At 46.0% G+C, this 144,179-nt stretch overlaps 2 protein-coding genes across 2 annotated transcripts; one reads left to right on the top strand and one right to left on the bottom strand.

Annotated features, from left to right (window-relative positions):
- Nucleotides 1-24,729: 24,729 nt before the first annotated feature.
- Nucleotides 24,730-67,144, top strand: HABP2 (hyaluronan binding protein 2). The gene is made up of 13 exons (XM_060101667.1): nucleotides 24,730-24,798; nucleotides 36,641-36,677; nucleotides 47,006-47,116; nucleotides 48,543-48,650; nucleotides 49,892-50,008; nucleotides 50,761-50,880; nucleotides 51,377-51,548; nucleotides 59,428-59,525; nucleotides 60,938-61,193; nucleotides 61,814-61,956; nucleotides 62,669-62,803; nucleotides 64,179-64,324; nucleotides 66,980-67,144. Exons 1-13 carry the CDS (start codon nucleotides 24,730-24,732, stop codon nucleotides 67,142-67,144), a joined length of 1,677 nt encoding a protein of 558 aa, XP_059957650.1.
- Nucleotides 67,145-67,727: 583 nt separating this feature from the next.
- NRAP (nebulin related anchoring protein) lies at nucleotides 67,728-139,321 on the bottom strand. Its single transcript, XM_060101548.1, is given in 42 exon segments — nucleotides 67,728-67,832; nucleotides 68,379-68,510; nucleotides 69,497-69,808; nucleotides 71,350-71,457; nucleotides 74,813-74,917; nucleotides 76,193-76,291; nucleotides 77,108-77,212; nucleotides 83,143-83,454; nucleotides 84,300-84,407; nucleotides 84,752-84,856; nucleotides 86,989-87,087; nucleotides 88,332-88,436; nucleotides 90,143-90,340; nucleotides 92,012-92,125; nucleotides 92,648-92,755; nucleotides 94,085-94,189; nucleotides 95,833-95,931; nucleotides 98,251-98,355; nucleotides 99,476-99,787; nucleotides 101,396-101,503; nucleotides 102,651-102,755; nucleotides 103,847-103,945; nucleotides 106,367-106,471; nucleotides 106,970-107,167; nucleotides 108,794-108,895; nucleotides 109,137-109,244; nucleotides 110,562-110,666; nucleotides 112,143-112,241; nucleotides 116,337-116,441; nucleotides 117,478-117,585; nucleotides 119,909-120,013; nucleotides 122,701-122,817; nucleotides 123,768-123,872; nucleotides 127,192-127,296; nucleotides 127,577-127,684; nucleotides 128,462-128,566; nucleotides 129,281-129,385; nucleotides 130,706-130,810; nucleotides 133,481-133,585; nucleotides 138,181-138,268; nucleotides 138,838-138,932; nucleotides 139,250-139,321. Coding segments are annotated over 42 exon segments (5,193 nt in total).
- Between the last annotated feature and the right edge of the window lie 4,858 nt (nucleotides 139,322-144,179).

The raw sequence follows: 144,179 nt of genomic DNA, 5'->3' as shown, positions 1-144,179 counted from the left end.
TCCCCATTTTACAGATGGATCACTGAGGCCCAGAGACATGAACAAACTTCTCTGAGGTCTTGCAGTTACTAAGTGGCAGAAGAATGATTTGAACCCAGGAAGCCTGACTTCAGAGCCTGTACTCTTAACCACTGTGCTGTAGCTGTGTCCTGGGCCAGGCTCCACACTCGAGGGAGCGGAAGGGCCGCAGTCAAGGCCCGGCCTCCTGAGGAAAGGCTCCGATGGTAAAGAAATCGCCTGTAAGTGCGGTTTGCCCAGGCCTAAGCCCACCTCTGTGGAATGTTCTGCCCGGTGCCAGGCAGCCGGATAAAGAGCCTTTCTGTCAGATGCTCCCGATGGTGAGTCACCCTCAGGAAGCTGCTGGACTCTTCTCAGGCCCCTGTTCTTTCTTTTCTTTGTTCCTTTCCTGGGGATAAATAGGACACAGAGAATTTCTCCAATTCCTATATTTACTCATATGACCTTCTCGTCCCTCAACAATTTTTAACAGGAAAGGTTAGAAGTTCCCTGTGACACCATCCTCCTCCTAACTCATGGGGACCTGGTGAGACGGCCCAGGGGGCATGGCTAAATGACTCTTTGTTGAAAGTGTAACCCAAGGGCTTGACCTCTCTTCCCACCTTTGCATCTGCTCTCAGGAAGCCACTGAGGAGGGGAGGCAGGGTTGGAGTGGTGGGAAGGGAATGATGCACTCAGGCTCCCAGCTTCAGAAGTAGGAGTGAAAGGGTTCCTTCCTGGCTAGGGGACACCCAGAGAATAGCATCTGTAACAATATCCTCTTGCAGTCACTGGTGTAAAGGTACGATGGTGACTCGTAGAGCCTTAGGACAAACCGCAGGTAGAAATGGCAGAGACAGAAATGTGGAAAGGTATCTCGGGTCACATTGGCTTTTGGAGAATAAATCCACAGAGACCTCCTAGTGCTCTCCTATCCCTGGGTCCACACTGAGCCCATCAGACCAGGAATGAAATGCTGAGTCCAGTCATTCATGGTTTGCTCATTCATTCCACACACGGGCATCCTGCCACGAGCTATGCACACAAAGCCCAAATGGACACAGTCCCCAGGGAGCCTACAGTCTGGAAGAGAGCAGACCTCAGGCCCCCGGACGGAGGCCCACACAGCTCCAGACTGCTGTTTGGAAGCTCAGAAATCCACGGGGATCCTCCCTGCTGACCCCACTGGGATGACATTGGCCAGGGGACTCCACGGAGGGTTTGGGATGAGGGAGGTGACAGAGGCACCACTTGGGGTCCCCCTGAGTGAACTGCCTGAGGACCCTGGGCCCCGAGCTCAGCCAGCCCCCCTTCTCTGCTCATCTTCTGGAAGCTTTGGGCAGATGTGCTGGGTGGGACCTGCCCAGGTTGAAGCTGTAGGGCCATTCCTTCTTCTCTCCCCCGTTCCCATCATTACCCAACCTATTCAAACCACACTGGGTCAAGGGAACAAGGGGACGCAGGGAACCGCCGTGCTTCTGCTTTGAGGGGCAGGCAGAATCTCACAGAGGTTTAATGGCCAGATTGGGAGCCAGATCTACCTCAAAAGGATGGGCCAATCATCTGTCAGCATCAGCTCTTGTTCTCCTCCCAACAACCTGGCCAGGAGGGGATGCTCTTATCCCTACTGTCTACATGAGCAGACTCATGCCTGGAGAAGTGAAGAGTTGCCAAAGGTCCAACAGCCAGTGTATGACTTTTTCACCAGGACGCATAGCAGATATTTGAACACAGGTCAGTCTGAGCTCAAGCTAAGCTCTTAGCTCCATATGCATTTTGCTTGGTTATTTCTGATTTCCACTTTATCCCCACCTCACACCTATAAGAGAGGACATCGTACAAGAATTCATTAACCATAACTCAACAACCCTCTTTAACATTTCGTGGGCACTGAGTTCACGTTGGTGACCAATACAGGCACAACTTCTGTTCTAATTCAGTCAACAGGTTTCTGAGCACCTACGGTGGCCAGGCCCTGTTGGAGGTTCTGTGACTATAGCAACTGACCTAGCAGACAAGGTCCTGTCCTCAATGGTCATAAGTTTGGATGAGGAAGATAGGCAGCAGATACGGAATGGCTGGAGAAAATGGAGCTATGGGGAGGGGAAGTCAGAATAAGGGCTTAGAGAGTGACAGGAGTGGGATGCTCTTCAAGTTGAAAAGTCAAGGGGAAGATGCCTCAAAGTAAGTGACATATGAGTAGATACCCAAATAAGTGAGGAGATGAGCTAGGTGGATACTGGTGGTGGATGGTGGTGGGGGCTGCGAAGGGCATTCCAGGCAGAAGGAAAGGCAAACACACAATCCCTAACAAGGGAACAGCTGGGGGCACACGAGGAACAGCAAGTGTGGGGTGAGCAGGGGAAGAAATGTCAGGTGAGGCCAGATCGGTGGATGAGGAAGGAGCCTGGGGCCCCCGGTGGACTTTGAGTGAGACCGGAAGCCATTGGAGGTTCTGGCGGCCCAACCGAAAAACACAATCACTCTGTCTCTCCTAGTATAGACCAGTGGTCCTCAACTGGGGGCGATTTGCCCCACCCTGGAGACATTTTGTCTAGAGACATTTTTGGTGTTGGGCTCCTGGCATCTAGTGGGCAGGTGCCAGGGAGAACGCTAAACATCCTAAGATGCACGGAGCGGCCCCCTCCGCCGCCAGCAAAGAATGATCTGACCTAGGAAGTCAACGGTTGGTGCCGAGGCTGAGAAAGCCAGCTCTAGGCCCAGGAATGGGCAATATTCTCTTAGGAAGATGGCAGGGAGCCACAAAGGCAGCATCCATGTCCCTCGGGCCCTGAGTTCTCCGCCCACCGCCTGCAATACACACATAGTAACAGTCCTTGCTGTTGGTATTTCCTTCTCAGCTCCAAGAACCACTTCAGGGGGACACACTCCAGGCCACTTCCTGCTGCTTGGCGCCTGCTGTGCGTCTACCCTGAGGATGATGAATTTTCTGTGCCGGGGCTATCCGTGTGTGTACGCAGCCCTGACATTTTGTGCGCATCCTGCATTCTGAAGTGTAATTTATTAGACCTAATCCCCGTCTGGAGGAACGATAAGTCTTCCCTGTAGAAATGCTGGAGAGGAGGATGTGCCCCATTATTATTTCATTAGGACACCACTGGGTCTTCCAGGAGTCCCTGAGTAGATATCATATGCTCCTCGGGTGATTTAGACAAGACAGCCGGGGGCCTCCAGAACTCAGGACAAATACCCACAGATTTCCATACATGCATCTCTTCTTATGACTAAATTCCTTCTTTTCACCTCTTGCCAATTTTGTCCTTCCGCAGCTGGAGGATAGACAAAGATTTTAAAGGAAGCATCAAACATTTACTGCTTTCTCAACAATGTGAATAGAAGATTCAAAAGCTAGTGTCAGCAGCAAAGGTTTCTACCTCAAAACTTGTGCTTGCAGTTTGCCTCTGAAATCAGCGTTGATGGAGCTGCTTAGGCAAGTAACATTTCAGACATTCTCTTTGCTCATCAGCTCAGCCGGTCTACACAAGCAGAGTGAGGGGAAAGGCACGGAATTATCAAGAGACTTTGAGTCTCTGCTCCTCTGAGAAACAGGCAGCACTCTCTCAATCACCTGACTGTGCCCTTAGTTCTCTGCAGCCCCTTCCCATGTGTGGGGTCAGCTCTAACATGCTCTAGGTGGTAGGATTTTTTTTTAAATTTATTTATTTTCGGCTGTGTTGGGTCTTTGTTGCTGCGTGCGGACTTTAGTTGCCGCGAGCGGGGGCTACTCTTCGTTGCGGTGCGCGGGCTTCTCATTGCGGTGGCTTCTCTTGTTGCAGAGCACGGGCTCTAGCTGTGTGGGCTTCAGTAGTTGTGGCACTTGGGCTCAGTAGTTGTGGCTCACCGGCTCTAGAGCCCAGGCTCAGTAGTTGTGGTGCACGGGCTTAGTTGCTCAGCGTCATGTGGGAATCTTCCCGGACTAGGGCTCGCACCCATGTCCCCTGCATTGGCAGATGGATTCTTAAATACTGCGCCACCAGGGAAGCCCCTAGGTGGTAGGTTTTAAGGTCACTGGATTCTAATTCCTCAAATCGTGAAGGTAAATTGCTCGTGTGTATTCATTTCAGTGCAGAGATACCTTCTTCTAGGTCCTTTCTTTCCCATCCTATTGCATGGAGCCTCCAATTGATTTGAGTTGGGAATGATCCATGGACCTTTCTTTTTCTAATATCATAAGAGGCTCACACCTTGCCCAAGTTACCGATCATCATCCAGTTTGCAGCTTCGCCCATCACTATGGGAAACAGCTGGACCAGGAATGGGCAGCAGGAGGGCTGCAGAGTCAGAATCTTGGGTTTGAACCTAACGTTACACCTTAGTAACTGAGATGCTTTGGGCAAGTCATTTCCCTTCTCCAAGCCTCAGTCTTCTCATCTGGCAAATGGGAATCATTGTACTTATGTCTTTGCGTTGTGGTGAGAGGCAAATATAACGATGCATGTGAAAGCAGTTTTCACACTGCAAGGGGCAACTTGGATGTTAGGATTCTACTCTGATATGTCATTCTGCTGTGAACTGATGAAACAAGAAGCAGTAGGATGATGTGAAGGGAAACAGCTCCTCCTCCCCGGGGCTTGGTCTGTGACAGGATGAGGCCACCACACCGATTGTCCCCATCTCATCAACCGAGCGGGTGAAGGGAGAAGGGAGGGGACCCCTCTGCATCGCCGCCTCCACGGCAGGTTCAAGCTTCCATGTTTGGACATCCTGACGTTCAGCCTTTCCCCAGGAAGAAAATATCCGACAACACAAGACAACAGGATGACCCTCTCCTTCCCCTTTTGCTCCATGTCCGGCCAGGCAGTCACGAAGGAAAGTTCACACACTAAGTTTTGAAGTCATTTCTGTTTAGCTCATCAATAGTTGCCTCCTAAGAACGATTCCAGGCCTGAGAAGCATTTTAAGCCTTTTTTAAGCTCCAAAGATTAGGGTGAAACAGGGAGGGGGGTGGGAGGAGGACAGATAAACAACAGCGTGGAGAGCGTTCCCCATGCAGAGAAGGAGATTCTGTACTTTGGTGAGATTAATCCCCAAATTGAAACTGGTCCCGCACATCGTTCTGAGAAAGGAGAGCCGAGATAAGAGAAAGGCCCCCGACAAAGCCCCAGCATTGAGCTGTTTGCGGAAATGCAGACTGCGTCCTTCCCCTGCAGCCAGAGGACAGAAAGACAAGCCCGTGGAGGACAAATAGAGGATGGGAGCTTCCTGAGGACAGTTGGGGGCAGTGCAGGCGGGAAGAGAAGGAGCAGCGGCCACATGCATGATGCTCGAATGTTCTGTCGAACCACCAAGGTGTCTTTCCTTCTCAACCTGGGGGCCACCGACCTGCCTGTTCACACACCATACAAAGCACAAGCACTGGGTTCTGCCAAGACCGAGGGGAAGGGTGGGCTAGCTTTGCAGAAGGGCACTCGCAGAGGACCTTAACATGGCACGAGGAAGCTACCCCCTTCTGGCAATGTGCCTGGTTTCTGACCCCAAGACCCTGGCCTTTTCCAGGGAGGCAGCTTTCAGCTGCAAAGCAATCCAAGTCCTGCTTGAAGGCTGAAGATTGCCATCAGAGAGGCTAACAGGATGAAGGATCTGAAAGTGAGTCCCAACAGGATTGACGCCACTTGACCCAAACAGGAGTGATGCCCTGGGACTTCCAAGAGATCTGGGCACTTCCAAGAGCCCAGCGCTCATTTGGAGGTGTTGCTGACTTAAAATATCAGTCACAGGAGTTCACAGTCACACCTATAAGGACTGAACTGCCACGTCCGCAGGTAGGAGCCTGCCAGCCCTAGCTGTCAGCAGCAGCAACAGGACAGGACCCATTGCACAGGAAGGGCCCTGCAGAGCGGGGCTGTCGGGGAAAGGGGGCTCCGAAGGCGGCACAAGTGACCAGACCCAAAATCGAGAAAGAAGAGGAGGAGGGTAATGGTCAGAGAGGAGGGAGGTGGCTCTTGGCTACAAGAAGAACTGTCTCCCTTCCCCTTCTGTCTGAGGCTTGGAGGAATGCCAGGTGGGATTCAGACCCGTCCAGGAGTCCCACACGGACACTGGGAGATGGGAGCGTGGTCTGCGGGTCTGGGCAGGGCTGTAGGAAGGAGAGAACCCGGAGTGTCTCCTCAAGGGCCATGCGGGGAAGGTGACCCGAGATGCTCCCCCGTCCTAGCTCCTCCAGGCTCTGGGAGCACAAAGAAGAACGCCCACTGATGGGGGTTTGGGAATCTCAGGGCAGGTGCATTCTGACCCGGCTCATGGTCCCGGGCTTCTCTGTAATTAACTTTCCCCACCCACGGTCGTGTGGTGAGGAAGGCCCTGCCCCTGATCTGAGGTATCCCCGGGAACACGAGGTGAGAGCGGGACGGGGCGGGGGGTGTTGCAGAACACGCCAGAAAAGGCAACGGTCTGTGCAGCTGGCCTGGAACCTGGGGAGAAGTATGCTGATGGAGAGTTACACAGGTTTAACTGGGTTTCCAGCACATTCCTTGTAACCTAGTCCCCTTTCCCCTCTGCAATTTTACCTGTCTTTATCTTTTGAAAGAAAATACATGAATATTCTAGAAAATGTAAAATATTTTAAATGTTTATCAAAACCACTGAAACGCACACTTAAAATGTTTTTTTTTTAATTTAAAATTGTTTCAAAGTGACATGTATGCAATTAAAAAAATAGCACTCAACGGCTTATGCAAAACAACACTCCTCTCTCAAGCCCAGAGGCAACTTCTTTTTTTTTTTTTAAATATAAATCTGGGGCTTCCCTGGTGGCGGAGTGGTTGAGAGTCTGCCTGCCGATGCAGGGGACACGGGTTCGTGCCTCGGTCTGGGAAGATCCCACATGCCACAGAGCGGCTGGGCCCGTGAGCCATGGCCGCTGAGCCTGCGCATCCGGAGCCTGTGCTCTGCAACGGGAGAGGCCACAACAGTGAGAGGCCCGCGTACCGCAAAAAAAAAAAAAAAAAGAAAAAGAATATATATATATATATGATTCTTTTTTTAAATTAATTAATGAATTTTTGGCTGTGTTGGGTCTTCGTTTCTGTGCGAGGGCTTTCTCTAGTTGCAGTGAGTGGGGGCCACTCTTCATTGCGGTGTGCGGGCCTCTCACTGTTGAGGCCTCTCGTTGCAGAGCACAGGCTCCAGACGTGCAGGCTCAGTAGTTGTGGCTCACGGGCCAAGTTGCTCCACGGCATGTGGGATCCTCCCAGACTAGGGCTCGAACCCGTGTCCCCTGCATTGGCAGGCAGATTCTCAACCACTGCACCACCAGGGAAGCCCGCAACTTCTTTTTAATCTTTAAAATTGTTTCTGTTTTTAGTTCTTCTGATGATCTTCTCCAAATACTCTGCTTCCATCACCACTTCTTGTTTTATGGATTATGCACTTTATCTGTTGAGCTTCTACTTGGATAAATGAGGGTTGGCTTCACTCAGGACACTCACCCATCTCTCCTCCTTCCTTCTCTCCAGGAAGACTAAATCACAGTTCTTGGTTCCTCTGTTGGTCACCTTTGTCTAAATAATAAATTGGTCTAAAATGTCTAAATATGTATCATCTAAAAATAGGTACTATTCACACACACGTATATGTCTGTATCTGCGGCAGTGTCTTTCTTTCCTCTGTTTCGTCAGTTCTTTTACCATGTCTTCAACTACATGATCTCAAAATCGTTTAAAAAATTTGGTTGGCTGGGTGGAATTACCACTCACACTTTTGTTACTGTCACACAGGGAGGCAAAAAGGAGAAAGCGATGTGCTTGAGCAGCTGGCATCCCCAGCTCTGGAAACTGGCTCAGATAAAACGAAGGGATCAAGGTCCACCCCACTTTTGTCTACACACACGCCTGCCAAGCCTGGGAGGCACATCAGCACAGGCTTCCTCTTGCCTGCGTGGACCCGCTTTTGGAATCTTCCCACTTTGTCAGCCAGCTCCCAATTGCTGGCTCTGCGTCCCATCCCCTCCAGGGACAGTCACCCACAGACTAGGCGGGAAGCCCCCCCCCACCACCACCATTCAGCAGTTCCCAGCTCTGCTTCTCTGCTTCCTGCCCTCTTCAGACGGTCATGGATTCAACAGATATTCACTGAGCAGCCACCTGTGCTTAGACACTGAGAACACAGGTGTGTACAAGACAGACAAGGCCTTTGAACCTTGGGAGGGGGGCTTAAGAGGCCAGTGAAAGGGACAGCCAGTAAATAAACGAACTGCATATGATGAAAATACCATAAAGGATGTCGAGATTGAAAATGATAGACCTTCTCTTCTCTGAAGAGAAATGCCACAGGGCATTTAAACTGAGACCAAAGCACACAAAGGAGCCCAGTTTGTAAAGAGCAGCCTGAAGGGGGGCCCAAGAAGAGGAGAGTAAACGTGCAAAGGCCCTGTGGCAGTGATGAGGAGGAGAGCAGGGCGAATGGTCTGAGGTGAGGTTGCCAGGAGGCCAGGGCAGACCACGGAGGACCTGGTTAAAGTAAGGAGTCTGGGCTGTATTCGAAGCCCGTGAGGAAGGCACTGAGGGATTTCAGCAGGGAAGCAACGGGACCCCATTTTTGTGCCATACGATGTCCTTTCTGGAGAATGGACTGGAGGCATCGATGGGGTTCTTCTTTACCAACCAGAGGCATGGACACTCCATCTTTCTTGAGGCAAGGGGTCCATCTCCCCTCCAGATGCTTTCACCTGTGGCCAGCAAGTGGTTCAGGCATCTGGGAGAAAGGAAGGAAGGTGCTTAACCGAAGAGCCGTTCAAACCAAGGTGCCTGCTTGGCTACACTTAATATGGCGACTCTCACAACATGAGCCAAGAAAAGGCGCGCCAGCTTTGAGTGACATCATCCCAGGGTGAGTGGCGTCTGCTGGGCAGGAGACGCAGCAGCCTGACAGCCTTCTTTCCCCAGGATTTCAGACTGGGGCTCAGAAGGCTAGAATGACAGCCACATGCATTTCAGTCCTCTATTAAAATTTTTTTTTTTTTTATCACCTGAACTCTTTCCCGGTCTCCCTGGCTCCACAGCAGGGGTCCCCATGTGATTTCTGCCAGGATCCACCCCCACTTTCAGGGAACGGGGTTTGAGGCACTGCCCCTCCACTTTTCAAAGCCTTTCCCCTGGTCATCAGAGAGTGCCTGGTCAGGGCTGGGCTCTGTGAAATCGGGGACTTTCTCCCCCGCCCCCTCTCCTTCCTCTCCCTCTCTCCACCCCTCCACTTTTTCCTCTCTTTATACTGAGTTATCTGTTCAGAGCAAAGCCATCTCCGGGAGCTGCCTGGATGGGATCTTGTCGCCCATCAAAGCTGCAGAACCTTTCTCAGGCCCAGCTAGTGGAGTCTGTCAAAACTTCAACTACTGCAGCCTTTAGAGGCAGCTCTCCCCTTCCTGGAGCTGTAGTGCATCAGGCGTCACTTGTAAAGGCCCAGCATGGGCAGGCGTCAGCCTGTGGGCCTGGTGGTTAGGGTCATGGCTGCCTAATGAAAGTGAGACTTGAGCCAGCCCTCAGTTATATAAAGCTCATCCCTTGGTGAGCAAAGATTCTAGAGTCAGACTCTGTTCGTTCACATCCTGGCGACACCAGTGACTAACGGTGAGACGGAGGACAGGCAGTTTAACTGCTCTGAGGCTCCGTTTTCTCATCTGTAAAATGGGGCTAATGCCGGTAGCATCCTCTTCACAGGGGCACTGAGAGGGTGAAATAAGATTAAACTACATGTAAAGCACTTAGCACATGGAAGTATTCAAGGAGTTTCCCTGTCAGTGTAATCAGTGAAATTCCACCAGATTCTGTGGGTGCTGGGATCATAGAGAAAACACAGAAGTTTCCAGATTCGCCACAGGAAACAAAGGGAAGGGGAGGCTTTCCCTAGATGCTCTCCTCCTTCAGCCCTCCAGTCTTTCTCTAGTGCCCCTGGTGGCCAAACCTGCCCAGAAGCCAGAGGGCAAGAGAGGTGATCAATAATTCCCTCCTAAAGCAGGGAGAGGACAGGAAATGGTTCTGAGAACAAACAGACATCCGCATGCAGTGTGCACACATGTGCATGTCTCCACACTTGGGGTTTGTGCAGTCTGGGTTGCAAACTCATAAATATAACACAGCAAGGAATAATAAGAAAGCCCTTTACGTAACCTACCCTAGTTAATCTTCCCCAAACCCTGTAAGATAAGGAAACTGAGGCTCCGAGGGCTTGATTTACCCAAGATCACACAAGTTGTAAGCAGTGAATCCAGAATGGTAGCCCAGTCGGTCTTACCCAGAGCTGGAGCTCCCAGCCACCGCACTACCCAGCCCCCCAAGTTAGCTCGGGCTCCCCCTTCTGCCAAGACCAGGGTCCCGTTGCACTGAGAAGTGGCTGAAAGGGCCCACATCAGGAACAGGGGTCTGCTCCTTCAGGAAATGCTCCAGGGCACCCTCTCTCCTGCTTTCATTTTTTCATCTCTAGGCGCTTTACCACTTAAAACTGCTTCCTCAGCAACACTCCATCTGGTAGCACAGGAAAAGTAAGAAGGATCAATTACCCCCAAAATAAATAAATAAATGGTTGCTCTGGGGAAGAAAAAATATTGAATTCTGTTCAGATAAATGCAGTGTAAATTGGTTTCTGACAAGAAATCCAAATAATTGCCCTCCCTTTCCCCCTCCCCTCCCCAAGGCTCCAGATAAGTCTGGGCAGGTCCTGGGTGAAACGGTGTGGGGAGAAGGGAGAATAGCAGCCCTCCTGTCATCCCAAAGAGCAAGACTCCCAGCCGGGCCTGTTCTTCCTCAGCATCAAAGATGGGTCTGAGATGGAGTCAGCAGGTCTTTGGTAAGTGGGCCAGCAAGCCAGCAACATTTGTTCATTTTTGTTTTCCTTGTTGGGGGGAGAAAGGGGATGGGGAGAGGAAGGGATGATCTCATGTCATTTTTATAATGAATCAGTTGGGCCCGTACTAACAGGAAGACCAGAGTCTGCCCCCCTTGAGCACCTCCCACTGCTGAATTGTGTAATGATCCCAGAAGCTTACTCAATCCATAGGGGGAATCAGCACAGAATCCAAAAACCAGGAGGAGCAAAAGCTGGGAGTAGGAGACAAAGGTCAAAAGCTGGTCTGTGGGTGCGCTTTAATGGGACACAGGCAACAGTGACCAGCACAGGTTAAAAAAATCAATGAAATAGTTTTCAACGTTTAGAAATCAGAACTCAGGATTTCTGTCTTCTCTTGAAAAAGCTAACTCTCAAGCCCACATTCCTGCAGAGCTAGGATGCTGACACTGGGTGGGGCTATCCCCAGCTCACCCAGTCTCCACCACCCCCATTGCCCGCCACCCTGAAGCTGAGTGTTAATTACCATCCATCGCCATCCTCTGGCTGTTTTCCTTACATGTCACCCATTCTACTCATCTCAAATTACCTGCCTGGCCCTTGCAGGCGTCTACATTCGTAGCCCCAGTTTCATCAGCCTGTTGCTGCCAGTGCTTCTGTCTTTCCCACTTGCCAGTAGTTCCCATGGGGCCACACAGAGCCCCTGACCTACCCACCCAAAGTTACTTCCCACTCTGATTCCACCGGAAGCCTCCATGCAGACAAGTAGTTTACTCTCGGTTCCTTGAAATGCTTTGCCCCTCCTGCCTCCGAGCCTTTGCTTAGGCATTTCCACTGCATCCATGCTTTCCCTATGTTTCCTTTAGCAACTAAATGTTAGCCTCACTATTAGTTTTCTGTTGCTGCCATGACAATTTACCATACTTAGTGGCTTAAACGACACAAATTTATTCCTTTGTAGTTCTGTAGGTCAGATACCCGACGTGGGTCTCAGAGGGTCTCAAGGTGTCAGCTGGGCTACCTTCCTTGCTGATCCCCATTCTTTTGCTGGCTCTCAGCTGAGGACCATTTCTCAGCTTTTAGAGGCCACCCATATCTCCATCTTAAACGTGTGGCCTCTCTCACACTCTGGGTATTTTTTTTTTTTTTTTTTTGGCCACTCCCTGCAGCTTTCGGGATCTTAGTTCCCCCACCAAGGATTGAACCTGGGCCATGGCAGTGAAGACCAGAATCCTAACCACTAGCCACCAGGGACCTCCCTTCGCACTTTGAATCTCTCCTTTTTCTTCTATCTCATCCCTCTGACCCAGCCAGGAAAAGTTCTCTTCTTTTAAGTACTCATGTCTTCAAGAAATTGGGCAAATCCAATAATCCAAAATAATCTTAGCATCTCAAGGTCCAAACCCTTAATCACACCTGCAAAGTCCCTTTTGCGATATAAGGTAATGTATTCACAAGTTCTGAGGGATTAGGGCATGGGCATCTTTGGGAGCCATTATTTTGTCTTTCTATTCTATCCTATCCTATCCTATCCTGTCCTATCCTATCCATCTATCTTAGAAGCCCAATTTAAGTCTTAAGTGTTCTAAAAAGTCCTTCTTAACAATTTCTCTTCTAAACTACTCTGCTGTGTGACTTTGAGAGAGTCACTTGATCTCTCTGTTTCACATTTCCACTGGATGCATGGTGTGCTGGTAAATGCTTAGTAGCTGGCTCTCGAGGGTGAGGGAGAAGCCCTGATCTATAGCATTTGCCAACTTCTTTTCTTTTTCCTTTTAACAATTTTTAAATTTTTTTGGCTGCACCACACGGCTTGTGGGATCTTAGTTCCCTGACCAGAGGTTGAACCTGGGCCCTCCGTAATGAAAGTGTGAGTCCTAACCACTGGACCACCGGGGAATTCCCTGCATTTGCCAACTTCTGTGATCTATTCCCACGTGGTGGATTTGAAGCTACCATGTGATGCCACTGAACGCAGAGTTGGGAAGAGATGTGGACAGTCAGCTCTTGTGAGCCAGTGTGAGGTCAGCTCCAGCATGCCACTGCTTGCGTGTAAAATGAAGAATTCACCAATTGATCCAAATATCATTGAGGAATCACTGATTTCTCAAAATCCAGGAAAATCTGATAGCTCTCTGTGTAAGTGTGTCCCTTTCTGGGATCGGCGCCACCTCCAGTGTAAATATTTCAAAGATAGAAGAACATATCATAGAACTGGTTTTGTGAGAGAGGGCTGGAAAAAACTACCTAGAAAGAGACCCAGAGACCCAGAGACCCAGAGACCCAGAGACTGCTGTGGTCTGTTGACCTCGATGGGATCACCAAGTCCCAAATCCAACCACAAAATGAGTTTGTTTTTAGAAAATGTATGATTTTTTTCTAGCAACTAATTCAGATGTATAATGATTGTTATTGTGATTTCCTCGGGTGCACATTATCAAGCAGAGGAATCAAATGAAGAATGCCAGCCTCAGAAAAGAACCAGTAGGATGTTATATAAAGTACATTAATAATTTTCTCTTGTCATATGTGCATTCATTTGTGGTTGCTGAATTTCTTGCTCTAAGACAGCCCAAGAAAATAATAGCTGCATTTATTGAACGCTTACTACATGCAAGGAGCTGTGCAAAGACCTTCACATGTATTATCTAATTCGATTGGCCTTATTGGTCCCATCTGGCCAGTATCAGATCATTGGGCCAGAAAATGAACGTACTGGGATCTAAACCCTGAACTCGAGCGCCACTGTTCCTGCACGTGGACGCCCTCAAGATGGGCCTGTAGCAGACATCTGTATAAGAGCCAGTGGGTGGGGTCGGGCTGGAGCCAGAGCTGGCAGGAGGATGAGTACTGACAGGCAAGAGCAGCCTGTTTCTGAAAGAACCAGTTCCCAGGGGCCCATTGACAAATGCTGCCTTATTTATTTATTTGTTGTTGCTGCTGCTTCCATTTACTCAACTCCAGAGATGGGAGTCAAGAATAACATATGAATAGACTCAGACTAGATTTGGGGGCCTAGCATCTCCAGAGGGTGCCACTGCTTGTTTCTAAGCCTGCCTTCATCTCTCTTTTGCCTTCCTTTTCCCTCTTCCAAGATCCTTGTTAGCTCACATGCCCCTAAGGTGACATATACACATTCACTTCATGCGGAAAACAATTATTGAGCACCTACTGTGTCCCACGTGCTGGAAGTCCAAAAATGAGAGAATCATAGGCTCAGCCCCAAAGGGTTCCCAAGAGTAACACACCAGGGTCTTAAGGTCATAAACTTCAAAATGCCATAGGAGTCTTCAGGGTAGAAAGCAGACTCCAACTTCTAGGGGAAGAAAGCTTCTCCCAGGAGGACTGTTGAACCTTTTAAAAGAGAAAAGGGTGGGGGCTTCCCTGGTGGCGCAGTGGTTGAGAGTCCGCCTGCCGATGCAGGGGACGTGGGTTCGTGCCCCGGTCCGGGGGGATCCAACATGCCGCGGAGCGGCTGGGCCCGTGAGCCGTGGCCGCTGAGCCTGTGCGTCCGGAGCCTGTGCTCCGCAACGGGAGAGGCCACAACAGTGAGAGGCCCATGTACCGCAAAAAAAAAAAAAAGAGAGAGAGAGAAAAGTGTGGAATTCTCCAGGCACCAGAGGTGGGAAAAGACTTTTCTGGCAGGGGAACCACAATTGTAAATAAATGAAGGCATCGGGCAGGCCTGTGGCTGGAGCTTAAAGTGAGTGTTGAGGATGGACGTCGGGGGAGTGCGATGATAGCTGGGAACAGAGCTGGTGAGGAGAGGAGAAAGCAAGTCACCAGAAGCCAGCTTAGGAGAGCCTCCTGTGTCACGCTAATTGGTCTGGACTTTGTCCTGTAGCCAATGAGGCACTGCTGATGAGTTCTAAGTGGGTGAGTGACACAACCAGGTTGGCATTTTATAAGATGGCTCTCTGGCACGGTGAAAGGTGGGTTTGAGGGCTGGGCTGAGAAACCGGATCCTACTGTAAAGATGCAGGCAGGGATGTCGAGGGCGTGAGCGCGAGTGTGGAGGTGAGGGTGGAGCCGAGAGAACAGATGTGAAGGATGTTTTGTGGCGCGCACACTCAGACCAACAAACCCACGTGCATCCTTTGTAGGGACCCTGCCTGGGGGATGAAATAAGCTTGTGAGCTGGAAGAAGCACACTCCACAGACCCTGGCCGGTTGGAGGAGAAAATAAACTCTGGAGAAAGGGGACTACTCAAGACCCCCTGATAAGCACTGACCACACAGATGGCTGCAGAAATGGCTGCGGTGTGCAAGGCATGGTGACAGCACAAAAACCAACATTTAACAGTTCAGGGAAGAGGGATACCAGCCAGGGCAAGAAAAGAATCAAGCCTTGCCTTGGGGAGGTTATCGTGCTTATGGAACATTCCAGCCCTTTATCACCACTAGGCAAAACTGGAAGAATGAAGGACATTTTTGCAGTTGAGAAAACTGAGGCTCAGAGAAGTTGCCAATTTGCCCAGCGTTGCCATGCTCGTATGAGAAGCACCTAGAACTCAACCCTGGTCTCTGGAGACCAAGTTTAGCTTCTGGCCACACTGTCCTGGTTTCCTTTTGTCAAATTCTGTGACTCAAGTCATCTGTTCCACGTGGTCTAACACTTGACCAGTCTTTAGTTATGTCCTAAGGTAGTAATGGCTTAACATTTGAGGTCTAGGCTACATGGCAGAAGATGCTCTAAACACTCTAGATGCTGTTTGACCTAAAGCCATGTGTCCATACAACAGCTGCCAGGCTCTTTGGGAAATAGCAGGGTCTCTGCTAATTAGAGGAGGGGGAGCTCCATGGCGTCCCCTCTCAACCTGCTACCTGGCAGCGTTACAGTAGTAGTTCTGCCACAAGTACCAAGAGGCTTAAAGTCACCCATGTGTGGGTAGGTCCCCACTCTCTGCCTTTTCAGGCACCCTGACACCACTTTTCAGAAAAGGGTCAGTTTGCAATCATAGCTGGATGGCAGGGTGTGCTGGTCTTCTGCTTGGACCAGGAGTCGGAGACAAGACTGAAAGGAGGTCTAGACCTGGAATTCTTCTCTGAAGGTATTGGGCGCCCAGCTTCACCAGATTCTGTTCACGCCAGGGCCGCGGTGCCCGCTCCGTCATTTCAGTCAACCATCTATCGTGAATATCGCTCATTTTATCCACAAAACTTTAATATTTAACATCCTTTATGCTAATTAACTGAGCCTTTGGTGAGGCTTTACATAGTAATATGTGAAGCCCCACCATAGACACTCTGGAGGGTGGGTCATTTAATGAATGGCCTTAGAGCACTCACTATGTTCTGGCATGATTCCAAGCACTTTGAACTTGACACGTCACAACCCATTTAATTATCTTAAGAACCCCATGAGGTACATATTAACATTGTCCTCATGTCCAAGATGAGGAAACTGAGTCACAGAGAAAAGTTAAGGAATGTTTCCCCAGATGGGGTGTGAGGACCTTGAAAGTGAGCCTATGGGGGTCTGTCCTCCAACCTCCATCCACAGAGCTAAGCCCAGTGCTGGGCACACAAGAAATATATGTTGGTGATAGATAGGGGTCACCCATACGGCAACTGGCTTTACTGAGCGGCCTGAGGTTGGAGTGGGTGACTAAGTATGTGTTAGCTGAGAGCTATCCTGTAATGACTAATGGAACCCATTTTGCACCTATCATTCTTCTAGTATGCTTTCCTCCAATCTCCATGGCTCAGAATTGGCCTCTGCAAGGACCTGTTTTCCTAGATGTCTGCAGATTGGCCTATTTGGTCTTTTCTCAACAGAGACACAAGTCTCTTAGGCATCTTAGGCTGCCATAGCACCCAGCACTCAATGGAGTCTCCTAAAATGAATGAAAGAATGCATGATTCAGGAAGACAAATCACATAGTTGTATGTGTGTGTGTTGTTGTTTCCAATTCTGTCTAACTCTTTTTATAAAAACTTGCTTCATTGACGATCATGCCAATTTGGAGAAAGATGTACAGTTTCCATAATAAATTACAAATAAACCAAGAAATGGAATGGAAAAAGGGAGAAAGATAAACGAACGCAAATCCAGTGCATGCTGTGTGCTAGGCACTTTCACATATATATTCTCATTTAACACAAAAAACATATTTAAGACAAGCTCAGAGAGGTTAAGCAACTTGCCCGAGCTCACACAACAAGTAAACAGCTTTGCCACTGGCTCTTTCTGATTCCAACCCTGGCTCTTGCCACTGCACCACAGAGGCAGTGAGAAAATGTGCTTAGGAAAGATGTCAATGTCAGGCAGTGTCTAGAAAATGTACATTTTAGAGAAATGCTCAGAGGTCTGCCTTCCCCAAAAGAGAAAAGGCTTTTGAAAATTTCACTGCACCCTCTATTCAGAATACCCACAAGTCTAGACAGAAAGGGACACCTAAATCTCAAGATCCCTCCTCTCTTTCACGTTTTCTATTATATCGAAGGGAGGGGAAACTTTCTAACATGTAAAACGTATGTAGAATTTTATTCAAAAATGTTTAACAAATCAAACACACACTTAGAACAAGAAGCATCACACAACCCAGGTGATAGCTCTTTGTGAGGCTGGAGATCCAAGGGGGATCTTGTGTTTCTGTAGAACTGATGGGATGGGAGAGATTGGGGGCGGAAAATACACCCTCTGCCATAGACAACCACTGAACAGAGGAAATTCAAAATGAAAGAGGGAAGATTGAAGCTGCACTGAAGGACCAAAGAAAGGAAAGAAGCACAGATTGTCACATCAGTTATTGTGTGAAGATCCTGAGGTGTTTAATTCATACTGGGCTGCGTTGTGTTTGGAGGTTACACAGTTGTTTTGCATCAGTGGTTCTTATATTTTTCCAAACTTCATAGATCACAGGAGCCAGAACTACCAATGACCGAAGACCAGGGATCACTTTGGCAAGAGGGAGACAGCTCTGAATTTGGAGTCCATGGGGAGCCCTTTTGCCGAAAGAGAGGCTTCTGGCATCTGATCAAACATGGCTGCCCAATGTCCCTTCATCCATCCATTTATCCAACCAACCAACCATCCGTTCATCCATTCAGCCAACAAATAAATACTGACACTCCATGCCAGGCCCTGGGCTAGGGGATAAGTTAGGGCAGTAAACGCGACAGACGAGGTCTCTGGTCTTACAGAGAATACTGCATAGCTGAGAAGAACCCACAATGAGACCAGATCTAACGGGATCTCAATAAGAATTTGGGATTTCATTCTAAGTGCAAAAGGAAGATATCAGAGAGTTTTAGGTTGGGGCATGACATAATATGATTAGGCTTTTCAACAATAATGCTATCATACGGTGGAGAATGGATTTAAGAGCAGGCAGGAATGGGCTTCCCTGGTGGCGTAGTGGTTGAGAGTCTGCCTGCCGATGCAGGGGACACAGGTTCGTGCCCCGGTCCGGGAAGATCCCACATGCTGCAGAGCGTCTGGGCCCATGAGCCATGGCCGCTGAGCCTTCGCGTCCGGAGCCTGTGCTCCACAGCGGGAGAGGCCACGGCAGTGAGAGGCCCGCGTACCGCAAAAAAAAAAGAGCAGGCAGGGGTGAAAACAGGCAGAGCAGTGAAGGAGTTATTGCAAGAGATTAGGCAGGATATCATTTGGGCCTGGACTAGGGTGGAAGGTACTAGAAGGATTTGAGATGCATTCTGGAGGTGGAAACATGTTGATAATTTGGGTTTGGGGAAGGAGAGGAAGAGTCAAATGATGATTTCCAGGTTTCCAACTTGAAAAGCCATGTGTATACTGGTGCCATTTTCTAAGATGGAGAGGATTGGAAGAGGCTGTTGACTCTTCCCATCCTCCAAATGGCATTTCTTGAGCATCTACTATGTGCTAGAGACTCAACACCTGCTTCTGAGAAAAAGAAGCAAATCTATGTCATAGGTTCATCCAGACTCCTGGCTCAGCCTGAGAGACAGAGACCCTTCATAGGTGATGCTGAGGTACCATGTGGAATTCAGGATCACCAGTGTGTCCGCGAGGTTCCCCCTCCTGTTTACTCAACTCCAACTTGTGCTCATCAGATCATAAGGTGTTTAAAAAATGAAAATTGACCTGGAATTGGTCATTGGAAAAAAATCCTTATTTTTCTTATAAAATTGACTTAAATATAATGAAAATCATGCCAAACGATCAGGGTTTTCAATTTCCTCTGGCCAGCAGGGAGCTTAGCTATAAATTTGTAGCTTGGCTTGCTTAACAACTATGTAGAGTTTATGATTCCCATAATAGCATTCTGGTTTTCTCCTTGATATTGATTACCTCAACTAAACATCTGTCACTGTCTGCGCCATGGACCTGGAGCAGTCTGGCCACGTTTGTGGCTGCAGCCATCTCTGATTAGACCAAGTGCTGACTAGGGATGTTCATTCAAAACTTGGCTATGCCATTCAGGTTTCCTGAATTGGATATTTGAACTAAGGGATGCGGGGTAAATTCCCAGTTAATAGCTGGAGTGGATGTTCTGGAGTGTGCCACCATATCCCCTCTTCACAAATGAAGCCCTCTTTTTCTCAGCGGCCAGGTGTTGGCTGTTAGGGGCTCTCAGCTGTGTTCCTCTCTGAGCGTTCCTCTTAACCAGGGTTGCCTTGCCCAAACTCACACATCTTTCACAGGCAGAGTCCCTAACCAGTGACAAGATGGTCCCAGTACAAAGTCCCAGCCCCCCTTGGCTCATGGCAGGACAACACTGAAGGCCATCCCAGCTCCAGAACATTCCGTGAAATGGGCGTCTATTGTGACTGCCTTCCTTCCCTCCCTCCCTGATGGGTGTTGGTCCTGAGAGTACTACCCCACAAACTTCCCGCCCACAAATCTCAGCATCTCTGTTTCCCAGGAAACCCAGCCTAAAACCAGTGGCTGCGGTTGCTGGAGGACACGATCTCTGTAAACACTGGGCGCATTGCCAGCCCCAAGAATAAGGGATAGTAAGGAAGAGAGAACATGGAAATTGGTCAGGCAATGGGCAATCTTTGCTTTTAGACAAGTTGTTTCCTTCAGTAAGTTCTTAGGTGGCTTGGGGTAAAGGGCAAAACCACCACCCCAAGACTCTCGAGTCCATGCAGTGGAGTAGGAAGAGCTTCAAACCTGGCTCTGTCTCAAGCTCTGTGACCTTGGGCAATGCACTTAACCTCTCTGAGCCTCTGAGTTTCTTTATCTGTTAAATGAGCCAAATCACCTTTCAGGGTAGTTGAAAAGACTGTATGAGCTCAGAATTGTAAAAGCACCTGAAACACAGAAGCTGCTCCATAAATGCTGGTTTCTTTTCACAAACATGGGGTGAGGGGCATCCTAGTATCTTCCAGGTCAGGAAGTGGGGCGTGTGGTACAATGGATATGAGCATACTGAACCATGCTGGGTTGGTGGGGGGGTGTGTGTGAGGTAGACTGGGGAAAGGTTACTGCCCCACTCCAAGTTAACAAGCCATCTCCCCTTCCCCCCAAAAAGGGTGCCCCTGGAAGTGAATGGATCAGGCAGAGGTCTGTGGGAACAATGGGAAGGAGCAGTGACATGTCCCTACATGATGTCATCTCTGATTAGGGATGGCTGGAACAATTTAGCCAAAGACCAGCCACGTGACTCTGAGTGAGGATCGTCATGGGAAGGTAACTCCATGAGGCTGGCACCTAGTCTGTCGTCTGTATTCCCAACAGCACCGTCTGGCACATAGTAGGTGCTCAATAAATCCTTGTAGAAAGAATGACAAATGATCTTTAGTCCCACCACCACACAAAGAAGTTCTGATGATTCTGGGGTTTGGAGGGCATAGTTTCTGGATAAACTCTGAAGGGCAGCAACATCATCAGCCCAGGGCCTCCTCCTGTGTTCCCCAATGTGTCTCCATTGTTTTCCAGGGCCCCTCAAGTTGCGTGACGCTCTGGCTACATCTGCAGCTCTCTCTCCTTGAGAAGTGATCCACAAACTATGGCCCTCTTTCTGCAAATACGGTTTTATTGGAACATAGCCATGGCCACTGACATAAGTACTCTCATCCCTCGGTGTCTGGGGAGTATTGATTCAAGGACCCTCCGCAGATACCACAATCCATGGATGCTCAAGTATCTTGTATAAAATGGTGTAGTATTTGTATAAAACCTACACCACATCCTCCTGTATACTCTAAATCATCTCTAGATTACTTATAATATCTAATACAAAGTAAATGCTATATAAATAGTTGGAAATACAATGTAAATGCTATGTAAATAGTTGCCAGCATGCAGCAAATTCAAGTTTTGCTTTTTGGAACTTTCTAGAACTTTTCAAAAAATATTTTTGATCCATGGTTGGTTGAATCTGCGGATGCAGAAGCGTGGATATGGAGTGCCCAATGTATTAGCTGTGGCTGCTTTTGTGTTAAAATGGCAGGATTGAGGACTCAAAACATACACTGGAGGGCCAGAAAAAAACTAAACTTTTTATTACCTGGCACTTTCAGAAGTTTGTAGACCCCTGTTCTAGAGAGAACAAGTGAGACAAGGGGCCCCCCAAGAAGGCAGTCATTCCTGTTCCTGGATTGGAGATTAGACTCACCGAACACAGGTCCTTTCATCTGTGAGGGTCTGGGAGCTCAGGAAATACCATCCCTGATACCAAAGCCAGTGTGTTTTGCAGAGTCTGCTCCACACCAGCAGCTGTACTTAGCCCCTTACCTTTATGCTCTCACATGCACCTTGAGGTAACGCCATGAAGTGGGAACCACAGCATCCCTATTTTGCAGATGAGGAAACCAAGACTCAGAGAGAGTAAACGATTGGCCAGCTATCCACAGCGGGCATGTGGTGGAGCCGGGGCTCACCCCAGGTCAGTTTTGAGTCTGGGCTGCTGTTCCTAGGCCCTCCCCTCTGCTACCTTCCCGTACTGAAGGCCTAGCAGGAAGAGGACTGTTGTTATTGGGTTGGCCAAAAAGTTCATTCGAGTTTTTCTGTAACATGTTATAAGCAATAAACATGAAGCAGGTTGGTCCAGGCCCAACAGATGTCATGTAACCCAGTACATCAAAGGCTGGGTCTCCAGCCAGGAAATTGTGAGAGTCTTCCCTTAGGGTGGAAGAATCAGCCTGCTCGAGAACCAGAGTCCCAAGGCCTCCTGAGGAAGGACAGAGTCTCTCTCCTGCAGCATGTAACCCTACACATGAGAAAAGGTCCCCCAGAGCTCAAGAGAATAGATTGACTTGATCACATCTGAAACCCCCGCTGGGGTGAGGGCTGAAGTCTCTGTGTTTGGATTTAAAAAACAGAGATCCCAGGTAGGTTTGCTCTAACTCCCCAGATAAAACCATATCCCATGATAAACTAGTCTTTTGTCCTTCCAAATTAAAAGGATTAAGCATCTTTTAGAGAATTCTCTCTTTTCGGGCTACGTGCAGACGTTTATTCAATTGCACATTGTCATGATAATAAAACTTTAGGGACATAAGACAATATGTGGGAGACCTGTGGCTACTACACAAAGAGCACAATTGTTCACTTTTTGTTAGAGATAAAGGGAAGATTACACGCCAGGGAAATGAATCCGGATTCTAAAGGAGAACAACAAACTCACTGGGTCACTTCCTGTTCACGCAGGAAGAAAAGCTTCTGGTTTGTTTTCTGGGAATCTCTCCACAAAGTCAGACAGTCACTAGTTCACACAAGGCTTTGGAAGCTAAAAGAGATGCCTAAGTCACATGGCTGATTCAGTGATTTGACTTGCCTGGAATTTCCATTTCCACTTTTTACAGCCTGAGCCGATGCTCAGGCTCCAGCTGTGAACCTAGAAAAGAGCAACATCTTCGTGCATGCTGTCTTTGTGACCCTTGCTCTAGGACCAGATAACCAGCAATCGTGTCAACGCCCCACCAAGGACCCACTTAGCCACTATCCCCACCTTCGCCATCTCCTAGTCTACGGAAGCCTCCCACTCACAAGGATTTCTCTTCCATCACGTTGCTTCATTCTTTTTCAGACTTATCACTAACTAAAATTAACTTCTTTCCTCTTTCATGGTCCGCCTAACTCCCCCTCGACCAGAATGCATGTTCCTTAGGAGCAAAGTTCACGTCCACCTCCTCTATCCTGGTGTTGCCAATGCCAGGCTCACAGCAGATTATCCGTGGATGATCAATTAATATTCATGTAGTGTTCCTGAATAAACTGAAGGGAGTTTACAAGTGCACAAAGACTTTAGCTTTCCATACCCAGTTTTCCTTTTCACATTGAGTTGGCTATGCTACCTAAGGCGCCCAGGTTACAAAGTATCCAACTGTCACTGTAAGACAGTGGTTATTCCTTTGCTCATTCATTCATGATGTATTTATTGAACACCTATCATGAGTCAGCCATGTGCCAGGCATCCCTGCCAGGAATTCAATGGGGAGCAAAACAGAGTGCCCACCTCATGAGCTTTTGGTCCATTGGGGGCAGTGGGGAAACAAGTATTAATGGAAGAGCTATACAGGTATGCAATTACGACCCTGATAAGTGCCATGAAGGGAAAACTCATGCAGGGCTTCTGAGGAAGTAATGTTTGGGTTGAAATCCAAAAGATGGATTAACTAGGTGGCTACCTAAATGAACTTGCTAAAGAATGATCAGGGTTAGAGTTAGGAACAGAGTTGGGGGTGGAATAAGGATAAGGGGAAGAATAGAGGAAGGTTAGAGAAGATCTTTTCCAGAAAAGTGTGCGTGTATTATAGGGATCAGACGGATGTTGACCAGGAGTGAGTTGAAGGCTGCCTAAATGAGGGTGGAGACAAAAAAGAAATGGAGAACAAAGGACAAATTGGGGGTAATTTAGGAGGTAAAGTGACAGGACTTGGTTTGTCCTTCAAGGGTTGTCTATCTGGTGGCTGGGGCACTGACTTTGGCCTTCTCCTGGGCTGGTACCTTTGGGGCCCTCCATGACCAGTAACCTGGCCTCCAAAGGTGGAAGCAGCCACTGAGGAGTCCAAGTACACATGCCAGGTAGGGATGGCAAATGGGAGAACAGGAGGCCCAGGTGAGCACCTGCCTCAGTCGGCAGCAGGGTTTCAGAACCTGGATTTAGGACTCAAGCGAGAGGATTCCTGGAGCCCTTGCGTAGATTCTTGTGGGCAGTGAGGTGTTTATAGGAGCTCACAGTGATGCCTATTAAAGAGATCAGTTGTATCCACGTGCACCCACGCTTCACAGGTAACTGTTGCTCTACATATTGCTACCTGTAACCAGTGCAGCTATAAAAGGAACGTAGGAAACAATTGGCCCCAAATATGAGCATCATGGGTTTTTTTCCCCCTCTTGATCAAAGAAAGACTCCAATGAAAGGAAAAAAAAAAAACTAATTAAAAAGTTAAAACCTTATGTAATGAAATTTAAAAGAAAACTTTTGAAGCCAACAAGCAACCATGGGCAATGCTTCAAAGGGCCCAGAATCAATGTTTGTCAATAGCAGTTTTGCATCCTTTAATTTATTTTTCATGAATATAAAGCGTGATGTTATTAGGAGCCCATCCATGCCTTAATTCTGTTTGAGATTTGGTGAATCCGAACTCTATTAACATTCTGTTCAAATCAGCAATGTCAGAGGCCCGTGGCAGGAGTTTCACCCTATTAGGGCTCTCACCCTGTGGCTGGGATGCTAGTGAACCATCGGGCCTTCTGCGCTGAACACTCAGCAGCTACCCCCTCACCCCCAGCCCCAGGAGCCAGGGGCACTTTGCTGCTTTCTCTCCAGAAAACAAACCACCCCCATGGCTCAGCCCAGCCCCAAAGTTACCATTTGTTTAATCAAGATAGTTGGTTTGCAAAACATTAAACATTAAACAGTATTTGATGCCTAGTTAATAATTTGCATCCTCTTCATTTGTTCCTGAATCCTTGGAGACTGACACTTTCCCCCCTAAAGGCATAGACAACAAAAGAAATTGTTTTTAGAGCAAAACAAGAGTTCTTAAACTACAAAGATGTTTGCCAGAATGTCTGATCTCCATGTTCTGTTGTTAATGTTTCTGGCGGGAAAGACAGCCTTCGGGGTAAGTGTTCTTTTCAAATATCTGTAGTTGAGAGGCTCTGAGGTTATTAGGAGGACCAAACCAGCTGGGCCAGGAGTGAGGAGAAACTTTAGTTGTGAAAGCCTGGTGTTGTCAGGTCGAAAATGTCCTGATTTCAAGCGCTGATGCAGGCCTGTCATGTTGGTTGCTGTTAAGGGGCCAGTTCCATGAAGCCATGCAATTGACTTGAGCCCTCTTGGAGCAGCATCTCCATGAATACCTTCCAACTAAGGAGATCAGAGCAAGAAAATCTGCTAAGGCAGTGGGTTGTGATCTGACATGGATCTCAGAGATCCCTCTGGGAAGCTGCTGAAAGCTACAAACTCTCTCTCCGTACATGCCAACGCACATACCACGTTCTCCCGCTATTTCAGGTGACACTAGGGTAAGAACCCCTGTGCTTTGGCTCTAGAGGAGAAGCCTGCGGGCAACAGGCTTACTTAGATGGATTAGATGTGGAGAGAAGCTTTGTGGGCAGCATTTTTTCTCCCATCACCCTGTAACCATGGCTGTAGTGCATGGGGCAGAAAGGAGCAGTTGCCCCAGGGAGGTCATGGTGAGAATGGAAGGAAAGGGACCTCGGGGGTTCTCACATGGGGGACTCAAGACATCCGGGAGCAGATGAATTGTGGAGGTGTTGGCTCCTGCTGTGTGCCGCTGTGGTCCAAGAGTGTTAGCTGGGTCTCTGTGGACACGTGAGAGAGGGCCTTCACCAGACATCGCGCCTCTTGGATGGGTTGGAGGCATGAGTGTGGGCTTGGGAGCCAGGGTTTGAATCTCAGCTTTGCCGCCTTCTAGCTGCGGAACAAGTAACAAGTAACATCATCTCTGTGAGCCTCAGCTTCCTCTACTGCAAACCTAGCGATAATCTCCCCCAGATTTGGGGAGGGTCGAGCCCGATTGAGTGGGGCAATGCATGTGGCTTTCAATAAATGTTAGCTCTTTTCCCTTGAGATTTCCAAAGTGAATACGAGTTCTCTATAAAAATCAGAGAATGCGCCCCTTTGTTGGAGTGGAGGGGGTTTGAATAGAGAACAAGAGATGGGGGAGAACTGAAATAACAGTCATAACCTATTTATCTCATTAAATACCTTTGCATCTTATTTCCCATTTCACTCCATAGAGATTTTCCTGCAGGCAGCAGATTAAATTCCAGGTTTTCTGATTAGCACGCTTTAAAAACAACAGCTTCTCCTCCCCTTTTGGTAAACTGTACTCAGACATGTACCTTAGTTCCATGTTAAGCTGCCAATGACTCACCTCTGGAAGGGTTTTCTTTCCCAGTGATGACGTGTGTGTGTGTGTGCGTGTGTGTGTGTGTGTGTGTGTGTGGTGTGGCTACAATGACCGGTTGTTATCAAACCCCCTACATCACTGATTGTTGTTGGATGTCTGGGGCCAAGATCCTGCAGAAATACCACAAGTCTAGAGAAAAGCAATGGAAACTATCAGAGGTTTGCAAGGGGCCCGGAGAAAGTACCAGTCAGAAAGAATTAGATCCTAAAGTTTGCAGGCAAGGAAGACAGTGGATGCAGTCTGTCTGAAATTCACCAAAAGGTAATGCTCGCCCCAAATCCCTTTTTTGCAAGCCCCAGTGAATGTTTAGGGTTAGCAATGAAAATATAAGTCAATATGGATAAAAGAGAAAATACGAGAGATAGCCTTTAGGCAATGAGATTAGTCAATTCCAAAGAGGGGATTCAGGGCTTTGGAATGTTTTCTTACTCCAGATGTGTGCCAGACAGGTGGTCGGGAGGGCAGCTTGTGACCCATAGACCAGTACACAGACATCCAGGGGAAAGTGGCCAACTCACTCAGATGTCTAGAGAGTTTGAGGCATCACCAGGAAGGAAGGGGCCCCATAGCCCGATGGACAGGGTGGCCTCTCCTGCCCCATGTAGCTAAAAATAATAACCAACTGCTACCATTTGATGAAAAATCCTGTGTGCCAGGCTCTGTGCTTTTGAGGCGTTGGTCTTTGGGTCCTCCAGAAGGACCCTAAGAAATAGGTACTGTTATTGATCTCAGTTTACAGATCAGGAGCTGGGTAAAGTGTCCTCAAGTCACAAAGCTGGGAGGTGGCAGAGCTGAGTCCTAGACTATGGCTGGTGTCCATCTGTCCGGATAAGGTCTCTTGCCTGGGGCCCTGGTTGAGGATGAGATTTCTTTGGTCCATATAGCTTCAGGGCATGGTCCTTCCTGTAGGGATGGGAGGCTCTTAGACCAGGGGCCTCTTTGCTGGGTGGAGGGTAACAGACTCCATGTGCCTCTGAAACTTTAAAGCAAAGGGTCTCTGCTTGCTGCCCGTTGGAAAGATGCCTGGAGACCCTCCCACGAGTTCAGATCATGCAACAAAAATTATGAAGACTTCTCTGTAGGCTCGTCTTTAACTTAGGTTTTTATTCAGATATCCACGATCCAAAAAAGGTGCAGTCAAATATAGTTGCCATGGATTCCAGGGAATCCTTTTTAGTGCCTTCCTGGTCTGGTCTAGATTTGTTTTTCCTTACCTGTCAGTTTTGAATACCTGTCCCCAGCACAGTCTTGTATTGTTATTCCCATTTTTTGAAAGAGAAACAAGCCCAAAGATGTTGAACTAACTTCCCAGCCAGGACAGAGACCCAGCTCTGTCCAATTGCTCACCCATCACAGGAGGCCCGCTCAACGGTATTGTGCCCCGTCCCCAGGGCTTAGACATCTCTTCTTGCTGTGGTTCTTAGGGTGATCTGAGGTGCCACTGGCCTCAGCCATAATGTAATTTGACCTCTTCTAGGGTCATGAGCCAGAGGACAAACTTGTTGGGCCTGCCCTGCTTATCTCAGCCCATCCACAACAGTGGGCCTTACAATTAAAATGCATGTTTGCTCCCATTTCTAAGCTTTTTAAACCCTAGAGTTGTTTAGAGTTTAGAGTCCAAGAACTCTAGAACTCCAGAATCCTCCTAGGTAGAGAGTCACAAAAATGTCTGCATAGACCAGAGGTTGCAAATTGGCAGCTTGGGGTACATTCTGCTCACAGCCCGAGTTTTATTTGGTGGGTAGAAGTTCAGCCTGAAGAGTATTTTTGTTTCCTTTCAATTGCTTGGTGACATCTGAGAATCAGAACATTCCACATAACAATACAGATCCCCAGCTTTTCTTGAAAATCAGGCATTCTAGTAACACAGGCTCCCATTTTTGCATGGCACCGAGAGGAGAAGGAACTACTGCTTCTGATATTAGAAGCTGAAGCCTCCCAGATCCCACAGGCCCCAGCACTCTCTCTTTTTGACACCCTCTCTGCTTGATAGGTATACATTATCTACCTCATCCTACCCTGGAAAGAGAGAGGCAAAAAGAGAAAGAAATGGAGAGAGAGGCTGCTTGTCTGGTTATTGTTTAGAAACACTGTGGATGCTGAGGTATTAGAGCCGATTTTGGATGGTCAGGTAACAGGGCTCAGTGTCTGATTAATTCAAGCATCCAAATCTACCCGGTCCCCAGGACCAAACAAGGCTTTGGATGGGATAACACGAACCACCTTTTTCAAAGCGTCGATGCTTTGGAGTGTCAGAGTCCCTTTCAGGCCTAGGAGACATCACTTCCTCTTGCTGTAACCCATTCAGAGTCTTATGGAAAAGAGAGGGACTGAGTTGCACTGCATGTTCTTATAGATTTTTAAGAAACCTGATCCTAAGCACAAGTCCATCTCATTAGCTTTGGCAGTGTACACTGGTATTTAGGGAAATCAGGTCGCAGGAAATCGCGTGTGTATGTAGGCACAGATATATTTATATTTTCGATTCATTAGAGTTTCCTAAATACAAAAGCAATTCTTTTGTCACAGAGAAACAGCATGGCAGAATATTCGGCAGCCGGGATTTTAAATAAAACATGCTTTTTCTTCATAATTAATATAACAAGGTTTCCTGGCTTAGGACTTGGCAAAGATCCCAGGAAAATTGAGGGGAGGGGGCTGGTGTGACGTGCTTGTGACCTGATGAACAAATTCGAGGAAGAGTTTGTGCTGAGTGAGCTCCCCTCAATCACTTAATAATTTGAAAAAAAAAAAATTCAAACTCATTGACAACAGTGGCTAATTATCCTAATCATAATCATAGCAGCAAGTATTTATTAAGTTTATCAAGTCTTTACCATATGTCAGGTATTGTGTGCTTTATGTTTATTATCTCATGTAAAGCTTCCCAACAGCCCTATGAGTTAAGGACCACTGTTATCCTCATTTTACAGATAAGAAACTAAGCTTTACAGAAATTAAGTCATCTGTGCAAATGGCCCCCCTGTGAGGTTACAGAGCTGGGATTCAAACCCAGGTCTGCCTGATGCCAGTTCCATGCTCATAACCACTGTGTTAGAGGTTGCCATGCCAGGCACTACCCCGTAACGACTGGGACTTTCAATGTGAAATGGAAGGTGTCCAGGGGGACAGTGGCCTCAGACGCCAGCTTCAGACAGGAGGAAAAGCCACTCCCACTGGAGGCTCCTTCAACAATCCCGGAAGCGTTTCTTTCCAACGCCAGAAGGATCAAGTCTTGCTAGATGGCTAACCCATTAGCTCAGTGCTTTCAAAATTTTAGTCATGAACGAATCCATCTTCAGAACTTTTGCCAAAGCCCAGACTAGTTTCTTAATACTTTTGTTGAACAGACTCACTTTTTGTCTACCTAGATAGATATATTTTTAAAGGAAACCATCACTACTATAAATGGGAAAATCAAAGAAAATGAAACAATGCCACTGAATTCTAACTGGCTGCAGCTGTCATGCTAAAACGCAGAGCTGACGCCTGCTTTCTCCTTGTGAGGAGCAAGAGATAGAGGGGAGGGACTTACTAGTGCCACCCCAGTCTGCCTTTGTGATGGGATTGGAAGAGATGACAGTAAAACTGAGAAAGGAATGACTCTCTCACGCTGTGTTTTGATGCGATGTCTCTCCCTGGCCAGGCACCACCCAAATCAGCTTGGGTACCAGCAGCGGTTCATGTCCCACAACAGAGAAAGCACAGAAGTAAAGACAGCTTCAGGGGTGGAGTTGGTTCCCATCAATGGGGAAGTTACTTTCCTGAGAACCCCTGGGCTTTTCCTGAGAACTGACTAGCCAAGGAGGTGAATATGGGGCTTGTGCCCATGTGGTGGGCCTCAGACTCCACCCCCACCAGCCCTTCTGTTTCTTTTTTTGTACACCTGCCTTTTCAAAGGGTTCTGAAGTGCATGATCACACCCAGAAATGAGTGTTTGTTTTTATCCAGTCTCCTTACCCTGGATGGTCTCACCACCAATCCTTTAGCCCCCTCGCCACAAGTCCTGGGATGAGCCATTTGTACCAAAATTTCTCACTAAGTGCTTAGCTGAAGAGTAACCCACTGCAAATGCTGTAGACAAATCCCCCTGAATCAAACATCAGGTCGGGTAAGGGAATTCTTTCTTTTATCACTGGGGGAATGAGGCACAAAGAGACTGAACAATTTGCACGGGAGCAAAGATAGACTCACCTATCTCCTTGGCCAGGAGCTTCAGGCCTAAGAGAGGTAAAATCGAAGTGTGGCCAACGGCAGAGTGAGCTGGGGGCTGATTGAAAAATGCATGTTCTGGGCCCACTCCAGGCCCATGGAAGCACAACCCTGCAAGTGGAGCCCAGGGATCTGAATTCTTATCAAAAGCTCCCCAGATAAAAATGGGAATTCCCAGGGTCTACACACGGGACCCTCCTCTCTACCCTGTCCCAGCCCTGCTCGCTGCACGAAGCTGCAGTCCAGTCTCCAGTTAACTGGGCAGAGGTCTGTACAGGTGGCTCTGAGGCAGCCTCACAGTGAGGCGACCCAGCCTTGAATTCCTCCCTGGCCCCATCCACTCGCGTCCTTACAGGAGCCATGTCACCCTGTTGGGCCTGAGCTTCCTCCTTTGCACATAAAGGGTCTAGGCCAGCTCCTCTTCACAGCGCCTCCTGGCCCATCGCTGTGGTCCTGTGAACAGCTTCATCCAGGCCCTCAAGAAGGAAACCACCCACAGGGACCACTGGCTGGTGCCTTCTCCTTTGGCCTCTGAATTTCCCTATTAGAGCCGTCCCTCCTCACCCTGAGGTTCAGATTAAAGCAAAGCCACAGTGAAGCTGCTGATGCTGGGACAGCGTTGCACAGCTTGTGTGCTAAAGCAAGGATGAGATTCCTTGTGACTACAAAGGGCTGAGTGGCACCACCTCATACCTGTTAGGATGCCTAGAACCTTCTAAAAATGGAAAATAACAAGTATTGGTGAGGATGTGGAAAAATCAGAACCCTCATTTATTGCTGGTGGGAATGTAAAATGGTGTAGCCACTGTGGAAAACAGCATGGTGGTTTCTTAAAAAGTTAAACACAGTATTACCACATGACCCAGCAATTCTGCTTCTGGTACTGGCCCAAAAGAATGGAAACCAGGGAATCAAACAGATATCTGTACATCAATGTTCATAGCAGTCTTATTCATATAGCCAAAAGATAGAAACAACCCAAGTATCCAACAGATGAATGGATAAACAAATTGTGATATATGATGGAATACTATTTAGCCATAAAAAGGAACACATTTTTGAGATATGCTACAACATGGACAAACCTTGAAAACATTAGTCATAGTGAAATAAAGCCAGTCACAGAAGGACACATAATGTATGACTCCACTTATATGAGGTAGCTAGAACAGGCAAATTCATAGAGACAAAGTGGAATAGAGCTTACTACGGGCTTGGAAGAGGAAGGAAGAGAGTCATTGTTTAATAGGTACAGAGTTTATGTTGGGGATGATGAAAAAGTTTTGGCTATAGACAGTGGTAATGGTTACATAACATTGTGAATGTAATTAATGCCACTGAACGATATACTTAAAAATGGTTAAAATGAAAAATATCATGTAGTATATATTTTACAATTTAAAAAAAATGACTGAGGCTTTGCACAGTTGTTCATCTCATGACACAGCTTTTTGCAGGAGGGGCCAGAGTGGGAGGATGTCATGAGGCAACAGGTGGGATGGTGCCTGGGATACTGGCAACCCCTGTCCTCTGTCACCTCCGCCTCTCACCCTAACCTTGAGCTCTGTGTCCAGCAGTGGGGACTGGCCCTGCTGAGCTGTGCACTCCTGTCCCTGGCTTGCCTTCCAGCCCAGCAGCCTCACCCTCACCTGGCCACAGTTCAGAGTTCTCTCCTCCCCAGCTACCTTTAGGAGCAATGCAAATCTCTTCCTGGGGTGCAGTGACATCTGGTCTACCACCCGGTCATGGTAGAATAACTGCAGAGAAAGAGATGGCTGGAATTTGAGTCCCAATCTCTTATTTACCAGGTGAAAGATTTTTCTGCTATTGGTTCATTCTAAGTCAAGCTTCTAGCCCCAAAGTTCAGGTCTAGCCCCTCCCAGTCCTCTGAGAATATTTCCTATCAGTTCATTCCTGGAACCCATCAAGGCAGACTTTTAGCCTCTGCCTTTTTGTTTTGTTTTCAGGAAGGTCTAAAATTGTGAAAGGTAGAGGAAGAACCTGAGTTGAAATCATGACTAGAATAAAGATAGGACAGAAGAGATTAGACCTCAACTCCCTCCACCCTCAAGGAGATTACACTGTAAATCAGTAAGACTCCGAAACAGGATCCTTCTCTCTGCCCCTCCCTGCCTTCCCCACCAACCACCTTGAGCCTAGAAGACACCAGATCATGAGACATGCTCCCTGTTGACTGGGCTGGAGGGTGGGATATAAACATTGCTAATAATTTGCTTCTAACTGGGGAAGGCCAAAGTCCTGAGCCACGGGTCCATTGTGAAAGCCCGATTGTAGATGGACTAGCAATTGGATCTAGAGAGGTCTCTGAATCTATTGCAAAGCAGCTACCTTTCCATGTGCAAGAAGCAGCTATTCCCAGCCCTCTAAGAGGAGCTGAGGTAGTTGTGACCTCTCATCCCTGGTGAGACTGGGAATCAATATGGTGGAAGAAGCAGGCAGTGGCTTGCGTGCCTTTTGATCTGGGTGAAGATGTTTGCTGAGATGTGTTTGTCACAGTGGACTGGCTGAGGCTGTAGATGACTTTGGTCCCTTCCCCAGATGCCCATGGGACCTAGTGGCCCCTCTCTGTGTCTGCCCAGGCCTGGGCAACTCTGGACAAGATTTTCCCAAAGGTTTCCAAGAATAAGGACCCAATCTCTTCACCGGGCTCAGTGCCTTGCTTCTCCTAGGGTTAAGTAGCTCTCCCACTTCCTTCTCCATCTTTTCAACACCATGTCTGCAGGCTGTGGGTCCCTCATCCCTCACAGCAATGGCTCTGGTGTTAGACTGGCTCTTTTCTGGCCTGGCTCTATCATTTACTAGCTGAGTTATTTTGGGCAACTTAATCTCTGCAAACGTGTTTTCTCACTCTAAAATGGGCATAATTATAGTACTTCAATTATCAAGGATTCTGTGCAATAAAAGAGACAAAATGCACATAAATCATTTAGCGCAGTCCTTGGCAACTGTCAGGTCTTAATAAATGTGAGCTGAGATCATAGCTGTCCCTTCCTGCGCCTCTTCCTACTTCTTTTGCATCGATGACCTTCCTCTTTAGATTTGCAAGTCCCAGGCATAGGAGTTCTTATTTCCCTATCTCTTTTGAAAACTGGAATGGAATGATGGGATGAAAGGAGGCGAATATTCTGTCTATCCATTCCCCTCAGCCCCCCGCCATCGTCCAGGTTAGTTTCAGGATCCAGGTATACGGCATAAATTACTGGCTATTGTCCTAGCCTTTCCGGTTTGGTCCCCCAATATCCAGCCTGGTGTTTGGGCTGCCGGTGTCCACATTTCACCACAGCCTCTTTCTGAGGATGGATCCAGTGATCCACAAAATGAGTGGGTCTGCTTCGGACCCCTGGGACACCCTGACATGCAGCCCAGGCTGCACAGCTGGGCGGCAGCTGCTTCAGACCCCCTGAGAGCCTGTGGGATCTGAAGGTGCCCCCAGGCCAGGAAGGTCCTGCTTTCTTTTTGTTCGCTTTCCGTCTGAGCCCCAGCTCCAGCTCCAACTCCTGGGAAGGGCACGTCTGCCACCTGCTGGCTGTGGGCAGCGCAGCACCTGACTCTCCCCCAAGCTCCAGTTTTCCAGCTAAGATTTGGGGCTCTCGCCCTGGCTCAGGTCCTGAAGGGCTGGATGAAGACAGGTAGAGAGTGATGGGCCCTGACCTCCACACAAGCTTTATGGAGGGAGGATGAGGCAGGCAAAGGACCAGGACCAAGGCTGCGCTGACTGGCTGTGACGAGGGTGAGACTGAAGGAGATGTAACATTTGTTCTCAGGGTCCCCTCATGCCTCTTCTCTGTCACCTGCCTGCCACTCATGCCCAGAGATGTCAACGTCTGCTGCTCCCTGTTCAAGCACCCCAGGCCCAGAAACACCCTGAGACCTGAACCTGCCTTTCTTCTGCCAACCCTGCCTGCCACTACCAACCCCCACCAAACACTAACCCCCACCCCTTGTCTATTTCCTGCAGAAACAGGGCAGGGCAATAGTGATGCATTTAAGTAGGCACTGTCCAGACAACAGATGGCTTCTCTCCCTTTCTTTGCATGACTTTCTCCCCCACAACTTTTGATTTTTAATTTGTCAAACCTCCAGAAAAGTGGAAAGAATATTTCACTGATTATCATTCACCCAGAGAGATGCAACACAGAGCCTTTGCCGTAGTTGCTTTCTGCCATGATCTCTTATGCACTGGGGAAAAACCCAAACGAACTTTTTGGCCAACCCAATATATACATTTGTTTTGTTTGTTTGTTTGTTTGGTTGGTTGGTTGGTTGGTTGGTTTGCTGAATCATTTGCACCTAAATTGCAGACATCTCCCTCCCTACTTGAGCATCTTCTAAGAATAAGGACATTTTCCTACAAAACCACACTACCATTATCACTCTCAAGAAATTCAACACTAACGAAATAATACTGACATAAGTCTATATTCAGATTTCCTAATTGTCCCAATAATATCTTTTAGGGCTTTTTTTTTTTAAATCTAGGATCCAATCAAGGACCCACACTGCATTTAGTTGTCAGGCCTCTCTAGCCTCATTTAATAAAGAACAGCCTTCCCATCTTTTTTGCCTTTTATGACACTGACAATCTTGCAGAGTCGAGGCTAGTTATTTTGTAGAAAGCCCACAGTTTGGGCCTGTCATGTTCCTCATGAGTAGATTTAGGATACGCATTGTTGTCCAGAATGCTACAAGTCGATGTTGTGCCCTATTGTGCGTACGTCACGTCGGGATGCATTCTTTCTTTTTACTATTTTACCCAAAAATGACTGAGGAGGCTACAGTAAAACAGAAAATGAAAACTTCTGCTGAGGGTAGAGGAAGCAAATATACCGAACTGCCTAGACACGTGGGTACGAGGAAGATACATCACACTGACGGCCACTTCCTGGTCACCGAGACCCACCCAAAGGGAACCCTGTCAGGAGGTAGAACTCTTGTTTTCCAAGTCAGAGGTCAGCAAACTTGGTCTGTAAAGTACCCGATAAGAGATATTTGGGACTATACTCTCTGTGTCAACAAACGCCCTGCAGTTGCAGCACAAAGGCAGACACGGGCAATGTGTAAGCAGGTGGGCGTGGCCATGTTCCAATCAAACTTTATTGGCAAAAACACAACTGCCGGGTTTAGCTCAAGGACGTTTGTTTGCTGACATCTGATGTAAGTGAAAGAAAATATTCCAGCTATTAAATAAGTAAAACTTTCTTTTTCTGGTAAGTACCGCATTGTAAAAAAACAAAAAACACTACCACCACCACCAAAAAACACTATTCCTATCATTATTTTTTCAGCAAAACTTTTTGAGGCATGCCGTGTGCCAAGCACCATGCTCAATGTTGGGTAAATACATCAGTGATGAAACAGACAAGAGCCTCGACTTTCTTGTGAGGGCAAAGTTTGATGTGAGAGAGAGATAACATGCAAATAAACATACAAAATTACAAGCTGTAATGGGGACCATGGAGGAAATGAATGGGTGCAGAGATAAAACAATGGGGGCATGTCATACTGATAGGGGAGTCGGGGAAGATGACGTTTAAGCTGAGACCCAGTGATGGTCATTGGAGGGGTGGGGTGGAGAGCTTTCTAGGCAGAGGGAACAGCAATTGCAAATGCCCTGAGGTGGAAAGAGCTTGGCTAGTGCCATTTTGAACCTAGTAAAGAGCAGCAGGAGGGAGGGGTAGGGGAGGAGGTTTACAGGTCCTAGTTGGTGTTTGTATTTTATTCCAAGAACAATGGGAAGTAATTGGAGAGTTTAAGCATCTGTCCATCTCCAGCCTTAAGGAACTGTCACCTGAGACAATCACTAGACTTGGGCATGAATCCGAATCCTATCACGGCTGTGTGACCTCTGAGCCTCAATTTTCCCATCTGTAAACAGGCTAATAAAGCCTCTTCATAGGGTTGTTAGAAGAGTTAAATGCAGCAATGTGTAGTCGGGCAGAGGAGATGCACAGTACATGCTGATCACTGTATCTGACAAGACGGTCAGTACCTGGGCGGCCAGGTTCCAGCCTGGGAATAGGTAAGTGCAAGCACTACACATCCACCCTGGGGAGAAAGAGTGACGTTTTGGATGCTCAGCCAGCACAGGAAGAGTGGGGAACATCGTCACATAGGCCCCACCCCCTATCTCTCCAATCCACGACACCACCCCTCCAGCCGTCAGAAAGCACCCCGTGCTCCTGTGCCCTAGCTATGACTCCGAGAAGGCTCCTTTCAGCTCGCAGGAGCTCAGGAAAGCACCCAGCCTGCTTGGAAGACTCAACCTTGCTCTGCTCTGTGTCATTTTGTTTTTCAGTTCTCCCTCCTGTCTTTACTCACCGACATGGACCCAGGTGAGTGTGCGGACCCCCCTGGGGCTGCCAACCCCACAAGCTGGTTCTGGGATGGAGAAAAGGGGGCCTGTACATGCGAGTGTGGATGTGACCTCAGGGTTCCAATGGTTCAGAAATGTCACGGACCGCTTTGAGGATCTTCCCAGAGAAATGCATTCCTGGGTATTTGGGTGTCCACACACACACACACACACACACAACACAGTGCTTTACACAATTTTGAGGTGCCTGTGGACATCCCTGATGTCCAGTCTCATGACCCCAAGGGAAGAATTGCTGAAGCCTTTAAACCCCTTCATTTTATACAGAAGGATACTGAGGCCCAGAGAGGGGAAGCATCCTGCCCGAGGTCACACAGCCCATTTGTGTCTGAAACGAGACCAAAAGGCCAAGGCAAAGTGAGGGTGTCTTGAACAATGGCTCCAGGAAGGCCAGCTCTGTGCTACCCCACTCTCTCCACCCCCTTCGGTGGGGAGCCAGCCCCTCTGTGCTGAGAGGGTGGTGCCGTGCAGGCAGCCCCCGGCTGGCCCACCGCTGCTGATGGCCTCTCACCAGCACCCCCACTGGGTTGCTCCTCCATCCGGTGTGTCTCCTCAATGTTCCTTCACACAGGCTCTTCTCTCACAGACACACCTGCCACCTCTCACCTGTCCCGCTTCCTCTGCCTGGTGCCCTCAGCCGGGCCTGAGCTGAGCAGAGCTGCTCCTTCCTGTCCCATCGTCCATCTCTCGGTCTCTGTCTCTGGGTCTGAGTCTCCCTTTGCTGCTCTGAGGCCCAAGGGAGAAAACTCCACTGATTATTTCACTGGGGCAGAGGACACATCCCCCGCTGGTAACGACCTGTGTTGGTCACCCACAGAGGACAAGAGCCAGGCACATGGAGATCGCAGTCACGTCTAAACATTGGATCAAGGGTCTCTTCGGAGCAAAGAAGGTGATAACTGGGTCAAATTCAGCTTGACAGTCAATATTCTCTGGCAGCAAAGCCCTGGATGGGCAGACAGATTTGTGCCGGCTCAAGGCAAGCGATGCTTGGACCTTGTCCTGCCCTGCATGCTCAGGGAATGTTTGTGGAATTGGATAGAAATGTACATGAGCGTGGTGTGGGGACTGGGAAAGGATCTGTGTCTTTCCCCAAAGCAAAGGAGAGTGTTGAATTCAACAACATACAATTCAATTGCTTGGAAGAATCATATTTCAGGGGGCTCCCCCAGCTGGCCAGACCAGCAGCGTACATGGAATCCAGGGAGGGTCCAAGGCCAAGAGATGGGAAGAGCTGCCCCCTCCCCAGCCTTCAGCGCGAACTTCTCAGGCACCACTGAAGGAGCTGCTTTGGTCTGGGTGCCCACGAGACAGAGGTTCGGAAATGTGGGCTTGCACAGAGGAAGAAACAGGACATCTAGCACTCAAGGGACCTCACCCTCTTCAAGTGTTTGAAAAGCAGCCCCACCCCTAGTCCACGAGGTGGGCTTTGTGGGAATTAACAGGAGTATTTACCTCAAGAAACTTTACTGCCACCTGCCAGAAAGTTGCAAAAGACATATACAATGACTATGAGTTTATGACACCCTGGATTGTGCAGTGAACAACACAAACAAATGTATGCAGTGGCCCTACTGAACAGACATCACAGAAAAGGGAGTGGATACATTCTTTGTGTCCATAAGGCCTTCAGCTTTAATCAAATAGATTGGAAACTATAGGGTCAGATTTGACCTGCAAACAGGAAGAACTTCCTCACCATCATAGTTGTCAAAAAGTCTGAATGGGCTTTTGGGCTCTTGTGGGGTAGTGAGTTCTCCACCACTGGTGGTATTCGAGCACAGGCTGAAAAGCCACTTAGTAAGGAGTGGAAAGTGTGAGATTTAACATGCTGAGATTCTGGGCTTTATAAGAACTCTGCCAAGGGCTTCTGATAGTTTGGTTAAGTAGATGAAGGGACCCTGGAACAGGCCACCTGCATGGTCCCGAGTCCATCTCGAGGTGTTCTGTCAGCCTCTGGCTGTGGAACAGGGTGAGATGTAGTGGCTGGGTCTTTCTGCAAAGAGCAGGTTAGGTTCTAAAAACACCCCTGTTCGTGACTGATTTAATTTCACCTGAGGGTTGTACTTTGATGGAATTTGTCAGATTCCCCGCCGGCTTTGACAACAGTGTGGCCAGGGAAACGCTGTGCTCATGTCCACGGGCAAGCTGCTACTGTAGTTGGTCTTGCTGGAGACAGTACATGGTGAGGGCCTGGCTGGAGCAGATGGGCCTGGGCCACAGTCCCCAACGGGTGGCAGAGGAGGTGACCATCAAACAACACAGACTCTGCCCATCTCCCCAAAGCAGGTGACATGACAGCCCACAGACCTGCAGAAATGCCTCTTCAAAGCCAGCTAGATTCTGCCCAGCAACACAGGCTGAGCCCATCCATCAGCTGTCCTGATGCCTGCCAGCAAGGGTCTCTGCTGGGCTTGCCCTGTCAGCCAGAATGGAAGCATCAAATGCAGGCTGACAGGGTTGGGGTTTGGGGGAGGCCCTCGGAGGAGCCGTCTGTGCCACAGTGATGGATGGTGCCAACAGGGACGGCATTCCAGGGATTTTTACTCTGTTCCACACATCTGGCAAGCTCTTTACCCCAAGCAGCTGCAAAACCCCATCCCAGGAACTCTTGAGTTTTTCCGAGAGACCCCATGTATGGACCACGATAATCCTGGTTGAGGGACCTGGAGGATGTGACAAAAGAGATTTCCCAATGGTGTTACTTCCTGGAAGCCAAAACCCATGGAGTGTCCGGAAACACAAACCCACAAGAGGCTCCAGGGCTCATAAAATAGCAAACCAGACTTGGACTTAGGTAGACCTGGGTTCTGATACCATCTCCTTCTGCCTTAGTTTTTCCTTTTCTGTAAAATGGGAATAACAATACCTATGCTATAGAGGTTTTTTAAAGTTAAATAAGGTTGTGTGCGACCACGTTTATTTTGTATAGCCACCAATATATAGAAAATACTCAGTACATAATAACCTATTATTCGGAATATTTGAGTTAACTCAGGATGTTCTTTACCATTCTTCCTGATAAATTCTAAAAACAGACTCTTATAATTAGACAAATCCACAAGGGTTTCTTTTTATACCTGATATGAAATGCTTCTGACAGCTTCCCCGTTCTTCCCGCAAAGCTTTCTCCTTCTCTATAGCCTAGAGAAAATCTCAAATAATCTGTATTGGAACCTAGAAAACTTCTAAAAAATCTACCAATGGAACCAAATTTCATGTCAGGCTGCATGCAGTCCCTGTCTCCCCAGGAAAGCCCTTGGACAAATTTCTATACTACTATTGAGCTCATCAGGCATTTTTCTTCACCAAATATCTATGACCCAAATCTCAAATAGTTTTTTTCCTGAATTCCCTGTTTACTCTGCACAAGGCAGACACCATCTTCACTGACAGAGCTATGTGCCCACTGTGTACCAGCCAATCAGAAGGAAGGGAGGCTTGGCCATAGAGGGAAAGCTTGATCTGTCCAACACATATTAACAGCATATAGGGCTCTGTGCTGGGCACTGTGGTGTAGAAAGAGGAATGGACATGGCCCTTTTTCTTAAGAAACCAACTGTCTAGTTGAAGGAAAGAGATCAGATAGACCAAGTTAAATACAAAACTCAAGAGACGTGTCCTCTGAGATCCAGCCGTGAAACCTAAAATTCTGCAACCACCTGGGCCACTGAGGAATTCTAGTATCTAAAATTCGTATCCCACCAGCAACTCAATATTAAGCCATGTGTGTTCATTTGTTATTACTACATGATATGGTTGGCTCTTGAACAATTCAAGGGTTGGGGATCCTGACCTCCCCATGTAGTCAAAAATCCATTTTGACTCCCCCCAAGCTTACCTACTAAGAGTCTACTCTTGGCTGGAAGCCTTACTGATAACATAAACAGTTGACTAACACAATTTTGTATGTTATATGTATTATATGCTGTATTCTTACAAGTAAGCCAGAGAAAAGAAAATGTTAGTAAGAAAACCATAAGGAAGAGAAAATACATTTACAGTGCATGTGCGTATGTATCTACTGAAAAAAAAAATCCATATATAAGCGGACCCATGTGTGCAGTTCAAACTGTGTTGGTTGGCAATTTAGACTGGGTTCAGCTGGGCAGTTCTTCTAGCCTAGACAGGGTCAGCTGATCTTGACTGGGCTTCCTCATGTGTCTGTAGTCAGCTGGGAGATTAGCTGGGTTTTCTTACATGTTTGAGACCTTGGCTGGGGCCTAGGGCTGCCTCACATGTTACATTATCCTACTTAGAAGAGCCCAAACTTGTTCACACGGCAGTCACAGGGGTCCATGAGAGAGAGAAAGAGAAGCTTGGAGCTGGCACACAATGCTTCCACTAGAAGCTATTGGCAAAGCAAGTCCCAAGGCCAGCCCAGACGCTAGGGATGGAGAAACTGACTCCATCTTTTTCTTTTTTTTCTTCTTCTTCTTTTTTTTTTTTTTTTTTTTGCAGTACGCGGGCCTCTCACTGTTGTGGACTCTACCGTTGCGGAGCACAGGCTCTGGATGTGCAGGCTCAGCGTTCATGGCTCACAGGCCAAACCGCTCTGCGGCATGTGGGATCTTCCTGGACTAGGGCACGAACGTGTGTGTCCCCTGCATCGGCAGGCGGACTCTCAACCACTGCGCCACCAGGGAAGCCCTCTTTTTTTGAATTTTATTTTATTTATTTTTTATACAGCAGGTTCTTATTAGCTATCTATTTTATACGCATCAGTGTATACATATCAATCCCAATCTCCCAATTCATCCCACCACCACCACCACTACCACCACTTTCCCCCCTTGGTGTCCATATGCTTGTTTTCTACATATGTGTCTCAACTTCTTCCCTGTAAACCAGTTCATCTGTACCATTTTTCTACGTTCCATATGTATGCGTTAATATACGATATTTGTTTTTCTCTTTCTGACTTACTTCAATCTGTATGACAGTCTCTAGATCCATCCACGTCTCTACAAATGACCCAATATCGTTCCTTCTTATGGCTGAGTAATATTCCATTGTATATATGTACCACCTCTTCTTTATCCATTTGTCTGTTGATGGGCATTTATGCTGCTTCCGTGACCTGGCTATTGTAAATAGTGCTGCAATGAACACTGGGGTGCATGTTTCTCTTTGAATTATGGTTTTCTCTGGGTATATGCCCAGTATTGGGATTGATGGGTCATATGGTGATTCTATTTGTAGTTTTTTAAGGAACCTCCATACCGTTCTCCATAGTGGCTGTATCAATTTACTTTCCCACCAACAGTGCAAGAGGGTTCCCTTTTCTCCACACCCTCTCCAGCATTTACTGTTTGTAGATTTTTGATGATGGCCATTCTGACTGGTGTGAGGTTATACCTCATTGTAGTTTTGATTTGCGTTTCTCTAATGATTAGTGCTGCTGAGCATTCTTTAATGTGTTTGTTGGCAATCTGTATACCTTCTTTGGAGAAATGTCTATTTAGGTCTTCTGCCCATTTTTGGATTGGGTTGTTTGTTTTTATAATATTGAGCTTCATGTGCTGTTTATATATTTTGGAGATTAAACCTTTGTCCGTTGATTCGTTTGCAAATATTTTCTCCCATTCTGAGGGTTGTCTTTTCATCTTGTTTGTAGTTTCCTTTGCTTTGCAAAAACTTTTACGTTTCATTAGGTCCCATTTGTTTATCTTTGTTTTTATTTCCATTACTCTAGGAGGTGGATCAAGAAAGATCTTGCTGTGATTTATGTCAAAGAGTGTTCTTCCTATGTTTTCCTGTAAGAGTTTTATAGTGTCCGGTCTTACATTTAGGTCTCTAATCCATTTTGAGGTTATTTTTATGTATGGTGTTCGGGAGTGTTCTAATTTCATTCTTTTACATGTAGCTGTCCAGTTTTCCCAGCACCACTTATTGAAGAGACTGTCTTTTCTCCATTGTATATCCTTGCCTCCTTTGTCATAGATTAGTTGACCATAGTTGCGTAGGTTTATCTCTGGGCTTCCTATCCTGTTCTGTTGATCTATATTTCTGTTTTTGTGCCAGTACCATATTGTCTTGATTACTGTAGCTTTTTAGTATAGTCTGAAGTCAGGGAGTCTGACTCCTCCAGCTCCATTTTTTTTCCCTCAAGATTGCTTTGGCTATTTGGGGTCTTTTGTGTTTCCATACAAATTGTGAAATATTTTGTTCTAGTTTTGTGGAAAATGCCAGTGGTAGTTTGATAGGGATTGCATTGAATCTGTAGATTGCTTTAGTCATTTTCACAATATTTATTCTTCCAATTCAAGAACATGGTATATCTCTCCATCTGTTTGTATCATCTTTAATTTCATTCATCAGTGTCTTATAGTTTTCTGCATACAGGTCTTTTGTCTCCCTAGGTAGGTTTATTCCTAGATATTTTATTCTTTTTGTTACAGTGGTAAATGGGAGTGTTTCCTTAATTTCTCTTTCAGATTTTTCATCATTAGTGTATAGGAATGCAAGAGATTTCTGTGCATTAATTTTGTATCCTGCAACTTTACCAAATTCATTGATTAGCTCTAGTAGTTTTCTGGTAGCATCTTTAGGATTCTCTATGTATAGTATCAGGTCATCTGCACACAGTGACAGTTTTACTTCTTCTTTTCCAATTTGTATTCCTTTTATTTCTTTTTCTTCTCTGATTGCCGTGGCTAGAACTTCCAAAACTATGTTGAATAATAGGGGTGAGAGTGGACATCCTTGTCTTGTTCCTGATCTTAGACGAAATGCTTTCAGTTTTTCCCCATTGAGAACGATGTTGGCTGTGGGTTTGTCGTATATGGCCTTTATTATGTTGATGTAGGTTCCCTCTATGCCCATTTTCTGGAGGGTTTTTATCATAAATGGGTGTTGAATTTTGTCAAAAGCTTTTTCTGCATCTATTGAAATGATCATATGGTTTTTATTCTTCAATTTGTTAATATGGTGTATCACATTGATTGATTTGCATATATTGAAGAATCCTTGCATCCCTGGGATAAATCCCACTTGATCATGGTGTATGAGCCTTTTAATGTGTTGTTGGATTCTGTTTGCTAGTATTTTTTTGAGGATTTTTGCATCTATATTCATCAGTGATATTGGTCTATAATTTTCTTTTTTTGTAATATCTTTGTCTGATTTTGGTATCAGGCTGATGGTGACCTCATAGAATGAGTTTGAGAGTGTTCCTTCCTCTGCAATTTTTGGGAAGAGTTTGAGAAGGACGGGTGTTAGCTCTTCTGTAAATGTTTGATAGAATTCACCTGTGAAGCCATCTGGTCCTGGACTTTTGTTTGTTGGAAGATTTTTAATCACAGTTTCAATTTCATTACTTGCGACTGGTTGGTCTGTTTGTATTTTCTATTTCTTCCTGGTTCAGTCTTGGAAGGTTATACTTTTCTAAGAATTTGTCCATTTCTTCCAGGTTGTCCATTTTATTGGCATAGAGTTGCTTGTAGTAGTCTCTTAGCATGCTTTGTATTTCTGCGGTGTCTGTTGTAACTTCTCCTTTTTCATTTCTAATTTTATTGATTTGTGACTCCATCTTTTGGTGAGAGGAGCTGCAAAGGCACATTGTAATAAGCATGGCCACAGGGAGAGGTGAAGAACCAGGTCCCTTTTATTTCATCAGATTGGCTCATACCACACCAGAGTGCCAGTGTGGAACTTGAGGCTATCAGCTAGACTTGGCCACATCCAGCTCCCCTGCCTCCTCACTACCCTTTCATCTCCTTCCTTGGCTGGCTTTCTTCCCCCATCCACCCCGGATTCGAGGCTCCTTTGACTGGAGGCCACATTCTACACTTTTTTGTATAATTCTCTTTTGTTCCCAAAGCCTTCCTGCACCTGGCATAATACTTGTCCCACTGTAGGTGCACAATACATGTTTCTTACATAGGAAATGGGATGAAGTACCAATAGAATAGAAAAGACAAAATAAGGTTTAAGTTTGGAGGTAGAGAAACCCTCCCAGGTGACTCTTCTAAAAAGCATTTTCAAAACATATTGCAACCCACCCCAAATGTCAAGGATCTTGGTGCCTTCCCTTGCACAGTCTTCCAACTGGATGGCTTCTGGCAGTCTGGGGCCACTGAGCCTCTGCTGCTTCTATCCTACCTCAACCAAGGGCCCTGGACCCTGGAGAATAGCAGGGACTTAATGCCTCACTTAGCAGGAATGTAACTCAAAGTCTATGTGTTTTATTCCCTCCTTAGCTTCACTGAGAGGTGAACAGACCTTGTAAATAGGGCTGGATTCAAATCAAAACCCTCCAACAGATATTTCATCCATCCTCTGTCACCTGGAAAAATCATACCATTCCATCTTTATGAAAAACCTTCCCTCATTTCCAAATATCTGCAAAAGAAATGATTCTCAATGGTCTAACCAAGATTATCCAGTCTGACCCTCAACTTGTGGGAGTGATGGGAGAAATTACAGGAGTGATTCGAAGGCGCTTATCTATAAACACCTGTTGGAAAAACAAAAATCAATTCTCCAAAGAAAAAAGAAAGAAAGAAATGGGGCGATCATCTCATTACCAAACTCATTGTCTCTTCCAAATGTCAGTTTGAAATCTTTCATGTCAAACTCAGAAAAACATTTTTTCCCCTTACTTTCTCACCCTTTCTCTGCTTCATCATGCTAGATGGAAAGAAACTTTATTTGCTCCAGGAAGACAATGGCCTTATCTTCAACCTAGATCCTCATGCCTGGAAAGGTGGCCTCCTCTGAGAGCATTTTCATAGTGGGGAAAAGCAGCTCGGGAGAAATAATGAGGAAGCAAACGGAGTCTTGACTTGACACTGTGATAAATGAGGTGAAACTTTGGCAAGGAACCAGAGTTGGCGTATTCAAAAAGGAAATAAAAAGATAGTTCCATTTTAATGGGAAATATAAAACAGCCATTGTGCAAACGTCGATTTTTCAAAAGCCAAAGAGATAAAGACTATAAGGGAATGACTGAGAGACGAATAAGATAATGTGGTTGATAATCTGGGCTTAGGTAAAGTGCCATCCTCCGGGCCATCGCTGGCTCCGTGGGAGTGCTTTTTCAAGTCGGCTATCTGCATTTGCCTCTGCCTCATTATCATATGCATCTCTGGACAGCTTCCTTACAGCTTCAACTTGCTGACTTGCCATACTCCTGCCAGCTGGAGAGAGCAAAGTCCACCCAACTTTCTTCAAATCCCAAACTCCTCTCCATCAGCCACAGAGCTATCAGCATCTTCCAAGGCCTCAGACAACAAAGAGCTTGAGTCCAGGCTTATACACACCTGCTCTTCCTAGTGGACTGGTCTAGTGTAAGGTTTACAACCATGGGTAATGCCATGTACTGCCCTTTCTTTCAGTAGGCAAGATCCGTGAACCTTCTCAAGGCTGTCCGTGGACAATTCCTAATTAGCAGGCTGGATATGCAATGGGAAGGATAGGACCCCTTCCCCAAGGGTAACTGTGAATTATCTGAGGCAGTATGAGAGGCCTGCTGAAGCAGCTGAGAGAGTGCAATTTAAGGGATATATGGAGATAAACTGCCTTAGTTCATATGTTGTCATTTATTAGCTATGTGACCTTGGACAAGTTACTTAACCTCTTTTAGCCTCAGGTTTCTAAGCTTAAAGTAGAGATAATAATACATCTAGATTTTTATGAGAATGGAATGGGGTGGTTCATGTAAAATGCTTAGTCCAGAGCCTGGGACATAGTAAAGACTCAGTAAATATTAACAGTTACGATGATTCTATATAAATAACTCGGGAGGAGTTTGATGCTGAAGCTGAAAGAAAAGTGACACGTTTCTTTGACTTTATTCAGCTAAGTTGACTGATAAAGTCCCACTGAGAAATTTCATTCACAGAACCACCCAACAAGGCACTCAAGTGCCACTGGATCTGACCCTGGGCAGATCTCATACAGGACCTTGGAGACCTCCTGCGCCCCAGTCATCTTCCTGCTATTTACAGGTGAGACAACTGAGGCACGGAGGATACAAATGGCTTGTCCAAGGTCACGGTTAGTGAAAAGCCAGAACTTGTTGTCTTCTCCCCATTTCCAATCACGTGCTCTTGACCTTGCCAAATGCCAGTGCTGGCTTACTGGTTCATACCAGCCCCCTCAAATGAAAACTCACAATGCCTGACCCCTTCTATCTGCCCCGTCAGTGTCAGGAGCTGGAAAGACACATGAACCGTCCTTCAGGACCTAGAAATCTTTGGGAAAGGGGGTTTTCAGTGAAATACAATGGTGACGTCTTTAGGTCTGATGATTAGGGTTTCTTCTGTCTTGTTCCCACATCTGTAGATTGGACTCTCGACCACTATGAGTACAGCGAAGAGTATTATGACCAGGAAGGGAATGCCAGCAGTGCTCTTGACCATCCCGAGAACCCTGACTGGTACTACGCAGAGGACGGTAGGTACCAAAGCTGTTTGGGGGCCCTCCTGGGAGGAGAGCAGCACACCTGGAGGGGAGTTTATGTGTGACCACATGCAAGGGCTCTCTCTTCTCTTCCTCTCTGACCAGCTTCATAAAATAGGTATTAAAAAATTATTTAGACTGGCTTTTTTTTCAGTTAGAATTACATACTCTGAATACTGGGGAGGTTCTTAGGGACCATGTCTCCCACTTTCAAATGACAGGTGAAGCAAGTGAGGCCAAGAGAGGAGCTGACTTAGCCAAGGTCACTCAGCAAGTTAGTGCATCATCACCCAGCTCTCCCGACACTGTGGGTTAGAGTCACGTTCAAAATCATCCCCGGAGCTTTCATGACAGGTAGTCCTAATTATGAAGAAGAGTCTGGCTTAGCATTAGGAATCAAACTGTAGCATTCACAAATTTGGCATTGTGCTGTGCTTTTTTTTTTTTTTTTCCTCTTTTCACTCTTCAGAAGATTTGCACAGTTGTGTGTGTGTGTGCACGCACGCTCACACATGTGTGCTTCGGCTACTTTTTTTTTGTTTTTGTGGCTCCTTGAGACAGAAAGGAAAATGAGAAGCTGGGCCTAAGCAAAGCCATGTGACTAAACCAGTAGAAGTAATGGAAAGCACTTAGCCGCTGGAATAAAAGCTGTGTAACTGCGAAGTGGCCTGGAAGGCAGGGCCAAGATACGGGGCATCAGGGGAACATCAGAAGGGACCATCAAAACAAGAGCCAGGCCCAGGGATCCTAGTTCCTGAACCAAAGAACAATGTGTGTGAACAGAAGGATAAAGAATTCCCCAAGGGAAGATCCATTCAGACAACCATGAAAAGCCAAAGGCACAGATGAAATATGACAAAATCTAACTGAACAAGTAGTTGAAGAAAGATGAAGGCCACTGGGTCATTTCCTCCTCGCCGTCAATTCTTCTGTCCCCCTCTTGCCTTTGGTCTTCTTTCCTGATGTTCAGAAAGCGCGTGTTTCATTAGGGGTGGGATTTCGTTCCCCACTCCTGACCTCCACCCCTGGGCACTGGGAGTAGGGGAGGTCTTCAGGCTTGTGAAATGCCTTCGGCATCAGAGACAGACCCTGTGGCACTCCCAGCGAGCCTGGGAGGAGAGAGACACTGATGATGGGAAAGGGGAGTTACTCAACGAGAAAGGCCCCATCCAAAGCCAGGCTGAGGGAGACAGTCACGATTCCTTCTTGCCTCCCCTCTTACTAACCTGAATCCCTCCCTCTGGTCTTGTGATGGCAGTTTTCCTGGCTCTTTAAGGTCAGTGCATGTTTCTCCCTTTCCCCAGTCACTGGCTAGGCAGTTCCTCTCTCATTTGGGGCAGGAGATGGAAATTCAATGAGCAGACAGGGGGCTTCTTGCCTGCTGCTCATTGCAACCCTGACTTCCGCCCACGTGTTTTAGATCCATGCCTGTCCAACCCCTGTGCACATGGTGGGGACTGCCTCATCAGCGGGGCCACATTCACCTGCAGCTGTCCAGCCCCTTTCTCTGGAAACAGGTGTCAGAATGGTGAGTGGACCTTCACTGGATCCAATCTTCCCTCCATGTTGAACAAGAGGCAGTTTCTCCTCCAACTCTAGCGGGTAAAGAAGTGTTCGGTAATCCCGTGAAAAGGCTGACAATCACACTGACAATCTATTATGTTGTGCATAATAGATTCCTCAGCATGGTCACAGGCAGCATCTCACTGAGTCCTCACCCTTACATGTTAGATAGGACTAGTATGTCCATTCCACAGATGAGAACATTGAGGGTAAGAGGAGATAATAGCTGGGTTCTGACCAAGATGTGTTCTAAACTCAGGACTTGTTGTTGTTGTTGTCTAGAGTGTTTAGACCAACTTCAACAGAGAAATGTTGTTCTCATATACAAGAGCAGGAAGGCTCTCAGGGCACTTAAGGCTCAACCTTGTTAGAGAAAGGGAGCCCAGAGTGTACAGGGGACTTGCTCGTGGTCACATAGCTAATTAAGAGAAGAGCAGAAATTAGAGACCTGGTGCCTGACTCCCAGCCCCATGCTCTCTCTTCCTGCCATCCTCACTCGTGGAGACTCTGATAAAAGGTGTGTCCAGTTTTAGTGACCTCTTGTGGGCATAACATGAGGCTATGTGATAAGGTATTGGGAATAGAATTCTTACGGGCTAATTGCACCCCTAGAGAGAACCTGGATTCTGTCGCATCTAGCAACCATCTAAGCGGGGTGGGGGAGGAAGTGAGGGTTTTATGGTTGACTTGTTTTCTCTGTGCCCTCTTCAGTTATTCCTACCATTTTCAATCCTACAAAGTCTTTCAGTAAATTTTTCAGGATGGTTTGGGATATCAGGCACAAGCATAGTTACTGGGTTTATCCCCTCAACTTCTTGGAAGAATGACAAAATTGTAAATGGAATATAAAATCAGCTATACAATGGAGAAACTCAAATTGCAGCTCTACTTTTTTGAAGGTGTAAAAATTATCAAGGTGTTTATAAAAATAGCATAATAAAGACTATGAGCCCTAGAGACTCATAAGGAACTGGGAAGCAGTCATCCGTGATCCAAGGATAAGAGAGAAGCCTTGTCTAGGTGGGTAGCATGATGTTTCAGAACCATGGACAGGGGGCACATGCTCTATCAGTCACCAACACCACCTCTCCCCACGCCCCCACACTCCCCTCCCAAACATTGCACTGTACAGGTACCTCTCAAAGTAAAATGTGCCCCAAATAATGTCCTGTACTTTGTGCCTACTTCTCTATTGATCTCCTACAGTGAAAAACAAATGCAAGGACAACTCATGTGGCCGAGGAGACTGTCTCATTACTCAGACTTCTCCTTACTACCGCTGTGCCTGTAAACACCCTTACAGGGGTGCACACTGCTCCACAGGTAAGTGCCGGAGGCCTCTTCTATGCTAAGCTCTCTCTACAGTGGCTTGTGCCTGGGATGTCAATATCCTCCTGTGTGGAAGTCCAGATACATCCAATGTTTTGGTGGCACCCAAGATGGCCCTTTTAACTAGGACTTTTTAAGATTCATTATCCCTGGAAAGTCCAGTGAGAATTGACTTGTCTGTGTCTCTTCCCAACAAAAAAAATCATCTTGAAACTCATTTCATCTAGGAAGTAAGCCCTGGTCTTTTCCTAGAATGGGCCATGTATATTTATTCACTGCTATGAGTCAGGCATTGTCCCAGGAGATTTACATTCTCTCTCACATTGTCCCCCGAACACTACAAGAAACAGTTTTACAGATGAAGAAATTGAAGTTCAGAGAGGTTAGCTAACTTGCTTATGGTCACTCAGCTGTCAAGAGGCAGAACTAAGTTTCGACCTAGCTGAGACTGGCCCCCAAAGTCCTGCTCAGTCTATGCATCTTGTTTTTCCTTACTGAGCGACCCATCTACTTATATACTCTTGTTTGCTGGCCTCCATCATATTGCTTCATCCATGTTTGCTTATGTTCTTAAGGTTTGTGTGTATGTTTTCTTGCATGTCAGTGGGTCTCTCTTTCCCCTTTGGTGACCCATTTTTGTGAAAGGATGGACACCAGAAAAGTGCCACCAATATCTCCTCATCAGCTCAGATGTAGCTGCAACTCCTTCTAAAGAGCCTTGCTGGACCCACTTCCTGTGTTCACAGCGGTTCCTGCATGCAGGCCAAACCCCTGCCAAAATGGCGGCACATGCTCCCGGCATAGGCGGAGATCCAAGTTCACCTGTACCTGTCCTGAACAGTTCAAGGGGAAGCTCTGTGAAATAGGTATGGGTCTATACCACCACTTCATCAGAAACTCAGGGACACATGTGAGGCCTCTGGAATCCTTTATCTGTTTGCATTTTGTTGCCAGAACAGGGTTCAAGTCAATTCCCAAGCTCTGCCATTGCCTCAGCCTTCCAACCTAAGGGCGTAGGGTATGTCTGGCTCCATGTAGAGGAAGTAATAAACTGGGATATAGTGCAGGCACGTCAAACACTCCTGGGTATCCTTGGGCCTCAACCTATCTACCACTGGTTCTTGTTTGAGCCAAAATGAAAGAACTCAGCTCTCACCCCTACCCCCACGATATTCCATGTTTTTAAGCTGGGTTGAATGTGGAGCATTCCAACCACCTTATTTCTGGGAACTCGTAGTGAAACCTCAGGATGACCAGTATTCAGGCCCAATCCTCTCACCACCTGATATACCTGCCAAGTCCTTTCCAGGCACGGCACACCAGTTGGTCTCAGTTCTCACATTCCCAACTGCTCTCTCTAAGGTTCTGATGACTGCTATGTTGGTGATGGCTACTCTTACCGAGGGAAAGTGAGTAAGACAGTCAACCAGCACTCATGCCTTTACTGGAACTCCCACCTCCTCTTGAAGGAGAATTACAACATGTTTATGGAGGATGCTGAGGCCCATGGGATTGGGGAGCACAACTTCTGCAGGTAAAACTTACCATCCTCCCCATGCTCCATCTTGGCCACTTGTCAATGTAAGGACTTGTTTGTCCCTTCTCCCGGCTCCTAGTTTTCCTGGGCCAGCTTCGAAATTTTGGAACGGAACACTGAAACTCATCAGCTTTCTTTCTAAGATTTTCCAACTCAGGATATGTTAGGTTATGCTGCTGTAATGAACAACCCCCAAATCCCAGTGGCTTGAATACATAAATGTTAATTTCTCATTAATGCTTTGTGTGTCATGTAGGTTGGGTGTGGAGGTAGGGGGTATTCTTAGCTTCACTTAGTTACTCCAATACACAGAAAGGGCAAGGAGAGACTGGAACATGAAGCATGAGAGTTTTACTACCTCAGCCTAGAAGCGACACATCATCTTAGCACGCATATTTCATTAGCCAGAAACAGTCATATAGTCCCATATAACTTCAAGGGATAAATGGAACTTCAAAGGGATAAATGGAAAATGGAATGTTTGGTTAGCATGACGGTCTCTGACACACAGATGTGCAGGTTTTCCCAACTGAGAATAATGCCATTTCTATCCCTGGTGATGACTAGTTACCTTCTTCCCCGTCTTCTTTTTTTTTTTTTTTTAATTTATTTATTTATTTTTTTTATTTTTTTTATTTTACAAATTTAATCAGTTATACATATACATATGTTCCCATATTCCCTCCCTTTTGCATCTCCCTCCCACCCTCCCTATCCCACCCCTCCAGGCAGTCACAAAGCACCGAGCTGATCTCCCTGTGCTATGCGGCTGCTTCCCACTAGCTATCTACCTTACGTTTGGTAGTGTATATATGTCCATGCCGCTCTTTCATTTTGTCACAGCTTACCCTTCCCCCTCCCCATATCCTCAAGTCCATGCTCTAGTAGGTCTGTGTCTTTATTCCTCTCTTACTCCTATGTTCTTGATGACATTTTTTTTCTTAAATTCCATATATATGTGTCAGCATACAGTATTTGTCTTTCTCTTTCTGACTTACTTCACTCTGTATGACAGACTCTAGGTCTATCCACCTCATTACAAATAGCTCAATTTCATTTCTTTTTATGGCTGAGTAATATTCCATTGTATATATGTGCCACATCTTCTTTATCCATTCATCCGATGATGGACACTTAGGTTGTTTCCATCTCCGGGCTATTGTGAATAGAGCTGCAATGAATATTTTGGTACATGTCTCTTTTTGAATTATGGTTTTCTCAGGGTATATGGCCAGTAGTGGGATTGCTGGGTCATATGGTAGTTCTATTTGTAGTTTTTTAAGGAACCTCCATACCGTTCTCCATAGTGGCTGTACCAATTCACATTCCCACCAGCAGTGCAAGAGTGTTCCCTTTTTTCCACACCCTCTCCAGCATTTATTGTTTCTAGATTTTTTGATGATGGCCATTCTGACTGGTGTGAGATGATATCTCATTGTAGTTTTGATTTGCATTTCTCTAATGAGTAAAGATGTTGAGCATCCTTTCATGTGTTTGTTGGCAGTCTGTATATCTTCTGTGGAGAAATGTCTATTTAGGTCTTCTGCCCATTTTTGGATTGGGTTGTTTGTTTTTTTGTTATTGAGCTGCATGAGCTGCTTATAAATTTTGGAGATTAATCCTTTGTCAGTTGCTTCATTTGCAAATATTTTCTCCCATTCTGAGGGTTGTCTTTTGGTCTTGTTTATGGTTTCCTTTGCTGTGCAAAAGCTTTTAAGTTTCATTAGGTCCCATGTGTTTATTTTTGTCTTTATTTCCATTTCTCTAGGAGGTGGGTCAAAAAGGATCTTGCTGTGATTTATGTCATAGAGTGTTCTGCCTATGTTTTCCTCTAGGAGTTTGATAGTGTCTGGCCTTACATTTAGGTCTTTAATCCATTTTGAGCTTATTTTTGTGTATGGTGTTAGGGAGTGATCTAATCTCATACTTTTACATGTCCCTGTCCAGTTTTCCCAGCACCACTTATTGAAGAGACTGTCCTTTCTCCACTGTACATTCCTGCCTCCTTTATCAAAGATAAGGTGACCATATGTCCGTGGGTTTATCTCTGGGCTTTCTATCCTGTTCCATTGATCTATCTTTCTGTTATTGTGCCAGTACCATACTGTCTTGATTACTGTAGCCTTGTAGTATAGTCTGAAGTCAGGGAGCCTGATTCCTCCAGCTCCATTTTTCGTTCTCAAGATTGCTTTGGCTATTCGGGGTCTTTTGTGTTTCCATACAAATTGTGAAATTTTTTGTTCTAGTTCTGTGAAAAATGCCAGTGGTAGTTTGATAGGGATTGCATTGAATCTGTAGATTGCTTTGGGTAGTAGAGTCATTTTCACAATGTTGATTCTTCCAATCCAAGAACATGGTACATCTCTCCATCTATTTGTATCATCTTTAATTTCTTTCATCAGTGTCTTATAATTTTCTGCATACAGGTCTTTTGTCTCCTTAGGTAGGTTTATTCCTAGATATTTTATTCTTTTTGTTGCAATGGTAAATGGGAGTGTTTCCTTGATTTCACTTTCAGATTTTTCATCATTAGTATATAGGAATGCCAGAGATTTCTGTGCATTAATTTTGTATCCTGCAACTTTACCAAATTCATTGATTAACTCTAGTAGTTTTCTGGTAGCATCTTTAGGATTCTCTATGTATAGTATCATGTCATCTGCAAACAGTGACAGCTTTACTTCTTCTTTTCCAATTTGGATTCCTTTTATTTCCTTTTCTTCTCTGATTGCTGTGGCTAAAACTTCCAAAACTATGTTGAATAAGAGTGGTGAGAGTGGGCAACCTTGTCTTGTTCCTGATCTTAGTGGAAATGGTTTCAATTTTTCACCATTGAGGACGATGCTAGCTGTGGGTTTGTCATATATGGCCTTTATTATGTTGAGGAAAGTTCCCTCTATGCCTACTTTCTGCAGGGTTTTTATCATAAATGGGTGTTGAATTTTGTCAAAAGCTTTCTCTGCATCTATTGAGATGATCATATGGTTTTTCTCCTTCAGTTTGTTAATATGGTGTATCACGTTGATTGATTTGCGTATATTGAAGAATCCTTGCATTCCTGGAATAAACCCCACTTGATCATGGTGTATGATCCTTTTAATGTGCTGTTGGATTCTGTTTGCTAGTATTTTGTTGAGGATTTTTGCATCTATGTTCATCAGTGATATTGGCCTGTAGTTTTCTTTCTTTGTGACATCCTTGTCTGGTTTTGGTATCAAGGTGATGGTGGCCTCGTAGAATGAGTTTGGGAGTGTTCCTCCCTCTGCTCTATTTTGGAAGAGTTTGAGAAGGATAGGTGTTAACTCTTCTCTAAATGCTTGATAGAATTCGCCTGTGAAGCCATCTGGTCCTGGGCTTTTGTTTGTCGGAAGATTTTTGATCACAGTTTCAATTTCAGGGCTTGTGATTGGTCTGTTCATATTTTCTATTTCTTCCTGATTCAGTCTTGGCAGGTTGTGCATTTCTAAGAATTTGTCCATTTCTTCCAGATTGTCCATTTTATTGGCATAGAGTTGCTTATAGTAATCTCTCATGATCTTTTGTATTTCTGCCGTGTCAGTTGTTACTTCTCCTTTTTCATTTCTAATTCTATTGATTTGAGTCTTCTCCCTTTTTTTCTTGATGAGTCTGGCTAATGGTTTATCAATTTTGTTTATCTTCTCAAAGAACCAGCTTTTAGTTTTATTAATCTTTGCTATCGTTTCCTTCATTTCTTTTTCATTTATTTCTGATCTGATTTTTATGATTTCTTTCCTTCTGCTAACTTTGGGATGTTTTTGTTCTTCTTTCTCTAATTGCTTTAGGTGCAAGGTTAGGTTGTTTATTTGAGACATTTCCTGTTTCTTAAGGTGGGATTGTATTGCCATAAACTTCCCTCTTAGAACTGCTTTTGCTGCATCCCATAGGTTTTGGGTCGTCGTGTCTCCATTGTCATTTGTTTCTAGGTATTTTTTAATTTCCTCTTTGATTTCTTCAGTGATCACTTCGTTATTAAGTAGTGTATTGTTTAGCCTCCATGTGTTTGTATGTTTTACAGCTCTTTTCCTGTAATTGATATCTAGTCTCATAGCATTGTGGTCAGAAAAGATACTTGATACAATTTCAATTTTCTTAAATTTACCAAGGCTTGATTTGTGACCCAAGATATGATCTATCCTGGAGAATGTTCCATGAGCACTTGAGAAAAATGTGTATTCTGTTGTTTTTGGATGAAATGTCCTGTAAATATCAATGAAGTCCATCTTGTTTAATGTATCATTTAAAGCTTGTGTTTCCTTATTTATTTTCATTTTGGATGACCTGTCCATTGGTGAAAGTGGGGTGTTAAAGTCCCCTACTATGATTGTGTTACTGTCGATTTCTCCTTTTATGGCTGTTAATAATTCCCTTATGTATTGAGGTGCTCCTATGTTTGGTGCATAAATATTTACAATTGTTATATCTTCTTCTTGGATTGATCCCTTGATCATTATGTAGTGTCCTTCTTTGTCTCTTCTAGTAGTCTTTATTTTAAAGTCTATTTTGTCTGATATGAGAATTGCTACTCCAGCTTTCTTTTGGTTTCCATTTGCATGGAATATCTTTTTCCATCCCCTTACTTTCAGTCTGTATGTGTCTCTAGGTCTGAAGTGGGTCTCTTGTAGACAGCATATATATGGGTCTTGTTTTTGTATCCATTCAGCCAGTCTGTGTCTTTTGGTGGGAGCATTTAGTCCATTTACATTTAAGGTAATTATTGATATGTATGTTCCTATTCCCATTTTCTTAATTGTTTTGGGTTCGTTATTGTAGTTCTTTTCCTTCTGTTGTGTTTCTTGCCTAGAGAAGTTCCTTTAGCATTTGTTGTAAAGCTGGTTTGGTGGTGCTGAACTCTCTCAGCTTTTGCTTGTCTGTAAACGTTTTAATTTCTCCATCAAATCTGAATGAGATCCTTGCTGGGTAGAGTAATCTTGGTTTGCAGGTTTTTCTCCTTCATCACTTTAATTATGTCCTGCCACTCCCTTCTGGCTTGTAGAGTTTCTGCTGAGAGATCAGCTGTTATCCTGATGGGGATTCCCTTGTGTGTTATTTGTTGTTTTTGCCTTGCTGCTTTTAATATGATTTCTTTGTGTTTAATTTTTGACAGTTTGATTAATATGTGTCTTGGTGTATTTCTCCTTGGATTTATTCTGTATGGGACTCTCTGTGCCTCCTGGACTTGACTAACTATTGCCTTTCCCATATTAGGGAAGTTTTCAACTATAATCTCTTCAAATATTTTCTCAGTCCCTTTCTTTTTCCCTTCTTCTTCTGGAACCCCTATAATTCGAATGTTGGTGCGTTTAATGTTGTCCCAGAGGTCTCTGAGACTGTCCTCTGTTCTTTTCATTCTTTTTTCTTTATTTTGCTGTGCAGCAGTTATTTCCACTATTTTATCTTCCACCTCACTTATCCGTTCTTCTGCCTCAGTTATTCTGCTATTGATCCCATCTAGAGTATTTTTTATTTCATGTATTGTGTTTTTAATCGTTGCTTGATTCATCTTTAGTTCTTCTAGGTCCTTGTTAACTGTTTCTTGCATTTTGTCTATTCTATTTCCAAGATTTTGGATCATCTTTACCAACATTATTCTGAATTCTTTTTCAGGTAGACTGCCTATTACCTCTTCATTTGTTAGGTCTGGTGGGTTTTTATCTTGCTCCTTCTCCTGCTGTGTGTTTTTCTGTCTTCTCATTTTGCTTATGTTACTGTGTTTGGGGTCTCCTTTTTGCAGGCTGCAGGTTCGTAGTTCCCGTTGTTTTTGGTGTCTGTCCCCAGTGGCTAAGGTTGGTTTAGTGGGTTGTGTAGGCTTCTTGGTGGAGGGGACTACTGCCTGTGTTCTGGTGGATGAGGCTGGATCTTGTCTTTCTGGTGGGCAGGTCCACGTCTGGTGGTGTGTTTTGGGGTGTCTGCAGACTTTTTATGATTTTAGGCCACCTCTCTGCTAATGGGTGGCGTTGTGTTCCTGTCTTGCTAGTTGTTTGGCATAGGGTGTCCAGCACTATAGCTTGCTGGTCGTTGAGTGAAGCTGGGTGCTGCTGTTGAGATGGAGATCTCTGGAAGATTTTCGCCGTTTGATATTGTGTGGAGCTGGGAGGTCTCTTGTGGACCAGTGTCCTGAAGTTGGCTCTCCCACCTCAGAGGCACAGCACTGACTCCTGGCTCCTCAATTTGGGATGATTTGTTGTCTATTCCTGTATTCCACAGATGCAGGGTACATTAAGTTGACTGTGGAGCTTTAATCCGCTGCTTCTGAGGCTGCTGGGAGAGGTTTCCCTTTCTCTTCTTTGTTCTCACAGCTCCTCGGTCTCAGCTTTGGATTTGGCCCCGCCTCTGCGTGTAGGTCGCCGGAGGGCGTCTGTTCTTCGCTCAGACAGGACAGGGTTAAAGGAGCAGCCTCTTCGGGGACTCTGGCTCACTCAGGCCGGGCGGGAGGGAGGGGCACGGAGTGCGGGGCGAGCCTGCAGCGGCAGAGGTCGGCGTGACGTTGCAGCAGCCCGAGGCGCGCCGTGCGTTCTCCCAGGGAAGCCACCCCTGGATCCCGGGACCCCGGCAGTGGCGGGCTGCACAGGCTCCCGGAAGGGCGGTGTGGACAGTGACCTGCGCTCGCACACAGGCTTCTTGGCGGCGGCAGCAGCAGCCCCAGCGTCCCACGCCCGTCTCTGGGCTCCGCGCTCTCAGCCGCGACTCGCGCCCGTCCCTGGAGCTCCTTTACGTGGCGCTCTTAATCCCCTCTCCTCGCGCACCAGGAAACCAAGAGGGAAGAAATAGTCTCTTGCCTCTTCGGCAGCTCCAGAGTTTTCCCGGATTCCCTCCCGGCTAGCTGTGGTACATTAGCCCCCTTCACGCTGAGTTCTCGCCGCCAGCCCCAGTCCTCTCTCTGCGCTCTGACCGAAGCCCGAGCCTCAGCTTCCAGCGCTGCACGCCCCAGCGGGCGAGCAGACAAGCCTCTCGGGCTGGTGAGTGCCGCTCGGCACCGATCCTCTGTGTGGGGATCTCTCCGCTTTGCCCTACCCAGGTATGTGGGGAGTTTCTTGCCTTTTGGGAGGTCTGGGGTCTTCTGCCAGCGTTCAGTAGGTGTTCTGTAGGAGTTGTTCCACGTGTAGCTGTATTTCTGGTGTATCCGTGGGGAGGAAGGTGATCTCCGCGTCTTACTCTTCCGCCATCTTACCCGGAAGTCCTTCCCCGTCTTCTTGACCATCCTGTTGGCTTCCTCCCACAGCTCATTGTCTAACCAAGGCCAAGGACATGCATGGTCTGCATATAGAAACAGAGATTTTTTTGTATGGCTTTAAACTGGTTCCATTAAGCAAGAGGATTTCCCTAGCACAAGACACAAGTTTCCTTCTACTTTCACTTACCATGAGCTGTTCCCTCCATGGGACTGTCTTCAGGGTGACCCCCAGCAGCCGCTCTCAGAGAATTCCCATGCACAGAATTTGAAGGTTCGGGCAGAGGAGCCCTACTCTCACCATGTTTCTGTAGTTATTTCACTTTCCTGACAAAGAAGGATCTTCAACAGGGCTCTCATTTATTTTCCTACAAACAATGTAATATGTCCCGTGGATCTGGCACAAAGCTCGTGAACTACTTCCTGGTTATTGAGATTCTCCTCTGGAAGTTAAGATTTGGCCCCCAAACTATAACCACCCTTATATGTCAAGGTTTGCTAACCTGTTGGAGGAATGGAATGGAATGTGGTCCCAGGGGGATGCAAGAGCTTGGTGCTGTCTTACTCAAAGGACTTTTAATGAGGTCCAACGAGTTCACCAAGCCTTGACTCTGGCTTAGTTTGTTTGTTTCAGTTTTTATTTTTATTTTTTTGTTTTTTTATTCTTAGTTTGTTTCTTTATTTTAGAAACCCAGATGGAGACAAAAAGCCCTGGTGTTTCTTTAAAGTAAACAATGCAAAGGTGAAATGGGAGTACTGTGATGTCCCTGCCTGCTCAGCCCTAGGTAAGTCTGTGGCTGTCTGGAGGGCTGGGTAGTGGGGAGGTTGCAGAGCCATAGACTCTGGAACTCCTGGAACTCCCTCTCTGTCCTACCCCTGTCCTTCCACAACACCTGCTTTACCATGTGCCATCCCAGTGGCAACCCAACTGCCCAATCCTCCGCTCCCCTCTCGGGAGGCCGAGCAGCCTTGGATACCTTTGTAAACTCAGGCTTCCTGACTCCCAATCAGTGCACTCAGCAAATATTGATCGATTGCTTGCTGGATGCCAGGCGCTATGCCAGGCCTTCAGTGTACAGTGGTGATCAAACAGTGGCTGGGTCTCCACAGCCTCTCAGGATACAGCATGGACTGAATTCCAGCCTCACAGTCTTCCTGCCTCGCTGCCTTAGCCCACCTCTCTACCCACGTCTGAAGCAATGCACCCGCCCTCTGCTCAATGGAATTACTTCCCTGGACAGTTTCATTTCTGTGCCTTTGCTCTTATGGTCACCTCTGTCTGTAATACTCTGTCCCATACCCGCTCTTGTTCATATCCAATCATTCTTTGAGAATCAACCCAAGTAACCACTCCTCCAGGAAGTCCTCCAAGGTGTACCAAGTGAAGTATTCTCTCTCCCTTCCTACAAACTGCATGGAATAGATTGGGCACCATCCATGCAACACTTGTTGCTCTCTCCTTTGCATGACAGTTATGTGTGCAAATGTCTTCTCTCCCCCACTCTACTTCATCTGAATATCTTCCCCCAGGCACCAAAAAAGCCTCCAAAATATATGTGTGCATTAACAAATAGTTAAATACATACCCAGAGATGGGTTTATATATTTATACACACATTTTTTATTGAAGTATATTTGCTGTACAATATTATGTAAGTTATAGGTGTACACTACAGTGATTCACAATTTTTAAAGGTTGTACTACATTTATAGTTATAAAATATTGGCTATATTCCCCCATTGTACAATAAATCCTTGTAGCTTATTTTATACCTAATAGTTCATACCTCTTAGTCCCTACCCGTCTTGCCCCTCCCTCCGTCTGTCTCCCCACTGCTAACCACTAATTTGTTCTCTATATCTGTGTCTGCTTCTTTTTTTTTGTCATATTCACTAATCTGTTGTATTTTTTAGATTCCACGTATAAGTGATAAACATTTTTATGTGTCTGTATACATGTCAAAATAAGAAGGAAAAAGCAACATCTTCATCATTAATTCTATAGACTCGCTTTGTATTAATCAATGTATTCAACAAATGCTAACTGCACACGTGCCTATCCTATACGCACCAGTATAGTCTCTTCGCTCTGGACACTAGTTAAGCTTCTGGATGCAGAGCCATGCCTCTGACAAGGTCCTTCTGAGGGTCTGGAGGGAGGGTGAGAAGTGTGATTTATTTTTCTTGTGCTTCACAGATGTTGCCAACCCAGAGGGAAGCGTCACAGAGCCCCTGACCAAACTTCCCGAGTTTGACTCCTGCGGGAAGACTGAGATAGCAGAGAGGAAGGTCAAGAGGATCTATGGCGGCTTTAAGAGCACAGCGGGCAAGCACCCATGGCAGGCGTCCCTGCAGACCTCGCTGCGACTGACCATCTCCATGCCCCAGGGCCATTTCTGTGGGGGGACACTGATCCGCCCCTGCTGGGTGCTGACTGCCGCCCACTGCACCGAGTAGGTGCCTGCTGGGAGCAGAGGTTAGGGTGGCTGCAGTCTCCAGGGCTGTTCTTCTCTCCCCATCTGAGCAGCATCTTGGCAACTCTGGCAGGACCTGGGGGTCGGATCTTGCTCCAAGGGCAAAAGGATGTTTCCTTACAACCAGATAGAAGAGAGCTCCCATGTGTAGAATGCTCACCATGTGCATTACGTGTGTTTTGACATGCAAGCCTCAAAACTAGCTACTTAAAGACAAGCAGGAGGGCCTCCCTGGTGGCGCAGTGGTTGAGAGTCCGCCTGCCGGGTTCGTGCCCCAGTCCGGGAAGATCCCACATGCCGCAGAGCGGCTGGGCCCGTGAGCCACGGCCGCTGAGCCTGCGCGTCCAGAGCCTGGGCTCCGCAACGGGAGAGGCCACAACAGTGAGAGGCCCGTGTACCGCAAAAAAAAAAAAAAAAAAAAAAAAAGACAAGCAGGAGAGTTCTTTAGCAAGACCATGATTACAGAGGAGGTTGCTGAGGGGCGAGAAGGTCAGGTCATCTGTCAAAGGTCACACAGCTGACCAGGAACAGAGCCAGGGTGTGGCTCCAGTCTCTCAAATTCCAGGGCTAGCTCCTGATCATCTTACTTTCCCTTGTAGCTTAAAAGCCAAATATCTAAAAGTGGTGCTAGGGGACCAGGACCTGAAGAAGACAGAATTCCACGAGCAGAGCTTTGGGGTGGAGAAGATATTCAAGTACAGCCACTATGAGGAAAGAGACGACATTCCCTACAACGACATTGGCAAGTCTCTTCTATCGGGGCTCTCCCATGGGTCTTGTCCTGGGTGGATTTCTCTACTGATGGGAAGCTGAGGTTTGGTTCTAGAAGGTGCTCTTGCCTTCTTGGTCCCTCATAGACCCTGTAAGGTAGAGCATTTATTCCAGAGTTTTTTAGTTCTTAAAGGTCTGTGTTAGTGTTGCAGATAAATGTGCACAAGTTCTTAAATTGAGGGGAAGAGATGCTAAGAACATTGCATTGGGGAGAGAGCTCAGCCTTGAATTAACAGCTGGCTCACCTCTCTAAGCTTCAATTCCCTCTTCTGTAAAATGGGGACACTGACGTACAGTCTCCACTTCCTATGTGCTAAGTGACGTGATGTTCATGTATCCCCATGCACACCTGGCACCTGGTAGGCAATGAGGTACTTAATCTGCCTGCTGCTTAGTTCTGTCCCCTATTTCTCCATTCACAGACCTCTCACTCTTTCTGCTTCCTCAATATATTTTTTCCCCCTTAAAGCCTGTTTTTAAAAAAAGGATTAGAAGTAATTTAAAACTCAGCCGGAAGTGTTATTACTCCTCTGAACTGAAAGTTAAAAGAATGAAATGACCAAGGGAGAGTTCTTTTAGGTATTGGGAATGGGGCTTTGCTAGGTCCACCTTCTAATCAAGTTGAAGCTGATGCTTCTTTGACAGAGAGGATATCACTGCCCATTTCCCCTTTCTCTACCTAGCTTTGCTCAAACTAAAGCCAGTGGATGGTCACTGTGCTCTGGAATCCAAATATGTGAAAACTGTATGTTTGCCTGATGGTCCCTTTCCCCCTGGGACTGAGTGTCACATCTCCGGCTGGGGTGTTACAGAAACAGGTGAGTCTGGCCATGCATTCTCCTGAGGCCCAGGTGAGTTACATCCACCAGACAAGAAAGGGTTACACTCAACTGCCCTCCTGAACTGGATATCAGTGTTATATTCAAAATGTATAAACAAAAGAAAGAGATTGCCCCATCTCTCAAGCTCCAGTTAAATCTCATCACCTTCAAGGAGTCTTCTCTGATCTCCATATCTGTCCTTGGCCCCAACCCTTAGATCTCTGACTTTCACCAAGCACTGATCCTGTATCCATGGAGAACTTTTTTCCTTTCCTAGGTACATTGGAAAGAGGATAAATTAGAAAGAAGATGGATTTTGGAGTCAGACAGACTTGTATTAGGTTCTTGGTTTTGTCACTTGACTTGGACAGCTGAGTTTCAGTTTCCCAATAACATCCTAGGTTTGGAATCATGATAACAGGAGATGATAGAATTCTCCAGAGATATTCATTAAGTCAGCCCCTGGAGGGCAGGGGTCAGGTTTCATTCACCTTTGACTCTACTACAGTGCTTTGGTCAAGGCTCTCTACATAGTAGCACTCTATAAATTTTTGTTAAGTCAAGCTATTGATTTATCTCTAGGATTTGGTCTGATCTTAAAAAGTAACCAAAGGGCTACTTTCCTTATAGTACTGACAAGATTACACCCTTTCACATATGAAATTCAGAAGTGTATATCAAGTCTCTCTCAAATACTCAAAATAGATTTCTCTTCCCCTAAATCTTGTTCTTAATAATGGAAAGCAAGAATCACTTTAAATAGGCCCAGATTCATGAAGAAAGTGAAATGTAATATACAAATTTGTCAGAAGGCTTCTGGGAAAGAAGATTTCTGATAGGTAATTAGATTTAGGGTTAACCAGGAAACCTTTTTGTAGCTCACTTCATTGGAGTCCCTCTAAACCTTTCAGCATCATCGTGCTGACGAGAGCAGATTGAGCAGAACAGAGGTTCTTTAGGCAAGGAAATGTCTGCTCTGGGAAGCAGGTACTCTAGGTGATCAACCAGGGCACTTCATGCGTCATGCAGGCTCTACTACATGCAGCCCTCTGCCAGGCATGGGAAATTAAAAATAGGTTTAAGACCTCATCCCTGCTTGCCCAACTTCACCGTCTAGCTGGGGAGACAGAGGAGGGCAGAAATGATTCTGCTCCACGGGATAAGCACAGCATTGAAGGTCTGTAGAACCATCGTGAAGGCTGAAAGCAAAGAGTCCCCAGCCCTGAAAGATGAGGCTACTCTGCCCATCTCCTGTAAACACCCTTCCTGCCGAGCTCAGGTCCGGTGGCCCTCTTCTGACTGCTGCTGGCTTCTGGTGGGGCAGGTTCCAGACTGGTCTCTACAGTGGCAACCTCCTTTCTCCACCCCTCAGGAGAAGGGTCCCACCAGCTCCTGGACGCCAAAGTCAAGCTCATCAGCAACGCTGTGTGCAACTCCCGCCAGCTATACGACTACATGATCGATGACAGTATGATTTGTGCAGGAAACCTCCAGAAGCCTGGGCAAGACACCTGCCAGGTCAGAGACTCCAAATGGTACTTGAAGGAGGGGCTGGCAGGACCTTACACCGGGCACAGAGGGCCCTTAGAACCCCGGGCTGGGAGGCGGGTTCAGAGACCCACCTGCCATTAAGCTAAAGGGGACATGTCTGTCCTCTGGCAAATCTGAATCCACATCAAACCAGGACGACTCAGTGTAATAACCATAGCAGTCACTTTGCCCACATTGTCCGACTTAATTCTCACAACCGTCTGGTGAAGGGGATGTCATTATCACCGTTGTACAGATGCTTAGAGAAATCATCTTGGCCTATAGCACCTGGGCGGCAAGTGGCAGCGCAGGAGTTTACTCCACTGTGTTTAAATGGCCGCAGCACTGGGCAGCTTGTCCGCAAATCCCAATAAGCAGGGAAGAGTCCCAAAGACCAGTGCTTGGAAGGAGAGAGATGAGACGCCAGAGAATTCACAATAATATTGACTAACCATTAGGATTTAAATGTGTGTGCGTGTGTGTGAAGGGGGAGGGCGATTTAACCCTCATAAACTAATTGGCTGAGTGGCTTCTCGGTGGCCAGAGCCAATTTAGAACCTGCCTGACACCTGCCCCCATATAGGACTTTGGGGGACCAGCATGGGCACATTCACATCTGAGCTCCTCCCTACAAGGGGACCCAACAATGATCTCCCAGCCTTTTGGGAGCCCCTCTTGGGATGGGAAATCACGGTCACTCTCGCCAGGGTTTGTGGCTGTACTGTGACCCCCTGCCCCTTCCCAAGGAGCCACAGATATCCACCTACTCAAAGGAGGTGTGTGGGCAGATGGGATTGATTTTCCCTAAGTCCCCAGAAGACGAATAGGAAAACAGATTGTTCGGGGCTTCCCTGGTGGTGCAGTGGTTGAGAGTCCACCTGCCAATGCAGGACACACGGGTTCGAGCCCTGGTCTGGGAAGATCCCACATGCCACAAAGCAGCTGGCCCCCTGAGCCACAATTACTGAGCCTGCGTGTCTGGAGCCTGTGCTCCGCAACAAGAGAGGCCGCGATAGTGAGAGGCCCGCGCACCGCGATGAGGAGTGGCCCCCACTTGCCACAACTAGAGAAAGCCCTCGCACAGAAACGAAGACCCAACACAGCCATAAATAAATAAATAAAAATTTAAAAAAAAAAAGAGCCGGTGACATGTACGTGCACCGAGACAGCGCAAATTGGAGAAAAAAACCCCCAAAACCTCAATAGGTTACCAGAGTAATTCAAGGTAAACTACAAATAAGGGATAATTGAGACCGCACCCAATTAAGAAAAAAAAGAAAACAGGTTGTTCAATTCCCTAGATATTTCAAAGGCTTCCCTCGTAGGCTTTAAAAGCAGATGGTCATGGGTTTGAAACCTGCTTCTATCCTTTACTTTGTGACCTTTATCAATCACTGAATGGCTTAGTCCGCTCGGGCCTCTACAACAAATTACCTTAGACTTGGTGGCTGGTTTAAACAACAGACATTTATTTCTCACAGTCCTGGAGGCTGGAAGTCTGAAATCAGGTGCCGGCGTGGGCGGGTTCTGGTGAGGACCCTCTTCCAGGTTGCAGACTGCCAACTTCTCATTGTGTCCTCACGTGGTGGAGAGAGAAAGCTAGTTCTCTAGGGTCTCCTCTATAAGGGCACTAATACCATGCACGAAGCCTCCACCTTCATGACCTATCACTTCCCCAAAGCCCCACCTCCTAATAACATCCCAGTGAGGATTAGGCTTCAGCATTTGAATTTGGGGGCAGGGGGACATAAACATTCAACCCACTGCACCGAAATAATTCTCCAACCTCAGGTGTTTAATCTATAAAACGGAAATAGTGTATCCATAAAATCAGCAGATTGTGGCTAAGATTGAAAGAGACAATTAATTAAAAATCCTACCAGTCGTGGTGCGTAAGCAGCAGTGTGTGTGTGTGTGTGTGTGTGTGAGAGAGAGAGAGAGAGAGAGAGAGAGAGAGAGACGTCCTCATTCCTCTCCTCCTCACCATCATCATCCCCTCCACCTTAACTGGGGGTTTAATATGAACCAGGCACTGTTCTATGTGCTTTACAAACATTAGTCCTCACAAGACCCTCAGGGTGGGGCAGGGGTTCTGTTGCTATCCACGGTTTACAGTGTGAGAAGCCGAGGCCCCGTTTGGCCAGCAGGTAAGCCTGGTTTGGAGCCCAGCAGATCTAACTCCAGGGACCATGTTAAACATCAAGGCCGTGCTGCCTCTGGGCCCCATCCTCCTTGCCACGTGTGTGCCCCTGTGGGCCCTGGAAGGGCTCTATCCAAACAGGGCACCTCTCAGCCTCCGCCAGATCCCTGCCGGAATGAGAAGTTGAGGGCCCCTTGTAATACCTGTATCACTAAGAGTCATGGCGGGTCAGGAAGTAGGGCTGGGCCTGGCACCGGGCCCCGGCGCCGTGGCTTCTCTGACTCAGGAAGCCCTCACTGACTCAGGACGTCGTAGGTTGGTATTTGTTTCTCTCCCTTCAGAGCACTGCGTCACATGAGGCATTGGAAGAGTCTTCTTGCTACTTTCCCCAGGGCCGGCCAGCAGTCTCCCCCCTCCCCCCCTGGTATCCCCTCACGGAGGGTGGGGCTGTCTCTGAATGTATTCCTATTCACAAGGCTGACTCCTGAGTCTTTTTCCCGTAGGGTGACTCTGGAGGCCCTCTGACCTGTGAGAAGAACGGTACCTACTACATCTATGGGATCGTGAGCTGGGGCCTGGAGTGTGGGAAGAAGCCAGGAGTCTACACCCAAGTGACCAAATTCCTGACTTGGATCAAAGCCACCATGGAAAGGGAGGCTAGCTTTTGAGGTGTCTTCCAAAGCTCACAGCCCATCCTCCTTAACACCCAGCCAAGGCGAGGCCTCACGGGCAGCCGTGGACAGCCTCTGACGCCTCCGAGTGTCCAGGCTCTAAGCAGAGACCACTGCTGCCCAGCCTGGGGTGCCCTGGACCAGCATGGCCGCCACTTCCTCAGGCTCCCTCCTGGGAAACCCAGAAATGAGAGAATCAACCTGAAGTATAGGATGTTTGCTTCCCTTCCAACAATGGTAGCTTCTAGAAAATCAGTGTTCATCGACTGCCTTCACCTCGGACATTTGCAAATGTGAGATTTCAGACGGCTTAGCGTCAGTGGGGGTCACCTTTACATCTTTATTCCTCATCCCAGACACTCAAGGCACGCAACAGGGCCACCCACTTCTAGGTATCTGACAGAGGACCAAAATACAACATTCTCCACCCACTTTCAGAGAGTTGTTATTTTAATAAAGGAGGGTCGGAGCATGGGCTGGGGTGCTGTTTTCACAGTTGGCCCGAACTGAAGCCATGCCTCTGGCGTGCACGTTTCCTCTCCAGCTTCTCTCCCAAGAATCCCAGGTGGACGCCGCCCACTCACAACGGCAGGGCCTTCCTCCTTTTGACGTGAAGAATCTCCGTGGCATCTGGGTTCACATCCCCCCTCTGATCATCTCCGGTCTCTACAGCCTCCTGCCCTGCCTGCAGAAATCAGACACACCTCCCTGAGTTAGGATGAACCTCCTGCCCTGCCCCCATAGGACAAGCTGTCTAACATGCTCGCCCTCCCCTTCCTTTTTCCCTCCTCCATCCTCCCCAAGAAGAAGGATCCTCAAGGCAAGAAAGATAAAGAAGTAAAGCCAATCTCTCATTTAGACGTGGCATCTTTCTTCCGAACAAAGTAGGGTTCAAAACCCAGACTGCTGTAGCCAGCAAGTCCCTGACCCCTTCCATGAATGCAACGAGCAAGGAGTCAGCACAGTCTGGGCTGCCGCGGCTGCGATTGATGTAGCCCCCGCATGTTTGTCTCCGACGAACTAATGGCTGTGACTTCAGAGAAAACCCTGCAGGAAGTTTAACCGGGGTGTCCTCCTCCTGGTCACCTCAGACCCATGAAATTAGGCGCCTTGCCTGAGCTGTATTTCACACGTCTTTAGAGCCAGCTGACCTTTGGCCAAAAATAAAGTTTGAAAAGAAACAATGAGTTTGCCTTTCCCCCATGGCCTTGCAAGCCATCCCGCTACTCACGTAAGCTCCCCGGAGACCCAGGCCCCTCGCGTTGGCCAGCTCTGCAGCCCGCCGAGCCATTTCCACTTTGTAGGAGCCAGGAGGTGTCCAGCCAATACCTCTGGTCAGGTTCAAGTCTGATTTATACTTAACCTTGGGGGAAGGAGGGAGGCAAGAGGAATAGGTCAGCAGGGTTTGGGGGGAGGCTTAAAAAGCCTGCCCTGGGGATTCCCTGGTGGCGCAGTGGTTGAGAGTCCGCCTGCCCATGCAGGGGACACGGGTTCGTGCCCTGGTCCGGGAAGATCCCACATGCCGCGGAGCGGCTGGGCCCGTGAGCCATGGCTGCTGAGCCTGCGCGTCCGGAGCCTGTGCTCCGCAACGGGAGAGGCCACAACAGTGAGAGGCCCGCGTACCGCAAAAAAAAAAAAAAAAAAAAGCCTGCCCTGGAGAATATGCTGTTAGTGAAGCCCGGTCAAGCGGTCAAGGGAGCCAATTCAGCTTAAGCCGGAGCTCCCTGGCATTGAGGACCCTATGTGCTGGGAGCTGGGCCAGCATAACGCTGTCCTCTGCATCTTTCCATTCAAGTGATGGGGCTGTAACGGGGGTGGAGGGTCAGAGACCTGGTTCAAGGCCGAGCTCCCATCTTGACTTGCTCTGTGGCCTTACGGAAGTCATTTCCCTTTTTTGGGCTTCAGTTGCCTCCCAGAGAGAGGTCACGGTCCAGGCGACTACTAAGATCCCTTGGAAAGAGTATGGACAGCAATCAAGAGCTTGTGCTCACATCAAAACAAATGGGCTCAGATCCCAGGCCTGCCACTTATTTGCCATGTGATCTTGAGTGTGTTCCTTCACCTCTCTAAGCCTCAGGTTCCCCATCTGTAAACTGGGGCAGTGATGGTATGGTCGTGAGAGCTATGTGGCACGACGCTCAGAAAACACTTGGCACAGAGCCTGGCCCACAGGAAGGACTCAATACATTGCAATTCTTGTCATTTCTTCTGGCACTATTGAGTTAGGTCTCCTGGGTTCTATCTCAGCCCAGGTCCCCCCTGAAGGTAACATGGGACGTGGGATTCTGGCCATCTCTTATGAAGAGGTCCCAGAGGCCGGGCCTCGGCCAGGGAGTGAGGGCAGCCCACGTCGCTCTGCAGCCGGTGGGCCTTCTGGGCAGGTTTCAGGCCCAGCTGCCCTGGGCCGCAGGTGGGCTAGGGCAGGGGCTGCCTGTAGCACACACTGCTGGCCAGCTGCTGGCTCCTCTTGGCTTGGAGGAAGCCAGGCTGGTCTGGGCGGCTGTGGAACTGGGACCGACTCTTAGCGAAGTCCTTCCTGTACTCATTGTCACTCTGGAGTTTGCTGACGCTGAGGAAATGCTTCATCCTCGGGTCGTCATGGATGCTGCAGTACCCAGTCTGCAGGCCCCGGTCCCGCAGGAAGGCCCCTCTGTACCAGAACTGCAGGTCAGAGAGGCAGAGGGGGGTCATGGGCACCCATGTCCCTTCTAGGACCAGTCCTCAGGATCTCAGCAGTGGGTTAAGGGCACAGCTTTGGATTCAGATAGACCTGGGATCTGGATCTCCCTCTGTTGCCTACTCGCTGTGTGGCCTTGGGTCAGTTACTGAGTCTCTCTGGTTTCTTGGTTTCCCCACCTGATAAAATGGGAGAATGAACCTCCACCCCATGGGACATTGAGAGGATTCAGTGGGGGCTGAGCATCATGTCTGGCACAGGCTCACGCCCACCCAGTGTTGGCTGCTGGTATTATTGCTGCTGTAATGGTTAATAATCCAACAGCAAGAAAAATGTGTCCATTCTCAGTAGCCGCTCATGCTTTGATTCTTTCCAGCTTTCAGGGATCCAGTCCAGTGCTCCTCAAACCATCTATAGTGAAGGACAGGATTCATTTTGTTTTGCTTTTTAAAATTTCCAGTCTGTCAAAGTCCAATATGTGGTCCTCCTGCCTGTGATTAGTATGTAGTGGTACCAGGTACATTTGATAACACATAAAAACTGGCCTCTACTCTGCTCAGCCAGAGGAATCCACCAGTCACAGGCTTGGAGGTCATAATGTCTAATTGCTGAGAATGTTTCTGAATGCTTGCTCTTGATTTCTGTACTTATCTCACTTTGGACCAGTAACAAGCCACTCATGAATTATGACGTATCTAGTTAATGATATCTTCCTATTCAATAATGGAAGCTGCTGTGTTTTGTCATGTTCTGTGCATGACACTATGAACCATTTTGGTTTCATCCCTACATCAATCCTAGGAGACCAGTATTAGATGTCTATTTCATAGATGGAGATATTTGAGTTCAGAGAATTTAAGCAACTTGCCCAAGACCACAGAGCCAATTCCTAAATGACTGAGCCAGGATTTGAACTCAAGTTAATCTAGGGGGGAAACCCAATCTCTTTCTATCCCATCACGGTGCACTTCAGCTAAAAAAAAATAGTCCCTCAATTGAAGGTCAACAAGTCAATCATATGTTAATTGACTTCTAGGTACTGTCCACATGTGTCAACTTTTATTTTATTTATTTACTTTTTTGCGTTACGCGGGCCTCTCACTGTTGTGGCCTCTCCCGTTGCGGAGCACAGGCTCCGGACGTGCAGGCTCAGCTGCCATGGCTCACGGGCCTAGCCGCTCCGCGGCATGTGGGATCTTCCCGGACCGGGGCACGAACCCATGTCCCCTGCAGCGGCAGGCGGACTCTCAACCACTGTGCCACCAGGGAAGCCCCACATGCGTCAATTTTTAAGAGTGTCTCTCTTAAAAGAGAGGGAGTGGGAATACAACCCTCCCCAATTCCAAATTTCTGGCTAAGATGCTAAAAATTAAGGCCAACTTTTTTCTTTCATTTGAAATATTTGTTCAATTTTGGTTCCCAGTGGTTTGCCTTTCAACAGATCTGGGAAAACCAAAGCAAAACCTATCAGTGAGAGAGAGAGAGAGAGAGAGAGAGAGAGGAGGGAGAGAACGTGAGGTCTTACGTCACTGGCAATCTCCCTGGATGCCCGGGCGGTCTGGAACGGGATGGCGTCCAGCCTGAAGTCATAGCCACCATCCCGGGTCTGTTCCCAAGAGTTTCTGTAGACTTTCTAGTTGGGGAAACAAAGAAATGAGTGAGCGGGGAGTGAGTAGCTCCATGTCTGCAATCTTGCTGGTTCTCAGTGGGAGTGGTTCCTCAACACGTACCCTCTGTCTTGCTGGTGCCCAGAATGGCAGAGCCCGTGGTCCCACATCCATCCTGAGGACCTCCCCAGCTCTGGCCACAAAGGGCTTCAGCTCTCAGCCCCCAGCCTGAGCATCAGGCCCTGCTCTTGTGGGTCTTGGGGTCTGTGGGTCTGGCTCATTTGCTTCATGCCACTGGTACCAGGTGCCCCTGACCCCCTTCTTTCTGTCTTTGCTTTTACTTTCAGCGTTTGCAGCTTCTAGATGCCAGAACTCAAAGTTCAAGAACCCTGTTTCTTCCCACATGCCGAAGGTTCTATTCCTTGGGTCCTGGCACCCACACGTTCACAGGCTCCACTGACGTCCTGGGGGCCCCTGGGCTACCTCTGATGCCATGTCACAGCATCCCTATGAAGCATGCTGCATCCCACATGCACCCCTGGTGCCTGCACTGAGGGGAGAGCCTTCCCCTGAATTAAATTGATTGTCAGGAACCTGCCAGAGTTCCTGACCCCCGTATTTCACATCTTCCTCTTTCATTTTTTTCCCTTTTCAAGTTGTTCTCACACACCCTCGGGGAGTCTGTAATCACATCCTCTCAGTCCTCAGGTAGACCCACATCACCGATGGAGGCATCAAAATCTCCCGTGCCTTCATGTAGCTAATATTTTTTTTTCAAGATAAGGGAATGGCTCCATGAAAGGAGTCATCTGGAGATCCCAGCGGAAGGCTGTTCTTTATTCCGCCACAGAGAAGGGAGACAGCGGGCGAGGCACATCACCAACAGATGACAAAGTGACAGCCCCAGACCGTGTCCCTCTCTCACTCATTCCCAGAGCCACGGCAGGTGAGGGGGCCCTTAAGAACCTTACTTTTGTCACTTGGAAACAGAGGTCAAGGCTGAGGCTCTGTTCTACGGGGGATTCGGGGGATTAAGCCCAGGAAAAGTGGCAGAAAAAAGCAAAGTGCCCTCACGCCACCGCACAACCGGGCCTGGAGCTAGAGGGGACCACGGAAAGCTTGAGCCAAGCGCGGTGGAGCCCATCATTCTTCGGTGCTGCTGCTCTTAGCCACCTTCACCTTCATCCCCGCCTCCAGCTCCAACATCGCAAACCAGGAGCCAGACACCTATTCTGTTCAAGCAGCGAGAAGTACAGAACCAATCATCGCTGGGGTAATCACCTTACTGATAGATCACGATCAGGGCCCAAAGGATTAGATTTCCCGGGTCACCACTGAGTTCAGCAGGCTGGACCGAGAGGTATGAGGAAGGGGAGGGGCATTCAGACAATGACGGACCAACCAGCCCCTCTAGCATTACGCTTCCTGTTCCGATGGTCCCGCAAATATTAGACTAGCAAATAGAGTCAAAACCCTTATCATTCCCTGGAAAGGGGTCTGTGGCGGTGCCTTCCTAATGAGAGCCTCCATACCAGACCTGGGCTAGGAAATGACACCGATCTATCCACAGCATCAAACTCCGAGGTCACCCCACTCTGGTGTTCAATGCATCCCAGCCTCTGAGGCTCTGTAACTGAGGGTCAACTCCAGGGCACGGCCCCAACTGGGGTTCTCCCCGAGGTGCTGGATCCCCGTCTCCTGGACACTCCTCCCTGTATACTATTTGCTTGATTGTCATCATTTCCTCCCCGAGTTTTTTTTTTATTCTGTTGAGGTTCTTGCCTTGCCACTGGGAGCCTTTAGATTCCGCAGGCTCTTTGATTTGGAACCCTGGGTGCTGCTCTTCTTTATCACAGTGGGCACAGCTTTGCCCTCATCCTCACACATTAGAGTCATTTGATTCTTTAGTTATTTCGGCTGCCTTACACATCTCAATGGCTTTCTTTGCCCAGGAAGGTCACCTTCCCTCCACATCATCCTCACAGAGCACTTGATCCAATTGTGCGTATCCTACACGCCCCCGAAGAAGTGCTCTTTCAAAAGAGGTCCACGAGTTCTCCATACCCGCGTGCCCTGGCGGCTAATTTCAGCTCCGGAACTCTGCAGACTGGCATCCCTCGTGGGCGGAAAGATGCTTCTGCCACCAGCCTGGGGTGGCTGTCCTCCTTAAGCTGGGCCCCAAGTGGACCGGCAGTTTTATCCCAGTTTCCAGGGCAATGGGCCTCCGGTAGTTCCTCTGATGGAGGCCTTGCCTTCCCCCATCCTTGCAGCATTAATGAGATGGATGTTTTGTCCAAGCTCCGCTGAGGGGGAGGTCCCGCTTCCCCAGATGGAGGTCAGCCCACCAGAGCTGCTGTTCTAAAATTATCCCTCGCACAGCCCTCAAAAGCATCAAATGGTCATAATAACTCATATTTACAAAGCACCATCACATTCACTGTGTGGGATCCCACAGGGCTTTACAAACGCAACAAACTAATACACACGCTAACTAGAAGGCGCCTCTCGCCAACCCCTGCGAGGCAGCCATCTCTAGGGTGAACCGCAGCAGCTGTTGATCTTCACGGAGCCCCAGGACACAATGGCCCGGCCAGGGCGGGAAGAATGGCCAGACTCTGGGAGGCCCCGCGCTGCCCCAGGCCGACACACTCAGTCTGTGTTATTCTGATCTGACAGCATCTTTTGATTCTGCCGCCTCGATACCTGTTATCCCAGGATCACAGCTTTGCTGGAAGAGCGGCCGCCTATTCTATTACAACCAGGGGCCTCCAACCCCTGCCAACAAGCCTGGGTTTAGGAAACAGCATCTTGGTGATGCATGCAAAGGGCACACATCCAAGGGAAACAGACGTGTTGGGGTCTACAGCCTCACACACAAAGGAGCGGATTGTGTTTGGACCAGATGGACTACAATTGCAGCATCTTTCTAAACTGCAGGAAGCAGAGAAAGCGCCACTTTGTCTCCAAACTTACACTGCTCTGAATGGCTAAGGAGAGGTGTCCAAAAAAAACAAACAGAGCAGGTGTCTACACCCGCGGGGCCACGGCACCGCCAACACTCCTCTGGCCATAACCCAGCACCTGACCGAGGTCTTTGGAGCCATGCCCGGCAATAGGATTTGAGAGCTAGAAGGACCACAGGCATTGGCTAGCACAGCTCCAGCCCCATTTTACAGCTGGGAAACTGAGGCCCAGCAAGGAAAGTGGCTCAAAGTCACACATGTCATCTGTCCCACTCTCAATCCACGGTTCTTTCTACTCCCAGCCCCCCTTCCTAGGACCTTCTTTTTTTTAAAAAAAAAAATAATAATAATATCCTGTTTGGGCACAGATCATTTTACAGAAACAGGCACACACCACATGAACCGCTGGTTCACTTACATCGCTCAGATGCAGCGCGTTGAGGCGGGCTCTGGTGAAATCGGGGTGGTCGGGGACCAGGGTGTATCTGTGCCGGGATTCGGCATCCCCTGACCTGTACAGGCGCTGCGGGGAGGAAGGCTCACAGTAAATGGGAAACCGCACTTGCTGCAGCCAAGGTGAAGAGGGGCCGATTCCCATTCCTGCCCCTCCCACTCGAGTGACCCCATACCCTCACCCCAGGGCACAGAAGCCCGTGGAGAGCATCCCTCCAGAAGCCACCCAGGAAGGGAGGGGCCCATGTGGCCAGGGTCAGGCGGTGGCGGAGTTGGTTTTAAATAAACCCTGCTTAAAATATTCATCAAGATTTGCTCCCAAAGGGTCGCAAACCATCGCCCTGGCTGGCTGTACCTGTGTGTTTCACAAACAGTAAAAGTGGGTGGATATTTCAGAGAATCTTTGCAACCGGGCATTGCGCAAGCTTCTTACTAGTAACAAGATGCCTCCATACCTTTGCTACTTAACACTGATAGTAATAATAAAAAGACACAACAGCTAAAAAGTCTTAAATGCCTTAATATCTGTTCAGAAGCGTGAAGTTTTCACAGTCTACCCTGTGTCCCAAGAAGACACAATTTTAAAACTCAAGCTTTATCTTAGTTGCTATTTTTAGGGCAACGATCTAAGAATTGCAAACAATTTTAGGAAGTGGTTGAGTCTCATCCAGTTTTAGAGAGGAAATATAATATTTAATATTCCAACCCTTTCCCAAATTCAATTTGGGTTTTGCAAATGTGAACGGGTCAGTACAACATTTGGACTCTGTGAGCACGGGGCAGCTTTGTCAGTGTGCAAAATCCAATCCCTGGACAATTTCAGAGAAAAATTATATATGTAACTTCCTATTCTTCAAAATTAATACAGGAGAGAGGAAATGGGGCTAAATCATATAGAGAGTAAAAGCAGAAAGAAGCTTTTGATATAGCCGTTTTTTTTTTTTCTAATTGGCTTATGTTAAGCTTTTAATTCCATTATCATTTATCAACAATTAAGATGTATCTGACCTAGTGTTTGGTAAGGGATCATCAATAATACTTAGTATTATTATTGTTATGATTATGAGTCAAACTAGGGACATTTATTGAGGACTTACTATGTTCCGATAGTTGCTAAAAGCTTCACGTACTTTTATGTATTTAACCCTCATTTAATTCACTCAATCTTATGAAATGGTTGCTATCATTACCCTCCTTTCAAATAAGGGAACTGGAGTTAGAAGACATTAGAAAACTGACCCAAGATCGCCTGGGAAAGGGACAAAAGGTTTGCCCTCACATCTTAAGCACTGACCACTGCACAGCACTGCCCACTCCTGGGCCTGGGATGAGTGAAAACACCCACCTCATTGCAATGCATGTAGCTGTTCTTGGCATGAACTAGATCTGGTGAGTCAACCACCGTGGTGAATTTGATGGTGTCTGGTTTTTTACGGTATTTGGTCTGCAAGAGAAGGACCAAGATTCTCATGAAACAATCAAACACCATGAACTTTTCTGAGTGCAGCTTCACCCCATCTACTCAGTACCAAATGTACCAATGACAGGATTGGAAAACACGTCTCTCTTTTGGTGGGCGCCTCACCAGCATACGGAAGAGATCCAAGCTGCCTCTGTGATAAGGAACATTTTCCAGGTATTTACATTCTTGAAAAGAGAGGCTGCAAAATGCCATAGCTCATCACAGCAAAGGAATTCAGTAAAGGGAAGGATCCAGCAACGAGGTGGCCCTGCTCAGACCCTATAAAAGTAGGTTCTGCTATTAAGGAACTGAAGAAAGCAGTGGCACCCTCAACGAGCTCCCAGGGCAAGAATCTCTAAGTCATCAATACAGTGGGGAGTTCGGTGAATGTAACCATCTCTGTGCAACTTTTAACAGCCTCTGAAGTCAGGCAACCCCCAGACACTGGACTCTGTGAGTAAACTCAAGAGATGGGTGGCAAACCCTCTCCCTGCCTCCCCCCAAATAATGGGCCAGCTTAGATCACAACTGTACATTAACGCCTCTCTTGAGAATCTTCTAATGCATCACCCCTCTTTCACTGCCCGACTGGAACATGCCTTTAACTCCCCAGCAAGTGAATTCACTGGGAGGGAAATCTTGTTCTGTCTTGGGATTTGGTTGCAAATGGCCCCAGAGAAATATCAGGAGTCCAGTGGCCATGGGGCCCTCTTGATATCTCCAGTCCATCTGCAGTTTCCCTCATCAGGAGGAAATAAACGCCAGGTTGCGTCTGTGGTAGAGTCAGATTAATGGTACCTCGCTGATGAGCTCTCCGGCTTTCTTTGCACTCTCTATCTGTGGGGAACTCAGCGCCAGCCATCCTGTCCCCTTCATGCCCATCAGGTCTGATCTGTAGTGCAACTGCAGGAAGAAAATCATTGGCTTTTATCAGGAGAGGGCCGAAGACTGTGGGGCATTTGTAAAAATGCTTCATCGCAACATTTCAACATCTTCATTCAGGTGCGTTCTGCATGTCATCGAGTCAAACTGTTTGAGTTTGTGCACTCTGTCCAGAATCAAATAACGGGTCCAGTGTACGATACAGGAAGGTGCCACCCGTAAACTGGCTGGATTTGAAGCAGAAGGTACTGACCTGCGGGGATGATCCCTAAGAACGACCTGAGATATACACCCCAGCCCACACATCAGCCCCCATCATTTTGTTTCATTCTGGCAGGGAGGCGATTGACCGCCTGCCTAAACAGAAACGTTTTTGTACACTTTCAGTTGATCAAAGGGCTTTGAGCTCTGGATCAAACCTGCTGTGACTCGGAGCAAATCACTGTACCAAAATGTGACTCAGTTTCTCTCTGTGATACCTGGAGGTCATGACAACCCCTCTGTTCTCATGAAAACACCTGAGAGTCCTGAGGGGTAAAAGCCACTCTGTGTGTTAGATTTGTTTTTTTCTTGTGGTGGTGGGGGGAGGGGAAGACGATTATAGCAGGACTCTCAAAACTGGAACAAACCTGGCTACACCTGGCAAATGGTGTGCAAGCCGTTTTAATCTTTCTGTGCCTCGGTTTACCCCTTCTCCTACTTCTACTCATGATTTGCTTATATTGCACAAATGGGCTTAAGCTTTATCCACCTTCTTCCTTTTAAGGACTCAGAAGGTCAGGAGTACAGCATCAGTTCTGGGGAGAAAACAGTAAGTGCTGTTTTAAGACAATGGGTCCGTCGTAGGTACTGAACATGTAACTTGCAGCCTTTAACACCTGTTTATATAAAAGGGAAACTTAAGGCATCAAATAAACTCAGTTTTGACATTTTCAAAACAAAACAAAAGACAGTGGGTCTGATCAGGAGTCTCCTAAAATGTTAAATCTAATTACCATTCTTTGATCTGCCCCCCATTACCTACGATAAGACAGTTGCTTTTCTTCCTCTCCGTATGGAAATTAGGCATCTTTAAAGGTGGAAAAAGATTCTCTAAGGAAATCTGAAATTTGGATTTAAACGAAGTTGCTAGCCTTTCTCTAATTTAGATATAAGCTCTGCTGTAACGCAAAACACCCACTCCTGAAATCAGCCTTTTCGGCCTTTTTAGTTTTCTTTCATTTCAGGAATCACAGTGCCCCTCACAGCTGGCCTCAAAGAGGGTCCGTTTCTGATCTACTGTCTGCTGGTTAAGGCCCCTGTGCAAATTCCACTCTGCTTTCCAACTGGTGCAGGGAGACATCACTCAGGTCCCAGAGCACGTTTCAAAACCCCATGTCAGTGAGATTGCTTTTTATACCGCGATCTTTCAGTCTACACCGGCAAAGCTTTTGCCTTCCACTCTGATAAAGAACAGAGAAAATTGGATAAATTTCTAAGTTAGAGAGAATCATCCTACAGGGCCTCTTCACAGCCAGGCCTTGCTCCTTTCATAAGTGAGATGAAGCGGGGGAGCACGCTTTCAACTTGCCTTTTGTGGAGCTGAACAGTGCGAGCGCAGGTGAGTCAGAAGGCAAGATGCAGGTTCCCCAAAGATCTGACTGCGCCTTAGACTCTCTTATAAATGAATTGTCTATTGATATTTCTGCTCCCAGCCCAGCTTTGACTATTCACGCAGACCCTAAAAACAACACGCCTGCCCCAGACTTCACGATAAAACAGGGAGAGAGAGGAGGGGGGTCGAGGAGAATCGGCCCAAAGACGGTTTCAAAGAAGGATTCTAAGATAATAAGAGACCTTCTCAGGATGCCCAGCTGAATTTGGCTTCCCCACATGGCAGCCTCGCTATTTGCCCTTGTATATGAAGGCCTGGAAGCCACCTTCAGAGTCACACGTGGGGTTTCCTGGCACCCCTATCCCGGAGCACAGTGTGGCTGACGCACGAGCTGCAGCTTTCGGCCCCTGAGTTCTAACCGGAATGACATAAGCAGATGCAGCCAGGAGGTGGCCAGGGGAAGGGGTATATTCGTCATATTAATAAGAATCACCATAACCACTACCTTGCTACCTTGCATAGGGTGTGGTTTGCTTTAGACTCATTATCTCATTCAGTGCTTGCGCCATTCTCAAAGGACGAGCTCTTATTCCCATCTACAGAACAATGTCGGGGTTTAAATGTTTGTTCGGATTCTCAGAAGAGTTACCAGCTGCTGTCCTGTGGGGATGCTGCGTGGGTGGTCCTTAAGAGAACACTCAGGAACCAGGGCACCTGGGTTCCTAATCTAGCCACCAGGGGGAGCCAGAGAGCACTGAACCCAGAATCGGGAGCCCAGAGCCCCACCTTGCCTCTTACTAGCCGTATGGTCTTGAGCAAGTCATTTCCCTGCCAGCTTATGACCCTAAGCAAGTTACTGAAGATTACAGGTGCCTTAGTTACTGCAACTGTAAAAATGGGAGTCATGCCAGTACTTACCTAGATTCTACATGACATGGTTTGCGCAAGATATTTAAACAAATGCCTGACCCAGGATAAGCATTCCATACTTTTAAGGTATTGTTATTGTTGTTGTTATTTGTGATGGTGGGGAAACTGAAGCTAGGAGAGCTTAAGGAGTCTCCTGAGGCCGGGTAGCCATAAAGGGCGGGGCCAGGACTGTCCCCTTGACTGTCCCTGCTTGTGCTTTGCAGGACGCCCTGCAGCCCCCGCATGAGATCACAGAGGGGAGTGTGGACTGGCAGACTGGGAAAGACTAAGAGGTGACTGAACCAGCACTGATTCGTGGTGGAGCGTGGCCTGGGCGGAGCACACGTCTTAGATACATCCCTGAGGTTAGCCTGACTTGAGCAATCACGGCCCTGAGGAGCTTCTCCCCAGGGGTGAGCACCTAGTCCCACAGCATTCTTTCTGGCCTGGGTGGAAGAGGACAGGAGAAATGGCTGAAGGCTACTGAGGGCTACTGTTCCTACCCTAGATTCTGCTGAACTGAGTGAGCTCATATTGAGCCTTTGTCTCCTTTTCGCTGTAACATAACCACATGGAATTGGATTTTCAGTGATGACTCTGAGAAGACCAAAGCCTCAGAACCATCTGTGGACACTGTGCGGGTCTAATGTTCACAGCATCTTAGAGTCCAAGACCCCCCAGTCTAACAAACCTGAAGTTTCAAAACAGTGCAGGAAGCACAACACAGTCATTTTTCAATGAGGCAATAATTTCTCAGCACACAACATTCTAATACATATCCCATTTGGTAAAATGTCATCTAAGATTGCCAACTAGCGTTTCTTGGGAAGGACCCTCTGTCTTAGTTTGTTCTTCCTCTTCGGCATTTTTTTTTTTTTTTTTTTAAGTGTTAAAATATCCTTTCTTGGGCTTCCCTGGTGGTCAGTGGTTGAGAGTCCGCCTGCTGATGCAGGGGACACGGGTTCGTGCCCCGGTCCGGGAAGATCCCACATGCCGCGGAGCAGCTGGGCCCGTGAGCCATGGCCGCTGAGCCTGCATGTCTGGAGCCTGTGCTCCACAACAGGAGAGGCCACAACAGTGAGAGGCCTGCGTACCACAAAAAAAAAAAAAAAAAAAAAGTCCTTTCTTTTCAGAAGTAACACTGATATAAATGGTAGTCTGAGGTAGGGTTTGGTTTTTGGTATTGTTCCTTACTTAGTTAAATAGTCTGACATTATATTGATGCCAACATTTTCAAAAACATTAATCTATGAATCCTGAAATCTGAGATCACCAATTAAATCAAACCTCTTTGCTGTTCCAGTGGAGACATGGAGGCCTAGAAAGCCAAGTGGCCGCGGAAGGACTGCCAGTGAGTGACGAAGCTGGGCTTCCAGCTTGGCCCCCGACCTCTCCCCGGTGGCCTCTGTAACTTCCTCAGGACCTGTCCTGTCCCAGGAGGTTTCTCTTCTCCCCAGGAATAGGCCACCGACAAGAGGGTCCCAGGCTGGGCACCAAGTCATGCTATGAGTCCTTCTTGGACCTCAGGGTGGCCTTCTAGCAAGCGGAAGGCTTTCTAAGTGGGTCCTGGGCTGTGCTTCAGTGACCACGTGCCCTGAGTGGGGACCGATAAGCTCACCCTGCTCTACACTCTGCTGGTTGGTGCCCAACACGACACTGCAGTTCCAGCAAATCTCGAGGCATAATTAGACGATCCTGACGTTCATTAAAGCACATCATCGTCGTCACAATTAATCATCCATTAGGTGTTTACAACACTCTGCCTGTGCAATATAACTAAACTAGAAGCAGCCACTTCTCTGAAGGCCACCAGAATCAGAAGGCTTGGTGGAGAACGTAGTCCGAAATGCTCACACCCACTGGCGTGTTCCTACAGACAAGGCACCACGCTCAGTGCATCATACAGACCAGCCCTCAACTCTGAGAACCGGGTCCTCAACTGGGTGCAGATTTGTCCCCCGGTGCATCTGGCAATATTTGGAGACTTTTTTTTTTTTTTTTTGCAGTACGTAGGCCTCTCACTGTTGTGGCCTCTCCCGTTGAGGGGCACAGGCTCCGGACGCGCAGGCTCAGCCGCCATGGCTCACCGGCCCAGCCGCTCCGTGGCATGTGGGATCCCCCCGGACCGGGGCACAAACCCACGTCCCCTGCATCGGCAGGTGGACTCTCAACCACTGCGCCACCAGGGAAGCCTTGGAGACATTTTTAATTGTCACACTAAGGGGGTGCTGTGAGATGTAGAGGGTAGAGGCCAGGGACACTGCAGTGCACAGGACAGGCCCCCACAACAAAGCATCCAGCCCAAAATGTCAAAAGCGCCTGAGCTGGGAAACTCAGATATGGATGATAAGGACTGATGTGACTACAGTCCCATGAGTTCTGCTCTAACATGAGAGTGACTTCCTCCGAGGGGAGCCGCGGGGCTGGGGAGACGATGCACGGACAGCCGCATGATGCAGAACCTGCCACGTGCACGCGCCCTATAAGTGCTGACCGTGACCACACTTTCATCACAGCCCCGGCCCAGCTGAGGGAGCCGAGGCTTGGAAGGGCCTGGGACTGACTCCAGAGCCTTCCACTACGGGGGCAGTGGCTGGCGCTACCCACCTCCAGGCTTGATGACCTTGCGTGGGCCCGGACCTCCTCTCTCTGGGCCTCAGCGTCCACACCTGTATAATAGGAAGTGTGACTCCCCTCTGCCCCTGATGGCGGGAGGGTTGGGAGTGTGGGCTCTGGAGCCAGTCCTGCCTTGGCCCCTCCCACGTGACCTCGGCTGTGAAACAGGAGCAGCAGTGGCCCCCACCTCAAAGTGCGGCAGCCGGGGTGCCAGAGCGTCAGCTCTGGGGGCCATCCTTCTCCTCACCTCACCACCATGCCTACTGTACACAGTCCAGCCCTGAGCCTCTGTCTCGGAGCCCATCCCCATCCCCGGTGACATCCTCTTCACCCACCCACACACTTGCTTCACTCCAGCCTCAAATATGCTGAGGCTGATGCCACTCAGGGGCTTTGTTCAAATGTCACTTTTGCAGTGAGAACTACCCTGACCCCCATTTTAAGTTGCACACACACACTCACACCCCCCTAGCCAACTTCCCTGCTCTGTTTGTCTCCATCTGGCATACTACACATCTCACTTATACTTTATCTCCCTCCCACAGAATGGAAGCTCCATGACCCCGGGAGTTTTAAGACTCTTTTCTTGACTGTTGTATTTTCAGACTCTTTTGTTGACTGCTGTATCCCCAGGGCCTTGAGGGATGCCTGCTACATAGTAGGTGCTCAGCAAATATTTGTTGATGGATTGAATAATTCCAACCTAGATGGCACAGACCAGGCAAATCGTTTGGGGGATCCGAAAGGCTAAGGAAGAAGCAGAGATTTACACGCAGGCCTGGTGGGAGGAGGAAGGTCGGGGACTGATGTGTGATCCACGGACCCCCCCTACCTCACTCTGCAGGGCGTGAGCCTTCTTGGCCCAGGCCATCTTCAGGTCCTCGGGCAGTGCCGTGAATTCGTGGCACCGCGTCCTGTAGTCGCGGTCGCTGGCGAGGGCCTGGGCCTTCCTGGCGTGGACCAGGGGCACCATGTCCATGGGCAGGTGGCACTGGGCTCTGTTGCCCACTGCCTCCTTCCTGTACTGAAGCTCACTCTGCAGCCGGCCCATCCGCTGGCAGTGCTGGAGCCGGGGGTCGTCTCTCACACTCTGGGCCCCGATCAGCCTCCCTCGCTCCTTCACAAAGTCGTGCCTGTAGAGAAACTGGAAGGGGGGGACCAGGCGGTCAGGGGCGGGCATTTGGGACGCTTACATTCCATCTGTGCGTTTTCCTTGCAGACTGTAAGAAAATCACCTGTTCTTACACTAGGAGGAGATGATTATAAGAAAAACCACAGTGAGGTTGGCCTGAGAGCATGCATCCTCCCTGGGGGAGGAACAGTAGAAACACTGCTCCCTTCCTCCCATCTAATTAAAACCAGATCCTTAGAACCAAAGTGAGGGGCCCACTCCCCTTACTTGTCCTGTGCCCAAAAGGAATTTATCAAAAAGGGTAAAAGAGAAACTTGTGCTTTATCCCCTTGCACTTGGCAAAACATCAAACCCAAAAGACAGGATCCATTTATTTGAAGTCTACATTTTCTGCGATTTGTTTGTGGGAAACAGAAAGTCACCTTCATGTCCCAAAGCTATGGATGCTATCAACAGAGTGGCTGAAACACAGCTGAAAATCCCACCGCCGATGTGGGAAACTACAGAGAGCCGAATTACAATTTCTACTGTGAGTTCTCTTTCTAATTCTGGGTGGAGTTAGAAAACAGACAGTTCACACATTACGGGAAGATCGTTGCCTAGACACCGCAATTAGAAATAAATCGTAATCTTCCTCCTGCTAGAGACTTTTGCCTGCATTTAGCTTCTGATTAACAGGGCCTTTCTTTCCCTCTCTCCGTCAAAGAATCTCATTCATAACTAATATATTCTGCAGGTGACATCCTGTCTCACATGGTGATAGATTTGCTTTAATTCAGGAAAATCAGCTGTAGACATTGTTTTACATGAAGTTAACAGAAATTAGGCCGGATGGAAGGTCATATCATTCAACTCACATCACTGGCTATATCTCCAGAGACCCGAGCCGCCTGGAAGGGGAGGGCGTCTATTGTCAGCTTGTAGCCTTGAACACGGAGATTCCGCCAAGACTCCTTGTATTTTGCCTACGGTAGGAACACATGTAGATCTTCTTTTAAAAAAAAAAAATTACATGACTCAAAGAACAAATGCTACCCCCTTTTATTTGTAGTGTGGTGTTCCAGAACCAATTCCTGACACGCAAAAGCTTTCGACTTTGCAAAGAAAATCTCATTAGCACCCTCTCGGAAGTGGGCTCTGACACGTAGGTATCCACACATCTGTGTAAGGTATATTTAACATGAGTGTCTACAAGATACATTGTCTAAAGTTTCTGTGAAAGTCACCAGGGTCACTGTTAGGTCCCATCACAGACACAGACATATGTGGCCTTGGAGCGCATCTCAACCTCAGCAACGGGAAGGCTTACATCACTCAGGTTGGCTGCGTTTGTTTTCGCGCGGACAAACTCGGGCAGGCCCAGGGTCATCGTGTACTGGTGTCTTGCGTCCTCACCTGCTGCTTTATAGAGGCGCTGGGCAGGAAAAAAAAAAAAAAAAATAGGCAAGAAGGTAAGTGCTGTGCATTTCTGCAGGGCCCGAGTTCCCTCCTTTGCAATTGGGAAATACGTTTGTAAAAGGCCATTTGCTGTGTCACGGGTACACCTTCAGCCTGGAGAAGATGTTTTTTTTCAATAGAGATAGTCCTTCATGAGTCAAATTGAGTGCTGTGAAAGGAATGGGGAAGAAACTGCAAGTTGCTTGTGATGGGGTTCAGGACACGTTACCCCAAAATATGGTACCTTGGCATAGTGCATATTTTAAGCTGAAGGAATTTGGAAGCAGCAGGAGATGGAAGACCGCTCTCTGACCTTCTCCCCTCCTGTGGGAGCTGCCCTCCCTCTGACACAGGGAAGGAGCAAGCTCATCTCTGACCTCGGAAGGACCGAGAGGCATTTGAACAAACAGACCTCGCTAAGTGTCCCCCAGTTTCCTGCCCTTAGCTCACCCCCTTTTGTCCTACACATTTTCCCACAACTGTCCACTCTTCATCAAACCTAGAATAAAAATGCTCAGGTTTAACTGTCCCTCCCTCCCGGTCTCCATTTCCTTGTGAAGACTCCTGTACCACCTAAAGCTTATATTACATAAATGTGTATGCTTTTCTCTTGCTAATCTATCTTTTGTTACAGAGTCCCAGCCGAGAACCTAAGATGGGTAAAAGAAAAGATATTTTTCTCCCTTCCCTATACTTTGCTCAATAATAGGCCGAGGGAAGAAAAACACCTTTAAGAATACTATCGTGGGGCTTCCCTGGTGGCGCAGTGGTTGAGAGTCCGCCTGCTGATGCAGGGGAAGCGGGTTCGTGCCCCGGTCCGGGAAGATCCCACATGCCGTGGAGCGGCTGGGCCCATGAGCCATGGCCGCTGAGCCTGCGCATCCAGAGCCTGTGCTCCGCAACGGGAGAGGCCACAACAGTGAGAGGCCCGCGTACCGCAAAAAAAAAAAAAAAAAAGAATACTATCGTGTTTCTTCCCATTGCAGACTTTTTTTTGCTGAGGACACAGTGTAAAGACAATACTAAGATCTGGGAAATTTAGGAGAAGCTCTGCTGGTTGGAAGGGAGGTTCCCAAACCCCAGTCTGCATCCTTTACTAAAATCCCGGGATCCTCCCACGGGTAGACTCACACCAGTGCTGCGCTGCATGGCCTCCACCGTTGTGAAAACATCTGCTCTCGTGATGAGAACTGGGTCTGTGGTTGCTGAGTTCTCCAGGGCCAGAGGCCACTGCAGGAGGCACTGTTACCCCTCAGCACCCCAATCACAAAGCAGGCAAGAAAGGTTCAGTGGGAATTTTAACTTGATCATGTCACGCTACACAGCCCTCTGGATTTTCTTATTCCAAGCTTGGAACTAATATATAAATACCCAAATCTCAACTGACTTTGAAAAGTTAGACTCAGAAGGAGAATTTTAAAAACGAAATTTCATGCTCTGCCAAGCTCACTCGATATTTCAAACGTGTCAGAGGGCCACTAAGAAGAAGTAGGGCTGGAACGATGATTTTATGGAGTGCGATTCTTTCCCCTGGGACCCACCCCTCTGCTAGAATATTAAAGTGGTAATTGGGTAAGTGGTGAGTGAGAAGATGAGGAGGCAGAGAACCAAGAAGCCTGGCAAACATCCCACTGTATCACTGTCCCCGGACAACCACAAATCCTTCCCATCACCATCATCAGAATGACAGTGGAGCAATGATTAGCCAATATCTGCCCAGCTAGAACAGACGAATGACAGACCAGCACGTCTCCAACTTTCAGGTGCAAAGGAAACCCGTGAGGATCTTGTTAAACGACCGTGTGGATTCGGTGGGTCTGGGGTCGGGCCTGAGGTTTGGTATTTCTAACAAGCTCCCAGGGGATGCTGATGCTGTTGGTCTGTGGCCACATTTGGGGGGGATGAGATGACAGACTAAACCAAATTTCTTCCTGGGCCTTTTTTCCTTCTGGAAACTGTTGAGGCTCCGTCTAATGACATTCTTTTCTTTCCATGCAAACACCCATCCTTCCCCCGACCCCTGCCAATCCCACAAATATTCACACATATTTTTTTAACAATCTAGCAGTTTTTTAAAAAGCCCATCCCAAAGTCATCCGAAGAGTTTACCTCGTTTGTAATCTGGTTGCTGAGTTTTGCATGAGTGAGGCTGGGAGTGTCTGTCACGGCCGTGTACTTGAGTGACTGGGGATGCTGACGATATTTACTCTGAGCTCACACAGAAGAGGCAATAAGAAGACAAGGTAAGATGCAAAAGCAGCAGAAGAATGAGCTCATTAAGCACCAGCTATAAAACCTCGTTTTGCAAAGGCTGCTCGTCTGTGGCCCAGAATCCAGTCCGTCCCCTGCTCTTGTGACCTCAGAAGCCAGTGGGATGAAGAAGCAGAGAGGAGGAGAGGACGGATGGAATCAGATACTTATCAATGGGAAAGGGAGATCTAGTCCTTTGCTACGAACGTGAACACGACTAGAGAAATTCACGTCTTGTTTGATGGAAACCCTGGGCTCCTCAGCTTTGGGGGCGCACCAGAAACAACCGTGCAGCTTAAAATAATCCACATGCCTGCACGCCACCCCAGGGGATGGGATTCAGTAAATCGTCAGTGGGCTCTGTACTTTTTTTAAGTTCCAAAGGGGATTCTGATGCACCATGAGGTTTAGAAACCACTCGCTTTAGAGATTTCACTGGAAAAGCAAAGCACAAAATTAAATCTCAACTCCCACAGTGAGGCCAATTCCGCTTGCTCAGAGCTTCTAATCAATGCGTAAGCCATTCTGAGGCACCCAGGCTGGATGCTGACCGCCTTTTGCTTGCAGTGCCTTCTGTTATGCCTATCTACCGTGAATGGAAATCCCAGAGCCCTCCCAGGGGTGGGTAAGATTCCTCAGGAGTTCAAAGAGCTTAGAATTCCAGACTTCTGTAATTTACCAAGAAGTTATCACCAAGCTTATAGCAACCATTTCATATACAGCCCCCAGAGAAGCACAGTGTTTAGATGAGTGCTGATCCTCCCAAAAACTAAATGAGAGAGGTCTGAGTATTCCCATTTGACTGATTAAGAGGTTGAGGCTCAGAGAAGGCAGGTGACTGGCTTGAGGTCACACAGCAAATGAGTACTGGCCTGGAATTTCAGTCACTACATGTGTCTCCAAAGCCCGCCCTCTTTTCATTGTACCACGAGCCACTCTTCAAAGGGACCCTAGGAAAGTACATCTTAGGATCCAGCAAATAATTCTTATATGTTAATATAGGAACTGGCTCGAGATCTGCAAAGCTGTCTTAAACGGCATCCAGTGTGAATGGAGAAGGGAGTAAGGAGAGAGGCTGGGTGAGTTGCCACTGCTAACAGTGTAGCATCTAACTGGCTTTAGTAAAAAACAAACAGATTGTTGGGTAACCTCTACCGTGGAATATACTTGACACCCCCAACCCGTCCTGGGTCTCTGGTTACCTCACTGATGAGTTCAGAGGCTCTCTTTCTCCCTTCAATGTCTAACGTGCCTGGAATGACACAGGCAACGCCTCGCATGAAGTTCAGGTCTGACCGGTACAAATTCTACAAGGAACAACACGAGGAATCAGAAAAGCCAAGCTCGCAGAATGAGGAAGGACCCACGACAGACAGCATCATAATTAGAACTCAAGGCCAAAGCAGTCTCTCCAGATACATCACACTCAGTAAACACACACACGCTTCTTTCTTAAATGCTCATTAGGGAAACAAAAATGTAGGTCAGAAGAAAATAATTCTGCTGTCACTTGTCTCCGTAGCTGTTAGAGGGATGCTTGGTGGATTTTTATTTTAATGTGGGCTATCAAAAAATAAACGCTGGAGCGGATTGTGGTTAGAGAGTCAGTTGTCTGGGGGCAAATGTGGAAATGGTTTAATGGGTCTTCAAAACAAAACCCAGCAGCAGAAGGCGGCATTAATTAATCATGGGTTAAGAAAGAACTAATACATGAATCCAGAATAATCTGGCAAAGGCCTGAGTCTGTGCGGGTGGAGGTGGTGTGAGTACCTGAGGGGTCTGGGCTGACAGTTTAAAGGGGGCCCCGAGTTCACTCCCCTTCGGCCACTGAGGCGCCCCCGTGCATGCTGCCTTCCAATTGCTATGGCAACGAGAGGCAGGGGAAGCCAGGGCTCTGCTCAAGTGACAAACGGGCCCCTGAGCTGAGCGAGGCTGCTCCCTCATTCCTCCACCTGCTGTCGGGTTCCTGACAGTTTATGTCACTTAGTAAACGCTGTGCACAGGCGGAAAATTCCAGTGGACAACAGTAACCCGGATCTGAGCACCGCTCAGCTCTCAGGCTCTGCCAAACCAGAAAGCGGGTTTTGGGGGGGCTGTTTTATGTTCCAGCAGAGACCCGTTACTTGCAAATCTCCCGGCATGGAAACGTGGCAAAGCTGGGAGATGAGGCGAGTACCAAAAAGGATGCTGCTGCCTGTTGGGAAGACACACTCTGTATCTCCTTGGGAGTGAGGAAATCCTCCAATGCTTCCCAATGCTCCTGGGCCTGCCTGCTTCAGAAAACAGGTGGCATGAGCTAGAAATGCCCTCATTGGGGTGGGGGGTGGGGGCGTGAAGGCCTCCAAGACTCCTTGGGAGGATTCAGGAAGGGTCTCTGGGACCCTTATTTTCCTGCCCTCTGCCCAACACTCTCCTCTGCCTGAAGTGGGTCAGTTCCAAAGGGGCTCTGAGCAAGTCTCCCAGCAGATCTCAGGCCTCTTCTGAAGCTGGGTGGCCCGGGAACAGATGATGCACCAAGAAGAACCCCCAGCTCAAGCTGGGGCCAGAGGCAACACCGCTGGCAAGTCTCGAACATGCAAAACCATGAGCCTTGAAAGCATCTTCCTTGGACATTATCCAAGTCCCAGCACCCACTTTCTCATTTATAGTTTTATGATCTTGCATGAGCTATTTAACTTCTTTGAGACTCACTACAGTTCCTCTGTAAAATGGGGATAAAGACTATCGATATAGGGTTATTTGGAGGATTAAATGAGATAATGCCTGAAAACACAATGCTTGGAATTCAGCAGAAGTACTCGGTAAACTGCTGTTGTTGTTGTTAATAGATCTGTGCAATTGTGCTTATGAAGAGCAAGGCAGGAACAACCAGGGCAGTGCTTTAAAAGAGAACCCAGGTACGGGATTCCTCATCTCTGGAAGCCCCACTAAGCCATCAGCAGTCTGTGGGTCACTGCCTCACGGTCAAATCTAAGAGGAAAAGAGCCTGGAGAGAGAGGCCCGGTCCCCTTACCTCACTCTGCAACTTGTGAGCTCTCTTGGCACAGCTGAGCCTCAGGTCCTCGGCCAAGGAAGTATACTGGGGGAGTGGGTGTCGGTAGTCCTGGTCGCTGGCCAGGGTCTGAGCCTTCTTGGCATGCACCAGTGTTACCATGTCCAGTGGCAGATGGAACTGTGCCTTTGAGTGTTCAAAGCCTTTCCTGTAATTCACCTAGATGGGCAGACAGATCAATAGCAGCTATTTCAAAGCCGCCATTTGCATCAGGACCACGAGGGAGAGCAATGCGACGTGATTGTCCCAGGTGAGCCCAGGAGGCTTTCCTGGCAGGGCCAGTGCTCCTTTCTTGCAGCAACTGGCTTAACAAGCAGGGCTTGTCTCCAGGTCCTGCCATTCACCACCTCCAGCTCTTGGATGATCAAGGCCCATGGTTCCCCTACTTGGGGAAAATACAGAAGTTCAAGGGACAGATATAATGTCAGTGGTTGCCTTGCTCAGGTCCTTAGATCTTCCCATTTTCCAGAGGCAAGAAGGCACATGGCTAAGCCGCCGCCTGCTCCACACGCTTTCTCCCCATCACCCTCTCAAGCTCCGACAGGGGTTCTCCTCTCATGCTAGGTAACGGAGAGCTTCTTCAAACATCAGATGACATCCCAGTAAACCTGGGAGCCAGGAGCACTGGGCAGATGCTTGAAAAGCCAGTTCTGAGGGATGGGTATTCCCAAGAGCGCAACACGCATCCTCGGGGAGGACGGGAGAGGCCCATTTCCAGACCTCAAGCTCCGCCCCAGTCCTCGGAGGAGCGTTTGAAGGTCCACAAAGCTCACTCTGGGCTTCCTGGGGAATCAGATGCATAAGCACCGCCCCTTCCTCCACCCTTCCCACTGCCCTCCAAGCTCCAGCCACTCGTCCCTAACCTCCCACCCCCACCTCCGCACACCCTCCCCACCCCTAGCATACAGCCAAGGACAATTCATGTCCAATCCCGCCCCAGTACCGAAAGCGGAGAGAAGTGTTAGAAAGAGGGAAACTGAGGCAGAGGACAAAAGAGGCGAGAACGTGTGAGACTGTGGAAAGAGCACGCGATGGCGAGCTAGCCGCACGCTCTAGTCTGGCCCTTGCAAGCTGACCTTGGGCAAGGGACTGAGACACTCAGAGTCTAGGTTTCCTTATCAGTAACCAGGATGAACAAGTGATGCTCCTAGAAATAAGTCGATGGTTAAATGAGACACTGCATGTAAAATGTTTAGTCCTCTGTTACACGTTGGACACATATTCTATGTCATCACAGCCATTAGCCAACTCATGTACGGGCAAGGAGATACTGTATACACACACGTGCCAGCATCCAGGGGGTCAAATCAAGGGGTACAAACTCAGATGCCACCAGAGGCCAGACAGTTAGCAAAAATGAGTGAAGGAGGAAGGGGGGGAGGAGGGGTTGGCTGCATGACTAGGAGAGTACAGATCCCTTCTGAATGGGGCTCTCAGCAATCAACTTCAACAGCAGCCTTGAGGAATCCAGGTCTGGCTTCTGCACAGAAGTCTAAAACTTTTATGTAAAGTTTTCCGTTTTGCAAGGTTTGCCATTAATTCGCTCTGCAGACCCAACAGAACACCTCTGCAGTCCAAATCCAGCCCACAGGCCCCCATGTGTGGTCACTGATCAAATTCCAGCCTGGAAGGGAGCTAAGGGGTCAAGTAGTCCTATCTCTCACTTGACTGAGGAAGAACCTGAAGCCCAGAGGGGCCAAGGGACCTGACCACACCACCTAGCTAGCTAGGACAGAGTCAATACCCTCAACCGGAAGGACACAGGACATCTGTCGGCTGTGCGTCATTAGGTGGGGGGGCCCCAGCTCCACTGTGTTCTCTCCCACTTACTTGGCTTTGCAGAGAGCTCGCGTACACTGAATGCGCAAGGCTGATATCATCTTCCAAGCTCCGGGAGCCGAGCATCTGCCCTTTCATTTTCTCAAATGCCTCTTTGTATTTGTACTAAAGGGAAAGAGAGCGGGAGAGAGTAACAGCTCGGGGACAAGGGACACGGAATGGAAGAGGTGGGTATTGGGTGAAAATGTTTTGTTCTTTTGACAGTAACTGGGTGAGTTAAAAGAAAAGGCGCGGGAGTCGTCAAAAGGCCTATTCTTTCATATGCAAGCCTCCCAATGACTAAAGAGCTGGGATATGAAATGGCAGGACATGAGAGTGCTTGGGCCGCCCACACTGGAGGACGGTGGGTACATTGTTAACAGTCCCTTCACGTGGACTTGCTTTAGGAAAGCGCTTGGTGGAGGGTGCATTTCATCTGCCGGGTGTCCATATTTACAGTCCAGCATCAGCTTTGTACCCTGGCTGGGGGATTTTTGCTGTTGTTGTAATAAGGTATGTTCTTTCTCACAGTCAGTTGGGAGAGCAGAGGATGTTATCCACAGGCAAAAGAAGGCAGGGGTTAGGGGCAAAGGGAATAAAAATTGGTGAGGATTAAACATTGTCCTAGGAAGGGAGGTGGAGGCTTACATCACTTATGATTTCACCAGAAGCCTTCGCTGCCTGGAACGGAATGGCATCCAATCTCAGTTTATAGCCACCGTCTCGAAGTTTGCTCCAGGATTCCTTGTAACGCGTCTGTCGAGAAGATGTGCACCAGTAAAGACCCTCCTGTGACCTGGTGGTTTCCTGAACTCCCATTATCAAAACGAGAATCTGGTTTCTTGTGGAGTCTTTTTCCCCCAGTGAGAGATCACTGTGGCTTAGCAAAAACCAACAAAGAGTTGGATCCTGCCTTATGTCCACCCCTGGAGGGGAGAGCCGTGGGGGTGGGTTTAAAAAGCAAGAGCTTTGGCGTCAGAACCAGATCGCTCTGAGCAGCAGTTGACGGGAAGGAGGAGGCATGAGGCTGAGTGTGCACAGCTCTTGATGGAGAATAAAGAGGAACGACTGTCTCTACTGAAGAAGAGGAAAGTGGGTGCTGATAGGGAGGATGGAAGGGAACAGTTAAGTCTCCCAAGTCTCTCTTTGGCTGGATGTCTTCATCTATATTCTGATGCTCCCATATTCCAGCCCCTCAGTACCAATGTCCTTTGCACTAAGGAAGTTCTCCTAGTCTCATCCTTATCAATGAGCTTGATTCTTCTGCAGGACCAGCGACATAATTTGCAGGGCCCAATGCAAAGGAAAACATAGGGCCCCTTGTTCAGAAATCTTAACAAATTTCAACATGGTGACAGCAGAGCATTAAACCAAGTGGGGAAGAACAGGATGCTTCTGAGCATGGGATGCAGTACGACTGTGCAGGTCCCTGGACCTCCAGTAATTAAAACCAGCCCCCCAATTGTGTCCATGTAAGCAGTGATTTGGTGACGTGGCCATAAACCAATGAATGCTGGTGCCACCAGAAGCCAGAAGAGCCAAGGAATTGATTCTTTCTTGGATTCTTCGGAGGAAAGTAGCTCTACTGATATCTTGATTTTAGCCCTGTCAGACTCCTTTTGGACTTCTGACCTCTGGAACTGTATAAGAATAAATCTGTGTCGTTTTTCAGCCACTACGTTTGTGGTACTTTTCACAGCAGTAATAAGCAGTAAATATGTCTGATACTGGAGGTGGGAGAAGATATAGGAATACAAATAGGAAATCTTGGGGAAGGGTGGTCAGGGATTTCTGTCACGTATACCCAGTGGCCTCAATTCCTTGCTGGGTTAGGAAGTCAGGTTATATGCTAGGCTGGTGAGGACTGGATAGGGAAGTTGAAGAGAAAGGTCTTAGAAGTAAATGGCAGAGGCTGCTGAACTAGCCAAAGAAGAGGAATTGCCTAGTGCCCTGGATTCACAGAAAGTTTCAGGTGTTGATGGCAACACCTTTGAAGTCCAGTGGTGGAGTTGTGACGCTGCTTCACAGCTCGGCGATAAAAAAAAAAAAAAAAAAAAAAACCAGCCCCCCCTCCATCAGCCTCACCTCACTGATATTCATGGCATTCAGCTTGGCCAGCAGGACTTCAGGGAGATCTGCTGTCTGTGTGTAATGATGCTTTACGTTTTCTCCTTGTTCCCTGTATAACCTCTGTGGATGGAGAGAGGTTTTGCATTAAACCCAGAAGCCTCCCCCATACAGCCATCAGCCAAGTTACACTCCAGGAGACAAGGGCACTGCAGCTGCCACCTCCGCATAGAGACAAGATCTTGGGCGCCCTGCCCCTCCCTGGCTCGTACGGCTAAGCGCGGTGACATGCACTTCATTCCCTCCGGAGTTCTAGTTCCCAGCCCAGAACATGACAGGCTGAACCTTTCCTCTCAGTTAGTACTCCACTGGTAGCATACTGCTGAGATGGGTGTCAAATGAGAAAATGATGGCTGGTTAACATCTAGTAATTTCGTTATTAACTATAAGCTAGGAGAGAGGACATCAAAATCCAGCAGGCACAAGAGAAAATGGCTATTCCACAGGCGAGATTTTCTCTGGACCTTCTTTCTACCCTCCTCCCCTCCTGCCATCTCAAGGAATCTTGTGCTAATAAACGTTTCCTGGGTGGATCTGGGGCGCTATTCATCTAGAACTCTTATCTGGGCTTATGATAATTCTAGTAGTTAGCAATGACACATGGAGTTGGCATCTGCCACCAGAGAAAGTTTCTAAACCTGGCTTTTCCATCCCAAATCTTATTAGATGTGTCCAAGTTTCTACGTATCACAGCAGTGCCCCCTAGAGTTGGTTAGGATAAGGAAAAAAGCAGCTATTTTCTCTTTTTTTTTCCATACAAAAGTTCTTGTTTGACCATCTATGTTTCTCAGAATTAAATTTGCTTCGGAAGGGGTGATTGTCAAGAAATTATACATTTCTAAACCCATAAGTTTGTAAATCATCCCATAACATATTCTGACAGGCACTCAAGCCATCTCAGAATGCCTGTCGAATAAGGCATAACAGGAATAATTTGTTCAACTGGGAAGCAAGGGAGACATTTTGAAACCCCTCCCCACCAAGTTTTGTCAGTTTCCCTCATGGCAAGTTAAATGGTCTGAAGATATTTAAAAGGCATGTCCACCCTGCGCAATGACCTGGGGGCCCCTCTCAGTAGAATCAGCCGACCAGGGCTAATCCATGTCTTAACATGAAATTTTAGAGGACCTCAACATTCCGTCTAGTTTACAAGGAACCCTGCACTGAGAGGGCAAAAGGCCAGATCTTTGCTCCGTTTTATAAAGGGAATATGGGAAATGGCTTGAAAGTTAGTCTAATGTACATAAATCAGACCCAAATCCTTTTCAAAGTCTTTGGGAGAATTCGGAAAGCAAGAATTCCTGCCGTGTGTCCCAAGAAGCCCTAAGCATTCTAATTCCTAGGTGTTATAATTACTAAGAATTTTGCCCAAAAGTCCCATTTCTGAAAACAATGCTTCAAAACAAAAGGAGAGGGGAAAAGACCTCGACCACAGACAAATCCTGGAGACATGCAAATGGGAAGGAGTGAAAGCATGGGGCAGTGGGGTGGTGGAGCCCTCCTTGGCATCCTAAGAGCAGCGGTAACATCCCATCTACATCCTGATGAGGAGGCACCGCCACTAAGGTGAGCCCTCAGCAAAGGATAAGAAGCTCCTTCATCCTTAGAACAACAGAAGGAGCAAGCCAAGAACCCCTGGGCTTCAATCGCAGGGTTGAAAGAAGAGCCCACTCTTAGAGTCATAATGTATATACATTATCGCTTACATCCACTGCTTGGGTGTAACTAATTCTGGCCTGGACCATCTCCGGAGTGTCTTTAATACTGGTAAACTTCAAAGCATCTGGATGCTGACGGTACTTCTTCTGTTGAGCAGAAAAAGATCAAAGCTGTGAATTTTGTGCTGTTCTTTCATGCCATTTGAAAGAGAAAATCATAGGTTGCTTGAGATTAGAGTGAATTTGTGAACATAATTATTATTCGGCTTCCTCCATCTTTATATCCTAGGTGCCTTCAGGTTAATATTTGTTTCAATTTAAGAATAACCTCATGTCAATTAACATTAAAGTATTTCTACCTGGTGCAAAGAAAACATCTCAAAATTAGGTTATACCAGTAAAATACTAGAGGATACACACTTAGTAAAGGATTTTTTATATGGCCTTCAAATACTGTCTTGCAGTTGTTTACATATTTTAGTTCGGATCTCCCAAGCAAGAAAGAACACTCACAGTTACATTTATCAGTTGAAGCTTTCTATTTTCCTTCCACAAAAGAATTGGGCAGAGATTACCAGAGTCAAAACCCTTGCATTTAAGTCAGTGACTGTACATTATCTAATCACTTTAGAAACCAGTTCAGTTAACATACACAATAATTCTATAAGTGTTATAAGAAAAAGGGTGCTATTATTGAAAGGAGTCATCATACAGTTTGAAAGAGACTGAGAAAAACAAAAAAAAGTTACAAGAAATTCAAATGCTAACAAAGTCCTAGATACCCATTTTGAAGTACTCTGAAAATTATGCTTCAATTCATTCTTTTTTTTAATTAAAGTACAGTTCTAGTAGACTGAAAACAGTTGCTATCTTAATGGAATTATGAAGTATATCTTTTCTCCAATCAAACAATTATTTTAGAAACACTTCCTTATTTATTGGGTTGGATATTTGTATACTGGGTTGTCTTAAGAAGACAGTTCAATATCCAGCTGAATTTGACCCATCAATTGTTTTTGTAAATAAAGATTTATTAGAACACAGTTGTGTTTGTTCATTTACGTATTGTCTATGGCTGCATCATGCTACAATGGTAGAGGTGAGCAGTTACAACAGAAGCAGTGTGGCCCACAAAACGAAAAATATTTACCACCAGGTCCTTTACAAAAAAAGGTTTGCTAACTCCTGCTTTAAATGACAGATGTGTGTGTGTGCATTTGTGGCTCTTTCATGGTGCCTGGCATTCTGTCTGAAAATTTAGAGGCCAATCCAATTGGACACTAAACTGGAAATGTGTCATACTGGAATGAGATGGTTGGGAAAAGTTGCTGAAAGATGTCTTGCCTTCCTGAAGTTTGAGGACTAGTATAAAGCACGGAAGATAAGCAAATCTGTTGAATAAGTTTGCAACATGTGGTAGAAGATTAAGACATCCGTGGGAAAAATGGTTCCAAAAAGGTCCCTTGGATGCCAGACTTCGATGCATGAAGGAATCATCTCGAAGTCTAAGTGATGCGTATAATGGGAAATAGTACCATTAGCATCTAGTGCATAGAGGGCAGGGATGCTGCCAAACATCCTACAAGGCCCAGGACAGCCCCACAGCACAGAATTATCAAAACGTCCACAGGGCCAAGGTTGAGAAACCCTGATCGAATCTTTAAAAGATCTACTCAAGGATACTGCCCTAAAATGCGAGGAAAGGGCTCCTTTCCTAAGCCTTCGGGGCCAGCGAGGGTGGCTGCAAGTAGACAGGAGTGAGAGTCAAATAGAAATGAGACCCTCCAACAAAAAAGAACCAGAACCGGGCTTCCCTGGTGGCATAGTGGTTGAGAGTCCGCCTGCCGATGCGGGGGACACGGGTTCGTGCCCCAGTCCGGGAAGATCCACATGCGGCGGAGCGGCTGGGCCTGTGAGCCATGGCCGCTGGGCCTGCGCGTCCGGAGCCTGTGCTCCGCAACGGGAGAGGCCACAATGGTGAGAAGCCCGCGTACCGCAAAAAAAAAAAAAAAAAAAAAGAACCAGAACCGTGTCACGTGTTCGACACCACATGAATATTCAAAAACTGTTTACACTGCCTGCTGCGGAAAGAAAGAGGGAGAAAATGTGCGTGAAGTCACAAAAGGGCTTTCTAGGTGCAATAAATGTATCTTTTTATCATCTGTCCCGTGTTGCTTCATTAAAAAGGTAAGTTGGTGGGTAGCAATTGAGCTCTGTTTGATTGTCATTATTATTCATAATACCATTTGGCACCCACTTTGTTTTGGCCAGGGCTCTCTGGGCCCCCACTGGGGTGTGTTTGGTATGTAGTTTCCCTCTAATTACCGGCCTTAGTCTGGGTTTTGAGGCCTTTCATGTAGCTTTGCCTTTTTCTTTGCCTTTTGAGTGGAAATTATTTTAATTTTATCCAGAAATGCCGCACGCCTAATGCAGCCAGGCCTGCTGCATGCTGTCAGGGAATCTCACCTCGCTAATGAGTTCTCCTGCCTTCTTCGCCTGCTCCACATTTAATGACCCGGTGGCGACCCAGCCCGTGCCTTTCATCCACTTCACATCTGCCCTGTATTGGTTCTGACAAAGGAGAAAGGAAAGAAAAAAAAAAAAAGGCAGGCCATTGTTGGTGTGCGGACATTTAAAGGGCTGTTAACAGCTCCCCGATGTCGCCTTGGTGCCAGCTGAGTCAAATTAGATGCCACTTTTGTCTTATCTATTTCTGCACAGTCACAGGTAGGGCTCCAGAATGCAAATTAATTTCCCGCTTAATTGGAGCCGCCCTGCTGCCGGCGGCTTGGGCCCCGCCCGACACTATTGGGGGTGGGGCCGCAGGAGCCAAATGAGCGGCATCCCTCATTCCAGGCCACGCAGACCTCCGGAAGGAGCCCGTCGTCGTTGTCTGCTTTCCCTGGTTTCTTGTTTAAAATGACGTGCAGGGGAGAAGAAAATGAGAATTCACAACAGAACCCAGGTGGGGAGCTATTTGAGGGAATATCACAAGACATTCGAGGCTTCCCACGGTGCCAATTCCTTCTTAGGAAGCTCGGTGCGGGGCGGGGGGGTAGTTCTCATTTTTTCCCTTGCCATTGAAGGAGTACTTTTAATGGAAAGCCATTGAAGTGGACACGTCTCTAAAGCTAGCATATCACCTCTCGATCCGGAAAGAGCTCTACCTGGAAGGGTGTATCTGCGCTGCCTCCACCCCACGCCCATGTGTGACAGTCTGGTTGCAACTGACCTGCCTGTTCAGTTCACCCACTTTCTCTTGCAAGAGTCAACCGAAGATGAAAGAATATAACGAGAAAGGGGAGAGGGTTGTTGACGATTAGCAAGGTGCCCTTTCTAAAAATGGGACTACCAACGTTAGAATGAGTACCAGGGATGCAAGAGCAGGCCACAGTTAAGAAGGTCACAAATACGTGCCTCCCACCCCGCCCTGCAAGAAAAAGAAATACGGAAAACATATGTAGATCAGAATTCCAAGAAGAAAGGAGTAGCTGTATGATTTTTTTTTGGTAGTATAGAATCTAAAATGGGCATAGTTTGAGTAAAAGTTAAAGCACTAGGAAGCTAAAATGGTTCCACTTAGGGATCCAGAAACAGGTATCTCAGAGAATAAATGATGTCCTGAAGGGTCTGGGAAAACCCTGGCACCAACACCAGCACACACACACATAAACCCACACACAGAGCTTACATCACTCTGTAAACCGTAAGCCTTCTTGGCCCATTCCACCTTCATGTCTGTGGGCAAAGCTGTAAAGTGATGGGATGCCGTCTTGTAGCCTATGTCTGTGGCTAAGTGCTGAGCCTTGCAGGCATGCACGAGGTGGATCATGTCCAGGGGGACGTGGCACTGGGATTTGGTGTCCTCGAATCCCTTCTTGTACTCCAGTTCACTCTGCAGCTTGGACATTTGCAGTGAGTGGCTCATTTGCGAATCCCCCTGGGCACCCTTAGCCCCAATGAGTTTCCCTCTGGACTTTTCATAGTTCTCCTTGTACTTCACCTAAATGAGAGGAAGAGAGCAGGGGTACATTAGCATCTCCTAAAGGAATGAAGTATCAAGCCATGCAAGAAAGTTAAAACAAAGCCATACAACAGAATCCCATCAGAATTAGTGTCATAAAAAGCTTGCCTCCTTAGAACAACTGATGTATTTCCTTTGATCAAACAGTGAAAAAAAATATCACTACTCATTATTTCCTTTTACACCTGGACTGCCAGAAAGCTCAGAGCTCAACTGAAAGTTCAGCTATAGAACAGTCTTCTCAATTTCCTGGTGAAATTCTAGCTTGTCTCTATATTATTTGAGATTACTCTTCCTGGGTTTATTTTTAAGTGGCCTATTGCTTTCATGAAAGCCACTTTATAATCTTTTTTGGTCACCGTGAGAATATTATAAAGAGGAAGTCATCACAAAATGAAAAAGACACGGAATATCTAAAATACAACTGTTGTTTCAGAAAGAAGCTCAAATTAAAGACAACTGAGGTACATATAAATATTTAGGAGTCATGGGGAGCAAAAGGGAGCGCATTGGCCTGAAAAAGCACTAGGCCAAAAGTAGTGAGGATCCGAAAAAAGAATAAATATAGAAATGCTTTGAAAACTGTAACAGAATACTGGTGTGTGGCATCATTTCAACATCATCATTACCGTGGCCATCAGGAGACTTGGGCTCTGCTCTCAAATCTGCCAGCAAGAACAACGGTATCAATATCTGCTACAATTTATTGAACACTTACAATGAGCCAGGCATGGTATAAATCTGTGTCACTCAAAGTGCATCTGAAGACAAGTGCTGGTTTGTAAAATGTTACCAGTTGATAAGATAAGGGGCTTGTGTCATAACGGAAATCAACCACATTGCCAAGCCACTGTTTAGTTCAGCTGATATCTATATACATTTATGGATATATTTTCTGTATATATATGTATTTTATATATATATATATGTATACACAATAGATGCAGAATATATATACATGTATATATATTGGGGGTGTTTTTGGAAGCAAGACTTTCTCGATGAAGGAAGCAGAGTTTGACTTACATTCTGTCCTAGGCTCCTCATCTCACATCAGACTCATAACAGACAGCACTGGACTACAGAACACTTAATATACATCAATTCATTTCATTTCCTCATAACCATTTTGCAATTACCAATTCACCCATGAGTTAACTGAGATTTTGAAAGGTTAAGCAACCTGCCCCAAATCACAAGCTAGTAGGTGATGGAGTTAGGATTTTATCCCAAGTCTATCCGACACCAGAGCCTGTACTCTTAACCATCAGCAGGCCTCTACAACCTTAGAGAGTCATGGAATGTCTCTGGGCATCAGTTTATCTGTAAAGTGAGTGATTTGGATGACCACTCACGCTACGACTGCTCATAATAACAGTTACGACTTACCAAAAACCAGTGTGCAGCAGGCAGTGTGCCAGACACTTCAACGATGATCTCACCGCAAGGTGGTCATATTTATCTCCATTTTACACATTAGAACCCTGAGGCTCAGAGAGACTAAAAACCTGCCAGAACACTTTCAAACTCGCCCAGATGTAAATGTCAGGATTCGTGGTGTCGAGTACAAGTTGGGGACTGGCTTACCTCACTGGCCAGGTCCCTCTTGGCTTTGGCTGCCAGGAAGGCCAAGGAGTCAAGACGCAGCTCAAACCCTTTCGCCTTCTGCTTTTCCCAGCTGCTCTTATACAGTTTCTAAGGGGATTTAGGAGAAAAGAGATCATCCTCATGTGAGAGGGCTTCTCTTAGACTCTTTAATGACCTCTCCAAGAGGGAAACACCTATTACATCCTTCCACAGAAACCCTGAGAGCCAGAGAAACCTGTAACTTGAATACAACCAGGCCTTCTTGTTCCTGCCTTAAGGCCTCTTGCCACATAGGGCTTCGGCCAAAAGAGGCAGAAATTGAACTCCAGAAGACTTGGAGAATACTAGGTGTCTTCATGGAAGTCTCAATGACTTGTCACAGGCGGAATAACACTGCACGACACACAGCAGCATTTCTGAAAATTCTGTTCTCCATCTCTGTCCACACACCCCACCGGCCCAGCAGCTGCTCCAGCTGCACCCCTTTTTCTTTCCGAGCCCAGCCTCTAGTCCGTGTGGGTCTTTTCTTTGTTCCTCCCATTTTCTGTCCTGCCCCCCGCCTCCAGATTTCACGTTCTTTCTTCTGGAAGGCTCCCTCCATTTCTGCGTGTGAATCAGTTTAGCTTCTGTTGCTCCTTCTAATTCTCTCCTCTACCCATTCCTCGGATCAGGACCCTAAAGGCCTGCGAGCCAAGCACAAGAGCCAAGAAAGGCCCCTCCTTAGAAGACAGAGAAGGAAAGTTGGAACTGTGCAAGCTTTCGTGTCTAAGGAATAACTGCCCTGTGAACACTCCTCTGAGCGTTGTGCATATATCAGCTCGCTGAAGCCTCAAGGCGACCTAATGTGGAGGGACTAGGAGCCCTCTCATTTACCAGTGGGTCAGCCAAGAGCAAAGAAACTGGATAAGGTTGCACACCTAGTAAGCATTAGAAACAAGGATCAAACCCAGGCAGTTTGGAGCTAATGTCTGAGCTCTTATTTACTCCCCTCTTACGCTGTTTTAACTCCAGTCCCAGAATAACCACTTCCTCCTACCCCATCATAGAATCAGTGGTTCAAATCTCCCACTGGCTCATTCCTACCAATGGCTGGCCTTCCCTCCCCCTAAAATACTGGTCACGAGCTGTTTACAATGACCAGATGTATGCAGCCTCAGCTGACACAGACACACCAACACGGCCGGTGGGTTTTGTGGACCAGGCGCCTACACGCAGGGAAGCAGAGCCCTGGGCTGCTCACTCCCTCTGGCTGTACCTCACTGAGATTGGCAGCGTTGGCTTGGGCCTGTAGGAAGAGAGGCTCGTCTTTGCTGATGCTGTACTGATGGACAGACTGCTCGTGCCCTGCCTTGTAGGCCACCTGTTGGGAGAGAGCACTGGGTCAGAAGCAGGAGGCAAGGGAGGAGGTGGCTGGCCGCTCAGCTCTCTGTGTCTTACATGGAAAGTCCATTACCAGACCAACCAGACCAGATGCTGCGGGCAGCGTGCAGGAAGCGAGGCTTAAAGCAGAAGAGGTGATGCAGGAAGGTGCAGCAGCAGTGAGGGGCTGGGAGGAGAATGTAGCCGGGGCGCCAACCTGAGACCCCCTCTAAGGTTTTCATTTTCACACCTTTCCCTTGAGGAGGCATCGACTTCCCCAAGCTGTTCCCATCCACAGCGTCCATGGCCACAAAAAATAACCCACCTGAGGGCTCAGATGAGCACAGACTCCCCAGGTGGGAAAAATAAGAAGCATCCCCTGTCACCTGCACCCCATAATCAAACCTAATGTTTCCACAGGTACTGACACCTGGAGAGTGAACAGTAACCAAAAAGGCAACATGAGTGAACATCTTCTCTATGGAAACCATGTCACCCCTGCTCTTTCTCTCTTCCACCCTCTCCCACTCCCCAGCTTGAGTTTCCATGCAGTGGCTTTCTGCTGACTCTGAATTATGCTGATTGCATGCTTTCTGGCAGGTGTACCTGGACCTCTAGGAAGGAAAGGTAGGAAAGTCCTGGCCAGATGGTAGCAGCTACACCTGCTCGGCTGTTGACCACTAACATGTAAATAACGTATGTGGTGTTTCGTTGTCCCACCTTCCACGTTTGAGCTCAGGTGGGCATGAAATGCACACATCCCACAAGCAAATGTTCTCTCCCTCTCTCCTGGCTCCAGAATTATGGAGTCTTTGATAAGAGAGAGAAGAAGGAGAAAGAAAGAAGGAACTAGAAAAGACTGAAAGCTGAAAAGGAATAATGTCAGTTGACATCTGTCCTTAACAACCAGAGGAGAAGTGTAGTGGGTGAGGCAGGGAGGCCTGGAAGCCCATAGAAAGCTGGGTCCAGCCTATTTAAAGGAAAGGCTCTTCGGTCCCTGGATCGTGCATGGGCAGCACCTGCTGTTGTCCCCAGAGGTTCCCAGGCCCATGACACAGCAGCCCAGTGGAGAAAGGGCAGCCTGGGACTCACCCCGCTCTGCAGCTCCTGGCTCTTCTTGGCGTGCTCCATCTGGGAACTGTCGGTCACACTGGTAAACTTCAGCTCGTCCACCCTCTGCCTATAGTTTTTCTGTTTCCAAAGAAAAGGGACCCCAGAGCATTAGGATCGGGCTGTCCCCACCATCACACATGCATACACACGCATACCTTCTGTGACCCAAGCACTTCCCCAGGGGGGATGCTCCAGCTGGTCCTATAGCTTAAAGAGGACCATGCAGACCTGAGACTTCCAGCCCTGGTGAGCTTGTTTTAGTTGCTACTACTGAATGGGGACTCGAATTTTCCCTTCAGTGAACCCTGTATGTTACCATGAGCCCTGGGATGGATCCATTTTATAAACCTAGATCTGACATAGGAGAGCGAGGTGGAGGGAACTTGGACTTTACAACCACGAATCCCAAGGTCCAAATCTCCCCTCTACCTATTTTCAGCTTCACGGCCTTGGGCACATCACTGGATCATCTGAGCCCCTCGGGCTTGGACTGTACAATGTGGGAAACAATAGAAGCTGCTTCACTGAGTGTGGTGCGGAGGCTTCAGTGCCACACTTCCCACGAGTGGAGTCCTTGGGCACAGTCAGTGTTCACTGTGCTCGCCATCACTGTTATTCATGGTGCCATCAGGATGATCCAGGAAGTATCAGCTCTAACGAAGGGCAACGTCAAGAGTCACATACAGCAGGTGGGTGGCAAGGTGGCATTTGCCCTCCCAGCTCTCCATGTTCCAGATCACTGGGCTTGTCTTCATACGTTGCCATCTCACAGCCACAATGCAACTAGCAGAATTTGAATGTGCTAATTCTGTCCCCCAACGGGGACTTCTTGTCCTTCCCAGAGGTTGGTTCCTCTGGCTTTTCCACTGGAGTCACCAGAGTTGATGGGAAAGGAAGCTGCTGAGAATGGCTTATGGAAGCAAAAACTTCACGTCGTGGGGAGATCAGAGATGAGCAGAGCTCCCAGTGCTGTCAGCAAGAGGGTTGTTGATACCAGTCGAACCCAAAATAGGGATTGGAATATGGAAAACTCAAAAATTTCTTCCCTTCAGAGAAAAAAAAATCTAGAAAAGATATTCCAAACAGACTTGTACTTTTTCTTTCTCATTCCAGTGTGTTGAATGGGAAAACTCCTTCACTATGTAATTGAAGGAAGTCACAGTGCCCCTCCCATGGCTGGAAATTCCCGGGCATCCCAGCCTCTGAATTGGTCAAATCATAAGTGTGTAGGGAGGAACCAAGAACCCACCCTGCCCAGGGCAGAGCAGGGACATGAAAAAGGCAAAGGAAATGATACCTTCTTGCCCCTTGAGGAGCTTGAAAATTAGTCAGTATAGGAAGTGAGACAGGAACAGGCATTCCTAAGGCAGAAGGTCCCCTTACTGCACCCCATCCAAGTCAAATGGGGTTCGGCTGGCTCCACCTGGATTTCAGTTGGTCTCAAAGAAGTTAAGTAATGAGAACCCTCCTTATTTATGTGCTCTAACTTTCAATGTGTCTGTGTCTGAGAGAAGGATGAGTACAGTTGAAAAATGAGAATAAATTACAAAACGTGCTTTGGGGATTCAATTTTGTTTAATAGTCCAGAGCTGGGGCATTGGACCAAAATACTGGGTACAGATCCCAGCTTTGCCACTTACTGAAATGCGATTTTGTCTCTCACCTTCTGCAAATGTAAAATGGGGATATTAATAGAATAATACTAGTGTCTACTCACATAGCAATAATAAATGTGAGCAACAAATGAACAATAGGTAGGTATGTAATAAACTCAAAGTCATCAATGAATGATAGCAGTGGTTACATAATTATTACCAGTCCATAAATGGCAGCTGTTATCATCACTATCATTACCATATGCAAGAGAAATGCCAACTCAGCCTTCCTGGCACCGAAATAAGAAACCCCTTTGAAGATCCCAAACAGAGCTCCCGAAATAGTCCCATTTCCAAATGAAATGTCCTTCAAAAGTCCTCCTCTGCCTGCCGCCAACGCCAGCTCTACACGGTATAAAGAGAAGCACAGGCTTGGAGCCACAGGGACTTTGTAGAGTATCCTTTCCAACTTTCTCATTTTTAGAAGAGAGAAAGAGGATCGGAAGTGTTGATTGACTTGCCCGAAGTCTGCAGTGAGTTTAAGGCACACGCACAATGAGAATGCTGACCTCCAAACACCAGATTCTCTGATTCAGAAGGAATCACACGCTTCTTACACAACAAACATGTTTCCTACGTGACTAATTTTATATCACAACCGTTCTGAACGAGGCTTTGGATCCAACTACTGCTTTTAGTTGGCTTCTTACAAATACCTCCCTGGGAAGCTTAAGGGTATGAAAGTTAGTTCAGGGTGTGCTATGTGTGCAAAATGAAGAAGTACTCTTCTGAGGCTCACTCAAAACAAGCCTGGGGATGGGGGAGGAATCAGAGGGAAAGATGGCTCTCAGTGGTGACTTGGGCTGAGAAGGACTAGAAGCTGGGGGGCCTGGGCTCAGGTTACCTCGCTGACCAGCTGTCCAGCCTTCTTGGCCTGCTCCAGACCGAGACTGCCTTCAGTCAGCCACCCAACTCCTTTCATCCACGAGAGGTCGGCCTTGTACTGCAGCTGCAAGAGAAAAACCAAGCTCTAATCAGACACATGGATGCGGATGGGGCAAAGTTAACGGGCGAGTTAGGAAAGCCCTCGAGCCTGTATCTGTCTCTGTGGAAGAGGTGCTCTCCACTCTGTTATAGCCGGGCAGAACTCTGCTTGGGGGTGAAGCCACTGGCTCACCTTGTAATCAGAAGAGGCTGTTCTACCTTCACACTGAAACACCACTGCCTTACCAAAAAGAGGGCTTTTCAGACTTTTTGCCTAAGGATCTTATCTGCCAACCCGCTACACTTCCCAGATTTACTTTTTAACATTTACCAGATTTACCATTCTCAACACTTGCTTCCTCTTTGCTCATCCCATTTGGGGCCTGGCACATCTCCAGAAATTCTTCTTAGTCCTCTGAGTCACCTACCAGACTCACGCACAGGTTCTAAATCACTCTGAAACTGTCACTGTCTCCAGTTGCAAGAGATGCGTGGGGAGAACTGGCAAAGAGCCAGGGCTCACCTCACTCTGCAGCCCATAGGCTTTCTTGGCCCAGCAAGTCTTCATGTCTTCAGGTAGCACGGTGTATTCATGCAGTTTTTTCCTGTAGTCCAGGTCACTGGCCAGAGCTTGAGCCTTCTTAGCATGCCTGATGTCGACCATGTCCATGGGCAGGTGAAAGTGGGTCTTACTCTTTTCGAAGCCTTTCTTGTATTCAACCTTGAATGCACCAAAACACGCTGCATTACTTGAAGCCTGCCTTGGCAGGATTGATGTGAAAACACCTGAAAGTAGGCCAAGTTTCCATGAGGAATTGGCACCCTGGACAATGGCACCTATGTGTCCAAAGGATGTGACCCAAGTCTTGGCTCCGTAAGGTGGTGGCACCTGGAAACTGAGGTTTCACACGACTTTGTCTCTGGGAGGAATGCCTCCTAACTCTTTTTCCCCAGTTGCTCCAGGAAGAGAACACTCTACCCATGGTTTCTGTAGAAACTTTAAGAGGCAAAATAACAAAGCTTGGGCTCCAGGGCCAGCCAAGCTTGAGTTCAAATCTGATCAGCCCTTTGTCAGCTAGATGACCTCTAGAAAGTCACATTACCGCTCTAATGGCTCATTTTCCTTGGAGGGCTATTGTGATAAGTAAACAAAATAGTAGCTCAAATCCACTTAGTGCAGGGATGGCATATAGCAAACACTTGATAAATGTTAGCAGTGAGGATGGATGGTGTGATGATGGTGGTGACGGTGTTTCTGGTGATGATGGTGATAATGATGGTGGTAGGGTGATGGTGTGATGGTGAGGAAAGGTAGTACAGTAGAAGCAGCATGGTGCCAGTAAGTAAGAGTTCTAGGGTCTAATTCTCCAGTCCTCCACCACTACCACTGACTACTATATGACTTTGGGCAAGTCCATCTTTTTTGGCCCCATTTGCTCCAACTGCAAATAGGAAATACCAATTTGTTCTCTGCCTTAACTGAAGCCAAATGTTTCAGGACTACGCACATCATAGGGCTTGTTCTGTAGGCACAACCAAAGTGGTGACCCAGATGCTAACACTCTTATTCTATTTCAAGCCCTGAGTCCTTAATGACTCATTAGGTAATTATATCTGACTGCATCATCAAAGCGGCATAATCTGACCTCACAGCTTAGAGCACGCCATCGTAAAGCAGAAACCCAATGCCCGTGCTTCCTTTTTGCCTGCTCGGCACTGACAACGAAGTCTTAATTAGAAACCAAGTCTGACCTTCTGGCAGAACTTTCCTTCCCCAAAGGCTTCTGGTAAGTGACACTTACCAAGGTTAACCTCCAGCCATTACAGTTGTTTACAAGCAGTGTCATTTTGAGTGGTTGGAGCCTGGATGCCCCAGTTGGTGGCTAAACATTTTGAATATCATGTGTGTTTGGACGAGAGGATTCATCCAGGACATCACCTCAATAAACAGGATGCTTCCTGTCTAACTCTCCCAGTAGAATTAAGCTCCATTAGGGAGGAACCAGTTATGTGTTGTTTGTTCTTACGGCCCCAGTGTCTCACACAGTATCTCACACAGAGTAGTTGTTTAGTAAACATCCGCAGAGTGAATAGATGTGGCCCTTGTACCGTCTTGTACCGTGAACAGTAGGTGCCGGTCACCCTTAGGGACCACATACTTCTCATCTACTTTAAAAGAACAGTATCCTTTGCCAAAATAAAGAAAGAGAAAACACTTCTCATGTAAGCCAGGAAAGAAATTATAAGTGGAAGTGGAAAAAATAGCAGTCTCCGGTGAAGCAGGCCAGGGAAAAACTTTCAGAGCAGCACAACTAAGTGAACGTTTGGGGAGTAGAAAAGCGTTTACCTCACTGCTCATCTTGGCAACCTGCAGGGAGTGCAGAAGCCTCGTGTCTGTAGTTCCCAGGACTTTGCCTTTTGCTTTTTCATAATCTTCTTTGTATTTAATCTTGAGAGAAAGAGGAAAGTCGACTGTGAGAGAGAAACTTTGCCATCTAAGGGGTTGTGGTTTAACAAGTGCAAGGGGAACAAACCAAATAAAACACCTCCCAGTCTTTCTCGAACCCAGTGGAAGATTAAAGTATAGCGATGTTTACAATGTTACCAGTCATTATTTTTTTCTGTCGGACCACTGGCGTTTCACTGGCACAATTTCTTATGCATTTCTGAGTTAATGAGAGAAAACCTACATTGCTAGCAAGCTCTCCGGAGGCTTTGGCGGCCAGCAGAGACATGGCATCCAGCTTCATCTCAAATCTCTTCCCCTTTGTCTTCTCCCAGCCTTCTTTGTACTTAACCTGACAAACAAGAACGCAGGTGAATGGGAGTAGCTATCCAGAGTCCTGCCAAAAGTTGAACAGAATTTTGTGTTTTCAATAACAAAGTCTTCTTCTGTTTACAGACCAGAATTTTGGCTGTTATCAAAGTGATAACATCAATTATTAACACAGTTGATTCCCTCATTGTAGGGTCATGCGGGGCAGTGCTAATGGGAGGGGGCAAAGAGAAGACCCATGGATTCATCCTAGCGCTGCTGTTTCCGGATCATGTGACCTTGGACAAATCACTTTACCTCTTTGGGCCTCAGTTTACCATTTGAAAAAATAATATTATATTATCTGTCTCAGGGTGGCTGTGAGAATAAATTGTATACACAAAAACAGATAACCTAAGCACGTAAGGTGCAACACGGATGTAAGTTATTATTATTGCCATGGTAGTAACACCTGACTCTCTCTATCTGATACCAAAGCCCAGGCCACCAACTGTGTCTCTGTAGTAAATGCCTCCGAGGGGTTATAACAACTGAATAATTCCATATGTAAAGTGCCTATCCCAGTGCCCAGCACAGAATCAGCATATGGAAAAGGTTATTCCTTTTTATTTATTTTTTTATTGAAGTATAGTTAATTTACGATGTTGTGCCAGTTTCAAGTGTACAGAAAAGTGATTTAGATGCATATTTGTGTGTGTGTGTGTGTGTGTGTGTGTGTGTGTGTGTGTGTGTGTATTCTTTTCCATTATGGGTTATTACAAGATATTGAGTATAGTTCCCTGTGCTATACAGTAGGTCCCTACTGTTTACATATCCTATATATAGTAGTATATATATGTTAATCCCAAACTCCTAATTGGTCTCTCCCCATCCAAGGTTAGTTCCTTTTTACATTCTCCTGCCCTACAAATCCCATCTAGAATGAGAAGCCTAATCATCGCCTAGTTGTGACTCCTGGAAGAATCTGATGATTAAGATTGGTCTTCTTAAAACTTAAATTTTACCCACACAGCAAAGCACCAGCTAGAAGTCATCAGGATGATGATGATGATGATGATACTGATGATGAGTGTGTGTGTGTGTGTGTGTGTGTGTCCCAGCACACATCATACATGTGCATGTGCAGTGAAAATTCAATTGCTATGATCAATTGAGCCCCGTGAACTACCACATGCCATGAGACAGCAAAATTCAAAATTATAACCTGATGGGCGCCTCTGGTGAACCTCTCCATGGACAGAATAGCCCCTGGCCCCTGTTTTGCTGGACCATCCTTGCATCTTCATTTTCACGTCTGTGCATAACCCTCACCACGTTCTCACCCATGCTGCTCGCTTACCTCACTAAACAATTCGGCATTGGTTCTGGCCTTCACCAGCTGAGGTACATCCTGTGGCAACGTGTAATTCAACTTATTTTTCTCATAGTCAGCACGGTAATTCACCTGTTGGATTTAAAATAAACCTGCAGGGTAAGTGCCTGGTTTTTACATGGGCCGAAGGAGAACTTTGGAGAGAACACTCTCTTTTTCACTTTCTTTCTGTAGGCCTGTAGCCGAGAATGAGTTCCCAGAAAAGGCCTTTTACAAGGAAGCCTGTAATTTTAAGAGTGTTTTTTTTTTTTTTTTTTTTTGGCGGTACGCGAGCCTCTCACTGTTGTGGCCTCTCCCGTTGCGGAGCACAGGCTCCAGACGCGCAGGCTCAGCGGCCATGGCTCACGGGCCCAGCCACTCCGTGGCATGTGGGATCTTCCCGGACCGGGGCACGAACCCATGTCCCCTGCATTGGCAGGCGGACTCTCAACCACTGCACCACCAGGGAAGCCCAAGAGTGTTTTAAATTAACAGATTGAAAACCAAATGAAAAGTCAGAAAACTCAAAGGCATGCTCAAAGTTATGAGTTTGCAAAAGATGTCCCTGTGGCTACCTCACCCACTGTTCTCTGAAGCACTTGAGGGTATGAAACTTATTTTTTTAACTTGCTGCAGTTCTGAACCTCTTGCTATGTGCAGGGCAGATACTCAAAGAGTCATTATCAAATGCCTGCCCCCATTGGAAAAAAGCCATCTTAAATCACACACAAAAACAGCCAACCAGACATTATATGATTCTCAATGGAAGAACACAGCATCAGCTGAGAAGCAGTCTTGCCCCCAAATTAAACCTGAACCTGATCAAACCTATAGATCTAACTACTATGTTACAGGCATTTGGAGGCCAGAGGAATACATGAAGTCTACAATGGGATGCAGTCAGCAAAGCTCAGATGTGGGAAATATTATAGGACAAACAGTTCAAGTTCTTCAACAAACAACTTGCAAGAAAAGAAAAGTGATAAAGAGGAAAACTTCAAGATGAAAAGAGTCTTGAAGACATATCAACCAATCACAAAGTGTGGACCTTATTTGGAGCTTGATTCAGACAAACTGTAAAAGAAAATTATAACCTTATGAGACAATTGGAATGCTGAATGCCACCTGGATGTTGGTGATGTTAAGAATTGTTGTCAGTTTTTTGGTGTGATACATTAAAATTGTATAAATACCTTTTAAATTATTTTTATCTTTTAGAGATTCATACTAAAATATTTATAGATTAAATTATACAATACTTAGGATTTTCTTCAAAATACTATGGAGCGGGGAGGTGGATGGGCATATAGAAGCAAGACTGGCCATGAGTTAATAGTAGCTGAGCTGAGTGGTGGGTACCTGGTGATTCATTATGATATTCTTTCTACTTTTGAATGTATTTGAAATTTTGTATAATAAAACATTTAAATCAAAGAGAGTCATCTCATGGTTGTAATAGGACACGTGTCACCATCAATGAAAGTCAAATCTTTGGGGAACCAGATATCCAGACCCTGCAAAACAATTACAAGTCCCCCATATCCAGCTGGGCAGGGGCAGGTCACTTACATGACTCAGTTGCTGGGCATTGATTTTGGCTTGAACAATCTGAGGGGTGTTGGTCACAGAGCTGTACTTCAGCTTGTCAATGTTTTGCCTATAGTTGACCTGGGTGCAAAGAGGCAAAGAGACACAAGAAGTCATTTGTACTTTTCTCTAAGATTTACTTAGCTCCCTCCCGCTCAGCCCTACAGAGCCATGCTTCTCAAATTAGCAGAGAAAGAATCAGATTCCAATTGGAGACCAAAAGACACTCCAAGCCAACAGATGGAAAAACAGTCCACTGAAGACTGAGCGACTTGAACAGGCAGCTCATAAAAGAGGTCAACTAAATGGCTGGTGAACGGAGGAAAATGTGTTCATCCACATCGTTAAATCAGAGAAAGGTGTTTTAAAACCTACAGGCTCCCGGCTAGGCCCTTTAGTCAACTAGGCTTTGGCTCTGTTTGCAGCAGTCAGATCACCATCAAACACCCCATGCATGGTCTTCATGACTCTGGTTAATTGTCCAAAGCCCAGGGCCTCTCCCAGTATCCCACACAGTGTGGCAGCTTCTTTAGGCCTAGCTTCTGCCTAAGACCTCCATACCCCTTCCCTGCATCCCCACTAGCTATTGCCAACTCTGTCCAGACCTCCACCTACTGCCTCTGGCCATACTCCTCTGGCAGCTGGCTCTGCCCTCACAGGGGTAGCCCTGCGGCCAGCACTGTACTTTCCTACCGTTTTCTGTCTAAACTAGACTCTGATGTCTTTGTCATTCTATCTGACTGCTGTCACCTCCCTGGGTGACAGCCCACCTCAGTGAGTCACAGACCACTCGCTGGATGGCACTAGGCTGGCACTAGTCAGTGTTTGGCCTCACTGTTGGGGAAGTGGTAAGGAGTGGTGGGGACTGGGGCAAAGGGCGGCAGCTACCACTCAGCTCTAGGAGACGGTAATCCTGCCTCACAGTGGGGTTCAGAGTAGACAGTCCAATGACTCCAAAGAAACCGGAAATCTGTATTATTATATAAATTCTTACACTTTTTAAATGCTGGAAAATAGTTCAATATTTTAAAACCCAGTGACCCAAGTGAAACAGACTCAAGGACCAGCTGATACTGCATCTCTTCCTTGTATTCACTCCATGCTTCCCTGTCCCAACATCAGCTAATAATAATTATGGCTAGAAAATAGCACTTACTATGTGCCTGGCACTATTTCAAGTGCTTTACACATATTGATGCATCTAATCTTCCCAACCACTCTGTGGGTGGGCACTGTTATTATCCCTACCTCACAACGTGAAAACGGAGGCACAGAGACCTGAAGTGACTTGCTCAAGGGCACCCAGCTACTGTCAGAGTTAAATCCCAGCAGTTGGCCTCCCAAAGTGGCTCCCAGCCTACACACTTTAAATGTGGTTTGCCAAAGCTGGTGTGCTTGGAACTGTTACTTGTTATCTTACATATGGACCAGGTGTTCCCTATAGCCAGAGCTAACTTTGTTTAGAGAGAGAAATGTATTCTGACTGACAAATTAGAAAAAATAAAAATAAAAAAAGACTTACAAATTAGCTTCTAGAACAAGATCTAGGAAAAGCAGAGTGTTCCAGATACTGGGCCACAGACTCTTTTGTTGGATTTGGAGAAAAAGGACAGCATTGCTTCAGGCTTTTTAGTTAATGATTCAAGGAGAAAAGTTTTTGCACATTCTGAGTTTTGGACATGGGGTATTTAAGAAAACTAGGAAATATGAAGTCATTTCAATGTTAATCATTAATGAGATTATACTAGAGTAGCTTCCTAATGCATTAAGTTAGAGGGAAAATTATCATCTCATAATAGAGTCTATTAGAATTCAGAATTATGCACGATAAAAAGTCACAAAACTGTATTTTTTAAATGGCACATTCCTTCCTGATAATGTTACATTAAGTATGTTGCAGAGTAACATTACTTTCCTCTGCAGGACATAATTAACACTCTGCAAGATTAATTATATCTTTGCAACATCATGGATGCTTGGTCATTGCTTCAGTCTACTTTCTGAAAGGTCCCTTTGCTGAGGGTAGAGTCTCATTTTTAATGCTATTAGTTTATAAAATCCATCTGAAGGGAATGCTCTCTAATTAAGGACCTGTGCTTGTTTATTTAATTTCATAGCTACTTGACCGCCTTTAAGACTACCAGACAGAAACAGAGACCACAAATCTTCTTGTAAATGGATTCCCCAAACTTCCTGAATACTAAAGTCCCTTCATTAAGGGTGGTAAATTCAAATTCACACAGGAGCCAGGAAAATAGAGGAGATGAAGGTGATAAAAGCAGCTGCCACTCAGTCCCAGGCAGTTGCTGCTATGCAGGAGCTAGGACCACAGTCCCTATGTGAACTCTCACAATTTCTACATATTGGTTCAAAACCAATTTTTTTTTTAACACTGTGTGGCCAAACAAAATACCTCTGCAGCCTGGATCTGGCTCATGGGTTGCCAGTGTGGAACCTACTTCCGGTTCCAATTAATATTTCTAATTCAGTCTAGTTTAATTCACCTCTCCGACTTCCCCAGGAGAGCTGACTGTATTTCAGGTGCCTGGTTCGATCCACTGTCTTATACAGACAAACGTAACAGCAGGTCATGTTATAGTGGGAATACAAAATTGTAGAGCGCTCTGTTTTGTTTGTGCTATGAAGCATTTTTTCTAGAATTCTACTGTGAAAATTGGCATTCAAATTTTACAAGGTGCTCTTGATCCCTCAAGTTTCCCAGGTAATGTATGCAGCCAAAAAAGAAACTTGGCTTTGGTAGCCAAGTTTAACCTTGTATTTCATTAAGGTGAAATGAATAAGTCAACTCGAGGAAACATTCTGGGAAAAGGAAAAGCAAAATGTAGGCCCTTTATATTCTTCTACTTCCCATCCCCTGCTTTATCACACGTTTGATAAGCCCCTTTCATCCATCAAACTATCATTTGCCAATGATTGGCCTTCTTTGTCCTGTAAACTGTTAGACGCTGGAGATGCCCAGCTGAACCTGACACTGCTCCTACTATGAGCAAAAGGGAAAGATGCAAAGACTGATCTACCAATAGCAAAGCCCAAGTCAACTGCTGAAGCGGTGCTGATCCCAAAGGAATGTGAAGGAAAGTAGCCCTGAGCATTCAATTAACATGTCGAATGATACATTAAATTATTGATTGATTGGAGATAACTTTCACTGACAACCATGATACCAACTCAGTTCTAAACCACCTTATGTACTTTTTAAAATAGTAGATAACATTTACCTGTTTCTTTGTACATTTCTGTATTATCTAAATTTTCTGTAATAAACATGTAGTAAAATTCTTATAATTAGAAAACAACAAATGTAATTAATTATACATATTTCATTGGAGACAAGCCAAACTATAAATAAATAAAATCACTGCTGTAATAAATTAGTGATACATATTATTCCACACATATTTCCCGAGTGCTCCTGGGGAAAAACTTTAAGTCAATGTTACCGTTTCCTCTCAACTTATAGCTATTTCAGTTTACTCCCTTTGGTCCTTAAACATACCACACTCCAAAACTTAAAAAAAAAAAAGATCATCATTGTTAGGGAATAATTACTTTAATGTGCCCAGCAGCAGACATAGTCCCCAAACTCTAAGAGGTGAAATGGAACCTTAGGATATTTTCAAGATGAAAGCAGAGTTATCCCCACCTTATGTTGGAAATCTAAGAGTTTCCAAACGTGTATATATGGACTTCCTATCAGAAAAGAGTTCCCCTTTCTCAGTCCCTTCCATCTCCTATGAACTGTTGTATCTTGTTTCTTTCCATCTTGCTGCCTAAGAATCACTCCACTGGGACTTCCCTGGTGGCTCGGTGGTTAGGAATCCGCCAGTGAAGGGGACACAGATTCGATCCCTGGTCCTGGAAGATCCCACGTGCCGCGGAGCAACTAAGCCTGTGTGCCACGACTACTGAGCCTGCGCTCTAGAGCCCGCGAGCCACAACTACTGAAGCCCGAACGCCTAGAGCCCGTGCTCCGCAACAAGGGAAGCCACGGCAATGAGAAGCCCGCTCACCACAACGAAGAGTAGACCCCGCTCACTGCAACTAGAGAAAGCCCGTGCACAGCAACGAAGACCCAAAGCAGCCAAAAACAAGAATCACTATACTGGAGGGAAGTGACAGGAATAAAGCAGAAAGGACTATTGGAAAAGGACATACATCTTTCAAGGGAAGCAGTTTCATTGTTGTCTGATAGGAAGGAGTAAGGGTGGCTGGGTAGTTGTAGTCGACAGCATTATGTTTGTAATTGTCCTTGTAGGCAATCTGAAACACAAAGAAAAAAACAAGAAAGAGAAATTAGTCCCCTCTCTCTTTTGACCTTGTTTGAATGTCATAAAAGCATCTTTTAAAAATAACCAGAAACAAAATTAATTCAGTTTCATCACCTCCAAGGAAAATTAAATTATGTTCACACTTTTGTTTTTAATTAATTTGAATTCTTCTTCTTAATTAATCTAAAATTAGTTAATGTCATCTGTAGCACATTTATTTTCTCTTTCTTATTAATCATGGAACCCCTTGTAGTTTTTTGTTAAAAAGAAGCATTTGCAGACAAGTATATAACAAAAGAGCTTCTTGGCTAACCCCCAGAAAATCAATAAAAAGTCAAGAGTCTTCAGAGTATTTAAAAAAATGTTTAAAGGTCAAATCTGACATTCTGAAGTAGAGGAAATTTGATGTTTGTATGTTTTAATAACGAAATCAGTTCCTTCTCAGCGTCCTTTACCTCTAAGATTTACAATCTGGCATTTGCAAACCCGTAAACTGAAATGACAAAGCCAAAGAGAGATTAATAGATCACATGCTGTCATGAAAAGAGGGTCCTGATCTATTTTGTTATGCCAGTATTTTGAGCAGTGCCTGGATACAGGAAGTTTTCAAGGAACACTAAGATTGAATGAACCAATCAACCAACCAACCAACCAATTCTAAATAAATCGCAATGCTTTGGAACTTTGAAGCATTTCAAATGAGAATTATGCTCATCCATTTCTCTTTATCTCTCAGAAACTGAAAGTTTTTCCCACACTGGATCAATTACAATAGATCTAAGTACTCTTCAAAGCAGAGAATGTTGAGTTTAATAAATTGAAGCTTTTAAAATTTTTCAAAGATTTTTTTACCTAGCCTTGGTTGCACTGATTAACATTTACAAACTCTTTTGGGTCAATCTTTACACAACAAAACACTGATTTTTTAAAAAGGAGGTTGAAAAGGAATTGGCTGAATTCCTTGTGCCCCAACACTCTCCACACCAACGGACCCCCAGGCCCTTCAGGCCCTTCACAACAGGACTCACGTTGCTTGCCAGGCTTCCAACTTTAAGAGCATGGAGCATCCGTCTGTCCATCCCAACTCCTTCATAGTGGCCTCTCATGTGGTTCTGGTAGTTTTCTTTATATTTATTCTACATGGGAACACAAAACCTTCAACAAAAGCATTCTCTCCCCAACTCGTTGAAGATAAACTACTCATCTTAATGCACTAATCCAAAACATAAATGATTAAATAGAACCTATTTAAGTATTCAGTGTGTCTCTGAATTAAAAATAAGACAAACTTAAAAAAATAACTTAAAATTCAAGAAGTTGGGGTGAGACAAGCACACAAGAAAACATAAGATCTGATACACCCAGACGGCACAAAACGGACCTGATTTTTTTTTTTTAACATTTTCAGTTGTAAATATACCAGATGTTTCCAATGTGAAAACCCATCACACAGGTGTGGAGCTTTCCAAGGACAAGCACTGATCGTACAGGGGCTGCATGCAAGCCCCATGCTGGGGGCTAGTACACATCACTGCATGCTATTACCTCCAGTTCTAAATATATGAGGAATAAAACCTCAGCTTTGCCAAAATCTGTGACTTATACATGACACATTGGTCACTACCGCAACCATGTGAAATAACGATGTTATGTCCCAAATGCAGCTTACCAAACAAAGAACAAAACAAGAGGACAAGAAGTCATAAATAAGAAAAGGTGGGTAGCTTCTAATGAAGCTACATTAAAATCACCTCCCCTGGGAGGCCACGGAATTTCCAGGCACTGAGAGTATTCCAACAGAATACTATTACTCTGCATCAGACACAGTTCTACTTATCTCTGTTAATCTTCACAAGCACTCTATGAGGAGGAAGGAATTATTATTATCCCCATTTTACAGATGGCAGAATGGCTCCAAGAACTTAATGTGCCCGAAGTCGGCCACTTGGCTAATTGTGGAGCCAGGTCCGTCAGCTCTAAAGCTGGTGCTCTTAACCATGACATTTATGCAGAAGACATTCCTTACTGAGCCTCATGAAGTCCCAAGTGATTTTAAATTCTACTATTATACGCAGCTAAGCAGAAGTAAAATCTAATAAGAACCTGCAGTATAAAAAAAAAACAAAAAAACCAACTAATACTAAACTTTCTTTGGGTTATTTGTATGGAAATATGTTAATATAAATGTTTCAGACATTACATGAAATTTCTAAAAATCTTATATGTTCTGGTATAATGTTATAAGTCATAATTCTAGTTATTACTTTAAAATGTATATCTCAGAAATAACTAAATTTCCTTGTCAATTGCATTATTATGAATTTTCATCAAATCTTTAACCGTGGTCATTTTTAAGTCTTTTGTCATTTACAGACAGTTCTGGGTGTACTCTGATGTCTTCGCAAAAATGTTCCTATAAAAGGGTTTCATCTTCAAGGAATTCATGGAAAAAACTCTGACAAGTACAGGTTTCTGGTAACTGACTATACTGCTGAACTGAATGAATAAGCATTTTCAGAACTCTAATGGAAAACTGATGAATTCATAAAAGTGCTAACAAAAGATCAAGATGAAAAAAAATTAATTACATGGGACTGAGTGAACTGATGAGGATGATTATAATTTTTGTGACTTTCTGTTTGAATAAAAAACAAAAATCCCACAAGGACTCAGAGGCAAAAAATATACAAATCAATTTTCACTGCAAAGTAAAGGAGCTGTTGCAGTGGAGGATTACTGGACTGAATGTCAATATCATGACATAGTATGAGTGTGTTTCGTGTTCGGTAATTGCAACCACTGTTGCTTTTGTTGCGGTCATCCATTTACAACGCTTGGTGTCAGTTTATTTATCTCTTGTAAAAATAAAATACAGTCTGTGTGTGTGAGTTGTGAAAGAAAAATTGGAATTAGTAAAAATGAGGGCAAAAACAACAACAACAAAAAAGAAGTAAAATCATATAAACTAGTCCTTGATGTTCTCAAGGATACATCCCCAGACTTTGAGAATTTCCAAATCTGCAAATGCCACTCCAGCATATATCTGCTCACCTGTAAGATGGGGAAATAACACCTGGCTCCCTAGGTGACTATGCAGGTTAACTGAGATCTTGTACTAATTTAAGAAGCACAAAGTCAAGTTGAGAGGGGACGCTGCATGCTCAGCCAGGCTCCCTCGCTAGCATTCACCAGTAGGAGCCAGATACTACTATACACGAAGGATGCAAGAGGACAAGTGCAGCCCTGAGGGCTCAAGGTCAAGTGCATGCCAGGGGATTTAACACTCCATGGACCAGCCCCAGCAGGCAATCTCTATCAAAACTCATAGTATTTGTGCCTAAGACGCCATGCTTCTCCAAGACACCCAGATACATTCACGCAGACTGTCTCTTAGGAGACCTAGAAATTAAGGTCGTTAAAAAAAAAGCCCAAACAGATGTCTAGGCATTAAAAACTCACATCACTGGTGAATTTTGAGATCTTGCTCACATTCCTGAATTGAGGTGTTTCACAGTAGTTGATACTACGACCTTTACTACTTTCCAGATCCTTCTTATACTCCACCTTGGAAACCAAAACACCAGATGCACAAGAGAGCCAAACCCGAAGTCACTCTTGAAAATGTCACCAGGACTCGACTTAGGATATTTTTAGAGAACTTTCAACCCAATATTTTAAAATACCAGGCATAGGATACTGTAGGTCAACAAAATGTGTTTTCCTTTCAAATAGTGATAAGTAAATAATCAGTTTGGTTCTGAATATTAAAAATATACAGCCCCTTTCAAGAGTAAATACTTTAAGATTTCATATAGCTCAAAAAAATGGCAAAATGGTTTTAGAAATCCAGACAGTGGATACTCTTGGGGACAGGTGTCTGGACTTCTGGTCATGTCCTGTTTCTTGATCTGGGTGCTAATTACACAGACATGTCCACTTGTGGAAATTCTTCCTGTTGTACACTTGTGATATATGCACTTCTCTGTATGTATACTTAAGTAGAATTTAACCAAAAAAGTTACTTTACAAAAGAGTGTAATAAATGAGACCACTCATAGATACAAAGTGTCTTCTAATTTTAAATGGCTAGTTGAACTCCCCTGGGTAGCTAGATATAAGATGTGAGGCCATAGTTATTAAATAGACTCCAAGTCATCCCAGGTAATTGGAGAAGGCCGCTGAAGGGTGGTTACCATTAATAGAAGCCTGGCTGGTTTGTCTTACTAGATAAACATAAGAGCAAAAAGAAATGGAAGGTTCCCTTGTGACCGCTTACCAAAGGAAATACAACTTGTTATCATATCTTATAAAACATTTGGTGGGAATATGACTTTTAAAGTATGCAAGATGCGGGCTTCCCTGGTGGCGCAGTGGTTGAGAGTCCGCCTGCCGATGCAGGGGACACGGGTTTGTGTCCCGGTCCGGGAAGATCCCACATGCTGTGGAGCGGCTGGGCCCGTGAGCCATGGCTGCTGAGCCTGCGCGTCCGGAGCCTGTGCTCCGCAACGGGAGAGGCCACAACAGTGAGAGGCCCGCGTAACACAAAAAAATAAAAAATAAAAAATAAAGTACGCAAGATGCATTGTAATGCTTACAATATGATATAAAATTTTAAAAGTACACAAAACTATATACGTTGAATTCTAATTCTACATATGTTTTTATATTCATATATAAGTTTGTGATATATTCGCACAGAAAGAAGTCAAAATGGTAACAATGTTATTCCTGGATAGAACTACATTATCAGAGGTCTGGTTCTAGTTCTGTCCCTAAACGTCTATCTGAACCAGAACAAGACACTTTACTTTTCCAGGCCTATGACAAAGCGGGGGCCTAAAGATTGCAAAGATCCCATCTAGATCCAATGTTCTCTGTGTCAAAAGCAAGGTTCAGCAAACTTTTTCTGTAAAAGAAAATATCTGCCCCTTCGCGGGACATCCCATCTTTATATCAACTCTTGTACCTCAAAAGCAGCCATAGATAATATGATGTGTTTCAATAAAACTTTATTTATAAAAACAGGCTGTGGGCTGGATTTGGCACTCAGGCCATCGTTTGCTGACCTCTGGCCTACAGCATCAGAATCATGTGGAATATTTGTTTAAAATGCAGGTTCCAAGGGCTGGGCACCCATCTACTACTTCAAAGTACCTGAGGTTGCTGATGAGGCCCAGGAAATGTCACCCTTGTGATTCTGAGCAACTAGAACACCACAGGTTAAGGAACACTTTGGGGTAAAAGACTGACTCTTAGGGGTTAGAGAAGAAAAGTGTTTTAGGAAATTTGCATATCCTTTTTTGAGTTTCAGATAACTTGCTAGGTGAGTCCTATGAATAGATAACTTGCTAGGTGAGTCCTATGAATAGCCTGCCAAGAGGCTGACAACTCAAATGCCTTCAGGGTCCTGATAGGCAATGCAAACAGAGAAGCTACTATGAAGAAACTCCAGGACTTAAAAAGGATATGGGGAGCTAGAGGGGAGATTTCCTTGCCAAACAGTCTTAGCAATTATAAAAATCGTAACCACTGGGTAGGCCAAACAAAACACAGTCTCTGGCAGCCAGATCAGCCTCTAAGGCAAGGGGAATTCATATGGTACACACAACTTCTCAGAAACCTGACTACAATAAAATAAAAGAATGAGGGAGGTTCCACGTTCAAAACACTCCCATCTTTGATTTCCACTCTATAAGAATGACCCACTCTATAAGAATGACATATTGTTATAAAGCTTGTCTCCTCCAGTATTCTGGCAACTAGAAATCTATTGCTGGGAACTTTGGAATATCTATAGCCCTGTGAGAATTCTGGGAAGAAATTTTTTTTTTTTTTTTTTGCGGTACGCGGACCTCTCACTGTTGTGGCCTCTCCCGTTGCGGAGCACAGGCTCCGGACGCGCAGGCTCAGCGGCCATGGCTCATGGGCCCAGCCGCTCCGCGGCATGTGGGATCTTCCCAGACCGGGGCACGAACCCGTGTCCCCTGCATCGGCAGGTGGACTCTCAATCACTGCGCCACCAGGGGAGCCCTGGGAAGAAACTTTTGAACCATCAGAGAAAGATTTAATTAGTTTGATTCTAGGCTCTCTTGTGAATTGCTTTTTACTGACTATTCGTTCTTTGGGAACTGGTAACTCATGTGTAGTTTATGTGGTGTTACACGGCACTTTTCACTCTGGGGTCGCCCACTTACTGTCTGTCGGAGATAAAGGAGGTGACAGCACACAGGTGAAAATGTCCCCATACGTACCTCACTCGCAAGCTTGTTCACGCTCTGAGCCCGCTTAAGAACCAAGTTGTCTTGGGCTGGGAGGGAATGGTAATGCGCAGCGCCCTTCATCTTATTGAAGTCCTGCCTGTATTTTATCTGGAAGAAGCATACAAAGAGCATCTGGAGTTGTTGTTTTCATGCTCCATGAGAGAAGTTACTCCACACTTACTTCACATTTAATGTCCACATTTACTTAATAGAATTTTCTGGAGGAAAAAATAATCACATGGGTTTTTCCTCCACTAAAGTCCATAAACCACTTAGTCCCTTTTATATTAAAATTTTGCTGCCCCCTTTCACATTTTTTACACTTTACATTCTAATTGTGCATGAAGAAAGGTCTCAAAATGTTCCTACCTAAAGGTATAATCCAAAACCCATTCTGCCCTTGGTTTTAACAATCATTTCTCATCCAGCCTCCAGTGATGAGTGTGTCCTTGACTTCCCCTCTCAGGGCAAAGTGCACTCGTCTAAGGAAATGGGTAATAACTGAATAGTAACAAAGTAAAGGAGAAGGGCAAAGGGGGTATGAAATGAATGCTGGGCTTCTGATTATAGACCAAGTTCAAGTTGGTGTAAGATCTGCAGTGTGCTTGTCACTTTACCAAGTTTAATTATAGCTTATCTTTCAAGGACTGCCAACTGGCTAACATTCTGCAAATAAAAATCATTTTATCAACTGGCTCACACCGAGTTTGATAACCATACGATTTATTTTAATCAGCTATTCCTCTGAAGTGCTCAATTTCTAAGATGGGTTATTTTGCAAAGACTCTCCTAACCCCAGCTTATCTAGCTGGACCGGTATGTGCACTTGCTTCAGCTGACTTCAAGTAAGTTGTGTGGTTTGTCCATGTCAATCTCCTTTGAAGCATGAGCCAAAAATGCAGATGTCAGAAATTTGGATAGGAACTGAGGGCTAACACTCTGCTTTGACTCAGCGCTGATAAATTTAACTGTACATAGGTTTCAGTAAGCACAGCCCTCAAAGTCTCATTTCTCCTCTGCTTCTGTGACTCTGTGGGTCGTCCCAATGTGGTACTTACATCACTAACGAGTTCGTTGGCTTTCTTGGCATTCTGATAAGCCGGGGTGATCATGGCCGGGAAGCTGCCCTTTCCTCTGCGCTCGCCATACTCTTCTGAGTAATCCTGCTGGATCAATCAAAAAGTTTAATCAGTAATGCTCCACTCCTGGAATGGGTGGGGGATTAGCGATGATCTCTCCTAGAGCCTGTTCCCATGGAGGCCCATCCACCTTGGAAATTCCTATGGTCCCCCCTAAGAGCCGTAGCACGTGGTCGTTAAGGTGGTAGACACTAGAGGTAGACCCAACACACAGTCAGCACTAAATAAATGGTAACTATTATCATTAGCATCATCATTTCCATCAGATAAATCAAGATCCTCTATGAGTCTCCTAGGCTCATGTATTTTGGAGTATTCATTTCTTTTTTTTTTTTTTTTTTTTCCGATACGCGGGCCTCTCACTGTTGTGGCCTCTCCCATTGCGGAGCACAGGCTCCAGATGCGCAGGCTCAGCGGCCATGGCTCACGGGCCTAGCCGCTCCGCGGCATGTGGGATCTTCCCAGACCGGGGCACGAACCCATGTCCCCTGCATCGGCAGGCGGACTCTCAACCACTGCGCCACCAGGGAAGCCCTGGAGTATTCATTTCTTAAATGACACCTGGAAAGTCCTTCTGTCTTCCAGTAGTCTCGAATGCCACCGTTCTCAGGCCCCTTAGCAGATCTATGCAAAGACACATTGATATGCCACATACTGTCTCCCCCAGTGATGGATTCATTTCATTTACCAAGAAAGGGATATTATGTAACTATTTGAATTTTTGTAATTTGCCTGAAAAGACTTCACACTGCAATAAGATGATCTCAGCTGGGACCAAGTGTATATTTCAGACTAAGTATTACAATCTGAGTCTTAATTTCTTCCGTCCTCCTCCTCCCACCACCCAGGCTCTCCCACAAAGGAGAACCTTCTCTCTCACGGAACTGTCATCACGTTACTAGTGTAAAACTTCCCCAGCAACCGGAGGTACTTCAAGACCCCGTCAGATGCTACCTTCTCTCCAGGGAACTCCTCCCTCACTCCCAGCCCCACCCAGGCAGAATCAGCTGCTTCCTCATCTGTGTTCCCACAAATCTGGAACAGCCCTTAGTGTGCCCCCTTGGGCTCATGACTCCATCTCTCTCTGGCCTCCTCCAAAGCAGGGGCCTGCCCTGCTCTAGCATCACGGTTCAGAGTCCAGCACACATACTCTCTTAACTGAAATAGCTGGGTCAAATTAGAATGTCCAGGCTTCCTTTTTATCAAATAATGACAACTGTTTAGCCTGAATGCTCCTTTATGCTTGGCTGCCAGAATGTTCTGGGCCAAATGTAGTCAGTGAAAAAAATAATAACAACAAAGACTCTCAAATTCTTTGGTAACCTCCTTTTGCCCATTCTGCATTACAGTTTGGAGTTGGCTTGTAGCTTCATTTTAACTTCTGTGCTTATGTGAATATATATTGTGTACGTAAATCTTTTTGAGACCCTTAATCCTATTGGGGAGTTGACAGGTTACAAATAATAGATTACATGGTATAGTCCATTAACGTAAAAAACTACTCATTAAAAAGAAGAATGGGGACTTCCCTGGTGGCGCAGTGGTTAAGAATCCGCCTGCCAATGCAGGGGACACGGGTTCGAGCCCTGGACCGGGAGGATCCCACATGCCGCGCAGCAACTAAGCCCGTGCGCCACAACTACTGAGCCTGTGCTCTAGAGCCTGCGAGCTACAACTACTGAAGCCTGTGCGCCTACAGCCCGTGCTCCGCAACAAGAGGAGCCACCGCAACGAGAAGCCCGTGCACCGCAATGAAGAGTAGCCCTCGCTCGCCGCAACTAGAGAAAGCCCGCGCGCAGCAGCGAAGACCCAATGCAGCCAAAAATAAATAAATAAAATAAATTTATAAAAAAAAAAAAAGAAGAATGAATTGTTTGGTCTTTTAGGCACTACAGATATTTATAGTGTATCTGACTGTCCGCCTGCTTCTCTATCACTCTCTCCTACTCTCGCCCGGGTGAGTCACAGTAAATCACAGTGAAATGCCACAGGATATGGAGTCCTCTCGACTGACAGCTGCTGGCAGTGCTATCGAATGACACCCACTTTGATTCTTGTATTTGTTATCATGATTGGAAACTTCAATCAAAATGTCCGAATCATCAAGGTTCCACTATGATACTATGAAGTTACATTTCATCACTGTGTATAGACAGGTCTAGATACACACATGAAATTATATGCGTGTGTTACAACTAGTGGCAGACAGGAGAGTCTAAATTTAGAACAAAATACTTTTTGCTAAATATGGAAGCCAAATTTTTTTAAACTGACTTTTAAAAGTTGTCCTGAGCATTCTAAACAACATATTTACAACATGAAACCAATAAAAACGTATTTTCATTGAGTTTTAAGCACTGAGAGACCATTTAACTGACTTATCATGAAATTTAATAAAATGGCCTTTTCAATTCAAAACCAAACATCTTTGCTCAGATAGACATTTGCAAAAGGGTCAAAACCTATCTTCACGTGCATTTTAAGTTTCACGTGAATATATCCCCAATATAAGCAACTTGGTTTTCTGAAGAAGAGAAATAAGTTATTTGTTTCCTTTTATAAATTATGTATATTGAATGTTGTAAAGTCTACCCAGTGCCAAAAAATTTAAACAACTGTCAAATTAAGAAAGAAATATCACCCAAGCCCACTGAATGTACCCTTCCAGACATACGCTTGGTCTTCCAACATTCTTTACTTACAACCATGAAAAAATAATGTTCCCTTTTTCCCTTACAACACCTGTCTAGTACCAGAAAATCAGAGGGATGTGCAAATAAAATTAGCTGCAATTGTCACTCAACCTTTTTACCTCCTGCCAAGATGTAGTTCATTTAATAAGTGAAATTGAGAAAAAGGGTTACTTTCTCTGGCATATTGCTTTATCTAGCAACCTAGATAAGAAATTCATTTTCTAAGAAAATGAATCCTGCTACTCAGTGAAGTGCTCAATATTTTTCAAGACATGCATTTTGATCCCTTTTGTGCCTATGCAGTGACAGGCTAAACACAGCCAGTCTTAGTCCTTGGGACTTTTCTTCAATGAATAGATGAGGATGCTTTATTCCTGGCAAGCCCACCATTTTGATATAGGTCCTTTATGTTTAAAAAAGGAAAGAAAAAGTGCTTAGAATCTGTTTTTCTAAGTGAGTCAAGTTGAGCCCTGTGTAATTGTTTGTTCGCTACTTTCAGGCTTGGAAATTCCACCTTCCATAAATAGGGCAAAGAAAAATCACAGCCCAGCCCGATTAAATGGTCATAGGTTGTGTCACAGGCTAGAGGGCTGCCAAACTGAGAAATGACCATCAAAAAGGGTCTCGCAGGACGTCATTTTATCACATACCTGGCCATACGGGTCCACATATTCCTTTGTCAATGTGCCCTCAGCTCCAGCAGCTGGACCAGCCATTCCCTTCATTTCTCTTTGATATTGTTGATGGTACCTCACCTATTTGAAGGGGAAGGATATATTTAGCCTCTTATGCACAGGGGCCAGAACAGTAAAAATGAATGTCTTGTGGAATGTTCTTTTTCTGCTTGGATCTAGGGAATATCTTAGACATAAAAGTGCCTGATCATTGTCCTGGTAAAACTGATTGAAAACTATGTAGGAAAGCTACTTCCTGTATCCACGGTGCAAAATAACGGAGACAGGAAGTTGGACTCGCCAGGTCCAGGTAAATTCCTGCTTCCTTCCCTCCCATGAAAACATTGCCCTGGACACTTACATCACTTGCCAGCTCATTGGCTCTTTTGGCTATCTGATAAGCAGGTGTGGTCATAGCAGGAAAACTGCCTTTCCCTTTCTGTTGTTCATAGTCCTCTGTGTATCTCACCTGGAAAATGAAAACAAATTTTGAATCACATGCCACAATCCCATCATCTCCCAGGCAATCTGACTGAGAAGCCCTGCTCAGGGCTCCCATAGCACTCTGCACATCTCCCATCACAGCTCTTATGCAATGTAGTTGGCTTAGAGCTTGATGGACCCTGTGTATCTTATTTACCATTTTATTCCCAATACCCAGCTCACTGCCTGATACATGGAGATGCTCAATGTAGAATTCGACACATACTTGTGAGCACCTGCTGTGTACCAGGGGGTGAGGCCAGGCAGAGTAACAAGGCTTCTGCCCTCGAGGAGCTGCCAGTCAAGTCTGGGAGATGAAAGAGGCTTCTCAACCCAAGTCAAGTGGAAGCCACTTGTTAAGCTGAACCTGGATTCGTGCTTAAACTTCCCACTCAGAGCAATACTAAGTTCCCAGTCTTAGTATGCCGTGGAGCAACTGGGCTATGAAAAGGCAAATGGAAGAAATTCTTCGGAAGTTATCTTCTACAATTTGCAGTGACAAGGAGAGACTTCTTTAAGATTAATCAGATATACCTGGTTTGTTACTAATACCGTGTAAACTTTTCTCTCTAAGGAAAAGTTTTTGCAAGGTCTGTGCTAGCTGCCAAATCTGACCTGACCATCCTTGACCTTAGAAAGTTCTTCCTGGCCCCCGCACAGGATTGAGATGCCGCCTGCATTCTCCCTGCCTCCTCCTCCACGTAAGGGAAGAACGGGGAACATTAAATGAGAATCACTGCATCTGGCCTCCATTGTTTCTTACATCACTTTGAAGCTGTCCCGCTGCCTTGGCCCGGAGAAGCTCAGGGGTATCCACCACTGTGCTGAACCTGGAGATGTGTTCGTCATGCCCTCTCTTGTACTCCACCTGGTGAGGGGACAGCATAGAGTCAAGGTCACACCCAACAGCCTTTGTAGGACCTCTCCTTGCGGCTGTCCTGAAGCTACACCATCAGGCAACACTCAACGCAAACATATGGCAAGTCTTTCTGGTTTGTTCTACGGGCTCCTCTCCAAAAAGCATCAATGCTCATGTGTTAAGTCCAAGAGAGTGCCAGGAACTTCTGAACATTTACAAATATTCATTCATCTCCATAACAATCACATAAGGCAAGACTATGATTTTCCCCATTTTACAAAAGAGCAGCTGAGGAACAGGAGGTTAAGTAATTTGCTCATGGTCCCACAGGTACTAAGTGAGAAAGCCAGGATTCAAATCCCAACATTCCAGCTCTAAAATCTGAGCTCTTAACCAGCAAGTTGTGCTACTCTTCAGGAGGTTCCACCATCCACTTAATAAAAATCAGTGTCCTTCATGCTAACATCACCACAAGAAATTATTTGGTCCAGTCTTGAGGTGAGCTACATGGTCTTCTCTCCATGTGATAGATGTGGCCCAAACAAGGCACAGAGAGTGAATGATAGGGAAAAGATAAGAACATAGTTTTCTCCATAATATCACACTAAGGGTACCTACTGCCCCAAAGCACTCTCTCTTTGGATTTTATCTGAATCAATCCCAGGGGTTCACTAATGACAAACATTAGCGTAATCAATGGTGAATAAGCACTAAGACACTCACTTGGCTGGCCAGCTGGTTGGCTATCTTGGCCCTTTGATGAGCAGGTGTGATCATGGCTGGAAAGCTGCCCTTGCCCCGCTGTTGCTCATGGTCTTCTGTGTACTCCTGCTGGTCAGACCAATGTCAGCATGAGAACCAATATGAAATCCAATGAGAATGAATAAAACTGCAATAGCAAGCATCATCAGAACCAATGCAATTGGATGTATAAGATACTTGGAAAATATTTCAGTCACCTGGAATAAATTTGAAAATGTTATTCACTTGGTGATTTAAATAACACCTTCAAGGCTGAAGAAAGCATATTTCCCAGGTCAAAGGGTTTCTCCTTCAATGTTTATATTAAACTATGTGGAACTTGGCACAACCCAAGGGATGCCCTTTAACTCAAAGGCTTGTATGATAATGCAGCAATTATTATGCAGAAGACTTCCTGGTACTAGAGAGAGTACTACAGCACTGGGAGTGAAACGTCTGCTCTTTTCTGCTCCTAACTTTTGGGTATCTCTGATGGTCTGTTTTCCACCTTAGCAATTGTGTTTCTGTTGTCTTCTTTCCATTTGCTAAAGAAAAGTCACTAAAGACTAGCAATATTTTCCAGAGTGGTTTCTTCAAAGGGCAGGTGCCCTGGGTGTATGGAGAGGACTAGAGGGTACTGTGTGCAGATCACTAAGGATTTCCATAATCTGGGCTAAAACTGCCTTTTCTATGACGAAAACCTACTAAGATCTCTCTTATGGTGCTACAGGTCAGAAGTCTAAAATAGGGCATCAGGGCTGATTCCTTTTGGAGGCTCTGGGAAGAATCCATTTCTTTGCCTTTTCCAGCTTCTGGAGGCTGCCCGCATTCCTTGGCTTATGGCCCCAAACAGTTTTGACCTCTGCTTCTGTTGTCACATCATCTTTTCTCTGACTCTGACCCTCCTGCCTCCCTCCTTATAAGGACTCTTGGTACATTTGGTCCACCCTAATAATCCAGGATAATCTTCCTATCCTTACCTTAATTAGGAGTTTGGGTTTAGCAGATACAAACTACTATATATAAAACAGATAAACAACAAGGTCCTACTGTATAGCACAGGGGACTATATTCAATATCTTGTAATAAATTATAATGGAAAAGAATCTGAAAAAGAATATATATATATATATACATATAAATGTATGTGTATGTATAACTGAATCACTTTGCTGTACATCAGAAACTAACACTACATTGTACATCAACTCTACTTCAATAAAAAAGAAAAATCCTTACCATAATCATATCTGTAACATCCCTTTGGCCAGGCAAAGTAGCATATACACAGGTTCCAGGGATTAGGACATGGGAATCTTTCGGGGAGGGCCAGTATTCTGTCTACCACAATCTTAAAATAAAGGAATATTCAAACTAATTGCTAAAGTAACTTTCCAGGTTCCTTACCTCACCCAGTGACTTTCGAGCCTTAGCCATCCTTACAACCTCAGCATCTGGCAGAGCTTCTGGGCGCCAAGCATTCCCTTCCCCATATCCAGTCCAATAGGCTCTCTATAGAGGAAAAACACAAATGTATACAAACACATACCCCACACATTTGCCTGGTAAGATCCCCCTACCTACCCCACCCTCCCGGCAACACTCCCATACATTGTCAATATAAGATAGAAAAAGTAGACATTCTCTAAAAACTATAAACTCCTCTTGCTTTATGGTAGGTCTCACCTAACCAGAATGTTCTTTTTCAAACTAGAAAATAACCTAATATCCTAAATAACCAAACTTTCTGAGATTCACTTATATCATAGAAGAGTTCCAAATGTAACTTAACATTTCTTTGCTCATTATTGCACCAAGATGGGCAGCGGGGAGTTGCTGTGGACAGGCCATCTGAGACTAATCAGCACTATTCAGCCAAGCTTCAAAAACCTGCTACCTGTTGCGTGCCAAGCATTAGATTAAGCAGTTAACACTAGGAAGAGAAAATCAAAAAAGAAAAAAGAAATCAAAGTTTCTCATTTAAGATACTTGTGACCTATCCATGGAGATAAAACTAACATATGGGGGCCTCCCTGGTGGCGCAGTGGTTGAGAGTCCCCCTGCTGATTCAGGGGACACGGGTTCGTGCCCCGGTCTGGGAAGATCCCACATGCCGCAGAGCGGCTGGGGCCGTGAGCCATGGCCACTGAGCCTGCGCGTCCGGAGCCTGTGCTCCGCAACGGGAGAGGCCACAACAGTGAGAGGCCCGCGTACCGCAAAAAAAAAAAAAAAAAAAGAAAAAAAACTAACATATGAAACAATGAGCTATTAGAGAACATTTGTGTGCTTAAATGTACTGTATTGAAGATAAAACACAGTGAGAGTTTTGAAAAAGCAATCTGTATATGATGGCCCCTGTTTTGGACAGGAATTTGAGCTGGTCCTCCAGGGCTAAGGTCGGTTAACAGATGATGCAAAGGGAAAAAGAAAAAACATCTACTCTAGGAGGTCAGTTCCATGAAGGCAGGGATTTTTATCTGTTTTGTGCACTGATGTATTCCAGTAGCCTGGAACTATGCCTGGCATATAATACTCAATAAATATATGTTGAATAAATTCTCGGAGTGGGGACTGCCATGAATAAAATCATGAAGGCAGTGATAGGCTTCATGTGAAAGACCATGAGGAGGTGGGTTTGATTGGAATTGGGAGTAAGGATGAGGAACCAAGTGGGCTGGAGGTGGGGAAAGTTGCACAGACCATCTTTTGGCGATCTGGAAAGACAGATAATTCACATGTGAAAATATGCTCAACTACACTCCCAATCAGGGAAGTTTAAATTCAAACAACAAAATACAGGTTGTTAAAACTTTTATCTGGTAATACCAAGTATTGGTGAGTCTGTGGGAAATGGGTATTCTCATACTCTGCCTGTGGGAATATAAAATGTACAGCCATTTTAGACAGAAATTTGACAGTTTGTCCACTAAAATTAAAAAGGCACAGACTCTTGATCTAGCAACCTCATTTTCCATTATCTATTCCAGAGAAACACTCACTGTGTCCAAAAGAGGTCTTGCACAAAGGTGTTCACTGCAAATTCATAACAGAAAAAAAAATGGGAATAACCCTGCCCATCCATAAGAAAGCATGATACATCCTCTCTTAATGATTGCACCCATGATCTACCCACCTACAACAGCTTAAAAGGTTGCTGACATAGAAACATCTCCAGGGTATTTGTTGAGCGAAAAATGCAAGTTGTAAAACAATGCATATTGTTTCATGGAAAAACAAAATTATACATTCCCATAGAAATATACATCTATAATTTTCCATAAGAAATACTAGCTGATATTTGTTGTGCCGACCAGTGTTCTAAGATCACTGTTCTAAGATCATTTATATACTCTTTTAATTTTTACAATAATTCTGTGAATCAGGAACTGTTTGAAGTTCACTTAAAAATTGAACTTAAAGAAAGCCAAAGAAAAGAATGGTCAAATAACTCATTAAAGGTCCTTCAATAAATGGCAGTAGTCATATGTAAATGTAAGTAACAAAAAAATAAATTATATAGATATTAATTTGTAAATGAGGAGAGAGAGTCTGGAAGGATACCCACAAGACTGACAACAATGGGTACCTCTACAGAAGGAACTGGGATTGGAGATAGTGGACAAAGGGTTAGCTTTGCACTGTTTGGACTGTTTTATGTGGATCATTAAAAACAAATGGTTGGGGAATTTTGAAATGATGAGGCTGTCAATAGAGAAAGACCACAAATTCTCAGGTGACGGGAAGAGTAAATCAGAGACAAGCAGGAAGATGTGTGTGACCCACGTCACATGACAGGCTGGAGAGGGGCAAACCCAGGAGAAGGAAGGTCCTCACAAAGGTCCAGGCAGGAGATGATGGGGCTCGGAGCTGGGATAGTGAAACGGGAGGGAAGGGGTGGAGCTGAGTGAGGGGTCAGAAGAAGATAGGGTAGCCTTGGTTTCCAGCCTGGTGGCTGATCCCAGTGACAGAAACACAGTGGTTGGAAGGGAGAAGTCAGTGAGCTTGGACTGGAGCAGATTTGGCTGAGGTGATGCTGGGTCCTCTGCAGACAGCTGGAATTACAAACTGGATGAAAGAACGTGTAACCAATGCCCTCTAGAAGCAATACTGATAATACATTTCATTTGCATAGTGTGTCATTCTTTTCTCTGTTTCCAAACCCATTTATAACTCTTCCTTCACCTCATCCACCAATGGTTGCCTGTTAGGTGCAGCCGCCCCATCCTTGGATGTCATGTCCCAGTGAAAAACCGATTTAAACCGTTTGCCATCGTCTTGGTCATCGATCTGCACAATGAAGATATTAGCAGTAATGTTTCCATCAGAAAAGAGACAGGAAACAAATAATATACAGCAAAACTGGGGCGGGGGTCCTAAGCCTCAACTGCAAAGCATCTTAACTGCACTACAAGCTACAGCTGTCAGCGTCATCAGAGCTTCATCTGTACCACCAGCCCAGGGGCACATAGAAAGCACCTGCTGTGTGCAAAGATCTATTCAGCAGTGCAATTAAAAAGGCAACATTTCTACGAGCTAATCACACAACGCCAAGTGTTCAGCTTAGAAAACCCTAGACATCAGAGCACTTGTTCTTAACTTTAGCCTGTGCAACACCCAGGGAGCTTTTTAAATGCTGGCTCCCCAAATTCATGTAGCTGTTCTCCTATGCTTTAAATTTCACCTTTCACATCTTGATCTATAACACACCTTGAGTTAATTTTTATGTATGAGGTAGATATCAAGGTTCATTTTTTTCTACGCAAGTGTCCAATCGCTCCGGTACCATTTATTTAAAGATCATTCTTGCTACATTGAAATGCAGTGGTGCCTTTGTTGTAACTCAAGGGACCACATATGTGCAGCTCTATTTCTGGATGTTGTATTGTTTTCTACTGGTCTTTCTGTCTATTCTTACACCAATACTATGCTGAGTTAATTACTACTACTTTTGTAGTAAGTCTAGACATCTGGTGACCTAAGCCCATTGATTTTGTTCTTCAAGACTTCTTGGCCATTCTAGAATCACTGTATGTACATATCAATTTTAGAATCAGTTTGTCAATTTCTATGAAAAACACCAGGATTTGGGCTGGGATTGCATTGAATGTGTAGATCAATTTGAGGAGAACTGACATCTAACAATATCTTCATGACTTTGGAATAGGCAAAGATTTCTTAAGGAGAACATAAAAAGAACTAACAACAAAAGAAAAAAAATCAGGTCTTAAGTCCAAACCCAGATATCATAACGTATGAGATCCAAGATGGGGCCCAGAAACCTGCAACTTTAACAAGTTGAAGTTTAAGTCACTAATCTTACAGGTGAGGAAAGAAGCTCAGAGAAGAGAAATGAATTTATTGAAATCATTCAGTGATTTAGCAGAGCCAGGTTCACAATCCAGGAATTCTAGTTCCCTGTCAAGGGCACTTTGTCTGGGCTTGCTTAACGCTACACTAATATGTATACTTTAAAATAGATAAACTGAGAGATCTTAACATGTTTTTTCCCTTGGATTTTGAGAAACTACCACAAACATTACACAGACTCAAGGCAAAGTTTCTTGTTGGCAGCTCCACTGATATTTGGGGCCAGTTCGTTATTTGTTGGGGGGCACTGTCCAGTGCATGGCAGTACGCTGAGCAGGATAGGTGGTCTCTATCCACCAGATGCCAATAGTATTCCTACCTTCCTAGTTCTGACCCAAAAAATAGTCCCCAGACATCACCTGGGGGGCAAAACTGCCCTCCTTGAGAGCCATTGACTTACGGAATCAGAATCACATGACCAAAATAAACAGGAAGCCGTATTTGCTGCCCCGTCTCACAGGACAAATCCATCATGGGGCAGGGGGTGGCGGTGGGGGCCGTGCCTGCCTCCCCAGAGACCTTTCACAGGACTCGTGATTATTCAGAGGAAGCAGGAAGAGAGAAAAAGCCATGAATGTTAATAGTGGGGTAAGGAAGCATTAAGGGTTAAAGTTCATTCTCCAAATAGAAGGGAACCCAGATGTTCTATTCTGCTAAAAGTTCCATTCACACCTACCAAACAGGAAATTTTGTCTTAGTAAATATTTATTTATTCATTTACTTTTTAAAGAATGACATTTTAAAAACAGAAAAATGTCAACCTGCTTCAAATGCCAACTTAAAATCTTTACTTTTCTCTTTCATCACCATTACTGAAGCATCCCTTTCTTTCCTTTCTTTTATTTTAGCATGTGCACCATGAATCTGTTTTTTATTCAATTGGCAAAGTCTCTCAGAGAAGAAAAGGGAGTAAGAAAGTAATCCACCACACTCCCTAGAATGGTTATAAGATCTGGGGCCTTGGGGACTTCCTTGGTGGTGCAGTGGTTAAGAATCCGCCTGCCAATGCAGGGGACGTGGGTTTGAGCCCTGGTATGGGAAGATCCCACATGCCGCGGAGCAACGGAGCCCATGTGCCACAACTACTGAAGGCCTTGTGCCTAGAGTCTGTGCTCCACAACAAGAGAAGCCACCGCAATGAGAAGCCCTCACACCGCAATGAAGAGTAGCCCCCACTCGCTGCAACTAGAGAAAACCCGCGTGTAGCAACAAGACCCGACGTGGCCAAAAATAAACAAATAAATAAATTTATTTTTTTTAAAAAAAGATCTGGGGCCTAGAACAGACATTGCTGTCCATTAGATTTTTTCCCTGGTGGGAAAGGAGGAGAACGGGTCTCAGCAGTCTATTGTTCAGTATACACACACACGCACACATATGCATGTACACACCCATTTGCATGTACACACCCACACACATGTGTGTACACACATGCACACATACGCATGTACACACATATGCATGTACATACACATGCATGTAAACACACATCCACCACACACACAGATTATACACATACACACACACAACACAATGCACAAATGTGCACAGATATGCATACACATGTGCATATACATACACACATGTGTATGCAGCATGTACACACACATGTATACACGTGTACACATATTCATACCTACATACACTCCCCACATGCACACATACATTTTTATACACATACACATATGTTTACATAGATGTGAACAAATACACACACACAGGCTTCCTGAGAAGCTCACATCACTGTCTGTAGCTGGAAACAGAACCAGCAATGATCTTGCTCCAGTTCGGGCCTGTCATACAAGTTAAAAGAAAGTGAATCCACTACCACCTCAAAAAAAGGTAAACACTGTGTGACCTGTTGTACGAGCATAAGGGGGACATGACAGCTGACACCTCGCATAGGATGAAAGATACAGATATTATGGATTTTTCTGTAATAAATACAAATAGTACTCTGATGTATGAGTACGTCTCCTTGTGTTCAATCTGTCAAACTCTGGCCCCAGAACCGCAGAAAAATCTGGATGTTTGTAAACATAAATAAGTGCTTTTTTTTTTCCTCCTAGAGAGTTTGCCACCCCCTAGGTACATGGGAGTAGACCAATGGAGCAGTTTAGGATACAGGTCCCAGAGTGAGATAGATCTGGATTTGTGCCCATTGAACTAGCCGGGTAAAACTGGGCAAGTTACTTAATCTCTCTGAGACTCAGCCTCCCCAGCTGTAATATGATAATATTACAGAGGGTTCTTGTGAAGAAAAAGTGAGATCACACAGATAACGGGCCTCAAAGAGTTTCTGGCACTCTATCGAACTGAGAGCTAAATTCAGTATCGATTGTAATTTTGTGTACTTGCCCTTAGACAAAAAGAGATGAAAACAAACAACAACAAAAACCAAACAAACAGAGATGAAAGCAAAATCCTAAAAGAATTAGCCTTCTCAGTAATCTAGGCTTGTAAATTCTTAAGGCTTGTTAATCCTTAGAAATCAATGATATATGAACAACTCTCTGAGCCTCAGTTTCCTCACCAGTAGAATGGGATAATAATAGTATTTACTTTATTGGATTGTAATGTATTAAATGAACTGACTGTAGAGTATATACTATATAAGCTTGTAAAAAAATAATAAACTCACAATTGGTGCAAAGCATTTAGTGAAATAAGCTACTTGGCAGTCTGTGTAGAGAGCCACATGATAATAAGCTCAATCTAAACCATTTTCTTGAGGAGGACACGCCTGGGCAGGCCGGAGAGTCAGGACGAGGTGAGGTAACATGAGGAAGGCGGATTACTAGAGAGGCTTCCACCTCATGTGTCACTTTCTAATTTTAGAAAGCTTCTAGCTCCAACCCAAAAAACAACTTGGTGTGGAGCATGGGGGAGGGAAGTGAAATGATTCATCATTTTAATAAATGCAAGCATTTAATCAACAGTTATTTGACAAAACTCTACTGTTGGTTTTTCAAAAGAGGTTGGTTTATCAATATGGCCTCCTGGTCTATCCAAACATCAGTTCCAAATCGAAATATCTTTGACCTACTACTACCCATAGGGAAAGAGATCTTAAACACTGCAAATAAACTGAAACACTACTGAATTAGGAGAGATTTAAGAGTACGGAACTAGAGGTTTCAATGTCTGTACCAAAATATCATGGGGAAAGGAAGGAAAGGCCTTTGTAATACTTTCCAACTATATAAACTTTGTTTTATGTATTAAGCACCTAGTGTATGCACAGCCTATTGCATCAAGGTATCCAGAGCTGGCAGACACAGAGAGATTAAAATAGATACAAGGATCTCAGATATTCAAGCTAGATTATCCTGTGTACTGGCCTCTATGTTGTGGTAGGGCAAATAGCAATATTTGTTATTTAAATATACTTTGCTTGTATATGTGGAGAAAATTCAGGTTCACTTCTAGGCAGAGACACTTAAAAACCTAACAGGTGCCTGAGCTAAGAAATCTTCTTTAAAGGCTATTTTGAAATTCAAAATTAAGTAACTTACCCCACAAATGGCCTCTGGAGATTTCCTCACATTTAGATTTAATGGAGTGTGACAGACACTTGTAAAAGTGTTGTTCTTGGGGTTATGGCTACAAAAAGTAGATATAAACCAAAATTAGAACTGTACTTTATCCAAGATGATTGACTATTCTTAAAGGCGGAGTCATTTTTTAAATCAAAAATATAAAACCTAATAATTAAATTCAAGATTTTCCAGGCAATGCGTCGTAAAGAAAACAAAGGCTAATCAAATAAATTCAACCTATTTAAAGACCAAATTTAACTGGAAATGATCACTTTAAAACTTTCTGAAGAAATAGAAAAGGATTGTGAAATTATTTAAAAGAAAACGTTTTAAAGCTTCATGCATATTCATGGAAATTACACTGTTCTGCACAATATTTAATAATTTGACATGAGGTTGTAGTGGATAGATTTGATCTTTTACTTATAAGAAATCTGAAATTTTCAACTTTCTGTCCATTGCATAAAATCCCACCTTAGGTCTCTGTAATGATTGTATGGAAGTAAAAACTTTTGAGAAGGCATTTCTTGGATTTAACCCCGGAGTGTGTGATTTGAACCTCTGGTTGGCTACTTGTTAAAAAAAAGACAAACACAACTCAAGAGGTGGTGGGAAGAGGCGTCAAACACTTACGCATGACAGTATGGCTTTTTCTGGTGACTCACAAAGTTATTAATCGATAGCATCATCTTGCAAATTTCACAGTGGAAACATGCTTTGTGCCATATCTAGAAATCAAACAGAAAAGATTTAGCAAAATTACCTTTTTTTTTTCAGACTCAGGATTCTTAATATATTTCAGGGTAAAAAAAAAAGAGCTTTAGTGATAAAATGGTGATAAAACACACACACACGGCTACGATACATAAATGAATAAAAAAAATTTGAGGCAATACAGGAGATGTAGCTAGAAATGGGTAGAAATGAAGAAAGGTGGGGAAAGCATCTTATTTGAGTGGTTTAAAAAAACCCACATGTCCATAGGTGAGAAGATAAATTTCTCATGTTTGTTATGATTCCCAAAGGCCAAGAAAAGTCTACTGACCTGGTCTAGACAGCTGATCTTCTCAGCAGGGTATACTCCATACCCACACCTGGAGCAAGCCTGCACATTCATCTTGAAGTCCGAAGAGAGAAGACAAAGATAGGTAACAAGTAAGAAATCCAAGGAGAAGCCCCAGTCTAGTTGTTCAAGTCTCCAAAATCCCGACCCCTAGTAAATTTCTGTGGGCACCCTGACCGTTCAGAATCCAACTTCCACGTTCCTTTGCTGACCTTCTAGTTTGAAGTCAGCAGCTGGATGGTTTTTAAAGCTGCCACTTACTCAAAGGGCTATTTTGGCAACTCGCTCAGCACGCATGCGTCTGGGAAATAAGGTGGAGGTATTCCTAGCTGACATGCTTCTCTAAATAGAAAAGTGAACTCACAACAGCATCACGTTTATGTGGATGACCAAATCCTTGTGTATGATCAGGCAGCATGTAGTAGTTTAACACTAACTGTGATCATAACCCAAGAAAAGAACTCAAAGGCATACACCACACCCTCATCCAACGACCAAATGAGAAAGCTTGCTCTGTGAGGCCTGTGAGTAAAGCAGAAAGTCCAGCTCCCCCCGCAAAAGAAAATAAAACAGGATTGATTCACTCCACAGGAGGGTAAATACCATATTTGAAATTTAGCCTTGTCTATTAAAAATGTTTAATATTACTCAGCCTTAAAAAAGAAATAATGCTATTTGCAGCAACATGGATGGACCTAGAGATGATCATACTAAGTGAAATAAGACAAAGAAAAAGATAAATACCATATGATATCACTTATATGTGGAATCTAAAATACAACACAAATGAACATATCTATGAAACAAAAAAAGACTCAGACATAGAGAACAGACTTGTGGTTGCCAAGGGGAAGGGGGGTAGGAGTGGAAAAGACTGGAAGTTGGGGATTAGCAGAGGCAAACTATTATATATAGGGTGGATAAACAAGGTCCTACTGTATAGCACAGGGAACTATATTCAATATCCTGGACAAACCATAAAGGAAAAGAATAGGAAAAATATATATGTATATATATGTGTAACTGAGTCACTTTGTTGTACAGCAGAAATTAACATAACATTGTAAATCAACTATAATTCAATAAAACTTAAAAAAATAAATAAAGATATTTATAAGAGTAGGACGGCAAACTTATTAAGATATCAATTCGTGTGTAGCTTCTGCAAGAATGCAAAACTAAGAACAGATGAGAACTCTTTGAGTGCCGGCTTCTGTATGTTATCCTGGACCGTTCCAAGAAGTCCTTGCCTTCCAGGTCTTGCTCAGTCCCTTGCCTCCCAGGCTTGAAAGGGAGCAGCTTGAAGACAAGCTCTCTTCTTGGCTTTGTGAAGCCCCTCATTGCCTTCAGGGGTCTACCTAAATGTCACTTGAAACAGACCTTCCAGAAACAGCTTACAAAAGATGGCACCACACCTGTCCCCACCCCTCAGCTCACTGCCTTCTATGACCCTCCCCCTGCTTTATGCTCTTCACAGCGGTCACCACCACCTGACCCCTTAACTCTTACTATATCTACTTTTAAAAATTATCCGTCTCCTCCATCAAAATATGAGTCCCATCAAAATCGGAGCCTTGGTCCTTGTTGTCCTTTCTGTATCCCCAGTGCCTAGAACAAGGTCTGATATGGAAAAGGTGCTCAACACGTATTTATCAAATCAAAGAAATCAACTTAATACTCACACCAAAATACCTACAGGGGACAGAGGTGAAGCCATAGGTCACATGTCCCATCTGAACCACTCCATGCCAGCAATTTGTCATGAGGCAATCAGTACCTGGCACTGCCAAATATTATGATTTTTCCAGAAAAGCCAGATATCTGCACCTGCACTTGAAATTCTCTCTTTTGTAAAACTCTGGGAATAAAACAATAAAACAGAAACACGGGCAGTACTTAGATGGCAGGCTACCAATTAGTGATCTGTGGCCTAAAGAAAAGGCTCTGAGGAAAGAAACTCTGCTGGAGGGACCCCAGGTAGGGCAGAGAGAAATCAATAGTGCTTTTGTGTTGTGTTGGGAGAACCAGGGGGAGGGGGCCACAGAGCGAGTGAAGAAAAGCAGCGTTGCCATGACACTAAGGAGAAGATACAGTGTGAATTTTCCCACAGATGGAGAGTGGGCACGGTTCTGCCTTCTCAGCATGGGAAGGAGGCTCTACGTAGGGGCTCTAGACCCAGGAAGACTCCCAGGCTGAAATGTGATACAAGGCAGCCTGAACAAAGGGGAACAGCAAAGGCAAAGAACTAAGACCTATAAGTTCCCCAAATGTATTGCTCTGTGTGGGATTTCTCCAGCCTTACCCGGACCTGGGCTGGAAGCCCCAGGAATCACAGAGAAAGAACTCTGCCCCCATCCAGAGGGATGAGGAATCGCAGCCAGATTTCCTTTAAAGAAAAAAACTACTTAACACTTCTCTAAGGTTGTGATTGCATCGCTGCTACAAGTTCTCGGTCACCCTTGTGAAAACAAGGATGACCCAAATGAAATATGTTAAATTTGACTCCTACCATCACTTCTGCTTTTAAAAGGCACTTATTATGTATCAGAAATAGTGAGGGGGCTTCCCTGGTGGCGCAGTGGTTGAGAGTCCGCCTGCCGATGCAGGGGACACGGGTTCGTGCCCCGATCCTGGAAGATCCCACATGCCGCGGAGCGGCTGGGCCCGCGAGCCATGGCCGCGGAGCCTGTGTGTCCGGAGCCTGTGCTCCGCAACGGGAGAGGCCACAGCAGTGAGAGGCCCGCGTACAGCAAAAAAAAAAAAAGAAAGAAATAGTGAGGAAAAACAACCCCGTAGAACTGGAAATGGGACAGTTTAAGGACCTAAAATGAACCCTTGTTGCTGGCAAGAGTCACAGAGCCCTCATCTGCTTGATAGACCTTGTGGATGGTCTTCCCTGTGTCCAGCTGACCCCTCTCACATCCAGTACAGCCCCTCCCCCTTGTCACAGTGATTACATGAGGTCCTCCAAGCCTTAGCCAGTGGGCACACATGCTCTTCTGGCCCCCAGCATCGGTTCAGACAATGGGTGTTAGCCTGGGTTCCCCAAAAAACAGAACCTGGGGCAAAGGCTTATGTGCGAGGACTTCATTCAGAAGTACAGTCCCAGGGAGCAGAAGTAAGAAGGCAGGAAATGGAGCGGGGAGAGTCAACACGAGGGGCCTTTCCCAAAGAAGCCACCGGACACTGGATCTCTTGGTCTCTACCTTCCAAGATGCCACACAAACAACTGCTACCCAGGAACGTCTGCTAGAGGAAGGAAGCGGGAAGGAAGTATCTGTTGGCCCCTGGCTCCCGTTGGTGAACGTTTGGCCCCACTGGGTTTTAACTTCCCTACACATCCATGCTGTGTATGCACCCAGGGAGTCCCACAGCATCTTATGCCTCAATAGCAACAGGGGAAAAAAGCAAGAGCAGCAGCAGGTCAAAACTGTTGGTTATGCTCCTGTGAAGATGGCCAGGGCCCATACAGAGCTAGCTGCCACTGCCCAGGCTGGACTGGCATAAATGGGCAAAGGTCAAGACAGGTGAGGCTAAGTGGATGGAAAGTGGCTCCTGAGAGGTGTCTGATACACTGTCCAATCAGCAGAGAGCCCAGGACTCGGGCTTGGTGATGGTGAGCCAGAGTCAGACCCTGTACAGGCTTGTTAATCCTTGATCTGGATGCTTTTGCCAACAGGGTCCCATATTGCTTTGGCTAATTTTTTTGTTTTAAGTCTTGACTCATAGGGAGCTTGTGATCAATGAAAAACCCCACATTCTGTTTCACATTAATGACTATCATTCAGTATACAGGCGATTGATTTCCTTTTGGAACTTAAATGTAGCACTCATTTCTCTCTTTTAAACTGCATCCTGTTGATGGCAGCCCCATTGCTTCAGCTGGTCAAGATCTTTTTGTACCTTGGTTCTGTCATCGAGCATATGAGGTAATTCTTCCCAGCTGTGAATCATTTCCAGTGCCCTGGAAATCATTTCCAGTGTGGATGCCACATGATTTTGAAATTACAGAGAGATGACAAATGTGAAGTACCAAGAAAGCTACCAAAGCCTTCACTCTGTCATCATCACTCTGGTTAGACTGGGCTTGTTCCTCCCGTGCTGGGGGGGGGGGTGCCTCCCTTAGTTTAGGTTCTCCCAAAAGTGGAGCTTGAGATGAGCACCTGGCTGCAGGTACTTCTTTGGGCGGTGATCCCGCAAGGCAGGAGTGAGGGTTTGAGGTGAGTGAGCCAGAGAAAGAAGAGTCAATAAAGGGCACGTCCTGACCTAATTACCACTGTGGGCAACTAGGGCTCAATCTTGCTAGGGACCCTCTGAGGAATCATGTAGAATGTGCCCCCAAACCATCCCACTGAAGGACAGGAGGCTGGGACACTCATCCACCCAATTCTCACCTCCCATCGGCTGCAAGTACTCTCAGGGGCAATAACCCCCTACACCTCTGGGGTACACCCTCAGCACAAGCTGAACAGACTTCTACGGCTTTGGAGGAAGCCCAGGAGGCAGAGGAGCAGAGAGGTGCTGCTGCAGGAACTTAAGGAGGTCCTGGTGCCACGCAGGGAGCTATTGGTGAGCCGAGGGGATGTGGCATAGGGTACCCCAAGGGTCAATCACTCAAGGAAACTGATCGTGCTAAGGGTAGAGGCAAGCGTTTGTATGAGGTACACCATGAACTCCCACTGTCCTCCCTTCCAGCTGAGGGTGTTAATTCTGTCCCATCCTTCCTCTCCTCTGCATTGTGCAAGATGTGACCAGTACTTGGGGTGGAAAATTAACGAAGCAAGGGCTTGTCTCTAGCTGTCATGCTTTCCCAGGTCAGAATTCCCACCCAACTCCCACCCCCATCCCTTTATGCCTGGGGGAATTTGTTGGGGGTGACCACATGGGTTTAGACGGGGCAGAAAAAAGTTCC

The sequence above is a fragment of the Mesoplodon densirostris genome, chromosome 1 (assembly GCF_025265405.1).
Source record: "Mesoplodon densirostris isolate mMesDen1 chromosome 1, mMesDen1 primary haplotype, whole genome shotgun sequence".
Classification (NCBI taxonomy): Eukaryota; Metazoa; Chordata; class Mammalia; order Artiodactyla; family Ziphiidae; genus Mesoplodon; species Mesoplodon densirostris.
Note: the sequence above shows the minus strand (reverse complement) of the source record. Positions and strands in the feature narration are given on the sequence as shown.

Coding starts and splice junctions, on each gene's coding strand:
- HABP2 (XM_060101667.1), top strand. CDS start 24,730: ATGTTTGCCAGAATGTCTGATCTCCATGTTCTGTTGTTAATGTTTCTG. Junction 47,117..48,542: donor CTGGTACTACGCAGAGGACG/GTAGGTACCAAA, acceptor CACGTGTTTTAG/ATCCATGCCTGTCCAACCCC. Junction 62,804..64,178: donor CTGGGGTGTTACAGAAACAG/GTGAGTCTGGCC, acceptor TCCACCCCTCAG/GAGAAGGGTCCCACCAGCTC.